The following is a 144179-nucleotide window of genomic DNA, read 5'->3' as shown; positions in this document are numbered from 1 at the left end:
ATGGGGAGGAGAATCAAAAGAATGTAACTCCCACAGGTTGGGATAAGAACAGTCCAGTAACTAAGGTGTAACACAAATCACTGCTGCTACCACCAATGATAATACTGATAAGGGAAATAACAAGGGAAGAGAATACAACCACTCACCACGCGCCAACCGATACCCAGCCTGACCGAGCAGTGATCTAGCCCTTCCAGGTAACAGCCCCCAGTTCTACATCCTGGGCGTGACGTGCCATGGTATGGAATACCCCTTTGGCTAGTTTGGGTCAGGTGTCCTGTCTCTACTTCCTCTCTGCTTCTCCTCCTCCCTGGCTGAGCATGAGACTCAGAAAGTCCTTGGTCAGGGTAAACATTACTGAGCAACAACTAAAAACACTGGTGTTATCAGCACTGTTCCCAGGCTGAAAGTCAAAACCACAGCACTGCACCAGCTACTAAGGAGAAAAATGACTCCTACTGCTGAACCCAGGACAATGGTAGAAAATAGAGGCTACATAGAGTAATGGGCAAAGACGGTTAATCACCTGGGAAAAAACTGGGTTGTTTCCCCCCCCTCCCCCCTCCTTTAATATGTACAGCTTCAGAGATCAAAAAGTGCTCCATATAAACAGAAGAGAAGCAATTACTATACTTGGTTCTGGTGCTGGTAATTCTCCAAAAAGCTGTAAAGACAGGCTTTCTTGCAGTGTTGGCATTTTTGAAGCTATTACCTTGTGAACTATCAATGGAGTTATGAGCAACAAAAAATCTGACATTCAGTTTTACCCATTGTATATGAAACAGAAAATTTTTCACTTCAGTTTACTTAAATAATAGGGATCTCCTACTGAAATAATCCAATAATCCGACAATGAGCTAACTGAAAAGTAAGTTTCATTCAACTCTCAGAATTTATGGCCTAGTCCAGAGCGTATCATGCAGTGGTTTGAGTGGTTTGGAAGAAACATGGTTGAACTATACATTACTAGTCAAACACAAAATGTCATCAAAAGCATCTACCCAATTATGTGTATTATGACAAGGTGCTTTGCAAGAATTTATGAACAATATGACTCATACTCCACAATCCGTATTCTAAAGTTGTCTACATCTGTACAAAAAGATTACAAAATGTACATGTAAGATCACTTTGCACTGATGCCAATAACTATGCAGAATGTAAAACAGCAAGAAAATCAAGCATTGTCCCCCAGTCACCCAGTGTAGATGACCAGTCGTGTTTACTCATAGGCTGCTCTCCCTAAAACTTTAATATATTTGTAAGAGAACTATATGAAAAACACATTCCCTTATGGCATTATACTTTAAAAGGCTCAAAAACAAATAAATTAATTTAGCATGTTATGAAAGAATTAAACAATACCAACATATTTTTACTGTTCCCATGAGGACTATTTGGCCTGCTCTTTGCCTCTTGCCAAAATTCAAGACAGCCCCAGAGACTGGAATGATAAACCTGCTAGTCATTTACGTTTATGACAATTGCCATTTCTGAGCTTACATCTGGTAGAGGCTACCTTCCTACAAAGGATAATACAGAGTTACATTTCTTCTGAAACCAAGCCCTCTGGGAGTTAACTACAAACACATTTCCACCTTGTTTTAATACCACTTTTACAACCAGAAGCAAAGCTTTAAACTTTTTAAAAATATGTTTCCTAAATAAAATTAAAATTATTCTGTGATTGCTCTGGCATTTCAAATAATACCAGTAACTAAAAAGTAGTATTTAGATCATCCTACAAGATTTTAAAGGGTTTTGTTGCACAGGATCATGCAAGATAATAAAATGTGACTATTACTTCTAAACCAATGTGGTGACATGTCAATTAAAAGAATTGGCATATTTAGGGATAAATTCTTAAATTCTTAATCAGAAATTATAAGATATACCAGATAACATGATGCATCTTCCTATTTGTATTCTCAGAAACGCCTTGCCTGTCCATTTATATGGTCCAGAAAGCTAATTTTTAATGAGCTGCTCTTGGCCCCTGTGTGGATCCTCGAAGACCATGGTGCTACCGGAGAAGAGACCCACATAATGCTCTCAGAAAGCTGATCTTAGGGCATATTGAAACCATTCTTGTAAATTCTTAAGCCATCTGAGTCAACAGAAAAAACACCTTTTACTTTAACAGAGCCAGGTTTTGTCACTTTAAGGTCTCTTCACCGTAGAGCAACTTTGCTAGCCCACCAGATGTGACCTCTGTGAGATGGCCAACACCACTGCTATTATCATAATGGCCAACACACTAGGCAGTTCCTTCACAGATAAGTGGAATTCTAACACTGTTAATTTTATGCACTATTTGAAATGGGTAATTAGACTTAAACCAGACAGAAATTACTTGGATAGAAGGCTCAGTAACATACGCTGAAGGATTCATGACTCAACAAGGGAAGTATGTTACAACATGATTTCCCCTCCCTTGTTTACTCAGCCTGTATATATCCACCAAGTGTCACAGTGGCATTCCATAAGTACATAGTAAAATGTGAACTATCTTATGGAAATGCTACTTGCAAACACATTTGTACTTTGTTCTGTAATTCTCTTAAGTTTGCTTGTTGTGTTATTGAGAAGATAGCCTTGACATGATAGTTAAACTTTTACTCAGTGTGATTCTGGTAAATAAGGGGCCTGATACAATTTTTTTTTTTTTAACTGGAGACAATGCCAGAGCTACATTTGTAATTTAATTTATTACAAACTAACCAGAGAACCACAGGAAATGTACTGTTTATTATTCATGGCATACTGAAACTATGAATACTACATTTTCTTACTTTGATTAGAGACAACAGTTGATATTGTAGCCAAATACAAATCACAACAGTAAGAGAGAGGTAGGAAAGGGCAGCATACTGTAAAAGTATAATAGTATGATTTGATACATGTGTCCTGTAGCTATTATGACCAGCACTGGTAACAAGTTTTAATGTAATTAATGTGTTTTTAAAGGGCTTTTGGCCTTCTTTTGCACTGAATGTACAATAATGATCAGAACTAAGTGCATGAAAGGAGGAATATCATCACACAAAGACCTGGAATTCTACAATTTCAATTTGAAATGTCACTACAAAATAATGTCAATAATAGCAGTGAGTTTCTTTCCTATGCCGTAAGAAGATGCATATGATGTGGTTAGAAACAAAATAAAAGCAAGTGTTTATATTTGTGACTATATAAAACACCAAAATAAGACTATTTACATTTAAAGCAAATATTAGATACTTTGAGCTACACAGTTACTGAAAGACTTCTGTTTGCAAAAGTTACTCCTACCCTTATTAAGAAGAAAAAAAAGAAAAAAAAAAGAAAAAATCCTAAAACCAGTTTATTTCTGCATATTGACAGCAGAGCTCACCTGAGATTTTAAATTTTACATTTTAGAGTTAGGCTTTTACATCAGATGGACACAGGGAAAGAAACTGGATGTATTAAATACATCTGAGCGCCAACCCCTCTCCCAAATAGATTTATAAGTCTTGCCCAGAGGAAAGAGTAATTATAATGAATGCAAATGTATGGTAATCCATAGGTGAGTAACATCTGAGCACAGACAACCTGATAAACACAGAACTAACATGTTTACAGAGCATTTGAAAAAACATTAAAGACATGGACACTGCCCTTTAAAAAAAAACTTGGAAAAGCTTTTTTTAACAGTGTGATACAGCAAAATCCAAGAATTTCGTAGAAACGAACCTTCTGAGCATTTTGTACTTGGAAACTCTAGCAGCTACACATATGGATAGATACCTACATGCCTTCCTAGATTCTGTATTGTTGCAAAAGATGGTGTAAAGCATAGCACAAATATCAGTGAAATAAGTTTTAATAAATTTTCAGAGTTAAGTGTTTATGTCTGGATAGCTTTAGCACTTCTGAACCATGAAATAAGTTACCATCAGAACATCTAATGGAATTCTACTGATTCATATCTTACTAGTTTTTTACAGGTTTTGAAATACTTTGTTAAAAAAAAATTGATCATTATATTAAACAGAAACACTATAAAGTCAATAAGTGAATACTAGTTGATACCGGCATTTATGTCACTTCTGACGAGCTTTGCAGCAGTCCAATCAGCCAGCCAGCCAAGTAGGTAAAATCTAAATAGATAAAACTATTGAAAAAAAAAAAAAAAGAGAGAGAGAGAGAAAGAGAAAGAAAATAGACAACACGGCATTGAATCTAGTGACCTGAGGTGAATCCTCATTAAGAGAAAGTTTGTCATCGCAAGATGGTAGTTACTAAGCTCAGAATCAAATGTTCAGGCATTCACTGGAAGACTGTTCTTTTCATCAGTGGCTACATATTTGTTAATTCAACGATCCAACCACAGAAAAAAAAAATAAACTTTTTAAAGTATTCTTTTGACAAAAGCCATCAGAGAAGAGAGATGTATTAAGTATTGCAGATTTCAGCCTCATCCATAGATGTGGCTGCATGATTGAATCCACCCAGCATAAGGAAAAATAAAGAGTGGAAGTGAAAGACACACAGGAGTGCTGGGCTTGGCTTCATGCCCCCCGTCATCACAGTCAAAATCCATTTCCAAGATCCATAAAAACACTTTCCTCTTAAGCTTCCTTTGGGTCACTATGACCTCTGTTAAATGCTACAACTGATAAAAACAAAGACTGGGAGTACATTTTTTTGCACAGTTTAAGTTGAAAGGAATGAGTGGATCTGAACCAGATTGCAGTAAAACCTAATATATTGCTCAGCTAGCTCATCTTTATTCCAGATGCATGATTTGTTACTAGTTATAAGAGAATGCAAGCTGTATTTTGTAGAGACTAAAATCAACACATTACAGATGCAGAAGCGCTATCAATTTTCTAAAAGGAAATTACACCTGCCTACAAACTTGTCCTTATTTGACTGAGCCCTCTGGGTAGCACAATGGTTTAACGCAACAGCCCTTCACATCCAAAGGATATAGTTCAGCTCTGGCTTCACAGAAATGAGTTTAACAGACTATATTTAGCAGGTAATGAGAGTATATCCATTAAAATTAAAATGTGTACATCAGTGTAATTCAGGCTGTGCTCTGTAACTTCCCAGAGGCTGAACTTCGTTGCTTTTGTTCTTTCACTCTTGCAGTTCTCTCAGGCAAAGTGGCCAGCATACCCATGGATTTGCACCAACACCATCAATTCCACCCTTTCAGAAATGTTGATCCCTAAATTGTTAAAAAGGAGCATGGGAGTTTAGCCATGTAGCTATGGCCCCAAGTACTGGCCCTGACCACTGCAAAAGTAAACAATCATTTAAAGATAGTCTGCTAAAATGTTCCAGTTTATCTTCAAGCAAAAATGTAAAGCAAATTTTATTTTCATTTGCTCTTTCCAAAAGACAAAGATAAAGGATGCAGTAAAAATGATGGGATTGCAAAAGGAAAAAGGGTCTGCCATTTACAATGTCACAATGTCAGGAAGACAGGTGACTTAGTTCAAAAGTGGTTTCAATTGTGATTATTGGAGACACTTTTCGTCCTTATCTGATCTCAGCTCCTGAAATTTTTTTTTTGATGATTTAACAGTCCTCACCCAAGCAAAACATCTGTGGGTTCAGTGACATTTTTGTAAGAGCAAAGTGAAACAAGGAATTATAACACAATGTATGTGCATGGGCAGATTACTATACTCTGAAATTGCAGCTGCGCTGGGCAGGGCACGTCTCTAGAATGAAGGATCACTGCCTCCCCAAGATAGTGTTTTATGGTGAACTTGCCACCGGTAGCCGCAAGAGAGGTGCCCCAAAGAAGAGATAAGGACTCCCTGAAACAATACCTTAGCCTTGGCCATATTGACTACCATCAGTGGTCCACCTTGGCCTCCAATCGGGAGACTTGGAGGCACACCATACATAATGCCGCTGACTCCTTTGAGTGCTCACGAAGAACTAGTCTCGAGGAGAAAAGACAACGCAGGAAGAATCGTGTCCCACCTGTTCCACCCAAGGAGACCTTCTGCTGTGCTTTTTGTAGCCAGATTTGCCTATCCCACATTGGCCTTCTTAGTCATCAGCGCGCTTGTAGTAAGCGTGGGTAAAAGCCCTTCCCAAATCTTCGTTCGCAAAGTCAATCCATGATGATACTCTGGCAGCTGTGTTACACTCAGAGCCATGTGCTGAAATGAATAGGGCTATTTATCCAGCGAGGATCTGTTCAGAAACCTGTGCTGTCATATTACGCTGCATCCCCAAGTAAACTTCAAACATACACACACTGTCTCCAAAACACAGCAGGAACTACCCACAACACCATCACAGATCAGTTCCTATCCGTCACAACTGCCCTCCCATTCTGCTCAGTGCTCACTCAGGACAGGACCTCCTATTTTGCATCCTAGCATGTTGCCACTTTGAGGGGAGAAGCACTGCATGCAAAAAACTCACAGGAACTCAGCAAGAGTCAAGAGACTCACTAACAGTAGGGCTTGCTGAGCACGGGCTTGCAGAGTGCTCTTGCAGCAGCCTACCTGTTCCTTTCCACAGATGTGGAGGAGCAGACTGGTTCATAAGAAAATCTGGAGCCAGATTTTGAATTTCCATTATTCTTTAGGCTGTGTCATTTTCCAAATGCTTTGCTGTGGAAAGAAACAAACAGCTGATCACATAATAGGTCAAGCACTGTGCAGGAAGACTGTTGCAAGGCTAGTTATTGGGCAGCCCTTTTGCCCACCTGCAGAGATGGCTGTGAGAGGAAACAACACGGAATTGCTTACATCCTAGATGGTGCAGACGTTTGAACAGGAACTAGAGAAAGAGTCAGCAGCTCTGAGAGAATGTGGAAGTCTGTCTTAACTACCAGAAATCAGCTGACTGGTGGCATCATATAATGGTGTGAGGCAAGGTCACACAACACTTATCAAACAAAAATCTCAGCAGGAACACACAGGCAGGAACCCCTACGTTGAAGAACAAGACACCATGTTCCATTAAGACCCCACAGGGGCTGAGGTTGCTGTATTATATAATGGTGAGTTTAGCTCCTACCTCTCTGCATGGTAGGGATTCTTAGCTCCAAGGAGTTCACAACTTGGAGGAGCTGTGAGATACTGCCTCTGGCCATGGGTGTGGCTTTAGTACTGCCATAATTTCCTGGCTCTTCAGTTCTGTTGTCCATGTCAAGCATTTTGAAGTGGCACTCTTGTTTCTAAGTGCAGTTGCCACTGATGCTGAACAGTGATCCATTGTTCCTATTGTTGCTTCCGCACTCAGTGGTTCATAAAAACAATGCCTAAGATGCAACTGCAGCACAGGGAGTCCCAAAACTGCTGACTGTCAGAAGCTGGGAAAGCATACAAGCAGGAATAATCACTCTGTACTTGCCCTGCTTATTACACTTCATAAGCATCTTCTGCTGGTTGCTATCAGGAACAAGGTGCTGGGGACTTTGGTTCAAGCGTGCATTGGTCCCTTATGCTTTTCCTCTGACATTTCTGTGATCAGCACTAACAGGAAAGGTTCAGTTATTTCAGCTGAAAATGCCAGTGTCCTTTCTGCTGTTGTTTAAAAACTACTCTCAAAGTGTAATACTTTGATTTTCCATGTCAATGTACTTTCCAAATTGTACTACACTGACTGAAGTAACCACACCATGGGAGTGAAGCAATCTTTGCATAACAAGAAGAACAGCCTGAAATAAATACTGGAACATATTGATATACACTGGTTTGGACATAACTACAAAAAAAAAAAAAAAAAACCACCAACATAAACCAAAAAAAGAAAGAGATAAAGAAAATCTGCAGTCTGTCACCTGATCCTTATGAGGATTCACAATCTCAACCATTACAGCAGGAATGTTTGAAGAAAGGAGAATTAAGTAAGATGAGGAAATTTAAATTTCTCCAGCATTTTCCAGCTTTTAATAAAATGTTAAACGGATGTTTATTTAAGCATTTTTTTTTCCATTTTGAAATCCTAATTTCACCAGCTGTTTTATCTTTCCCCAAAGGAAAATGAGATAAATATTTCAAAAACCATAAGAAAGCGGCATTGTTTTCTACCAACAGAATTCCCCATTTCATTAAGAAATGCTGAATCAAAATGATTGGGGTTTTTTTAAAGAAAAAAAAACAGAAATTGTATATTTAAGAAACAAGTAAACAAGAATTTTTTAAATACCCTTTACTCTAACAAAGAATATGATGCATTGTATGTGAAATAAAATAACTAATGCTCAGAATTGCACTGCAACTCTGAATTTTAAACATATGGTAGAAGAGTATGCAGATTCCAAAGTGAAATAACCTTAATAAAATGGTCTGTTAATTTTGAAGGGAGAGAAGATGAGAGAAATCAATGGCCACAGGATGCAAATGTGTACACCAGACAGTGTGAGGGCTACGAGAAAAAGCCTACATGGTTTCCAAAAGGAGCTGTTCTTTAAACTATTTCATAAAAAAAAAATGTTCAAAAGATGCTTGCTTCTCTCTTGAGTAAAGAGCTGCTCCCAAAGGAAACTAAGTTCAATAACATTCAAACTATTCATGGATTTGTTTTGGACATAGTTGTATGACTTTCCCAAAAACCAAGTAACTTATCTTTGGGAACAACACATGGAATCTGCTGTATCATGTTATCACAATAAATGATGATATTTGAATATACAATTGAATATATTCAAATGCTTTGTCACTGTAATTTCAATAATGTAACTGCAAACTGCAAATGTCATACCAAATTGAAAAAAAAAGCTAGCAATATTATTCATAAAATAGAAAAAAGTGTTCACTAAAAATGTTAAATTAATGACAAATTAAATCTTAAAACTTACATAAGGAATTCATAAATAGCCCACATCCATTTGATTATTTTTTTAACAAAATATTTCTAAAAAACATACTTGCAGATATTACATTCAAGATTATGTTACTGAAGTTGCCTCTACACCTTTAAACACATGGAGAGTTTTTTTTCTGGCCAACAACTCAAATCATATGTCACACCACAGTTCTGGATAAACAATGATCAAAACAGACTAGAAGAGCAATCACGAAAAAGCTAAACAACAGAGAGAAATAATAATGATGAAATGTTTATTTGCCCCTGTGTGGCAGATTAAGGAACCTGTACAGAGCAGATATCACATTTTTTTAGCAATGCATGTACCCAAATTTGCTTTTGGCAAACATTGCTTAACTGCTGCTGGTTTTCATGAAGTCAATGAAGACTGAGTTAGATAATGAGCTGGCATGCACTTTTGAAATGTTTACTGTGTTCCTTAAAGCAAGGGGAACATGCTGGTTCTTAAACTAATTTGGTTTCTGCTATTGGCTTCCCCCATCTCTTCCCTACTAGTCTCTTCTCCACATCTTTGGAATAAACAAAAAATGACTGAATCTTTTCATACTTTTTTTTTTCTTAAACAATTATACAACCGAAGAATCAGTAGTTTCCAAATGGCAAACAACTGAGCCATGTCAAGAGCCATGTTAACCTCATGCGTTCACTCCATTGTTAACAATGAAGGGGGTGGAGAGGACAAAATAAGATCTGTCTATTGTGACCTAAATGCAGGATGTGAACAAGGAGAGATTCTACAAAAAATGTAGTCTTTTTCTTCTGATGGGGGGAGGTGAAAGGGAAGATGACGGTAGCAGCACTTTTGTGGAAGGAGAAGCTGCACCCATCTTGCTAGTCAATACAGCATTCAGAAAGCTTACATGGTGGGAAGAATTTCCCACCCATTGTTAACTATGAACTTGATTTGAAAATGCAGTTTTTAATTAAAAATGGCATTTCCAAGCTTCATGCTGGCATCCACCATCTTGCTAAACACTGAGCTCATTTGTGGTTCCAGCAGTTTGCAAGCAGACTCTCAGAGGTGACAAACCATTACCCATCCTGCTGCCCTTACTCAGTCCTTAGTCCCCATCCTATGATAAGCAAATGGGAAATTTACTCCAGTAATACAAAGCAAGAACTGTAGGACATGGCCTCATTTGGCTAGAATCCAGAGAACCTAGTCTTTATTACTTTTAAGGCATTATTAACGGACCAGAATTCTTCAGAAATGTTCAGAGGAAAACAGGGTCAGTCATTTTAAAGGCTTCTACATGCTTCGCTTCACTCAGATATCCACAATCATCATTATGGCTTGAGATCCCACTGCTCAGCTTGAATTCCATTCTCTTCCAACCTATACTCCCAGGGAAAACTATTCAAAGATAGAAATTCTAAAATATTACAAATATCAACAAAAAATTCTGGATAGATAAGATGCAGAATTTGTGTGTTTCACATGAAAGGACAAAATGGCTGGTTTGTTTTGGTAATTTAATGAATACATAGTATTCATAGTATTCATTTGCAGTACAGTCTGACTTGAGGGATCTTAAATGAAAAGCCTAGTTGACAGCTCTGCTGAAGAAACCAGCAGAATATCTGCATCAAGTAAGAGATCGCATCTTATTATTTAGGACCTATTTCTAAATTGTTCTTTGGGAGGGGAAAAAAAAAGAAAAACGAAAAAAGAAAAAGAGAGGAAAAAAAAGAAAATTATCTATTTTTTCTAGCTTTGCATATTTTGAGATTTAAATTTTATTTGTATTGATGTCTTCACCATGTCTAACATTGTTAGGTTCACTACAAAGGATTTCTCTTCCTCTTAAAGTAGAAGCAAAATATTATGCAAATTGAATAAAGGACTTCACAAGACTATCCAGTTCATGTGAATATTAGCTAGTAAAGCAAGCTGCTGTTGGCTTTTGAAAAATCTGTCAACAATTAAGCTCATCAAAAGGAAATTTATAAGCTGATTTAGTAGAAATATCTCACAAAGCCTGAACACTGTAAGGTACGTTCATGTATTCAGCTGTTAAAGTTCTATTCATAAATTAATTACCAAAGATTCATATATTTGTTCTAAAAGCTTGCTGAATGTACAAATCCAAATATAGAAAGAACCTCAAGATTTCTAAATTACTGCAATTTGGAGTCATTTGCAGCATGATCTTCCAACAGGAATAAATCAGTGTTCCAAGCCTTCTCACATTATTCTGAGAAATATCATCTTTCAAAAACTAGTACCAAAAAAAAAATTAAAGACATCTAACACCTACGCTCAGTGTCCATTTACCAACTTACATCTTACGTACTTCTGAAAAAACACATCTTTGTAACTGCATTTAGAACATTCTATAGCCTTTATTTAAGCCAGAGGACAAGGTCTTAAAAGTGTTCTAAAGAGCATGAGAGTTCCTCAATCCTGACACCAAAGCAGACAAAGCCACAAAAGATCATACCTGTCCATCTCCCAAAATCCTGTTAGAGGGCACACAGAGCCCTGCAAAAAAAAAAAAAAAAAAAGTGATTCTTTTGTCTCATGATTTGTCCAAACCATGATTAGCAATCTATAGGAATCTCTCCAGGAAATTACAGGCTTCATTATAGAAATTCTCCCTTCACTGCCTGTTAATTTGATTAGCAAACTCCAGTTTATTCAAAGTTTTGCACATATACACCACTTGACCAGATCTGACTCATCACACAGGCCCCCTGTTAAAGACTTTATTCTGGCTTCTTCCAGTAATGAATTTGTGTTGATTCTGTAAAATCCTGTTCATGACCTTAAAGCTAGTTCATAGGGTCAGACCCCTCATTTTTCTTTGTTCAGCTATTACTTTCTCCCACTTCTCTTTCAGTATTCAGCCTCCAGTCTTACAGGAATAAGACTTGGCTCATACTTATTTGTGAAATTCTTTGCCTTCTGATCTCAGGAATTTTGAAACTCTGCTTCAGAGCATCTGATTAAATCTGGATTAGGATTCTGTTCTAATCTAGCATTCAGCAAATGTTTCAGCTTTGGTCTGAGACAATTTATGAGAAGAACACCAAATAGATTTACATGGTATTACAAGAAATCGATTGGGGAACAACTGCTACGCTCTTTTTTACACATTTCTAGATGACACTCAGCGGCTACAGTTTGGTTCCTTTTACATATGAGCGCAGTGTAGCTATTACCAGAAGAATTCAATGCTGAAATAAATGTAAGGTTGCGAGACTGTACTAGAAGTTTTAAAACACAGTAGTGATTGTACCATTGCTCCCCAAATAAACAGTCCTATACTTAATTCTAGAGCATTGTGGGCCAAGTTAGAAAGAAATCCAAATATTAAAAGTTGTGTAGGTGTGAGACAAACAATTTCCACTCCATCCTGTAGAGGTACCACACATTAGCTGTACAGCTATGATTAATCATAATACTGTTCATCGTTCCAAATCAGACTCAGTGATTTTTATAGACATCTGTTTTCTTTCACATTTACCACATACATAGACGTAGTGTCACTATTACAGAGATTTGACTCATCCAAAAACATCACAAGTAAACCACTAAATCAGTGAAGAATATGCAGCCCATTAGAAGCCATGGATAATATAAGATCCATATGGCCATGGGGAAAATTACTGAATTTGCCAGGCTATAAACCTCTTTGCATACTGCCTTGCAGGAGGTAAGGTGGTGTTTGGCAAGCAAGCCCTCTGATCAGCGGACAGCCACAAAGCCCGTGGAAGCTGGTGGACATAACTATCTTCTACTCGGCATAAGCAAGGGAGCAGGAAAATACTCCTTTTGTTTAGTAATAAATGTAACAATAGAAGCTCCAGGCTAAATCACGAATTGGCAAGACAAGGCTGGAGGAGGAGCTGGGCCATGCAGCCTTGAGGGATCTTCCCCAGAGTCAAATGCAGAGTGGGAGTTGGACTTTGCTTGTTATGACAACTATGTCTTGTCAGAAGCAAAAAACATGCAGGAGAACAAGAAGGCAGTCCAGAGATACGTCCACAGAGGCTAGTGAAGACAGCAGCATGGCCCTCAGAGAGGAGCAGAAAACATTTTGGGCAAAGTGCTGGCTGCTGGAGGACTTGGAATTGAATGAAGAAACACTTGAGTGTGTCCAGAGAAATCAAGACCAAAGGAATATTTTTTTAATGAAATAGGACTGTCTCAAAGACATATCTGACAGTTATTTCAATCTCCTCCCTGAAGCAGCAACCTATGAGGTGCGCGCACTTGGTAGCTACTAGAGCTAAAGGGTAATAACAAGAATGGTAAGACCCCAGAAGTTTTTCTTGCAAATTTGGTGGTGTCAGTGGGGCAGAGACACATCCCTGCCACACTAAGTGACTTTTAACGTGTTAGGTAAGGCAGTCTCCAAGTAGACTCATACAGCCATACCTGATACGGCTGAAAACACAGAATGGAGAGGATATTTTAAACCCATATAGGAGAGGGGAGAGCACACTCACTACCAGTGAGGCACTGAAAATGGCCTCAGCCTTTTAATGTTGAGTAAATGACACAGTTATACAAATGTCCAAAAAATGTGAGATTCAGACACCGACCAACTAGGATTTGCCTGAGAGAGGATAAACCCATGCCAAGGCTGAGTAAGTGGAGGTCACTCTGACAGCGAGACTACGCTGACCCCAGCTATGAACAGCTACACTACGGCTACCTTGCCAGCCATGGCAGTGCCATGTCATGTTAGAGCCAGGAGTATAGCCAGTGGAACCAATGTTCCAGCTTCCAAACTGCCAGTGGTTCTCTTCTGCCATGAGAGAGGGCCTGGGCTGCAAGAACAGGCCACTGAAGACACAGGGAATTGATAATGACTGCTCCTGTCACCCTCTTTCCATGATACCTCTCCGTACAATACTTCCTGACCCAAAAATGTTCTCACAGCCTGGAGGAAGACTCAGCACCAAGCATATGCTCTGATCAGGACTTCTCATCTGGGTCCAAACCTGAATTAGAAGAAGAAGTGGAAGACAGTATGGTTATTATTAGCTGTGAGACAACTTGCTGGCATGTGGCAACATGGGGTGCTTGTTCATATCCCACTTTGGAGCATCATATCCCCCATGTCTCTCCATGGGTCTAGCTGTCTTCTTGCAATTTATGGTTAATGCAATTGAAAGACTCTCACTGACATCACTAGGTTTAGATCAGATCTAATGGCAATTCATAATGGAGGATAATAGACTAAAGGCTGCCAGATTTATCAAGCAATTTTATGAGAGAATGCACAGGTGCTGCCTGCTGCATACCAAAATGCATGCCTAAGGTACTTAAAAGTAACAAACCAACTCCTGGCTCCAAACCACTATTTTATCTCTGAATTTAGGTATCTTAACCCAAGTGACAGAAAGCAAGCTTGAATTTCATTTTTTTTTTTCACTACTTTTCTCTGATCTTCTCTACTATGCATTCCATGTTACTGTATCTCTCTCTGCCCCCAGTCAGAGAGCTGGATACCTAATTTTAACTTGTTAACTTTGTGATGTTTTAGTACTATAATTATCTTTCCAAATGAGTTAGGTTAATGTACTTATACTAGTACAACAGTATTCAATTTTTACAAAACACCTATTTATTATTTAAGCTATATGCATTTGTTTGCAGCCTACTGAGATAGCAGAGAGACAAGATTTCCAGAAAACTGACTACTTCTGTGAATTTCTAAGAACTATCCCATATTGAGCATATTTTTCAAAAAGCTCTGAACATCTTCTAAAAGCTTAGCACTTATGAAGGAAAGACAAAACAGATTGGAGTAACTGAAAAACACAGAGAAGGCAAGTAATTTGTGCTAAGGCAGTCAAGAAATCACAAGCCTAGAAAGAGCATGAAGAATACTGGCTGTGCTCTGTCACTGCTACTGAACAATACCCCACTGCACAGCTTTTTAAATAGTCATTTTTAACATATAATTCTGCTGTGGATACTTTCTTCAGATCCAACTATAATTCTTCTAAATATTTGGTCCATCTCTATTGTAAGATCTTCTTAAGACAGCTACAAAATATTGTTAATATTTTTGAGTTAATAGTGTGTTTAGAAGGTCATGTCAGGTTATTGCTGGGAGGATTAAGAGATTTTCTTTCCTCCAGAGCCCTTTGTTATAAGAAACCAAGGAAATTTAAAACAGGATTTATTCCTTCAAACTGGGACAAACCAACAGAGTACCGTGGCAAGAGCATGAAGCAAGAGCACTCTAGGCCAGGAAATTTACAAAGAAAGCTTTCTTCAAATTCAAAAGTTAAGCTGAAGCATTAAAACTCTTAATGGTTCTACATTAAGGGCAGCAAAAGACAACTGGTTTTGCAGTCATTCACACTTAAAAGTCTTCTTTCAAAAGGTTGTGATATAATATCTGGTAAGCTTGTGGCTGTCCCTAACACGGGTAGACATTTCTGGCATATATGAGCTTCATTTGGTATTTGTCAAGCCAAATCCTGCTGCTCCAACTGTCACTGGCAGGAAGAAAGGATAGTGCTGAGCCTCAGCAATGACTGCAAGGTGGTTCAGTGAAGAAACAGGAAAGACAGGCAGGAAGGAAGAAGAGAAAAAAGAAAACCCAAGAAAGTTTGGTCTCAGATGTCAAAACAGATCTACTGCCAGACATAATGAATTTTCCCAACAGATGTTACTTAGAAACAAACAAGACTCTCAAGCCTTAGGATCATGCCCGTAGGAAGTTTTAAGTTCAGTCTGCATCTTTATATAAGTGCTGTCATTGTATTAGTCAACTGTTAATATAGAATAATGAATCAGGGTGAATGGTAGATTAATTAAGTAGATGTGCCCTCTGACTTAATCAGTTTAAAATTGAAATGCATCAGCCTTATGAAGTGATTGTGGATGTTCCAAAATTCATTGCTCAGAATGTAATTTAGTTGGAATACACCAAAACCCAGTAAAGCCTACCCCTACCAAGGCATTAGGTATTATGGCATTTCTGTCTTTAATCTTTCAGATTGGTAACTTAAATACACACAGCTTAGACCTTGCTTTCTACATGTACCTTATCCTGAAAATAAAAATAAAAAAAACCCTACTTAGATTTTTTTTTCTGCTATTAAAATGACCTTAGCATGGCATTCTCTTCTAAACACTGCATCAAACTGGCTTTTTGAGCAACTGAAAGGAAGAACATTGATCACATGCTCTTGTGCTGGAACCAGGCCTATAAATATTCTGGCCATTTCCAAATGAATGTGTCATGCTGTAATGGATATCCTGAAAAAGAACTGATGCAACAGCACCAACAGAAATATTTATATATATTTTTAAAAGATTTCATCAACAGGTGGCTTTCATCTACTACACAATATTGCTAGCTTAGCTACTGCAATATTGTGAACAGATGTTTTTAAGCATCATCAATAGGATTACTCTAGAATTTACTCATCATAAATCAGCATACTGCAATGTCCTTTCTGGTGGGCAGTTTATACATCCTGCTTCCATCAGTTCATCTATACAATAGTTCAAGTGAGGATGAATGAGCTCACTTCTATTTAAGATGACAGCTTGATGCAGCATTTCAAGGCTTAGCCTAACTTGCCCTTACCTGAGGTCAGACAGCAACCAGTCCCAGAAAACATGTTTGTTAGATGTGACTGAAAACAGTTTAGCACTTGTATTAAAGTCATAATTAAGCATGAACAGTGTGCCTTGATGTTGTGTAAATGAATTACACATTCCATGCCCAGAGGACTATTCAGCCTAGTTCTGTGACAGACAAAACATTATAATTGATCCAAGAAATTAATGAAAAGAGTACCAAGAGGTTAAGTAGGCTATCATTCTGACCGAACCATATTTTATGCTGTTTCTCATATAATATACCTCGACAAAGAAGGTGGAGCTCAGTTTAATCCAGCACGCCTTCACTAAAACAGCTGGCACAAAATATCAGATGGGCTTGTTAGCAGCTTCCTCTTGAGAGCTGTTACATAACCACGGGGACTGTAAACAAGAGAAAGAAATGGAAAATAACTAGACAAAAATTTCAAGGAAAAAAAGTTGTTTATATGCATCTACCTTTGTAATTCTAACATGGATAGAAAAATGAAACTTGAGTTTCTCCTCAGCTATGTAAACTCTAATTTAAATAGCTTTTCACAGCAGATTTTTTTTTTCACAGTTTATATCAGCTAGACGTTTCTCAGAAGCACAGAGCAATTGATATTGTTGACATCCTTACCCAGAAGTTTCTCTTCTCTCTCTAAATCATAACACTGATCTGAGAACCCTAAGCCAAATGACTAGATACATATCACAAAAAAAAAATTGGTGCTTAAGAGAAACTGCCCCTTTTTCTACATAAGCTGGAGGAAACTTCAAAGACGGGGCAGGAAAGAACAGGCTAAGATGCCCAATTAGGAGATCAGAGTGCGCTTCACATTGCAAGGTACTTAAAATGTGGAGGGGAAAGGAGGATCCTTGTTCAGTGGCAAAGCCTTAATGCCTCATTGTATGGATCCAAGCAAAGGGAGGCGGCAAATGCTCACCAGGCAGAAACATCCAGGACAGATCCTACCCTGCTCCTGCTGCAGAGCAGGGAGGCTGCCTTCCTTCACCTCTGCTGAGACACACTGGGAAAACTAACACATGTTGCCACAAGTAATCCCAGCATTCAGATATATTATGCCTTTCTCAAAGGTGCAAGCTTTGAAGGCCTGGGTACTCAAAGGAACTGTGCCTATATAGAAGGGCCTAAATCCAGATATTGACTCACTGAATCCCCAGATAAGCTTATGCCAAGATCAATCCCAATTCCTACAGGAGCTATTCATCTCATCGCACTTATGGGTTCTGCTATATAATGTCTGCAGCTGAGATAGTCCCCTTGCTCCTGACAGGCAATGGAGAGAAATGGGCTATTTCATGGCACACTTCATCTGGCCTGTTTGAAGGGCTAGATTCAGCACTATAAAATATAATTCTTGTGCATCTAAGCTAGATTCAAAAGGGCCCCTGGCCCTGTACCAGGTGCTTTGTTCTTGTACCTTGCCTCTCCCATGCAATTGGAATGGGCAAGAAGAGATGGCTCAGCCTCAGACAGCTGATGAGGTTACTGTGCCCCTGTCCCCCTCACCCTCCCTACACTCATATTTGAGCTGTTCATAAACCAGCTGCTGAACCACTGGAGTTATTTAGCACTTTAAGGGTGGGGTAAACAACTAGAGGTGATAACCACATTAGCTCTCTCAAGCTGGCAGCAATACATAAATTAATCAGAGGCCTCAGACACACTGAAAAGGGATACACAGCAGCAAACTAAGCAGGAAGCTACTTAAGCTAGCCAGTGGCAAACACAGACAAGTGCAGTGTAAGATCACAGACACACACGCAAACACACACATGTACAAGCTGGCTTGGAGACTGTACTATGTAATCCAAGTGTCAGGACATTCATTAGACTCAGCCTCTGTTTCCTGTTCCTCCGCTGAAAGATTTTAACTTATACCTTTCAACAAAACATCAACCACCAAGTTGCCACAGCCAGTTCCCACTGCCATGCCTGCCTCACCCCCTTCTACCCCCCTACTCCACCTCCCTTTTTATTTTCTTTCTTTTAAAAATACTATTAAATTTTCTGGATCCCTATCAATCCCAGTGGATAGAGACCTATTTCTCCTTCCTCCATAGTAAATGTGCTAAAACAGGTTTTCTATAAATCATTATTTTTCCTACCCTCTGAATACTGCATAGGGAAATACAGCAGGAACATCAGTAGGAGGGCAAAAAGTACAAAAAACCCAGCTCTGGCTAGTGTTACAGCATTCTCCTGGATAAAATATTTTTTTTTTTCATCCACTGAATCAAAATCTCCTGTCTGAAATCAAGTACCTTAATAAATGGTTGATTCAACACCACAAAACAGTCCTTTTTCTCATGAAATTGTACATATACTCCACACATACTTTTGCTGTAACCACAAGCAAGGCAGGATAAAAAGGGGATGAGAAAACCTTTCTCTCCATTTTAAGCTGTGGGCTACAGACCTAAGGATTGATGTGGTCAGGACTCAGGCAGGTAGCACAAACTCAGAAAGAGAAGGATGGGTCCTGTGGGAATTTCACTAGAAGAAACTAGCCTAGAAAGAACTGGTATGAGGGAGAGAAGGTACGTGGGAAGGTACAGGAATGCCAGTGACACCTAGAGACATCCTTAAGTGCTAAAGAAGCATTTAAACATAATTCCTCCCATTAATCTAACCCACCAGCTCAGGTGGTTCAATTGCCTGCACAAAGAATTGTGCTATGCTGCCAGAAAGCTGCATATCTATGAAAATAACTGGAGAATTTCAGCCATCACCTTCTATACACTAAGGACTTATTTTCTTGGGATGAAAGAAGCAGCTGCAGTGGGCAGGAAAGTAAAAATATCCTGCCTGTTCATACATTCTTTTCATATAGTTTGAAGAGCACTTCCCCTCTTCATTATGCTCAGCACTGGCAGATAATGCAACTTCCCTCTAGAACCACATGCACTATTTGTACATGTTGAGTCCAACATTAACCTACAGAGCCATTCTAAGTAAAAACACATTAAAGAGAAGTGTAGTTAAAAACAGAGTTGTGATCATGTACTGTACTCAGTGTGCTTAAATAGTGCACGTAATATAATTCATTGTAATAACCACTCACTACTCAGGTTTCTAACACAAAGGAAGATATAGAATAGAATTACATTTCAGACTGGAACTAATTCTGGAGTACAGCCAATCCCATGCAATCCATAAAAATTCCTGTGTCAAAATGATGTGTCCCGTTGTCTTGATGTCTTGACCAAGGTTTCTAAGTTTCTCATTTCTCTGACATCCTCCACATTGACAAAATTACACTGAATATACATTATTCTAAGTGCACCAGCACTGGAGTTCTGCTCAGGAATCTACTCCTTTGCAATTTTTTCATCAGCTTATGCAGTACTGAATGCTGTCATATAGCTAGCTCTCTTCTGTGCAAATTAAAGAGACTCTTGAAGTGGTAGTGAAAAACAAAACACCACTGCAAAGATTTCCCTTTCACCTGCAACTACCTTACCAAGTTACCTTCTTTACTTACAAGTCACTGATGAACTGAATACTATAAAGTAACAGTAATACTTAGCCCTCTTGTAAATAATTCTAAATTATGGACTTCTCAATAATCATATATGTCCTCATAAACTAAATTAGTATCCCTTTGTTATATATTTAACCCTGCAAGTTTTCATTCAGGTTTCCTATCTGAACTGAAATGAGATGATCAAATTTCTGTTGTTATTCAAGGATGTTTTTTATTATATATTTTTTTTTTCTATTTCTTTCACTTATTTGCATGGGAGAATCAGAATGACAGTATGCCAAAGCATATGGAACAATGGCAGGATGCACAAGTGTCCTGCATTTGCATAAAGTCTCTCCTAATCTGAAAAGCCACTGAAAGAATGAGAAAACTAATCCACATTATAACATAGTAAACCTTCTTAAGATTATTAAGTAACCTCTGCACTCCTGGCAGGATACAGGTTCCTCCTTCCTTCAGCTGTAAGCTCCGGCCAGCAGATGGTAGGTGCTCTCAATCAGAAAAGCAGCAAAGTGCACCTGACAAGAAAGGAGTCTTAGAGAGGATGTGTGCAAAGACCACTATTTCCCCTGGCTGGTACACCAGCCAGTGGGGGATTTCATCCAGCAAGATAGGAATGCATCGTTAGAGACCTCCAGTTGTTAGAGACTGAATACATATGAGGGCTAAGATTTTTGAAGCCAAATTCCTACTAAAAACAATAGAAATTTGGGTGTACAAATCCCTTAGTCTCTGTCCAGCCAAAGCAATTTCTCTCTCCCCAGCCTCTAGCTGCTACCCATTGCTTAGTACTGCTGGCACAATTTTTTAGACAGATTTGTTGCACAAAGAGAGACTTATTAAAAACAGAAAAGAATGTGTTGTTCCTCTCTAGCCAGAATCATAGTTTAAAAATCTGTGGGCCTGATTTTCCTGAATGCTCAAAAGACACAAAACAGTTATAAACCCATATGAACCACCTAAGCTCAAGTATACGGCTGTTTTTCATCTCCAGTGATTCAAAGGAGGTATGTTTACTACTGCCATTGGCACAGCATGCTTCCAGAAGAGACAAACAAAATCACTTTTTTTTTTTTTCTTTTTAAACACTTTGTTATTTATTGGTTCAGAGGCTAAGGATAACTTAATATAAAACCAAAATATTTTCATCTTATTTTACAATTATTCTCTTTAACTATTAATAGCCTATAAGGCCACACTGTTCAGATCCCTCTTCTGCCTTCCCATTTCACTCTATAGCTGAATTGACTAAAAGACATGAGGATAGTTACCTTTTTTTGAGCTAAAAAGTTGCAATTCTTGTCTCTGTCCGAGGTGAATATCACCCCAGGAAGACCAGCAGCTTAGTGCATTTTTGTGTCCAGATCCAGGGCTACTTGTACAACCACCTCTTCTATTAGTTTCTATTTAAGTAATGTGACTTCAGTTAGGTATTTGTGCTTTTGCCAGGAATAAAGAGGGGAAATAAAGCAGCCCTTCAAAAACTTTCTCAAAGCAATCAGAGGGCAAGTCAGCTGATGAGTATGTTTATTGCTCTTAAATAACTTGGGAGGCAAGGAGGGACCATTTCAGTGCTGGGAAACCTGTTACCAAACAGACCACACTCCAGGTAAAATGCTGTGGGGTTTGGTTTAGGGTTTGGATTTTTTTTTATTTTTTTTTTGTCTGCTTCATTGATGAGTATCACAGCAAGATTATTTTTTCCCTGTTACAATTCTGAGATGAACAGAGACATCAATTGTCAACCCAGTGTCCTAGGGTATTAGCTGCCTGCCAGAAGCCCAAATCCATGATATTACTGACACACTGCCAAGCTTCAGTTAGTGATCCAACCATTTCCCAATGCTGTTCATGAGCACTAATAAAACTGTCAGGTGTGATTCAGACCAGACCAACCAGAAGTGACTACTGGCTCTACGGAAGGGCTGGGGGAACCAGGGACACAGGTAGTATTCTGGCCAACCTTCCTAATGGAGGTGAAAAATAAATCATGTCAGACCATTCTATTGTTTCCGTGTTTATGGCTCACAGGCTAAGGGAGAAACAGAAGAGAGGATCTCAAGTTTAGTAAGATTGTGATACATGCTGCACAATGCGCCCTCAATGCTTTCAGCAGTCAACAAATGTGTTCTGCAAAACACATTACTATATGATTCTTGGATGAAAACTGTTTGTTATTCCTTTGTGAAAAGATTGCCTAAAGCCCAGTTAGAAGTAAGATGATGGAATATTAAGGTACACTTCAAATTTGCCGGGCATGCAGATGTGAAGAGTAGAAAAACCTTCACAAGACAGGTTCAGAGTTGTCAGTCATTCGCTGTGAAGTTGGTGGGGTGGAATAAAAAGACAAATTCTGCACCTCAGTAGGAAAATCAAATGTACAATTACAAAGCAGAGAAAAGCAAGTTAGCTACAGAATTGCAGGAAGATCTTAGATACAAACGTGCAAACTAAGTTAGCAGTATAATTCACAAATATGGCATTTTATGAGAGGCAATGAGTCCACACCTCTTGGCACTAGTGATGCCTCAGTTCTGAACAATATGTTTCAACATTTATGCAGACAATCTGAAGAGTCCAGAGAAGAGCAGAAAAAAAATACACCACTTTGGAATATACGATCTAGGACGAAAAGCTGAAAGACTTGGGTTTGTTTAGTCTAGAAAAGAGACTGAGGGAAGACATAAGTCTTCAAATATGCAAGATGCTGTTATAAATATGACAGTGATCAACTGTTCTTCATGTCCTGCTAGGTTAGAAGAATAGTTCCGCTTACCGTGTGGTAAAAGAAGATTTGTTAGCTATTAGGACAAAATAACTAACAAAAACAACCATGCACTGGAACAGCTCACTGAGGCTGGTCATGGAATCTTCATCACTGGAGTCCATTATGGAAAGGTTAGACAAATCCCTGTCAGAAATAGTCCTTGGCTAGGCCACAAAACAGAGACAGACTGGTTGCCTGAGCTCCCTCCCATTCCTGCACTTCTGATTTACTAGGGAATATGAAGTTTCTTGCACAAGCCACTTTTTACAGTTTAACAAGTCACACTGACTAATACATTGCATGCAAAAAATTCTATCCAGATGCCAAGTATTTAAAACTCTATTTAAAACTTTACCACTGTAAAAACTGTTATCTTCTAGCAAGAAAATTCAGGAAGTAGTACTCTGTGATATTACCAAACCAAAGGAGAACCCAAGTAATTTCGAAAGACCTTTCAAAATCTTGTGCGTGTCTTCAGGACAAGGTCAGAAAAGACCAACAACTTTTCTCTGTCAGAAGGTAAGAAAACCCCAACACAGCTGGGGTTGTCACAACCTGGCAAAAGCCAACACACAACAGTGGCTTAAGGCTATATGGAAATTTATTCAACACACTGTTATAGAAGGAATGCTCTTGTGTTCAGCAAATCTTGAGTATAAAAACTAGCATATAACAAGCTGATATGCTTCAGAAGCTTTCACACTGAAGCCACCTGGGGTGCTTATAACTGATGAACCTGCTGAATTTACTGAGCACATCAGTCAATAAGTAATGAATCCCTGAATACTTGGAGCATCACATTAGAATAGTGAATACTTATTGTCTGGATCAAACTATAATCAGTTCTTTCAATAAGGGCATAAAAAGCACCTGTGGCTTGTGAAGCCCACCAAGAGCCCATTACAGACCTATTGACAAAAGCATTGTTTCATACCGTGTGTGAAACTTCTACTACAAAGAACCCAATTCCTGTCTCAGACTTACATGCTGTTGAGCAAAATGAAGAAAAAAGACAGGAAGGCTACTCCAAAAGAATTGACAAGAATGAAAAGATATATTAAAAGCAGCCACACTACCGGTTATGGCAGGTAATACGCTTCTTTGTGGCAAGTCCACTCAACTGGTGAAAGCATCAAGCCTAGCAAAGGCCTGCATAGACACAAGGGCATACTGTTAAAGTCTAGAACAAAAATCATGTAAAGCTAAAATCTTTAACACCTTGAGAGACATTATCATCTTTACAAAAGACCCACTGGAACAGCTAAGATGATCTGACAAGGCATAATTCAGAAAAGTACCTCACCTCCTTGAAGTCTGGCAAACATCAATGGTATCCAGGCAATTGATGAATGCTGTCTTGGTCAGAAAGATTCTCCTGAGTTATTCCCCCTCAGAAGCATTTAACAAAAGCATCTGAAGACAGCCTGGAATAATGTATGCTACCTGCTAGGATAATTCATAAAAGCAATAGCCATGGGACTGGAAGAAGCTCAGTTTACTTGCTAAACTGTTTAATGCAAGTTACTGCAAAACATCTTTCTGTTTTATGACATTTCTACATACAGATCCGTTTTTCAGAGATCCCATTCCTGCATTCCTTGTAAACCCAAAACACCCACTGACATCATTAGGCAATGCATTGGCATCAGAAACACAGGATGAAGCCAATAGAGGTTGTGGGTAGCCAAAACTGTGCTGGAGACAGTTCGTCCCGGTTCGGTCAAACTAATTTTTGAAATCACAGCTGGTTCACAAGTTGTGAACGTCCTATGCTCCTAGCAGACCCCACTCCCCTTTACTGCTGGCAGCTCTTTGAGAAGCCGATCCACCCATGCACTGTGCAGATGGCTACACTTCTTCCCTCCTCAACCCTCACAAGCTAGGAACCAGAAACCCCTTCTCCTAGGCTTAGGGAAGTGGTTATTCCCACTTCCCAGCCCAGCCCCACTCCTATAATCCCTGGCCCCACTCCCAGAACCAGTTCATATGCAATGGGCTACACATCCTACTAGAGGAGAAGAGCTAGGAAGGACTGTTTTGAAAAAAATTAAAATCTTATTAATGAATACAATACGAACTTCAAAGTCCTACTGGGGAGCAGTATTTGTGTAACGGCAAAAAAAAAAAAAAAAAACACCACAAATGTATCTTGAATCCTGACACTACTAAAGGCAGCAGAGGGAAACACCCAGGGAGCCAGGATTTCAATCAACAATTTATTTGAGTACCCACTCTTGTAGTGGATGGAAGGAATCTGCTTGAGAGAAATGCAGGAAAGGAAACTACAGATGGAAGGAAAACAGAGATCACAATAGCAAAAAGCAAGGGTTGAAAAAAAAAGCCAGAGTGAATGATAATGAAAGCAGCTAAACAAACTTGAATCCATGTTAGTTAAAATGGGAAAAAAGCTCTGTTAGATTAGTTAAATAAGCCTCCTGTAAAGAGTCAGTGAGCCCTTAATTTTCTGTTATTCAAACTTTTCTTAGACAACATATCCTTTTTCAGCCCACACATATGACCACCATACCACCCAATGCATATTAAGTACAGCAGGGAAGCTGCAGATTCAGGACTAACTGCTCTCAATCTAACAAAATAATTTTGACCATTAGCTTGCAGGGGACAGAGCAAATTGAGCCCTTGAAGCAAAAGTCTTTTCTTCGCATAATTACGGTCACTTGCCCCCATGCAGCTGACAAAATCTTGGGAAGGTAGCCACCTCTCTGGTTCTGAACATGTTATCTTCTACATTTCTAGCAAACCCAGCTTCTTGGATTTAACAGGCTTCAGCTAGCCATTTACTGCTGAAGTTCATGGATGTATGACCTCTTGGATAAACCCTGAGGAAAAAGCAGAATCTCAAACACAAAACTCTTTTCAGAAAATCTCTCTCATATGGGGGTGCAGCGGAGCCACTGTAAAGCAAAAATCCTTTTTCTTTTCTATATTAGAGTTGATGGTTCAAGATTAGATTGTAGAATTGGTTTCTCTGAGCACAGTCTTTTGACTACAGCAGTACACTCCTGTCCATTGAAGCAGGCAGACAGAACCACAGTTGTTATTTTCTTTACTTTCTAGGGAATGATATTATACAGGAAGAAAAAACAAGGCCATAGAACAACACCAGTATGACTGATATCTTTAAATTAGACAGTTACAGGTCTGAGTTTTCTTTCTGCAAAACTGCCGCCAAAATCCAAGGACCAGATCTCATCAGACTTCCTGTCAGTCTCCTCAGATATTGGATGCTATTCACAGATTGAACCCTCTGGATTACAGACATCATCCACTGGGAGATACCTATTTTGTAGTTTTTCCTTCTATCTGACTGCTCTGCTATGCAGCATCTTCTGCTTCTCACTCTCTCCTCTATGTCCTTAACATTAGTTTTCCTGCTTTAGTGGAGCCAGTGTACAGATATTCCAAAGAAAGAAGCCAAAAATCTAAACACTCTCCAAATTTCTCTATTGTACTGTTTGGCACATACAGAAAACAACTTTTGACACTGTGTTTTTCATTATGATGAGAAGATCTGAAACTATGGCTCCCATCACACATCAGAACTTGATTTTGATAGTTCTGAAAACAGTATCATTACCTACCCACTACATTACTAACATCTCCAGAATCATTACTACAAGTTCATCAAAAATAATCACCTGAAAACTAACTAGACATAATATATCCACCAAAAAAAATCAGCAGTCTCATACTTCAGCAGCCTTGTTTTCTATGGATACATTTTATGTTTGATTTCCTATTTCCAGAATTATTTTTTTTTCCTTCATTGCTATATTCTCTTGCAACTAAGGAATGTGAAATAGTTCTTCAAGCCTCCTTGAAGTCTATAATTAATTTTACAGCCAGACCAGATTGTTTCAAGCTTAGCCTTTTAATTTTACATTTGGCTTTTGGGGAGAAAAAAAAAAAAAAAAGGAAAAAATAGAAAGAAAAAAAAACACAAATGTTTCCTTCAATCTTTTGATTAATTTCACAGAATTTCCAGGAACACATAAGCCACATATCAAAACTTTGCAATTTAAAGTCCCATTCTGGGATCTGGAAGAGCCTGCAGTTAACATTCATTTCAATTACAATACTCTATCACGCAGTGGAATCTGTGTTCAGTGGCATTGGAATGTGGATTTAGTTTAACAGTACTTTTACTTCGATTAAGGCAAAATGTTCACAAGGTATGTGACAGTCAGGGGGAAATATTTTTTGAATAAAGCAATAAAGACGAAATTTTATAACCTCCTTTGACAGCAGATTAAATTCACCTTTTGCATCCTTGACCAAAGCTGAAGCAATTCAATTGATGCCAAAGGAATGAAACTGCTGTAGAAACACTTGGGGCAGTCCTACTTTTTTTTAAATCAGTAGCAAACTCCCACTGACTTCAAATCCCATACATGTAGCTCACAGCCACAGCACTGCTCTTGGTTGGCCTACTAACCTTTGTGACTTAACACATGCTACACTTCCCGTTTGCAGCTTCTGAGGAAGCCCTCTGTGAAGGTTCCTGGCCTAAGGTATCATTTTCTTTGTTTACTGTCTGGCTGCATAGATGTCTGGCACAGATTTCAAAGTACAGTAGCTTGAAAATATGCTTGGTGCTTTTGTGTATAAACTGCAGTGGATTGCATCACACATCCTGCATTCGAAACTAAACTCACGTAACTAGTGCTCTCTGTATTATTTGTGGTTTGCATGAAGCAGGTAATAAAATGCAGCCGTATCAGTAGCACAGCTGAGTAGTTTAACATCATTGACTAAAGTGGATTTATTCCAGAGTGACATAAAGTAAATGAGTTCAGGATATTTTTCTTTATGTGCGTAAGAAAGATATATACACTATATTCTGAAAGATCAGCACAGTTCATCTAATCCACTGCCAACATTCACAACACATACAAGAAATTCTATATTGTACAGTTACTGAATTACATTTACTCCAGTTTTTCAGGGCTTGGCACTGCCAAATGCTCTAAACAAATTCAAAAGCACATAAAAAGTACCAACTTAGTCACAACAAAACAAGTGTCTCAGAGCAGTAAGAAAACTATTCTATAAGCTTCCAGGGAGGTTGTTTACAGTATTGGCTGGGCTGGATTGTACTGAACTTGCTGAAGTCAAGCATTTAAGCAATATTTAGTTTATTTAAGCCAGTGATACAGAATCACAGCTAAACAGCCCAAGAACACCAAGGCAGTGGTGGGAAAACACAGTAGGTTAGATTCCAGCCCACCTTGAATGTATCCTTCCCAGTCCAGCTTCAGTGGAATATTACAACTACTCCTACCACCACATACAGAGTTTGTCCCTTTTTCCGATTTTATTGCTGATTTTGTGCTCCAGACTACTATTACTTTATTACCAGCCCTTCTAAAAGGGCTGAAACAGCCATGGCAGCAGCAGTACTGGAGTCACAGTGAATCCCGAATCATGATAGACCCTTGGCACCAGTGTTCCTTCTCAGGCCTTGAATTTCTCACAGGTCATGGATGTTGGCAATTTAGACACAAGAGGCAAGCTCTGGCTTGTTTCTTCTATGCTAAATAGGACAAACAGAGAAACATCAAGGGTTTGGGAGGAATAAGCAATACCTCCTTTGATCTGGACAGGAGGTGCTGCTCCAACAGGAAAAAAATTGACCAACAAGGCTGAAATCTGGCTTTTACAGTATCACAGTATGTTAGAGATTGGAAGGGACCTCAAAAGATCATCTAGTCCAATCCCCCTGCCGGAGCAGGAACACCTAGATAAGGTTACACAGGAACGTGTCCAGGCGGGTTTTGAATGTCTCCAAAGAAGGAGATTCCACAACCCCCCTGGGCAGTCTGTTCCAGTGTTCCGTCACCCTCACTGAGAAAAAGTTTCTTCTCAGGTTTAAGTGGAACCTCTTGTGCTCCAATCTGTACCCATTACCCCTTGTCCTCTCATTGTTTGCCACTGAGAAGAGCCTGGCTCCATCCTCGTGACACTCCCCCTTTATATATTTATATACACTAACAAGGTCACCCCTCAATCTCCTCTTCTCCAAACTATAGAGACCCAGCTCCCTCAGTCTCTCCTCATAAGGGAGATGCTCCACTCCCTTAATCATCTTAGTTGCCCTGCGCTGGACTCTCTCCAGCAGGTCCCTGTCCTTCTTAAACTGAGGGGCCCAGAACTGGACACAATATTCCAGATGAGGTCTCACCAGGGCAGAGTAGAGGGGAAGGAGGACCTCTCTCGACCTACTAACCACCCCCCTTCTAATACAACCCAGGATGCCATTGGCCTTCTTGGCCACAAGGGCACAGTGTCGGCTCATGGTCACCCTGTCGTCCACCAGGACCCCCAGGTCCCTCTCCCCTACACTGCTCTCTAACAGGTCGTTCCCCAGCCTATACTGGAACCTGGGGTTGTTCCTGCCCAGATGCAGGACTCTACACTTTCCCTTGTTAAATTTCATCAAGTTATTCCCCGCCCAGCTCTCCAGCCTGTCCAGGTCCCTCTGGATGGCAGCACAGCCTTCTGGCGTGTCGGCCACCCCTCCCAGCTTAGTGTCATCAGCAAACTTGCTGATAGTACACTCAATTCCCTCATCTAAATCGTTGATGAATATATTAAATAATACTGGTCCCAGTACCGACCCTTGAGGCACTCCACTAGATACAGGCCTCCAACTAGACTCCGCCCCATAGACTACAACTCTCTGGCTTCTCTCCTTCAGCCAGTTCACAGTCCACCTCACTACCCGATCATCCAGACCACACTTCCTCAATTTAGCCGCAAGGATGCTGTGGGAGACCGTGTCAAACGCTTTGCTGAAGTCGAGGTAGACCACATCCACCGCTCTACCATCATCCATCCACCGTGTTATTTCCTCATAAAAGGCTACGAGATTGGTCAAGCACGACTTCCCCTTGGTGAAGCCATGTTGACTGCCCCTCATAACCCTCTTATCCTTGATATGCCTTAAGATGGCACCAAGGATAAGCTGTTCCATCACTTTCCCAGGAATGGAGGTGAGGCTAACCGGTCTATAGTTACCCGGGTCCTCCTTCTTGCCCTTTTTGAAGACAGGAGTGACATTTGCTTTCCTCCAGTCCTCAGGCACCTCTCCCGTTTCCCAAGACTTGGTAAAGATGATGGAGAGCGGTCTAGCAATGACCTCAGCCAGTTCCCTCAGCACCCGCGGGTGCATCCCATCTGGACCCATGGATTTATGGATATCCAGATTGCTCAACTGGTCTTTAACCCATTCCTCATCGACTAAGGCAGACCGCTCCGTTGACCTATCTTCATCCGGGGTCTCAGCGGTACAGGGCTCTTCAGGACTGCCTCCAGCAGAGTAGACAGAGACAAAGAAGTCATTCAGTAACTCTGCCATCTCTGTATCTTCTGTCACCAGGGCACCCGTCCCGTTCATCAGCGGGCCTACATTGCCTCTGGTGTTAGTTTTACCTGCCATGTATTTGAAAAAGCTCTTTCTGCTGTCCTTGACCCCTCTCGCCAGCTTTAATTCCAAGGAGGCCTTAGCCATCCTAGCAGCTTTCCTACATCCTCTAGCAGCAGCCTTATATTCTTCCCAAGTGGCCAGCCCTTCTTTCCATGACCTGTAAACTCTCCTCTTCCACTTGAGCATACCGAGCAATTCCCTATTTAGCCACGCAGGTCTCCTGACCCTCTTCCTCGACTTCCTACGTGTCGGGATGCTCCGATCTTGAGCTCGGAAAAAGCAGTCCTTGAACGTCAACCAACTATCTTGGGCCCCTTTCCCTTCAAGCAGCCTAGCCCACGGGATTTCCCCTAGCAATTGCTTGAAGAGGCCAAAGTTTGCCCTGCTAAAGTCCAGGGTTGCGATTCTACTTGCTATTCTACTGACCCTACCACACAAGATCCTGAATTCTACCATCTCGTGGTCGCTGCAACCAAGGCAGCCCTCAACTTTCACTCCTTCAACCAGACCCTCCTTGTTAGTGAGGATGAGATCCAGCAGCGCACCTCTCCTGGTTGGCTCATCCACCATTTGCATGAGGAAGTTATCATCCATACACTGGAGGAACCTCCTGGACCGCGGCTGGGTTGCCGAGTAGTCCTTCCAGCAAACATCAGGGAAGTTAAAATCCCCCACGACGACCACGGCCTGTGACTGTGAGGCCGCTGTCAGCTGCCTGTAGAAGGCCTCGTCAACTTCCTCACCCTGATCCGGTGGCCTGTAACAGACCCCCACAACAGTATCGCCCCTGCCAGCCTGCCCCTTAATTCTCACCCACAGACTCTCAACTCGCTCATCATCTGTCCCCGGACAGAACTCAACGCACTGTAGCTGCTCTCGCACATAAAGAGCAACCCCACCACCCCGCCTGGCTGGCCTGTCTTTCCTGAAAAGGACATAGCCCTCCATGACTATATTCCAGTCATGTGAGCTGTCCCACCACGTCTCTGTAATTGCCACCAGATCATAATCTCCCGACTTAACACAGGTTTCTAGCTCCTCCTGCTTATTTCCCATGCTGCGCGCATTGGCGTACAGACATTTCAGGGAGCGAGCCGAGCACACCGATTTCACCCTAGGATTACAGGAGGCCTCCCAGTCTTCATCAATTCCGGAGCGCTGTCCCACTGAGGCAAGCCGAGCTACAACCCCATCCCCCTTCAAATCCTTTTATCCTCTCCTAGTGGAATCAAAACCATTGTACAGTCTACATAGCTGAATAAATTTCTTCCAAGTCAATTAATATCAACATCTTTGATCTTAAAGTATTACATCATCATAGGTTACTATTATTGTTATTCAAGGGCAACAAAAATCTGGTGTAGCTTTCCATAACCTCTACTACACATCTGAAGCTTGACAGAAACATAGTATGTGTTTGTGAGTGGACCAGCATGGCCTTCTGCAGGCAGGATGGTTAATTGTGTTCAGTTTTCCATATTTTTTGATCAGCTGATCCTAGAAAGGATTTCTAAAGCTTGCAATTCAAACCTAGCTCCAAAACAGCCAGCCTGCCCTTGCTGTTTTGCAAGAAACAACAAAATTATGTTAACAGTTTATTTCAAGAATACATGTTAGTAACTGCCAAATAACAGCTGTAATGACCCTAATGCATTTCTCCCCTTAGAGCTTTTTTGTTTAGAAGCCAGATGCTGCCCAAAATAAAACAAACAAACAAAAAAATCATTCTTTACCATGAACTGTCCCATCATCCTGAATTCCCCGTCATTTCTCTGCTACCACCAGCACTATACCTTGCCAGAGTAAAGAAGCCACCTAAAAGATTTACTCCCACCTGGGATTACAGACACCTGAAAATGCATTAAGGGCTTGAAACAGAGCCTGTTGAAATCCAAGGAGTCTTTGGATTTTGACTTCAACACGCTTGTGATCAGGTCCTAAGAGTTTATTTTTATTATTCACTTATGTTTTCCCTTGTTTATGTAAAGAACCATTTCACTGAAATCCAAGCAGAAGGACTTGAATATTTTTGGTACTGTATCAGAGCAATAGTTTAATCATAAGTTAAATTAAGAAGTGCCACTATCTGCAGCCAAATGAAAGGCTAACTCTGATGTACCACCTGTGCACTGCTTCTCTGGCTCAGCATTGACCTTGGTTGACAGGAACATGTGCTTGGAAATTGTACCCAAGAGGAAACTCATCACAACATGAACAATCACAGTAGAATGATAAACACCCACACTGAACAAGAAAGCTGCCAAACCCTTAAAACAGCCACGACTCTGACTGCATCTGGAAGAAAATATGCATTTACCAAAAGAATGCAAGTATATATACATAAGTACGTCCATGTATTTACACAATCTCTTGCTCCACATTGTGCCTAGAGCATCACGATTCATTTTTTCATAAAGCACATGCATAAAAATATCCTTCTGCTCCCTTATGCCAGAGACAACTAAGATTATCAGGTTCAATACATGCAATCACAACAGAAGGTTGTGATGTTTTACGGTGACTTAATCCCATTGATCCATTCACATACTTTCCCCTTAAGAAGATAATTGATGTTTTTAGTTTTGAGTAGCTTGATTTCCTTTTAATAATTTATGATTGCATGCTCCACAAGATCATCAAAGCTGTGCGAAGGCCATAAAAATACATTCAGTGAGAAACTGGTCTAACTGTGTTTCCTCTTAACTAATGGAAGAAACAATGGGGTTTAAATGTTACATGGATGATTTTCCTTCCTGCACATGTGGTCTTACGCAAGATTCCTGCTGTGGAAGTCTAAGGTTGGCAGACATCTTCAAAGACAAGCTAAAGAAAGAAAACAATCTTTATAGGCTCAAATCTGTTCTCAAGCACAGGTACTTGCACATAGACAACACAATGCATTCACACAGAAATCACCTGGACCATGAAACATCAGATACATTCAGTGTTAACACTCCCAGAGTAAGCCTTTCTGTGCAAGTGTTGGAAATGAAGAAACAACCAGTTAAGACTGAAAACTTTCTTCTCTGATATTTCACCTAAAATATTTGCTATCTCCTGCCATCTGTAGACATTCATAGACTGTGAAGTGCAAGTCACCTGGGGGCAATAAAAGGAGTTGAAGATGTTCAGTTTCTCAGCATGAGAAGCATACTTGTAGCAACACTTGCAAGACTGCAAGAAACCAATTTTTAATGTGCCTGGATGTTAATCGAAGGAGATCTGTACCACTCATGTACGAAGAAGACAAGAAAAGGAGTTGCATTTCTTGTGAAACATATGGGTATTCAGGGATTAAGGATAGGTACACTTGCAGTCTGCCTCTAAAAATGTCTGACAAAATTCATTCAATTGTGAAGGTCAAATCTGACACCTCTTGGGTAGATTTCATGCTGCAAGCAGCAACTCTGCTTCAGATGTGTGAAACCCTTGGTGTGGCTAGAAAAAGCTGTGGATCAGATGAAGCAGCAGCTCCTGCAGGGTGCTGAGCCACTACAGTTCCTTTACGATCACTGGTGGGTTGCATTATTCCTGCTTTTACCACATGTGTACATTGCAGCATTTAGTCACATAAATAAGGGAAGGAACAGTGGTGAGGATGCATGGTTTTGTTTTTGTTTCAAAGGCTGGCTGTGCCTGTAGACTTGCCAAAGCCAGATGCTGTTAACTGTGAATAGCGTTACTCTGCAAGATGGGCCAGAATCTTCCAGACACTGGGTGTGGCGGGTGCGAGGCCGCTTCATTAGCTGTTTGAAGCTGTGCGGGTAGTTTCCATTGTGGTCTAGCAGCCATGCAGGACACACCCAAAGAAGCTGGATAAACTGCATACAGGAATTAACCCACACTAAATTCCAGGCCTCCACAGCTGGATTGCTAACCATACCCCATCAAGCCAGCTGAAAGCAAGGTAGGTACATCTCTGGCAAGAAGAAACAGATGAAATACTCAGACAGAAGGCCCTTTTTCTGGCATCAAAGAATGCCACCCTGCTGCTCGAAAACAAGGTTCTCTTGAAATAAAGGTGAGTTTAGTTGAGGAATCAGAGGCAGATCTGCTCAATGGGATGTCCCAACACAGTAAACACCAAGCTTCCATTTTTTTAACCAGTAAACTGGAAGTCCTGAAACCCTTACCTTAAAAGAAGTGACCTCCCACTTCCTGTGATTTCCAGTGTTTCCAGAATTCTTGATCACCTACCAGTAAATGCCAGCTGACAGCTTAGAAGACCAGCAATGGACTTCCAGGCAGCCCATCAAACAGGGCTGCCAAAGCTCCACTGAACCCCTGTAGTTCCACAGTTGCTCTGCAGAGCTGTCAGTCACCTGTCAAATGCTATTTTCACTGAGAATCTGCAGAAACCAAGGAGCATACTTATTTCAGAAATCAAATATTTGTTGTTTGCAGAATGAACTACCTCAAAATTTATGTTCGGCAGAAAGATTTCTGTGTATTTCCCAGATGGATTTGGACCAGCCCCCTCCCTCAAAAAATAAATAAAAAAATAAGAGAAAAGATTTCCCATGAATGATGAATTGTTCTTCAGCCAATGTAAACTGGTGAGAAGTGTAAAGAAAAAAAGCAGGAAGGAATACTGTTAACCAGGATAAATCTTGAGACCTTTATATCCCCAGACTTTTCATGTAACCAGAGATGTTGATTCCAGATGGAACAACCACCATTTCTTACCTAAATCTTTATATGAACTCAGATCAAATTACCAAGACTTAACAAGTTACAACATGTCATAGAATCATAGAATAGTTAGGGTTGGAAAGAACCTTAAGATCATCAAGTTCCAACCCCCCTTCCATGGGCAGGGACACCTCGCACTAAACCATATCACCCAAGGCTCTGTCCAACCTGGCCTTGAACACTGACAGGGATGGAGCATTCACAACCTCCCTGGGCAACCTATTCCAGTGCCTCACCACCCTAACAGGAAAGAGTTTCCTCCTTATATCCAATCTAAACTTCCCTTGTTTAAGTTTTAACCCATTACCCCTTGCCCTATCACTACAGTCCCTAAGGAAGAGTCCCTCTCCAGCACCCCTATAGGCCCCCTTCAGATACTGGAAGGCTGCTATGAGGTCTCCACTCAGCCTTCTCTTCTCCAGGCTGAGCAGCCCCAACTTTCTCAGCTGAACCAAGAAATCTTCTTACATCCTCAGCCCTCAACTAGTGCAAGACAATGTGGTTTAACATAATCATTTTTGTTACAGGCTAAACCAAGTTTCATTGCCTTAAATACACCACAGCCTTAATGGACGCTTACCACATTTCACCTATGGAATCTCAGAATATCTCAGAATATCAGTTGGAAGGGACTGACACATAGCACCTTATTAATCTGCAGTAATTTGAATATACATTTAAGGAAGAAGGCAATAATTGACTTGCAGCACCATTACTTTGCTGCTCTACTGCTGTGCCGTTAGGAACACCATATGAGACCAAGGGTCACAACTCTCTTACACAACAAGAAGGAAAAAGAGCTGTTACTCTACCAGTTACTAATTAACTGAACTAATTAACTAATAAGTAATTAACTACTAGTACTATTTACCCAGCTGTTTCAAAACTAGCTTATGCCTGGGTCTCATGAGAAATCTCTCCCAACCACTAAATGTGCCACAGATCATTATCTGAGCATATCACTCCTCTTAATATAAGGTTGTACTGCTATGTATGCCCAGTTTACAGAGTCAGAAGGGAGCCATATTAACTAATCTAAAAGTCATGCAGGAAATCTGAGGTGTAACAAAGTCTCAAATACAACAGAACACTACATCCCTTTTACACAACTGTACCTCCCCTCCTTTGAGGCTACAGTCTGGCTGTTTCCCAACTTAGTTGTCGAGTATTAGCTTATGATCATTGAGAACGAGATTGCTCCTATTACTATCAACTAGAGCTTTGCAATTAATTTTAACAGAACACGCTTATTAGCTTCAGAAATGTGAGTGATATGTACAATAAGTACATGTTTCAACACTGTCAATATATGAAAGTACTAGCTGACCATCCTACAGGACTGTCAAACTTAAAGATCAAATATCCCATGGTTTTCCATGTTTAAGGACATGCTTGCTTCTCAGCGTTTGCTGCAGTTCTGGCAAGTCGTGAGACAGCAAACTTTAAATGTGCAACATGACTGATAGAAGTGTTGTTCTTAAAGGTTGAAACTGTTTTAGAACTAAATATTAAGTCACTCAGAGATTGAAATATGTATGGAATCAATTTTTCACCACATTTCATCAGTCTTTTAGACTGTGAAAACCAGCAGGGTTATTCTGGCATAAAGTCAGTTCAATGGAATTGAGACTCATGCCTGTGGTCACTAGCATGACCTAGCTGTATATACAAAAGGATATGGGAAAAAATATTAAGAAAGGGTGTTACAGCACAAACATGTTCAAAAATTACTTTCCAGTGTGACAGCAAGTAAAATCAACACTGTTTATTGATAAACACTTTAGTAGCATTTGTTGGAGATGGTCTATGAGTTTCATTTTTCACTCATCACTGGGACTACATAATCTATGTCCAAATCAGTAACAGAAAGTTGCACCACCTTGTCACCAAACTGTGGCTGTGCCTGCAGTAGGCCAAACCGTTTGTGTGGCACAGAGGTCACATACCAGACAAAGTTACAGATGGAATCAGATTCCAGCAAAAAGTCCATCATTTTAGCTGTTTGGCTGCGCTGTCTCCATTTCAATTCTCAGCTTCTTACTGAATCCAAGACTATCATTTGAGTTTTGCCCTTGGTTTATGTTCTTATAACAATTACAAACAGTAAATGTCAGAGAAGATTCATGAAGGCCATGCAAAAATACGCCAAACAGTGCAGAAGAAATTTCTATGTTAAATAAAGGTATGAGACACAATTCCTGAATAACTGTAGTCTGGACAAAAATGGCAAGTAAAAATGAAGGCAATAAAGACACAGCCTTCAATGAGAAAATTCATATAAATCAACCAAACATGAGAAGGTCCATAATGCTGTTTGCTCCTTTGGGTTTGTTTTTCTCAGTTTAGAACCAGATATGCCTTTGAGCTCTTTCTGCCAAACTCTTGACAAGTTGCATTTTGAAAACTGACAACAACAAGGAAGCTTTTAACTTTTTTTATATTAATCTACTTCAAACTCATTTTTATCTAGCTAGAGGCTGGCTTTAATCAGTTACAGGTTCTTTCTCTATAGCAGGCCTCGGCTCAACTTAACCACAGTTTACACTGTGGCCTACATGACTAAATTCCAATGGCATTTAATTTTTCAAGGTCTTTCTTTAGAGTGGTAACACTGAGCTTTACATGATACACAGACAAGGGTTTAGGAGATGCCAGCTGGTTACTCCTGAAAGGATTCACTGATGGCCTCCACCACCACTAATGGAAAACCAAAGAATGCACTTAGCCAGAACGATGTCAGACATTAGGATTTCTCACAGCCCATCGCACACACACACAAGAAAAAAACCTTTCATGCTTACTGGGAAGCTCCTGGAAAAGCCCAATTTTGCATTCCCTATAAACCCCAAATTCCCTTGAATTTCACTGACAATTCTGAGTTGCACAAGCATAATTCCCTCTCCAACTAGTAACTACTGCCAGAGCCACAAAAGCCGTGACTCTCCTACAACTGTTAGCCAGAAGATTTAGCCTTTTGAGCTCAAATTGTCAAGCTATCCTCTAGCTTTGGAAGCCCAGGTTCAATTCCTGGTAACGATTAGGACAACAACAGTTACTTTGTGGAGAACACAGACTCCATCTCCAAGTACTTCAAAAATTCTTAATATAGAAGGACAACTATTCTATTTTAGTACGCATAAATAGTATACACTCATAATATCTCAAGATATGATTGGGGCAAAAAAGCATTGAAAACTGATTCGTAATAGGAGATGCAGATTAATAATAATCGGTTACATAACATAAAATGGCACATAATATTAGGAATCATTAACTGCAATAAAAAACAGATGTCACTGTGTCTATAACAACCCTGCAAAATTCTTCTTGCCTGTTACCTCTGGGATTTTTCTTTTACATATACATGTTAAAACTTGCCATTTCCATGGCAAAGACCAGTCAACGAGCTTTTATGTCTGAGCTTATGAGGTTTGATACTAATTTTCTAAATTTGCCTAGAATAGAACACATGAGAACTGCAAGCAGCTGACACAAAGAATCACATAATATTATCTGTGTATGCATTTACAGCTTGTGTTCAGGAAGAAAAACATGTTCAGTGAGAGAATGAAATCTTTTCAAGGATTTAAACAAAAACACAAAAAAACCAGAGCAGAATTAAGGCTTATAAGCAGGAAGATACATAACAATAATTGCACAACAACCTCCCTGCAAGGCTTTCACTCTGTCACACTTAAAAGGCATGCTGCAAAAATTACAACAGGTCGCTCCTAACCATAATTTGGCTAGAAGGAATCAAAGGCTGGTAAAAACAAAAATGCAGTAATTATTTTGCTGTACTGCATCAGGAATAATTATTAGCATTTCTCTAAATTTAGTTTTTCTTATTCTGATTACTACAAAAAATCTCAACTATATTTATGTTATAATATTAACCAACCATATCTGATTTTTTGCACTGACTTGAGGAAGTTTACTGTATGAGCACACAACATATTTCTGCACTCAGCCTACCGCAGAAACTGCTTAATATCCCAACTCTGACAAAACTTCTGAAAGAGCTTTATTTGAAATGCCCCTGCAGTTAGTGGACATGCTAATCCATACTTATATGTTTGGCGTTTCAGGTCCCAAAAGAGCTACAGGAGGTTCCTTTTCTCCATTGACATTAAGGTCTTTTTAAATCCCACCAACCATTTAGGGAACTCCAGCTCTCAGCTAAGTAAAACCCTTAATCTGAGGTGCACAGTCTAGACAACCCCCATCCTGTGAACATACTTGCTACTAAAGCGCACCAAAAGTCTTGAAACATTGCAAAGAAGAATTTCCTTCCCTTTGGGTACAAGGAAGGCCACTCCATGTGTTCACTTGGACTCACATTGTCACTCCTACCTCCACAAAAAGCATTCAAAATTTTAATTGTAATTAAGGGCCTGATATAATGTTCTAGGTCCATGCAAACCCCTCCATTCCTGTAGTGACCAACTTCAACAGACAGATAAATTAACAAATCTCAGCATGTAAACTGGTTACAGTCCTTGTTGTAGGGAGCAGCCAAAGTCTACATATTTACTTTTTAAATCAAGCTGAAAATTATAATCTAAAACAATAGTATGACTTGACTTCTGTCTGCATGAAGAAGAAAGTGCAAGCTGTTGCAGAAAAAATAACATTTACTGATGATATACAAATTTTAAGAGAGACAAGTGTGAACAAACAGAAGGTGTTTCATCAAATTCCCTAACAGAGATATGCAAAGGAAATGCCAACACACATTATATTAAGATGTGGTTAATGGCAGGTAGTTAACCTTTTAAAAATTAGTGATGCTGAGTATCATGAGACTGAGTATGAGACTGGATTTCCTCATTTCCCTGCACAGTACATTCTGTTTGCTCTATCACAGGAAAATACCCTTTGCTTTAGTCAACTTCAAAGTTTATTTTGGGGTAAAATTCTGTTCAGATACAACAGAGTGACCATCTGACCTAAGCCATAGTGTGGTAAGACACATGCATACTACTATTCCTCCTCCAGCATCTTTTGCAATATATGCTGTTCACATGCCAAAAGCTCTTTCACCAATAGACTGTTTATTGAGAAATGAGGTAAACTGGCCAACTATGTGTACCAGTTAAAGGTAAAACACTGATAAAAACCAGTGAGAACAGACAAGCAGGGTTTATAGTAAGAGAAAGCAAGCTTGATAGAGGGAAGAGCAGGAAAAAAGATACAAATGATCTCTGTAAATTAGATCAATTTGGTTTAACTAGCATATGTATACATCATGTATTTACATGTGCCATAATAATCATAAAGCCCATCCAGAAACAGTATCCCTGTATGAGCAGAGGCCCAAACAGTCCAACAGTTACATGCAGAGCTCTACTGAGAAGACCAGCCATAAAAGGTCTGACATGAGACCCCTACCAGAACCTGCATGCAGTTTGTAACACACTGCCTGGCAGAGCCAAACACCTTACAAAGTGAGATGACAGCTGGGCATGGTTTATATGGTTTTGTGGAGCCTAGCAAGGCCCACACAGGGCATATGTGTGCCTACGTCCCTTTGCAGACCTATCTGCAAGAATTTTACTCCAAGTTTACACAGACCATCTGTGTAACAGCCCAAGTGACAATGCTGGTGCACCACCACCCACTGCACCAGTGACTGAACACCACTGTCTCGCTCTTTGCGGCCACCTTCTGTCATAGCTCTCTCCACTATAAGCCACTGATTTGGAAACAAAAATCCATCCAGGGCAATTTCTCATGGAAAGCAGAATTAAACATCCTGGGCAACAAGCTGTAAGGGACTGGGGTCTAAAAGGCAGATGCCCTAGCAGGAAAAAAAATGGTTCTGGTTAGAGAGCCACTGCCTCAAGTACATTTTGAAAAGCTTACATATTGCACAGTTCCTTAGCTACCCCCCACTGTGCTTCTGTACACTGCACTATATAATCTCCCAGTGCAGTAGGTGGGCTGGCTATTTTTAAAGTGCTTTGGATGAGTTTAGGCTGATTATCATGCCTCTGATTTTCCTCATTTTTGCAAAAGAGACTGAGTTTTGACTCAGAAATAAATATGTCTGGCAAAAGAAAGTCAGTACAAAATTTACACTGAACATAAAATTAAGTCTAAGTACAAAACAAATCACTTTGATAAGTGGTTAATAAGTTAATAAAGATACTATTCATCAACTTCTGGAGTTGAATTTATAGTCATTTATAATCTGGAATGTTTTTTACTGGTGTATTTATAACTGCTTATACCACATGGTCCTCACATGGCTAACAAGCTCTGCAGGAACTGTTTTGTTATTTAGGAAAGGCATGCTAATGAAATCTTAACATAAAGTGAGTGACCAGGCAATATATTGTAAGATACTGTATTTTATAATCCATACATGAGGAAAGGATTTACTAGACCATTCTTTAAATAACTGTTAGCATATTAAACCAGCAGCAGTGACTCATACATATTAAGTAAACAAGAAAGTAAAAGCTTCCAGTTGAAAACTGGATGTCAAAAGTGGAACCTAGTGAGCTGCAAAGTACTCATAAATGCATACTAATAAATCCGTTCTCAGGTTAAAAGAACCTGAAGCTCTGCCTTAGAAAGTGTTTGAATAATAAAGTGTCTCATTAATTCTTCCTGGCAGGGGTAAGAGAAGGATGTTGTATGCACTATCTGTGTCCTTTATCATGTAGCTTGCAACAATGCTGCTTTCTCCTAGGGCTCAGCCCGAGCAGCTAAGGAAGACCTCACCACTCCTTGCCAGGGCAGGCACTCAGTATTCAGATGGCACTGACAGCTGCTGCAAGAGAAAGGTTATGAACTCCTGCGCTTCTACAACTCAATTTCCAACAGACTTTCAGTGCCAAGAGTCTTGCACAAAAGCTTGTTTACAGATTAGAAAAATGAATAGGAAAATAATGCAGTTGCTCCTGTGTCAAAATTCTGAACTCTGCATGTATCCCCAAGGTCCTACAATTCACATCCTAATACAGAGTTAGACACATAGGAATAAGGCAATTTTAACACAAAGATAATTTCTAGAAGAGCATTGTTCGAGCTTTATTGACTGGTTAGAAAGACAAACTAAATGGACAACTTATCCTGGAAAGCCTCAGACCACATGTCACAACTGACTGATCTGGTTAACAGGACATGAGACTGAACTCTGCACATCTGTACTGCATGTGCACTCTGGGTCTTACCTCAAGGCTTGACCCAACACACTCACCATTCCTGTGCACAGATTCAGATACTTACCTTCCTCCGTGTCCCTCCCTCTCTTCTTTTGAGACCAAACACTAGCCGCATTAATACTTTTCCCTAGTTTCAGCTAGATGGCTTGACTTTGAACTGGGACAGAGCAGAGAATACTTGTTAGCGCAGCAACCCCCAACCTTTACCCATTGGCTTTATGGCAACAATTTACAGCAACTTTTGTCACCACTTCTTTGCACTGAATAGAGATCCCTGGAAAAACACACACCTTTGTGCTCTTCCCCAGGCACCAGGAACCCTGGGAGGCTGCAGAATCATCAGTAAGAAAACCCACAGCCCAGAGTCTGACATGGACTGTGTGAACTGGCAGTAAGTTATGACATAGGCCCAACCTAAATTTGAACAAAATGAAGCTACAGACAACCCCTCCATTCTGTTTCCAGATCAGATAATTAGTTGTTTGTGATTTTGGACATTTTTGTTTGGTTGGTTTGCACCTCTTTCTGAGACCCTCTTTGACCTGCATGTACTCCCCAAAGTTATATCTGGACCAGGACTCTTTCTCACTGTGAGTGCTACATCAGCATTTTAATGCATTGGAGAGCTTCTTTTTAACTTCAAATTTGCCCTTGTACTTGGAGCCCTACAGCATGTACTTCAGAGCATCACTGGTATGTGGAAAGCATTTTTTCTCCTGGTGGACCCAAGGATGATGTTGCCATCTAAAGCGTTCCACTTGCAACGTGAATAGTCCAGCATTTCTTCTCCTCTACACACATAGTGCATCCATAAGACCTGCAGGTACTGTAAAACCTTGCTGCTGGTAAAGGTGCAATGCTGACACACAGTCCTAGAATCATTAGGGATCATGCCTAGTCAAATCCTGATCTTTCTCTCTTTGCATCACAAATAGGATTTATGTGTTTATACAGTGCTTGGAGCATTTTTATATAACTCTGTATCATTCTGCAAAGTTGTAAAATCCTCCAGGACCACAGGAAAATCTCTGGAGACAGAGAAGGAAAAAAAGAAAGAAAAGCAGGAATGGGAGGTAGGAAAATAGAAAACTTACTAATGGCAGTCTGTGAACTTTATGAACCTATTACAGAAACCCCAGATGAAAAATGCAATACAGAGCTAAATTCCAGTACCCATTACTCACTCTGCTTTTACACCATGAGTAAGCCATGCATGGAATAAGACACTATCCTGCATGAGACATCCAGTATAACTTGGACCACAATGCATGCAGGATTTTCTGTCCCAAAAGACAAGAAGAAAAAATGAGTGAAAAAGAAAGCAGAAAAAGATGACTGTGAAAATTCTACATCAACATACTATCAGGAAGACAAAGTATGAGTTGCAGTTACAGATATATATATGCATATATACCCTAAGCTCTGATTTCAGAGCAGATACACATTCCATGTTTTTGTCAGGCATTTGCCTAAGGGTAGGTGATTTTGCTGGATATTAAGTACCTTCTGGGGAGCAGGAGAGAGGTCAGATACTTTTTTTTTTTCTTTAAACTTATTGGAGTTTCTTTCCAACTTTGTTCCAGCTTAGTTTTGTCCAGGATTCTCTCTAAGCGCACCCTACCCAATGCGTGGGGTAGGCAGACTTCAGAAATAGAAAAAAAACAAATGTTGAAATTGCCTCTTGCTTTTTCATTATTTCCTTCCTTTTCCAATTTTTCATTGTTGCGTATAGATTGCAAGTTGCATTCCCGCTGAGAAATGAAGGGCATGTTAAGTAAGGAGTAATTCAATCAAACCACCATCTCTTAACACTGCTTTCTGCATAGTCAGTGGTCTGGTCTCTTCCTGTCCTATCCCATCATCTGTTACTCTTCTGCGAGCCTCGTATTTCCTATCTTCCTTCTCTGCTCTCCAAACACCCTCTCATTTCGCTTTTCCTCCTTTAACTTGTTTCTTTTGCCCCTATATACACAAGGACACACCACTGCACAATCATACTTGATCTCTCAGTAATAAAGCTGACATTAAAAAGTGAAACCACGATTAATGATAAAGGAGGTAGGACTTCAGGAACAGTGCACCAAGGAAGCAAAAATGTCTATACTGAGCTAATGTAATCTCTCTGTGGTGGCCAGAAGTGAACACTTATGAAAAAATACGTGAAAGCACATTGTTTGGAGCACTCCCTAACCTGAGAATGTTTTAAGATTTCCATCAATTAGTGGTCTGGGTATTTCCTGTGTGGCAGCCAACATTCAGACTACCATTCTCTGCATCCATACATTAACTTCCTCAGTTAATTTTTCAGTGCCCTGTCATTTTTGTATTTGTGAGAAACATTGATTAATTGTTGTTTGAATCTTTTTACAGAACCCATGTGGTGATTCAAGTAGCATCCTTTACAACTGCCGATGTGCTGCATTCAGTCCCTACAGCCAGAAAGTTTTGTTTCACATCCAGTCAGTAATCACAAGCTGGTATTATCTTCCACAATAAAAACAAAGCAACTATCATTATATCACACCTGGTTTTTAGCTTAAAGCAAGCGTTTAAGGGCAGCTCTGGAACCAGCCACATCTTCTCAAAATACCTTTTCCAGTTTGTGCCTCTGTAGTGCCAGCGGTCATACAGTGCAAATTAACTCATATGGTTTTGGATGTAAGCCTGATGGTGAATGCCAGCCCTTGATTTTCCACAATCCAGGGTACACACATTCACAAATGGATGTAATGCTTACAATAATGCTTTGTTAAGTGGCAAGTCTAAAACAAGGGTAATGTTGCCTTTTGAAGATCAGATGAACAAGGTAGGCAGTGTAGTAGTTTTAGCCTACTTTTCAAGTGATATGTTTACAAGCAGAACAGAGCTTGTATATAACTCAGGAAATGTGATTTTCAAGAAATTTCAACAAATTTGAATAAAAACCGTTAGGGTCCTTTCAGGTTTTGTTGACAATTTTTCAAGAATTTGTGTAGTTTCTGCAGCTGCATGTCTTGGGATTTCCAGAACGGGTTGACTCAGTCACACCCATGTATTCTTGTAGTGTTCTGTTATTTACAAGGCGCTCTGTTAAAATGGACAGTTATGATTTGGCAATAGACATAACCTCAATTGCCTCTACATACTTTCACATATCTTAACTTTCACATAACTTAAGACTTTATCCTTCAAAGAATTCACTACCCCAAACCAAAGAGTCCCACTGATCTCACTGTATTCTGGATCAGGTTAAACATACAGAACACCACCATGAGAAACAGCAAAATCTAAACCTGAACTAGAGGGATAATATGGTCTTGTAATTTTCTGTAACAGTACTACCTTCACAGCAGGTGAAATTCTGGCCTCACTAACATCGCTGACTAAATTTCTGTGGAAGATTTCACCAAAAAGGCTTCACTGATACATACACCTTACAAGTTAATCCACTTAAGCTGTTATTTCCAATTTGAGAGCGTGCTGCCTAGAAAATGGTCAGAATGTTTACTCCTTAAAAATAATTCTGAAAAGAAAGATTCAAGGACTGGAGAATACTGAATCCATAAACTCAAAACTCTAAGTGGTCAGTTCCAATTTTTGATATATCTGATGCAATTTTCGTAATTGTTGCAGCATAATTCTAAATTACTAACAGGGCATTTTTCTTTTTCATTTCTTTCCTTTCCTTCTGTTTTCTTTAGATTTGCAGCTGCAAATCAATGCAAACTCATTTAGCCATTACCCAGGAGAAAACTTCTATTTTGTAAAGTGAACACTGTGCTTTCAGGACCTCTCTGAAAACATTTAACAATGCTCCACCCTTGGGCCTTTCCATCCTCCAATCCCTAGCTTGAAAGCTTACATTCTCACTGGCCATCCTTTGAAATATGCTTTTGTAGAACTGCACTGAAGTGAAAAATGTTCACAAATAACTGTTTTATTATTTTAAGTAGAAAAGGTAGCTCTTCTGCCTTGATCCTGGCATCTTACGGGTTTGTTTTTTTTCTTAAAATTTTGGCCAAATATAGCAATTAAATAGACCAATTCCCAGTTTCCTATGTTACAGCCAACAAACTGATTGCATTATTACTGGATAACATCACCCTTTTGGAATTAAGCTGCTAGCTGAGGTCTTATAATAGTGAATTCACACTGCCACGGTTAGCAATGTCAGCATTTCTATTATAATAGTGTCTTCCTCCTCCTACTCTCTTTTCTCAAAGGACTGAAATTTGGACTTCAAAATTAACTTAAGATTGAAGCACTGACAACATAATCCCTGTCCATAAGTCCACATCTTACTTGAGCATATTTATGGCAAGTAGTTTTGAAGTATTTTTAAGTAGAGTCCCAGGCATGCCTTCTTCCTACTTCCAAAACTTGAGCATGTATCCAAAGAACATAGGACTCATTCCCAGTACCTTTGTGGCTTCAGTTTCTAAATAAATGAGCTTTTAATCATCTCTTAATTTTAATCAGACACTGCTTTAAAACTGTTCATCCAACCTATAGGGTGGACTGGAAGATGTATGTTTCTAGAGCTTCACTTCAAAAACCTGTTTCAGAACCACAATGTCATGCAAAAAGCATGTTTCTCAAAAGCACTGCTGGTGCTGAACTACACAGCATAAAGGATATGAAGAGGCTCCACCCGGGACCCGCAAGCATATGCAGGAGACCTGTTGCATGCTCACCATGAAGACAGCTGCAATACATTCTAGCTGGGACATGCCACCAGGACTCCGTCGGAACCACATGCAGCTAAAACCCTGCAGTTTGATTGCTAAACAGGGCGGACCGTCCATGCGCATTACATCAATGCTCCCTGCCACTTTGACTCCGGGTCCCTCTCCAGGTCTTAGCCTCCCCTTTCCCTCCCCACCCCTCCATCCAGCTCTCTGGGCTGTGTTTGCCGAGTGCAGGCGGCACTCCCTGATGCACACGGCCGGGGCGGGCGCCTGAGCCCCGCTGGGCCGAGCTCAGGACCCCGGCCAGAGATGAGCACAGGCCCCGGCCCTAGGCCGCTTGCCTAGAGCAGCCTTAGGTTTTCGCCCTTGGCGCCCGGGCGCAGCCCCTCCGGCAGCATGCTGAGGCCGAGAATACGAGGGACAGCCACCCCCTCCCCGGCCCGACGGTCACTTACGTTGGGGGCGGGTGCCGCCGGGAGCGCTGCCGGCCGCAGGGCCGCACCCCGGCCCTGCCTCCGACGGGGGTGCCGGGCCGACAAGGAGGGAGGGGGAGAGGGTCGGGCTCCCTTTCGGTGTCGGAAGGGTGAATATGTGCCGGAAAACCGGGCGTTTATTCCAAGCTGCAGAAGCAGAGGGGTAGCAAGGAGGGGGTTGTGTGGGGGGGGGGCGGCGGTGCCCAGGGAAGGGGCCGAGGACGGCCGCAGTGTGACCGCTCCCCGCTTAGCTGGTGGATCCGCTAACCGGCGGCTGCTGCGGCCCTTCGTGAGTCACCCCCGGCCGCGGCAGCGTCAGCCTCGCCGCGGCGTTGGCAGCTAGACGAGCCGCGGCGCAGAGCCGCCGCTGTCCTCGGATGAACCCGTGGGGCTGCCAGCGCCAGCCGAGTGCGCGCAAGGCGAGAGCCGGGGCTCTGCCGGCGCGGCGGCGTGCGACACCCCTTCGGCGGGGATGGCGGAGACGGGGCGGGGGGCGGGAGCGGGGGGGGCCGAGCCCCTCGGCGGCCGGGCCGGAAAGGTAAGCGTGGGACAGGGAAGGTGCGGCGGGGGCACGGTCACTAGAAGGGCACGGGGCGGGGGAAGAGGAGCTGCCCTCTCCGGGCCGCTGGTCCCTGAGGCGGAGGCTGCGGCGGCTTGCGGGGGGTCGGCGCGGCCGGGCCCACCGACACGGGGAGAGGGAGAGGGGGAGCGTGGAGAGCCCCTCCGAGCCGGGCGGAGGTGGGGATCGCCCCCGACTGCGGGGATGCTCATCGGTGCAAAAGGCAAACGCCTTTGGCCCTGTCCTGTTAAAACAATAAAACAACAGCATCCCCTGCCCCGCGGTGCAGAGATCCGGCTCCTTTTGGGTGAAAGGTGCATGGTTGCCCAACATCCTTATCTCCCTGCTCCCGGCCGCGGGCAACGGCAGGAAACCGGGGCAGCTGCTGGCAGCTGCCAACGATGTCTCGAAAGCCGCAGGCAGGGTCACGGCAGCTCCGCTCCCCGCGGCGTGTCCCCGAGGTGGCGTAACCCGGTGGGGGCTCGTAGCCAGAGCTTTCTTTTGCTCCCACCTGTCATCTCTAGTTATTCTTTGCAGTCTGCCCCCCCCCCCCCCCCCCCCCTTCCTCGACAGCTGGAGCCGGCGAGTCTCTAAGGACGAGAAAGGTTGCCCACGCGAAAGCGTGTAAAGTTGGAACCCCGGCAAGACACTTTCACCCCTCTAGCCGTGTCCCGGGCGGCCCCGGCGCCGAGCTTTTCCCGGGGCTTTCAGCGAGCGTTGGCTACCGGGCTGGCGCTTGCCGGGGTCTGCGGTGCACCGGCGCCCCGCACCTCCTCCCCTCGAGGAGCCGCTCTAGGAGGCGGACTGCCGCCGGGGAAGCGCTCCGCATGAGAGAGAGGCGACCTGGGAAAGGGCTTTTAAGGAAATTCTCCGAGGGAGGGGGAGGTCCTCTTTGTCCCCGCCAAGAGAGCCCGATCAGCACACGCAGATGTGTCGTCGCGATGCAGCAGGTCCCTGAGAACAGCGCCCGAGATCTCCCAGAGACAGCACCTTAATAGCCGTAATAATTAAAAACAACAACAACAAAAACCCCCTTCTGCCTGGCCTTAATGATCCTTTACACACATTCCCCGCCCGCTCCCTCCCCCGTCCCCCCAGTGAAGGGTACTGATTATTCTCACTCCTCTGCTTGCCGGGAGCGCAGCCTGATGAAAGGACTTTATCCTCGAGTGACTCCATCGCTTGCTCCTCCCCCTTCTCTCCCCAACCCGCCGACCGCCTCGCTTCTCTCTCAGCCCTAACTGGGCTCTTGCTAATGTGATTAAAGCCCAGTTAAATGTTTCTTGATAAATCTTGTCAAGAGAGTATCCCCCCTCCCCCTCCCCTCTGTTGGTTGTCAGAAGCCTGGTTTACAGACAGGACATGCCTGGCTCCTGCTGTTCATACTCTTGTGGGAAGTTGGCATTTCACAATTGTTCCTTTAACAGGGTTGTTTTGGAGCCGCTCCTGGGGATTGTTCGTCTTCAGGCCGGGCTTGCTGATAAGAACCGCCCGTGGCTTTTATGTAACACGTTAGGATTTGATCCTGGTCCCAAAATCGCACTGTTGCTTCAGCCTTTCACTTCACTCTTCCGGGCCCCTCGCTCCCACTGCTGAGCTCTTAGAACCTTCTTCCCGGAAAGGCTCTTGCTCGATACGAGCTGTCGAGGGGCGACCGCCCGTGTCAAAGCCGCGCAGGTCTCGGTGGGGCTGCGCGCGGACTCAAGGTGCGCGCAGAGGCGGCTGCCGCCCACAGCCGCCGGCGGGCAGCGCTGCGAGCCGTGTCAGACCCCTGCCACCCCAGTCCCTGGCACTAGCCCGTTTCTTCCTCTCCTATCTCCGCGCCGGGAGCCCTCGGGAGATTCTCTCCCGTTGCTGTCCGCACGTTTTGCGGCAGCCTTCGTGGGAGCAAGGGAGTTCTCTCCCCTTCACCTGCATCTGTTTTCTTGTGGTTTCCCTGTAATTGGGCTAGGGTTAAACCCCATCTCGCCCCCACTGTCACTTGAGCAATTTGGTTGAATTCGTAGGAATTAGGAACCACGTGGAGGGCGAGAGTGGTCTCCAGGAACCGGGGCCCTAGGGTTGGTCGCGGGCTGGCAGCGCTGCTCCCGGGGGGGGCAGTGCAGTGCAGCGCAGTATGGCGCAGCTTGCCCCGCCGGTTCGGGGATGCTCGTTGGTGGTGCTGTGGCTAGCTCGCTTTTCGATTTTCAGTTTTCTTTGGCGGTGCCGAGCTTCTGTCGGGGCTTTTCGAGGGCGTTTGGTGCTTGTTGCTTCATTCTGACTGGGCTTGAGGGTTGGGGGGGGAAGAGGGGGGAGAGCTCTTTGGGAGGTTGGGTGTGGGAGGGCTGTTTGCTCCCCCGTCAAGCCGAGTGTACCCACCGACTGGAAGCTCTTCTGTCCAAGGCTGGAGGTGGCATTTCCCGGTGGCCCACGGGCTCCAACCCGCGCCCCTCCGCTGCAGCCCGTGCCCCGCGGGGAGGCAGAGAGCTGCTGCCGCGCCGCGTTTGCGCGGGGGACACGCACCGCCCTCACCCGTGGGAAAGGTGGGGGCACAGGCCACCGAGGGACACAGACCGACTGCCTCTGAACTGCAGCCCGGAGAGGGCGAAGTGCCCCAGAATCTCTCCCGCTCGCCACTATTTCAACCCCGCAGGGTGCGGGGCCTCTTCGTGCCCTGGGCTTGGCCGGGGACAGGCGGCAGCCCGCTGCTGCCCGCCCTCGGGGCCGCCGGTGCGGGAACAGGAAGGCCCGCGGGAGACAGCGGAGAACAAGGTCAAAACCAAACAAACGAAAAATGACCCCCAGCCCTGTGGAGCGCAGCTGCAGCAAAGGCGCCTGTTCCATGGACAGGGGGAAACCCAAGCCAAGGGACAAAACGGAGATCTGCCCTCCCGCCGAGCCCTGCTGCAGCCTAGCAGCGGAAGCCAAGGGCAGGGGGCTGAGCCCCCCCGGGGAGGGCAGGGAATGGGCAGAGACCCCCAAGAGGGGGCAGGGAGGGGGCAGAGTCCCCTCGAGGGGGCCGGGAGCGCGGGACACAGCCCAGCCAGCCGAGCAGCGACCGGCGTCCTGAAAGGTGGTGTCTCCTGGCTGGTTCGCCCCCAGCTGAGCGTCGGACCCCTCGGGCGAGGTCTCAGTCGAGGTTTGAGGATGGTTCCCTCTTCCACCTCCTTTCCTCACCGCCCCCTCCACCCATGTCTATCCCTCTCCCCCCGCGGGGGTCTGGGTTTGTATGAGACCATGAAATGTACGGCCCCTTCACCTGGGGTTGTTGATTTACCAGAGGAGAGTCCCAAATAAGCAGCTGTTTGTGCTCTAGCTGGAACGCTGGAGGCTTTCTAAGAATGGCGCTTTTCTTTCTCTTTTTTTTTTTTTTTTTCAAATTTAATTTTATTTTTATTGGTACATCGAACCAGCCTACAGCATTGCTGGCGTCCTTCCACCAGGTGTCTGGGGCTCAGAGGAAAGCTCAGATTAATCTTAAAATTATGAGACAGCTTCCCTCCCCTCCTCCCAAATAAAATAATTATTACAGAAAGAATTGGTACAAACTGTCCAGGAGGGGATTCAAGCTGGAAACAGAAAAGCACCTTCATCCCGCCAGAGTGGTGAGGACACAGAAAGGCCTTCTGCAGGCAGAAAGGAATCAAAGCAGCTGGAAGATGGAATTTGACTGGTTTGTGAACCAGCTTCTGAGATGTGGTTACCACCCACAGCAAGGGACTTGACCCCATGATCCAAAACATCCTTTCCAATCCTCTTCCTATAAAATAATAATTTGCCTTTCTATACACCAAAAGAATCTCCAAGTACATTGCACACATTAAAAACTTTTCTGATTCACAGCAGTCTTGTAGGTACAAGTCCATGTTGCCACTCTACAGCAGAGTTAACTAGTTTGCTCCCGGAGTCACACTTGGAGCTGGAGGCACTCTCTCAGCAATGACATCCGGAGCTCACATCACCTTCCAGCACTGCTCTGCTCACTGAGGTCCCAAATGAGATCGATGCTGTTAGAAACTGTGAGAAGGCTACCTACAAATACAAGAGGCTGCTTTGCAAGGTCCAGGAAATACCAGTTCTGGATGTTGTTTTAAAGCTAAGTACATAGTATGAGGAAACAAACCTGGAACTGGAGGTTTTGAGTTTTAGACACTCAGTGTTTGACTATTATAATGATTTAACTAAGCCCCAGTTAGTTTTGATAATTAGTCCCTTTTACTTTTACATGAAGCTTGCTGAACTTACTGAAAGATTTCTTGCTCACCTGATTTAAAAAGGCAATTATTTTCTTTCTGAATAGATGGATGAGGACTGGCTTATCCTCACGCTTTCGATGTAAAGTGACAAACCTAGACTCAAATCTATTTTATTTTCTTATGCAAATCTTCTCACAGGATTAGAAGGGAAGGTAAACAGCAGTCCAGCCTCAAGATCTTTTTCTTTTCAGAGACAGACTGTTGTATAAATCTGAAACAGAAACTGTTTTCATTTGAAGATCAAATAGAAGTTATCTAGTGAAGCTGACAAACAGGGGCAGAATAATCTGTTTGCATTTTGGGGAAATGGATAGTTCTGGTTTTGTTTCAAGGCAAGTAACTTTTAAATAATATTTAACGAAATAATTGACCTTGATGTTTAAACTACAACTTCCTTCACGTCATTAAGCTCACTGTTTTTTTAAAAAAAAGTTTAGTATCTGAACTCTGGCATTCATTCTACTAATCTCATAATAACATTTGTTTCTGTTGGAATTTTGTTTGGTGAACTCATTGGGGAAAGAGGAGAGAAGGGGTTCAGAACAACATGAGCTTTACAGCTCTTTTTGCTTTTTTCTTCTCCCTGAAAAATAGCAAAAAAAAAAAAAATATAAGCAGAATGACTTTTCAGGAATAATTTTTCAGATGGAAGAAAAAGGAAGAAGTTTTGAACAGCTGAACCATAAGCCTTGGGACAAACTGTTTTCTTTTAACATATATTCTTTTAAAACACACTGCAATCCTTGACTACAAAAAATGATTTTGTGAAGTCTGTCCTCATGATAATTAGAGGCTGAGTCTGCTTTTGAAATGTGAGAGAAATGGAACTAACTCCATAAAGTGTGTCTATCACATAAAGCTTTTAGGACAGCTTGATTCACACTCTATCCTGCTCTTTGTTCAGCTGACAGATTTCCAAGTGCAGAAAGAGGCACATAGCTGGGGGCTGCTATTATCTAAGCTAAATATGTACATTTTGGATCAGTTCTATTTTATATGAATACTCACAACTTCTGCTTGGGGATCTTAAGCGTGAAAGGATTGCAGAGCTATGCATTTTATTAGCTATCCATCAATCTTTGTACATGGACAAAGGTGCATAAATATACACATTTACTAGTTCCTCCGCTCTGTAAGAGTTCAGAAAATTACATGCAAAATTATTTCAGATAAAACCAACCAAGCAAGCAAACAACATACGCATTGCCAGACAAGAAAGCAGGCAAACAAACAAGGTGGGGGAGAATAAAAGTAATAAAGGGACATGGAGGGGTTAGCTTAATTTTTATTTGTCTGTAAATGAAAAATAGCATGGAAGCAGTGGATTTTTTGTTGTTGTTTGTTTAAAGTTATGTGATCCTTGAATTACAGAACACTGGTACCTACCTAAACACTGTTATGTACCCTGCACATCATGTACTCATACACAGATGAAAGCACTTCCTTTATCCCTGCTGACACATATTTTTTTCTCTCCAATTTTTTTCTATTTTCAATATGTGGATGTAGGAGGAATCAGGTTGCTTTACTCCCAACAAAGGACACATAGCTAACATTTCCACTGATCAACAATATTTGAATTCCCTCTCCAGTGCACGAACAGTCAACTCAATAATGATTGCAAGCAAGTGATCTAGAGAGCATCTTGGTGTTATGCAACTGGAGATGTGACATTATCTGGCTATCTGAGCAGGGTCATGGTGATCATGGGACAAGTTCTATGTCAGGCGTCATGTTGATGCAGGTTGTCTCAACTTCACATAAATGTTAAGGACAAATTAAGTGCCAGAGTCATCTCCCATCTCAGCTTTATCCTTTGCCTCTTCCTCCTTCGTGGCAGAATTGGCATTTCAGAGCATCCCAGTGCAGTCCCTCAAGCTCCCGTCCTGCTTCTCAGCCCCATATACACGACACCAGCTGACTAGCTAACCAGCTATGTATGACACAAGGGCAGCACCCACATCAGGAGAGATGATATGTATTTCTAGGAGGTATAGCTACTGGCCAGTTTATGTTATCCTTACTACAATCCCATGCTCTGGATCAAAACCAGCGAGTGAAGGGAGGAGGCATCCCCTCCCATAAGGCTACTGTGCAGTTCCCTTGTCAACAAAGGCTGCTTTCATGCCCAGCAAGCTGTATTTTTACCACTTAGTATATGTACTTATGCAACTACTGCTGTTCAGTTTCATGCAGAATCAGAACATGGCACCTGGGGATGGAAGTTCTTGACCTGAGGTGCTACAGATGCTACATCAAGGTAGCAGTTGTCATTCACCTCTAGGTCCTTGCAGAAGCTGCTGGTTCTGTTTTTTTTATTTTTTTTATTTTTTTTTTTTTTTTAGTAGTAGTAGTATTATAAGCTACAAGGAAAACAGTACAGTAACTCTTGCTGGTGAATTTAGTGCTGTCTCTGCTATGTCACATCAGACCTATGACCTGTCTGTTTTGTGGTATGCAGCTGACTCCCAGCCAATAGGTCTTTTCCCGACAACCAAATACAGCCTGCAACATACTGGCAGTGACAGGAGATGGCATTCCAGTCATACTGGGCAGACATGCTTGTACCATCTTCTGTTACTCTGGTGGCGATTTGTGATGAACTCACCTGGCATATTGTCTCAGCCCAGGGTTTACAGTGCATCTCCTCAGTGCAGAATTTAAACAGGGAGCTGTGCAAAACCAGGCTTTGCTGTGAGACTGAATACACTGCTCTTCCCTGTTCCCAAGGGTGATTTACCTTGAGATTGTGCTGGACCTTGGGAAATTCTCTAACCCTGATACTAATATCAACTCCCCTCACACCAGTTTAAGGAGTGAGTGACAGTGACTATGCCCTATATTTCATCAGTCTCCAGTTGTCTTGCTTTAAAATCTTATGTTTCTTCTTATCAGGTATGGGTATTCTTTGTAACCTCTGCTGAACTGCTATGGAACATTTCTGCACACTGCAAAACAGCCACTGAATATTTCCCCCTGGACATCTGTGCCAAATTCAGTGACTGTTAGGGGGATCATGCCACTGAACTTGTAAAGCTTTCTGGAGACTGTAGATGACATGTTATGTAAACATCTCTGTCTACCCTTGCTTTCCTATCTGTCTGGATACATTTCCTTACCCTTTCCTCAAAATATACCTCTAGCTCTGTCAGAGAGCCCCGGGGAAGCAGAAAAAGTGATGAAGGCACTAGCAGTGTGAATACATATAGAATTAAGACTTCTAGCTGCTACAGCATGTCACTTCTGCCTGCAACTTACTAAAGCAGAAAAGTCTTGTGGCTCTACTTCACTGGGTTACATGACACATGCTAGAAAGTGTGCCACATGCCACTCGCCATCTCCTCGGAATTATTAGGCCAGGGTAGGAAGCACAACCAAAGAACATGCACACAGCTTTGACAGGTTCTGTCTAATCCACCCACATGATGACATTTCTTAAGCTAACTACAAGAGTGGTGTAGGGAAACTACTGCCTTACCAGCTGCTGGCAAGTTGGAGTTAGTTTCATGGTTATGCTTAAGAGATAGCCTGACATTACATTAAGAAGTCTTTGTCTCCTTTGGTGCAGCACTTAGGGAATGACATCAAAAGCCTTCCTAATTCACCCCTAGGTCATGGCACAGAGCTGTCCTACTCCAGGAGACCATGAGTCACAGTAGCATCCATGACTAGCCTCATTCCACGGAAGGAAGTAATGTTCTTTGAGCATAAAACAACCAGGAGTAGATTACATCCCTTCTCATGCCAGCTTAGTCCTGCTGGCTGTTGGGACAGGCACTGGAGAGGCAGGAGCAGCCTCTAATTTCCCAGCCTTGCTCCTCCCCACCCCTACCTCAGGGAAGCTGTTCCTCTCCATGCTGGGACATGCAATGTGGGCAAACCACACAAGAAGGATTTGCTCAACCAGGCAAGGAAGAGGATGTTCTGGCTCTCCTCTCTGATGTGGTACAGAATTATGACACATAGTGAGACATCCATCTCTCCTTCAACAGGCTAGGCGTATCTGATCATGAGGATGCTGTGTGTTCTCCATCCCTTGGCATTTGTCCTTGTAATTAGTCTATCTGTTTCTGATTTATTTATTTTCAGGCAGTCTTCTGCACCCTTGCTCCCTCACTTGGGCACATGGGGCAAACCACAGACTTACCCTTAAACTACACAGAGAAATAAAATCAGAAACAGACAAACCACAAGAATCAATAGCAAGAAGCAGAAAGCACATGATTGGATGATGCAGTTCCCTTTGGAGATCCATCTGCCTAGAAATGTGATGTAACTAGGCTCATATACCGTGTCTGTGAAGGGGGTAACAGATCCCTTTTCATAACCTGACTCACAGGGTAAAACTATGCTAGCTCAGAGAAGCCAAGGCATGTTTAAAAAAAACATTTCTAAAGAAGAAAAGGAAGTATGGTTTGTGTTCACAGAGCTAAAGTGATTGCTTTCAAGTCTGACATGACTCCTGTTGCTGTTATTGTTGCTTCCTAGAATTTAGGCTTGAATTTCACAGAAGTTGAGAAGCAAGGGCATACATAGAATCACTTGTGAGAATCAGTGTGTCTGTGTGCAAGGGCCAATTCTCTCTGGAATAAACACCGGTCTCTAGACTGCTGGTTAAAGTGGCAATATAAGATGGCAGTCAGACACATGTAGGCAAGACAATTTACCTTTTTCCTGCAAATGAACACAACCAGGTAATAAACAACACCTCCCAGTGCCATTAAAATTAATTCCATAACTGTTTCTCTTTTGTCTCCAAAAAGTAACATTGTTGCCTGAGAGGGATTATCAAGACATTAATCAAAAATAGAAGATCAGTACAAGAAATGAAGGCTAAGGAGATGAGTGTAAATATCTTCTTGCATATCCAGAATACAGGAGCTGTCTGAAAACATTGTAATTGGAGCTGATACACTCTATAAAGCCATACAGATAGTACTCACAACTGTCATACCTATACTGAACCTGTGATTTTGATACCCTGTGATTCTGTAGCCCTTCATCTGGTGAACTGTGTGAAGCTGTTGCTCATACGATAGATCAGGCAATGGAGAAACTCTCCAGACAGAAACATCTATTTGTTCCTGGCTAGGAAGAATAAACCTTTCTTTTTTTTTTTTTTTAATCCAGAGAAATACAGATGCAAAAGCAGGACATGGATAAATGAGAGAAGATAGTATTGCTCCTACAAGCAGAACATCCTGTCTTCGAGATAGGTGAGTACTTCCAAACTTTCCAAATGTTTCATTGCCCTCCAGATAGAGAATAGATCTGCACACCTCTCCTTCCCGGATATTCCAGCATTTTAAGCCATAATAGAACCAAGCAGAAAGCAGAAGTTAGTCTCGAAAAAAAAAGACATGAGACAAATAAAATAAAAATTAAAAAAAAAAAAAGGCAAAAAGGTCTGAGGACCCTAAATTCCATAGTCAACCTCCTGGACATGGCCACAGAATTTTGCACATCTCCACAAGGACATGGCTGATTCTCATTTCCCATTAGCAGAACTTGGTGCAGCTGTGCAAACAGCGTATTTCTACACCTACTGGCACTCATTCATTTCCTCCAGTGAGGTTTTTAATTTGACTGGCAGGTAGCCTATCTGGACTGCTGATAAGAAAAAATCACCCTCCATTCTTTACATCTCCACTGCCTTTCCTCTGATTCTCACCACAGAAGCGTACAAAGAATTAAAGAGCTCTCCAAAGGTTTGTAACCAAACATTTACCCTAAGTGAGGCAGATTATATTTGCTTACTGTATCCATTGCCATGCTGGCATGTGTACAAGACTAACTCCTTGGGGTAATATTGAATACTTTGAGGAAACTTTTGTTTATAATTAATTGTTTGCCAGCGGGTGCACATTTGGTGTTGTCCAGGGTATACTAGTGCTTGAGCTCACACGGCTTATGGGACAGCGCCTCGTCTAGCTTCACAAACACAGCTTCAGGGACAGTCCTGGAGTGTGATCAATTTACCTTAGTCTTTTGCAGGATGATTAAGAGTATTTTGAAATTCTCTCATGCATTTCACCAAGATAAAATGTAACTAAACAATGTACAGAGGAAACATATTCTTTCAGGAAATACAACCTGGTCTTAATCAGCTTGCTTTTTTGAGAATATACGTATCTTGACAACATTTTAAGTGGAGACAAATTAAAACAATATTTACATTCTGGAGACAAATTAAAACAATGTTTACATTCAATAATATTTAAAGTATTGTTTTCCATAAAGTGAAAACATTGAAGTTGCTCATTGTTTCATTTAATTTTGTTTTGAACTTTATAACATTCATGTATTTAATATTTTGCCTACTAAATTAAATATCTTATTGTCACTATAACTTTTGGCTTTCTGCTGTGAGAATGATTTGACACTTATGGAACACTTCCATGATGTCAAATATATTTTTTTCTGAATTTTTAATCCATGAAAACTTCAGCACCTTCACTTTTTCCCAAATATTGATGTTTCCCATAGAATGGAGATTCTGTTTCCTGACCAGCTCTGCTAACATTTCTTATTCTATCAAAAAGAAAGAGGGAGGGTGTCACAAATGCACAACTGTAAACTTGTCAGGATACATTTCTTATTGTTGGCTCATATGTTGCCCTCTTTTGGTAGCTTTTGTACTGTACTGCACATAAAAATTTTAACAAGTGCTGTCGCTACTCAGCATCCTAAGGGCAGTAAGTGCTAAATGTTAAAACTAAGTAACTGTATGAGGAGAGCAATGGGTTGCAATCCTGAACTAGTTTATAGATACATCTTATCAGGAAAGGAAAAGCACTAGGGGGTGAATGAAACAGTGCAGTATAAAACTGGACTATAAAGGTCAATGAGAAAGAAGAAAAAGGAGAAGGATGTGTATGTATTAACTTATGTCAGTAATTTAACTCCATATCTTGGCTTCCACCCTGTGGGGACAAACATAGCTTTCAAGTATTTGTTCAATCAAGATTTCTAAAGGGAATCTCTATCCTAATCATCATCCCCTGGTCCTTGTTTTTTTTTTATAATCTATGCAGAGGCTTTATTAAATTCTTATGAGTATTGACCAGTCAAGACCGGACGAGTGCCTGCTAACTTCCAAGACTAAATCCCTGACAAAGTCAACACTTCCATTTTCACTATTAAAAAATATAAAATTAAATAATACATGTTCTTTTTACACACTAATTTACTAATTATAAAATCATGTGATACTTACTGCATTATAAGTTTAGAATCATTAAGTGAAACACTGAAGTGTTGATTTTTTCCAGAGAGAGTTTTCTACTATTCCTGAGCAAAATAAAAGATAAAAAATTTTAAAAAAAAAGAACAACAATCTCTGTCTGTGGCAATGATTAAAACAGTCTAAGGAGCTGGGTATTCACCTTCTCTTGACTTTCAAAAAGAACCAAGTACTAACTCGCCCAAAAATGCCATTCTTAGAGAATGAACTCCTCTCTACTTCAGGTAATTCTCAGTTATAAGCACAATAAATGGTTACGCAGAAGAGATATTCCCACCGCATCTGTGATCCCAGTTCAGCATTTCACAGCCCTATTCTTTACAGATTAATTTTTCTTGGTTTGAAAATCAGCATCAGGAATTCAGGCTCACAGGAACTCTTTTACGAACAGTCACAGAGATGGTTTCAGAGCTCAGAAAGGAGCTATGCCTCCCACCTTGAATTGTGGAGTTTTTGTGGCAACAGGAGTACTTGGAATAGGGAAGGACTCCCAGCCTTCCAATGTAAAGACATAAAGCTGTGCTTTATAGGCATTCTCCAGTGTTTTATTCAAACCTATCTATCCCAAAGCCCCAGCAATATGAACTCCCCTTAAAAGACCATCTGACTGTCTTCCAATTTTCACCTTGAAAAAAATACACCCAAAAGGCTTAATTCCACTGCCTTCCTCCCTTTTAGTTATATGATGCTGCCTAGTTTAAGCCTTTGCAGACCTCTGTTCTGCGCAAAGGAATGCAGCAGTCAAGCCTTATGGAAATATGACTGCCTGCTGATTTTGATGCAGCTAATATCAACCTTTCAGTGGCCAAGGGCTCAAAGACTTTTGTTGCATTTCCTCAGAGGTCTAACCAAGCCCCTTCTGCTCCACTCTAACAAAGTGCTTAAACATGTGCGCCCTTTAAGCTGATATGTAGTTCCTTTGTTAAAGCCACCTAGCAGGGCTGTAAAGGGAGTTGTAAATCAGCAGCACAGCTCATGCACTTTAAGTTTATGCTTAATGAGATGCTAGGTTTGAGCCTCAGTCTTTCCCCCAAAGTGATTTTTCCAGCCTTTGAATCTTTGTGGGATTTTTTCCAACTCCTTCCAGTCAGTCAGTGGCTGGCAATATTCAACACAGATTTGAATGTAATGGCACAGAGCTTTACACACGAACTATAACGTCCCTGCTTTGTAACAGACGTCAGTGTGTGTATAGCCTTTATCACTACACAAAATCATACCTCACTCCCATCTTTCTGTTGTACACTATACCTTGAAGGTCTATCAGCACTACTGGTGGCCAGGGCATACACATTCCAATATATTTCTGTGTCTGTGTGTGTGAGTTGTTTGGGGGAATTTGTACACAGCTTTCTAGTATCTGCCTGTCCTTTGATATTATTTTTCTGCTGTCTCCTGTTTGCATTCCTTCCTGGTTTAGTATCATCAGCACATTTCACTATGTTGTTTAGCTCTACTTTGAGATGAGCGTAGAGATATTAAGTAGAATGATGTCTGTCAAAATTCCCTGCCGTGACCCACAGGACATTCCTATAAGCTGCGAGAACACTGCAATTGATCATTGCCCTTTGCATTCTTTCTCCCATCTCAGTCTACACAACAGTTTTCCCTGCCAAAAGAAGTTCTTTCTCTCAGCATGAATACCTGAAACAGTAGCAAATTACATATACAGTCCTCCCTATATCCACTCTCCTGCATTCCCACCCAGTCTGTTTATATCTTCACTCACTTGCTGTTTATGTTACCTTGCTTGGAACATGCTGACCATAGCCTTGGTCCCCAAATCTATAATATACAGAATGTATAACGTTCATATTAACATGAAGGAAATGTTTAACATGCTTTATTGTACCTGTTGTGGTTTAAGCCCAGCCAGTAACTCAGAACCACACAGACACTCTCTCACTCCCTTCTTCCCCCCCAGCTCCCAGAGGGATGGGGAGAAGAATCAAAAGAATGTAACTCCCACAGGTTGGGATAAGAACAGTCCAGTAACTAAGGTATAACACAAACCACTGCTGCTACCACCAATAATAATAATGATAAGGGAAATAACAAGGGAAGAAAATACAACCGCTCACCACCCACCGACTAATACCCAGCCTGACCGAGCAGTGATCTAGCCCTTCCGTGTAACTGCCCCCAGTTTACATCCTGGGCATGACATGCTGTGGTATGGAATACCCCTTTGGTCAGTTTGGGTCAGGTGTCCTGTCTCTGCTTCCTCCCGGATTCTCCTCCTCCTTGGCAGAGCATGAGACTCAGAAAGTCTTTGGTCAGAGTAAACATTACTGAGCAACAACTAAAAACATCGGTGTTATCAGCGCTGTTCCCAGGCTGAAAGTCAAAAACACAGCACTGCACCAGCTACTAAGAAAGAGAAAAATGACTGCTACTGCTGAACCCAGGACACTATCCACCCCTTATTCCATACAATACATGTCATTCTCAGATCCCACATTTTTCAATATACCATCACTCTTGTCTCATATATATACACATATATATACATACACACACACACACACACACACAAAGAGAGAGATTATTCCTTAGCGCATGGACCAATCCCTGTAAAGCCTCTGAGTTCATCTGGTCCATGATGTCAGGCTCCATCTCTTGTAACAGTCTTTCAGAGCAGGAGAGGGAGTGTGATATAGTCAATCTTCCAGGCCTCCCCATATTTGTATTTCAACCATCATCCTCCATACCGAAGAGGCTTTAACCACTTAGGTTGCTTAATTGCAGCATGTTTCACACTAGTGAATAACCTGGGCAATAGTGTCCATTGCTAAGTCCACCCCTCGATCATGAGTCCTATATGTTGCATCTCTGCCCTGACAATCTGAAGTGTCATGGGCCCACCAGGCTCAAAATAATTCACCATCCCCCTCAGCAGTTTCTGCAACTTGTCACTGGGGACTCCATACAGATGCCTTCATCTCCAATGCTTCCAAAGCACTGGAGGGGCCCAGTGGACCAGATACTTGCCCATACTGTCCCACGCACCCTGCCACTCATGACTGTCCAGCCTCGGGGAAAATCTCTTGGTCCTTCTATATCATCATCTAACCATAGATAAGACCCAAACCTGACTCTGCTTAACTTTTGAGATCAGAAAAAAATGGTCGTGGATAAAGCACACTCTGAATGCATGCCAGCATGGTGATCTCCATCACAATCAGCAGGCAGGTCTCAAAACACAGAGCTGCACCAGCTAAGAAAGAGAAAAATGACTGCTACTGCTGAGCCCAGGACAGTATTCAAGACTACACCACTTGCTCCTCCTGGTAATATTTGCCCCTGTGTTTCCTCAGGATTAGTGGATGAAGAAGAGTTTGGCCTAAAATGTTTAAGAAATTTTCCTTGATCTATGACTTTTGAGGCCAGAAAGGACCATTAACACACCCTGTCTTATCTCTTCTGTGTCGCAGACTATAGCATTGCCCTATTGCCCATATACTAACCCTGATGATTTCTGTTTGGCTGACACATATTTTCCAGAAAGGGATACAGTTTTGATATGTACACTATCACTTTCTTGGGCAGTTTGTTTCAGTTATTGCTACAAATCCAAGTCTCATTGCTTGCTTAATTTGCTTGTCTTATACCTCCACCCACTGATTCTTGTAATATGTTCATCTGATGCAACACACTTTTTTCTTCTTGTGAAGGTAACTATACACTGTAATCCAGTCATTTTGATAAAGGGAACAAAGCATATTTTCCAATCTGCAAGTGGTTCTTTTGCCTTTTATCTCACCCTTTTTAAGATTTCTAGCACTCAAAACACAGTAACACACCACTGCCATATAGGCACCATCAGACTCAACTCCTATGTCCCTGCTAATTCATTCAAAGACCACATTAATACTCTTTCACACCATCAGACCAAGCCCTGTGTCCAGTTGCTTCCCCACAATGATACCAAAGCCTTTTCAAGCACCACCCTTGGGATACAATTTCTAGTGCATCAGTAGAGCCACTGTTACTGCACAACTTAAAATTCATCTTGTCTGCAGAGGTCTTGCTCACCAAATTTGGGCTGCTCCATCTTCATAATTTATTTATCATTCCACCAATTTCAATTTCTTCCTTAATTTACTAAGCATTGTTTTACTAGGGATGTACTTGTCTCTCAACCATTAAGGACAATTCTGCAGCCTGCCAGGCGTAACACCCATTTCTGTAAACTGACTCCAGAGCTTTCATTCAGAGCTGACAGATACTTTTTAACATCTATCAGTTAGTCAGTTCTTAATCCACTCAGCAGTCACTCAATATCTATTGTACAGCACTCATTTTTTCTAAGTGCCTAAACAGAGAAGGCAAACAAGTGTATTTGAATGCTGAAAAAATAGACTTAGAACCTAAATCCTGGAAAGTGTTAAAGACCCTAATCCCCACTGGTGCCTAAACACTTATTAGCATGCAGATTTATGAGACTAGTTTTAGGTCTGCAGTTATGAAACCTCATTTTGTGTATTTTTCTGTTGATATTAGATTCTCTTATCCGTGAAAGGCAAAGCTTAGGCATCACAGCTGTCAGATGGACCACACATTTTATTTTCTATTTACACACACAGAGCTTTCCTTTTGTTTCTCTGCATCTCCACAGGTAACTGTTATTTTTCAAAAATAGTTGTAATGTCAGGGTAAATCTGTTAGATAATACTTGTAATAATGTTGGGTGTGTATTGTACTGCTATAGTGATTTCATCCATATATTCAAAGATCCTAACTATTCCCTCATCTGTTTCTATCAATAGGATTTATTTATTTATGTCATAGTGTTTCTTTCTTGTTAATTGCTTCAAGTTATTTTATGTAATTAAAGACAGATGGTAAAGCAAAGTTCAGTATCTCATCCATTTGTTAATCAGTGGCTTATGCAGCTCTATAAATGTAGCAGGGATGTTATGATTTTGGGGTTTTGTGTGCTGTGCTTTAAATTAAGTACTGGGACCAATTCCTAGTTATGCTGAAGCCAATGACAAAAACTGCCATTGACCAGGATCTCGCAGTGGGAGACTGTGGATGAGGAAAACTGCAGCCAGCTCAGTGTGGTGTTTATCCTTTACAGAGGCACATTGCTCACCCGCTCTTAGACCCAGGTTTTTCTGTGGACCTTTGCATCAACAGCATCCATACCATGTTGGTGGGAAACGAGGAGCCAGGTCAGAGTGTCAGTGTTTGTTCTCCTGACTTTGTGGAAACCCATCCTTGGTCTCAGCATTCTTTGGATTTATTCTATTTTGGAGGATTTTTATTTTTTTTTCCCATATGCAAGGGAGCAAAACATCTGTTTTCGTTAAGGACATCTTGTTCTTCAGATTAGAGAGAATCACCAAGAAAGGGAGAACAAATAAAAGTCTCCAGAGGAAAAAGAGGCCCACCATGTACTCCCCCTGGGTAGCCATCTTGAACTGATTCAGAGTGTTGTCCACAGCCGGCAGCCTGTGAGCAGGCTCTCTCCCTCTCACACAGGCCTGCTGTATTTGATGCCTTCATCTTTCTTCTTTCATAAAGATTAGTCATGTTTTTGCTGGTGTGCCTGCCTGTTCCCTTTGCTCACAGACTGAGCGTACTGTTCACACAGCCACACAGCCATCAGTGGTAGCATTGGGTTTCTGACCAATTTGATTCTCATCTGCTTTTGCCTATCTTTCAGTCCAACGAGCAATTTGGCTTTATCTGTTTTGATTCAGTACTAGCCTACTCCTATTGTTTCTCACATTCTTGCGTTTCCACCAGAGTATGTGACTGACAGAAATGCAATTCCCCAATTAAATTACAAGGGGTGTGCTGGGAATCACAAGTCAGCCTAAGGATTTATGTGCTACACCAAATTATCGTAACTGACACAATACTTCCAGCAAGCAAGTTTGGAAATATCAGAATCTCCCCTCTCCCCTCTCCCCTCTCCACTCCCCTTCCTTGGGAAGGCCACATTAGAGAGAACAAAGATTTCTCATCGCTACTGTGAGTCATGCTCACACTGAGCACATGGTTGGTGAGGTCAGTGACAAGGGTTACTGGGCTTGGACTATAGAAAAAATGGATTCTGCTAAGTGACAGCACAGTCAGAGCAACATAAAAGAAGAAGAGGAATGCAGAAGCCACCAAGGCCCCTAAACCACAGGCAGAACGGAGGCGGAGACGGACTCATGCTTCTTGGAAGAATGAGCAGACAGGTGGCATGAGACACTTTCCTCTTTTATTCACCTAACCTTTTGGCCTTTAATATAAGCTTTTATTTTTCCCCCGTGAATGTCCACAAATGGGGGAAATGCACCTATTTTACTCAGCCTAGGATGAGAATTTTAAAATCACAAACACACTTCTTGTTCTCAGGAACATGCAGTGAGGCATATTTGAAAACAAATGGGTAACTTCTGCCAAGTAGGTGTCATGTATAATCCCTATTTAAAATGCAGATATTCAACTTTAAGCACATGCTTAAGTCTTGATAAAGACAATGTAATTTAAGCAAAGTGTAATACAACGTGTGCTTGGTTGAGTACTCGAATCAGATCACAAACAATGAAGGATTACCCAGCAGTCCAGCAGTGGATTGTAGGATAGTACTTAGACTGTGTGTGTGTGTTCCTGTGAAACAAGTTTCATCCTTCAGGAAACCAGCTGTATTTGCAACCTATTGTAAAAAATGGCAGTTGAAAATTCCGAACTGCTTTAACCACAGAGAAAAAAAAATCTCTAATGTTGCTGTTGAAATACAGTTTTCAGTTTTAAAGGTTGATAGTTTTTTGTTAGTTAGTTAGTTAGTTAGATAGTTTGTTTGTTTTAATTCTTAAATGCTAGAGCAGCAAGCGGACACACTTTACAATCTATTGCATCAAGCTCTTTTTCGGTAGTTTGGCTCCTGCCAACAGCAGGTTCAGAACTGCCAGTTCTAATAAAGAACTTTATTTTAAAGATATATTTCACAGTTTATTCATGGCACTCTGAGAAATTTAAATTGCTGGATGGAGTAAATGGATACAGTTTCTTTTCTATTGATTCCCAAGTAATGGATTTAATTAATCGTTTCAGCAATTCCTGATTGATCTACTATAGCTGTTGAAATAAATTTCTTCTTTTAGGCAGGTCACCTAGAGTGGACTCCCTGAGTTGCGCCTATTTTTTTGATCAGGATTTAACTGAATTTTAATTTCCTTTGTAATTTTGCATTGCACCAGTCTAAATACGGCCAAAGATTATTCTCACCTCAAGAATTCCAGTGACAAATTCTTTTACTAGTTCCAGTTGTAATGGACAGACAATTGCCATCATAAACTCTGTAGAAGTAGCATTATGAAATCTGTGATTTATAAGCATATTCCATAGCATTCCATTCCATTCCATTGATAACCCATGCTTCTCCCTGCTGTGGCCAGCAAGAAAATGAGAGTGAAACAGTTTTGTGCCTTCTAAATTGAGTGGGAAAATAGTGCCTTCAACAGTAGTCTTTTCTGAATACCAACTCTAGAAATATCACACATATGGGTGGCTAAACTTTAATTTGAGTTATTTCTCTGCCATCTAAGGCACACACTGAATGGAGTTTCAAAGGACCAAAATGTAGCTTTTTAAACTCCTCCTGTGTTTACAATTATTAATTAAAGAGTATGTATTATATTACTATAACTAGCACTTGTTATCTTGTATACTTTATAAGCTTTTCAGGTGAAAAATAGAATGGGCATTCTATTAAGTGGTGAAATAATAGATCATGTCTTGATTTTATTACTTGGCTATTCAAGGTTAGAGAAACAGATATTTTACTTGTCCTCTTCAGTATGTTGACCATTAGCTATTTTAGGGCATGTTGCCAGCAGCAAGTCTTCTGAATAACTTGTATAGTGACAGTAGCACATCAGAAAAAGCCCTTACAATTCATTAGAGCCCTGTCTGCATTCTCACAATATTACTGAGTGACTTCACTAAGTGTCTGAGGTATATCTTCACTAAGTGACTGAGATACACCTCAGTCATTTAGTGAAGTCAGGTGTTTGCATTTACAAACAAGTTTTAAAGCATGACATAGGGTACAGATTCCTGAAAAGTTTCCAAATACAGACAGCATCTTCATAAATTTTGTCATTGAGACTCACCCCTGCCTCCTGGTTTTGGTGGCTGAATAACAGCCCTGAGGCAACTACAACTGTTAACATTTAAAAGTGCTAGCTGAGAAACATTTAATGCATTTTTAGCTACTTGTAACACCATTAAATTGTAGCAGGAAAAAAAAAAACAAAAACCAAACAACAAAGTCAATCCTCTCTGACCAGCCAGCTCCTCTACAGACCTCCAGCAGACACTCCTCAAGTCTTTGGTGGTCTGCAAACCTCAGTTTGAAATCCACTGCACTATAGAAATGACCTCACAGTTAGAGCAGATGAGAGTTCTTCGCACCTGTATTTTATTTTCTTTTACAGTAAGAGATGGATCTGGCTTCAATCGCATGATAAAGACAGACATATAATTTTGACTAAGAGACATGTAACTAAACCACCAATATATTCTCTTAATTCAAAGCAGGAATAAGGGGAACATTTCCAAATCCAAAGAATGTATTATATCATCAGCTCCTTGGTTTTAAGTGGTTCCAAATCATCACAAAGATTGTGTAAGAGCAGCTGATTCCCAATATAGATTTCCTTTTCTTGGGCAGTAAGTCATGCCAAGACCCTGGATGAAGTTTTACAAGGAGCGTCTCAGATTGTACTTTAAATAATAGTTATTAGTAGTAAGGATTGGCTACCTTTCTTTTCTTTGAATTGAAGATATAAATGTACCATCATTTATTCATTTCTGAAATCATCGCATTGTCCTCCCAGTGTTGGGTTAAATTTATTAAGTTTAAGATCATATGTTGTGGGGTATATGTTTTGGATGCCCCTACTCCTTGAACTCAAGTTTAAGAGCTTGCATCCCATCAGCTGTAAATTCTACCAAAAGTGTGTTCAGCTAGCTGTAAGCACTTGAGTCTTCTCTGCAAATTTCTAAAGGTGGGATTTACTCCTCATTTATTTAAAACAATTTCTATATTGAATAAAAATAATATGATAATTACTTTTAGTCTTACACTGGTGTACCAGTTTCAAGGTCCAGTCATTAATTAGGACTCCAAGTTAATAAGTGGTGTATAGACATAGAGGAAGAAAAATTTCCCTACCCCAAAGGGTTTGTAATGTAAACTCCTAATTTAAAATTCATTATTTTTACACATCACCTTACATAATAATCACAGAGCCATAAAAGACTGAACACATGCTTGTAATTAAAGTGATGGCAGTCTCACCCCATTGTATGAAAAATAGCTCTATCATAATGGTCCTGACTTCATGCCAGAATAGCAGCTAATCATGGGAGAAAGATGATCTAACGCTTACAGAACACGAAAATAGAATGAAACGTTGTGGTTCCAGCCTATTTTCTCTAGACTTGCTGGGTGATCTTGTGCGTGCTACTTAAGCTTTCAGTCCTTCAATTTACCCATCTGTACAACAGCAGTAACTGTATTTATCTGACTCAGAAAAGTTTTTGTAAGGATAAATCCATAAATCAAGTCTCTTACATGCTCTCAACAAACCTTCAATGCAGCACCCATCATAGATACTCTCAAGAACCACACATGGGCTACTGATTTTAGCCACATAATATGTCTAAAAAGTAGAGTTCAGAAAATACATGGCAGGAGCAAAAAGATCTATTATAGTCAAATAATTTCTATTCCTGTGCTATTTGTATGTCATCTCTAATATGCAATAAGGCTAAATTCTTTGTAAATGAACAGGGTCACAATAATATCTTACAGGGAGAGAAATTCTGGTAAATGCTACTGTGGATAACTTTTCATCCGAAAAGAATGCAGGAATAATGCTCAGTAGTCACAGCATCACTGTGTGCTTGTACCTAGCAGGAAATACTGATACCAGATCATCAAGGTCAGTAGTCCCATTCATTGACAAAACCATTCATGATATGAGAATGAATGAAGTGTCTTGAAAGTTAGCAGTCTCTGATTCTCTGAACAAGTTTCACAGTTCAGGACAGAACCAGTCTATCGGTGGCATACTTTCAGCATGTAATCATCTGTAAAGTAACGTCCCAACAGAGATAATGAGGTCCCATTCATTATTTGCCAAAGAAGTGCAGCAGGCTTAGACTGCTGCACTTCTGCTGGAAAATTAGGTGTTTGAAATTTGGACCTGATTCTACCTTCACTGAAGTCAATGATAAGACACCACCTGATTTCAAGGGATCAGCAGCAGACTTTTTGTAATGCAGAGGTGGCTTTAAATTCACTTATGCCTCTCTCACAGAGTGGAAAGCAGGTCATGGGTCTGATGTTTGCAGCAATAATGAGGAGGCTTTAGAAACTAAATGGGATGTAGCTGATTATTTTAGCACAAACTGAACTGTAAGTACTAATGACTTACCAAGCATTATTCTTATCTGTTGCACAACCAGCACATGATGATGTCCAGAAATAGTGTAACATCAGACACTGGTAAAAGGCTCAAGGTCTGGTACTCTGTTCACTCACATCAACATGAATCAGGAGGCAACTTCACTGGAGTAATTCAATTATGTAAGACAAAAATTAACAAGAGGAGAGTTAGGCTTAAAAAAGACCTTTACAAGCAGTGAAAGGGAAGAAGGTGTCACTGGCCCTCCATCCTGTCCATCTGAGGTAAGGGTAGCTCAGATCAGCGGTGCTTGTAGGGAGCCCAGCACCAGCAGTGTCCCCAGCAGCCCTCCTGTCACATAACCTGTGGCAGCTTTGCTTAGGGTGAAAAAATCTGGGAGGGTTGGGATGAGAGACAATTCAAGCAGATGGAGCCACCCCGAAGAAACCCACAGGGAAGATCAGGCCCTCGAATTCTACAGTGACACCAACTCACCTTGGACAGTCCCAGGCTAAGGTACAGGGTTGCTCTGAGCCAGTTTGCCTGGCCAGGGAGCTGGTGCATGGGTTGTAGTGAATATCCTGGAGATACAGTCTGGTTTTGACACTTGTTCTATCTCCCTAACAAACACAGCTGCCCTCAGCAAAGGGGCATTATTAGCTGCTTCTGGCATCAGGTCCAAATTCCCTTTATTCAGTGCAGGGCATTCAGACAAGCTTATCTTCAGTGTGTTACCACAGGTTACTCACATACAGTAACCTTTGGTGAAAATGCAAATTTTTTGGTCCATTATCAACTCCACTCCTGTTTATGCATGTCACATTCCCCACTACATGATTAAATGATAAGCATGTGCACTGCCTTGCCCTAATTCCTTATTGCCCACCAGCTCCTGCCCTCAGTTGCAGGGCAGGACAGGGCACTGCCACAAGTCACCAGCTGTTAGCACAGGATTGCACAGCTGCTCATAACAGCATCCTGTTGCGAGCAGCCGCACAACACCAGGCAAGGCTACAGGTGAGCACACAAGGTCCCTGCCAGGACATCATCTGAGAGTTAGTCAGAGAGGATTGGTCTAGCACCAGGAACTGAAAACTGAATGCCAACTGAGCTATGTCCTACCCAATGCGCGCTTCTACTTTCTGAGCTTAGAGAAACTAAAAATATCATTATACAGCCCTTTTATATATTTTTTCATAGACCCAGTATATCGTTCTGTTAAGACAGCCACAGTATTTCAAAACCAGAAGCAGAAGACCCTTAACTCGTACTTTCCCTTATACATAGCAAACACTGGAACTTTAACAGCTGTGGGCATCCTCTATTACGTCCAAAAAGCTAAAATTAAGATGAACAGTTCCTGTGGAAAAATTTACTGTTCATTATAATAAACAGCTCTAGCTGTTAAGGGGTCTTTTACATCATTACACTCTTCACCAATACTATATTTTAAGCAGTATTTTAACTATTTCATAACTATCTATGAATCAACATCTTCCATGGCTCAGAACAATTAACTAAATCAAAGATTTAAACTAAATCAATGCTCAACACAACTGCAGCCTTACTTTTGAATGCTGAACTGAATTACAGAAAGCTCTGTTAGAAAGCAAACTAATGCCATTTCTTCAGCTAGAACATGTGCATACATATAAAGGCAAAACATTATTCAAAGCTAAAGTTGCAGATGAAATACAAGATTATGAATACTGAAAATGTCATATGATACTTAGATTAGGAACAACCTTTGTACTTTTCTATAGTACCTTACACCTGAGAAGTTTTAAATACAATAATTAAGTCTGAAACATCACTGTGATATATGTCTCCATTTACAGATGAGTAAGTTGAGACTGTTAGTGGTTCTTTGTGCCAATTTGTGCCTTACCCAATCAATCAAAGAACAAAACAGCACAGAACTTATGATGTCCTGGCTTCCACTTCACCGGTCAAACTTTCACCAGATCATGTCTCATGCCAAGAGGACCTCATGCTAACAACCTCATTGTACTTGAGAGAGGGACCCAGAACTTTCAACTCCATTATTGCAGTAACACTTCATCACTTGTATTCCTGCCTATTAGTTTAGCATATACAATTATTTTTACAGCCAAATAAAATAAGTTCAGGAATTCACATATTTCTATTTTAATTATGAATCGTATTATTTTCCAAGCAGCTCCATTAAAATATCATTGAAAGTCTTTCGTTTGTCAAAAGTCCCAGTAAATTTATTCTCCTTTTATGTGGTACTGGATTATTTAATCTTCATTTTCTACATAGAACAAGCCCTGACTAGTAACTACATGGCAGACATGACATGTCCAAATCCCTGAAACCTGGGCTTGTCTGACTTCATTGGTCTGTTGAGGGTTTGGCTTTTTTCCTGATCTTGCACATGTTAGCTCCATCTTTCTGCAAATGCATCAGCCAGCCTGCCTGAGCTAGTCACAGGCAGATTAGTAAAATTAGACATCTGCAGATGTTAGGCTACCAAAAATGAATGCCAATGCTGTGAAAAATATTTCAGGGGATTTCATTCTGTGAGGGACTATGGGATTTGTCAAGGTGGAAGGCCTTCTGCCCCCACTCCAGTGCAGACGCTGCCTTTTAAGACCCTTCTGTTTTTTCTCAGAGCTGCTGGGGCAATTTCTGAGCCAGAACTGAGGCTGAAGCTCAGATGTGAGGTGCCAAGGTATCAGCAAAACCTAGGTATCGGGATACTCCTGCATGATAATATATCTGCATGAAAAGGAATTGCATGGCTTGTAAGAGTTAGCAGGCAGCATGGCTAACAAGGACAGAGCAGCATGATCCATGGAAGTGTTGAGCAACCACAGCTTTTGCAGATCAGACCCTCAGGATTATTTGCTTTTTTAAATAAGCCAGTTGTGGTCTACATCAGTCTGTTCTCTTGGCAGTAATGGCCCAAGCCATTTCTTGCTGGCTTTGACCAGCCATGATCAGCATGGATTTTGATCATAGACCATGTCACACGGCTATTTTTAGCATATCAAATACACTGAGAGATGAAGGGCCCATTTTTTGCGAAGTGATTGAAATGCCTCTTTCCTCTCACTGAAAGCATTTCTCTCTCCAGGCTCAGCAGATTGTTGTTTTTTGACAAACTATGAGTCCCCATCTTGCCACTGGGCAGACTGCTTGGGAGAAAAGAATCAGTTAGTTAGATTATAAAAGCTTTAGATGATTTATTATATCACTTCATCTATCTTGTCATTGTTCTGTCAAGTATTCGAGATGAATAAGGGCTACATCATAGAATCATAGAATAGTTAGGGTTGGAAAGGACCTTAAGATCACCAAGTTTCAACCCCCCTGCCATGGGCAGGGACACCTCTCTCTAAATCATATCACCCAAGGCCTCGTCCAACCTGGCCTTGAACACTGCCAGGGATGGAGAATTCACAACCTCCCTGGGCAACCTATTCCAGTGCCTCACCACCCTAACAGGAAAGAATTTCCTCCTTATATCCAATCTAAACTTCCCCTGTTTAAGTTTGAACCCACAATTACACTTTGCTTTGACTCACACAAACCAAGAAAGACAGATCAATGGTGGCTGTCATGCACTGCATCCACTCCCTCTGCTGTCCCTTGGAAGGAGTGTTTGTTTATTTTTCCTCATTTCTGGCTTCTCACTAGGAAGAGTCAATGGAGTGGGAATTTTCTTCGAGGTGATCTGCATTATTTACTCTTTTGCATCAGTAGGAAAGAAAAGTAACTAAGCAACACAATACAGGTTTTTTGGACTGACTTACAAAATTCTAAGGTTTTTTTCCCACAGTCTTTCCTACTGCCCTACATCACTGCCATTGATTTATCTGTTCCACTGTGAAAAGCTTATCCTCTGCTAGCCTGATTCACTGAGATATCATGTAGGCACCATTCATACACTCTCCCAAAAATTTACTTGCAGGGTTTCATATGATGAGAAAATAACCTGGTTAAGACAGCTGTAATTGGATATTTTTTTTTTTAAGTTTTTTTTAAATGTTTTCCTGAGACTCATTGTGATGAGTTTAAATTTTTCTACAAATACAGGAACACAGAGGGACCTACCCAACCAAATCCAACTGCATTGCAACTTGGCTACCCACCTGGGTACAAATCCCTTCTCTGTCTGATTTAGAATATAGATGTAGGCATGGGGCTGCCACATGACTCCTTTAGTTGCTGGTTGCTTTGCAGAATTTCTCCGCCTCTCTCTAGCCCTCTTTCCCCATTTTCTGCCAATCTGTACTCTCCCTGCTGTCATCTCCTCCCCTGGTCTACCTCTAAAAATGTAGCTCTTAAAATATCCTGACCAGCTCTGTGGACCTGAGCAGCAACAAGGAAGACCTGGCTGTCAAACAACTATTTGTCACACGCATTGAGACTCATTAGGTCTTCATATACCCTTCAAGAGTATTTGTTTGGGATGGGCTGTGAACCTATCTCAATCAGGAGCATCTCCCATTCTCTGAGAGATGCAGGAGGTTCTGCCAGTAAAATTACTGGGTTCAGAAACACAACATAGCTTGTCATAACAAGTTGCTCTGGCAACATCTGTTAACAGCCCACAGAACTATGTAGCACTTAAGCCAGATATAGCCATAATGTAGTTTTCTGTGCTGAGCTGTAGTTATTTGTACCTTTCCCAGACAGCAATATATGTTTTTTGCTCCTGGCCTCAGAAAACCCCACCGTTTTTTTCAGGAATCATTTGCAATTCTCTGGCATTAGGCTACAATGCCCTGCCAGGTGCATCTCAGGAGCAGCCTTTTTTTGAGACATCAAGCTCAGAATTACATCAAATTCCTTCAGATGCTCCTGTCAACACTCAGCCAGCAGCACAGTCTGGTCCAGACATCGTTGCTTCTCATTTCAGTGTTGCTCCCAGATTCACCATCACTCCAAATCCTTAACAACATAGCATCCACTTTCATATACTCTGTCCAGCATTGGGGAAGCTGGCCTGGCACTTCCAGAAAAGACTGTAGAAAAGCAGTTTCATCTTTTTTGCTCATCAGTATGACCATTCTGGTGTCTTACAGTCCCTCATGGATTTGCACAGATCAATTCAGTATCCTACAAGTAGTGAGGTCATATCAACACGGCTAGTCTACCACAGAAGTTGTCTGTAAAGAGGGGTAGGTGATTGATAGGCAACAAGACAATTTCTCCTGTTTTTTATGCACATCCTGTTGTGCATCAGCATTCTGTTGCAAGTCACAATTCTTCTATGCTTTTGTCATTTTGCATGAGCAATGCATGAAGGAGGTGAATGCAAAGACAAATTTCAGAGTTAAAATTACTTTCTTTTGGGCTAAGGGAGTCTTTCTGAGTGACTATAGAGAAAAAAGTCAAAAGAGGTTAATGCATGCCACAGCTATGCCATGCCCTTCCTCTGGCTCTAGTAAGCCTGGTGGGTTTTTCCACTTAAACAGCAAGGGATTTTCCTATCAGAAGGCATTTGGTATCAGCAGATATTCCAGCTTATCTAGATGTCACATCTCTTCCAATTTAAATGCTACATCAGTGGTTATTAAGACTGTATTGCAAAGAAATAAGAGGAAAACTTATTATTTTTCCACTTAAACCTGAGAAGAAACTTCTTCTCAGTGAGGGTGACGGAACACTGGAACAGGCTGCCCAGGGAGGTTGTGGAATCTCCTTCTTTGGAGACATTCAAAACCCGCCTGGACACGTTCCTGTGTAACCTTATCTAGGTATTCCTGCTCCAGCGGGGGGATTGGACTAGATGATCTTTTGAGGTCCCTTCCAATCTCTAACATACTGTGATACTGTGAAAACATTCTGGAGGTGCTCTGGATTCTATTAAAGGATTGAATTTCTCACTATACTACACTTTTTCCATATGACTGAAACCTGGAGCTGCATAATACTATGAATATGTTTGTATACTGCTAATGGTATAATCCCAGACAGTGACAAATGACCTCATTCCAACAGCAGTGTATACATCTTTATGACACCAACGCTCAGCCGTGCTCTTGGGATGTTCCCTCCAAACAACTAATGACTGGCAGATAACATAAGGTTCTGCCTTTGCTTTTGTACTTGCTTTATGTCTAGCACTGCAGAGCTACTCGTTTGTTAAGTACTCAGCCTTGTAACAGTATAGAGATGACATGAGATATTCCCTTAGCCACCACCGAAGGATCTCCTTTGGTCTGTGAAGGTCATCTGCGGTGCACAGTGTGTCACTATTCGTGTGTGAAGATATGCTCTGGCATGCTAGAAGTGAGTTGATAACGTCTTACCCCTGCTTGGGCCCTTCAGCTGCCTCTTGGGGAACCGTGAAAGGCTGCCAAGCTCAAGATGTGCTGCATCCTGCAGTTTGGCTTTCCCGAGAAGAACAACCCCTCCCCCCAAACTCACCCACGCAGTTCTTTACCCCAAGAAGAGGTCATCACACAAAAAGTAGATAGGAGGAAAAGAGACTGCTCACTTGACTATAACTGCAAAAGAAGGAGTCCGGAGTCCTCTTGAGATGTTGTGTAAAGAGAAAGCAATCTGGGCTGTCTCCATTTTCACAGAAAGACCTCTGTGCTTTTGCGGACTTCATGGCCTGCCAGATGGAGACAGCTCCAAGTAACACTGCCGCAGAAAACCAGGGAGAACTATAGCCCTAAGTACTGCAGGTGTAGGAGGGAATACTTGATCAGATGATGATTCATGTCAGCATCTGAATAAATAAGGTCAGACAGCCAGAGATTATTCCAGTGAAGGGGAGTTGATCTGTTTAGGGGACAGAAAGGAGGGGCTGTTTGTTTGTTTCGTATCATTATACTGAAACCTGGTCCTGTTCTGAGTTTTTTTCCCAAGAATTTTTTTTTTTATTTTAATTAAGACCTCTATTCAGTAAAACATATAACTGGGTGTAGCCTACCTGAACTGGAATAGCTGTATCAAAGGCAGAAAACCTAAGGTTGACATACACTGTACAGTCAGTATTATGTAGCCTTCATAAACACATCTCAACACTTTTAAGGAGACCAACTCAGCTACAGATCATTAAAAATAAAAGAATACTTGCCTCAAAGGGGTGAGAAAGGATTAATTAGTTAGTACTGGTGCAGGATTGTGTAGATACAAATTGTCAGACTATGTTATTAGTAAGCAGAAGATGCCAACAGGAAGAAGCGTTGTTAAAGGCATGAGGGCTAACAATGATTTTGTTCTCACATTTCTAAATGATTCTTCTGCTATTGAAAGGTGTTGGCCTTTCAGCCTAGGAGACTGAAATCCTTTTTCTTCACCCAAAAGAGACTTCCAGGGCTGCGCGTACTTTCTCATACTCCCTCACCAATGTTCCTCACTATTAGTTTATAGATGCTAAACAGTAGTCCATACTCCATAGCCCTTTTATTTCTTGGACTCTGATTCAGCTGCCAAAAAAGGTGCCATTTAGACTCCACTGTTAAGGTAACTTTTATGATCTAGACATGGTGTCTAAGATCTAAGACTTCCTAGCAATTTCACATATGCTGCTGTGCTGCCATCAGAAGAGAAGAGCTCCCAGTTGCCAAAAATGTGTGCAGAATTCAAAGCAGTGACCTACAGATGAAAGGCACCCCATCCCAAAATAGGCCAGCTAAGCTATCCAGTCCCCAAAAGTCAGCTCTTCACTGAATGAAACTGTATTGTCATGTGGTGCTCAGAAGGAAAAAAAATAAAAATAAAAAAAATTTTAAAAGGCAGTTTTAAAATATCTGTGGACAATGGCTGTCTAGAGCTGCAGCTACCGGCATTCAGACCTTGCTTACATAATATTTCTATCATTCACCATCCTCCCATCCAACTCCTCAATGCATGCCAAGGTGCTGGAGGGAGGTCTTGTTCTTATTTATGCAGCATGAATACAAAATCAGAGAGGGTGGCAGAAACTTCCCGCAGAAAGGTATGGTGCCTTTGGCATGCTGGGGAAAATAGGAGAGCAAGAACAACTTGTAAGTTAGGGGGAAGAGAAGAATTAAATAAATTGGAATAATCATATCCAAGCATTTTCTCAAGACACAGGATGACTGCAGCCCTTTAAACCCAAGACTCACACAGCAAAATACACCATAGCAGAGCAAAGCATTTCTTCTCCCTATGTTTAATATATTGCTCACTTTGACAAGCAAAATCAATTTTTCCCCCATTGTCCTGCCACATATACGGCCCCTGCCCTCCCTCCTCACCAAATGAAGACCAGTCAAGGAAGGTGATTTTGTCACCTGGAGTTCATTTATGCTGGCCTCCGTTGTGTGGTACAGTTGTGGTGGGGTGGGACCTTTTAAGATGTTGGGATGATAGGAGAAAGAACAATGAAGCAGCAGAGTATGTGGCGGGTGGCCGAGTCATCCTATCACCATGTATTTGTGTAGTTTCTTTTAGTGCCATCCAATCTTTCCTTCTGTCCCTAAATGGCCTGTGTTGAAAATGTCCCTGCTTACAGTTGCTCAACTGGAATGAGGACAAACTGTTTGCAGTGGCCCACTTCCAAATGCTTGTGCTGTAACTTTTGTCTTGACTAGTCTCTGGAGATATCTCTAAAGTGAGTTTCCTATGACTCGTTTGCACTACCCCAAAGTCATGCTGGATTTTCTTCCTCTACTCTTTCACCTTTGTAGCAGGGATCTTGTTTAAAACAGCCCCATCACAGAAAAAGCCAGAGGAGGCAGAGCCTTTATGCTGTTATGTCACCAGTTCCCCAGTGAATTAAAAGTGAGGGGGGTGGGTCTCAAGGGTGCCTGAGGTTAAAAAGTGGTTCTAGGAGGAGAGGAGATCCACAAGAAGAAAAGGTATGGCCACACCAAGCAGTGTGGTTATTAAGTATCAGTGTTGTTACCAATGCATTGCCCTCTACCCTCATACATCAGCCACTTCTGTAGGTAGAAATGCTTAGTGTCTTGGCCCTGCTTCAGCCTTGGACTGCTTCAGTACAGCACTGAAGGGGTGGTGAAGGTACTCTTCCCCCTCACATTCACATGTGAATCAGTCCAGGATGAGACAGCAGCTAAAAAAAAAAAAAAAAAAAAAAAAAACCAAACAAAAATCCCCAGACAAAACAAAAAAACACAAAACAAAAAAAAAAAAAGAAAGAAAAAAAAAAGAGCAGAACCTAAAGAACTAAGCCAAGAAAGGAAAGGTTTATAGTTCCAAAAACCATTGGATGAAGTTCTGCACGTAGACTCATTAATAGACATTACAGAAGAAAAAGTTCACTCCCCCCCCCTTAGATGCATGACCTATTAGACATATAAGTATCAATAATACTTGCCAAGGATAACTAAATTTGAAGACGGTTGTCTGCTTATTTTAAATGGATGTTAATTATTAGTTGTTCATCAAAACTGAAATCTGCTTTTAGAAAAGAAATACAGAGTTAATGCTATAAAATGTCGTCTTTCAACTCCTGAAGAGCAGAAAAACAGGCCTGTGTAAAACATCCCCCCATCCTCTTTCAACACTTTGCTGAAGATGATCTGAGGAGCCTCAGAATGAAGGAGTGAAGTGTGGAAATGAGACACACATGGCTTTTCCTGGAGTCCCTGGACATACAAGGGCCATCTTCCTGCTATATGGCTGGAAGTAACCCTCCGGCACACACCCACGGCAACTCCCACAGAGGGGACTTTTCCCAGCTCAGCCTTTCCAGGGCTCCCAAGTCACAGGGGATCCCTCCTATGCAGCTCCCCTCAAAGCATACTAGCATCTTTTGCCTTACATCAAGAGAAACAGGAGTGGGAGAAAAAAAGAGCAATGATTCTTAGTGAAGTCATCTCATGGTTATTATGGTCATGGGGTTGTTTAGTTTGTGCACCACTTTAGGTCGTGCATCACTTTGCAATGGCACCTCCTACCCTGTGACTGTTTTCTAGTCTCTTGATTTGTCAAAGAGAATTCATCTTTAACACATATCCTTGTGGTTTTGAGATGATGTTACTGACTAGAAGTGGACATATCACAGCTGGACAGGGCATTCCAGACACTTTGGGGTTGTTCAGTGTTTTCAGGCTTAGCAAATGTAAGGATTTTGTATGACTTTGCCATTATTCTGGGGATTTAAAATCATTGCCTCTAGTGCTCTTTTTCTTTTTTTTTTTTTTTTAACCCAAGCAGTGTCATATGATTCTATGATTCTACGATACTGTGCCTCTGCCTTTCAGTTAGTCAGCCAAATGATCACTTGCATTGCATTCAGGATCTCGCAAAACACCAAGACTACTTTGTTTTTCATTAGCACCAGAGGGGAAAATAAACAGGCTGGGCTCATGGTTTATAATTACATATGTAATTACCACTTTAAGACCACTGTTAGCAATACAAATTAGCTCACTGCCCTTTATATCGTCTCTGCAGTGCTTCTCAAAGTGCACGTAAGCCATCTCATTTTTGTCCATCAGGCAGCCAGATTCTAATCTCAAGTGTGGCGAAAACTGTGATGTACCACTAAAACTGATCTGCTCAGCTTGCAAGCACAGCAACCAATATTTGGAGCCATCCCTTGACATTCACCATGCAGTTGGAAACAGAACATGTCCAGACCAGTCTTTGGGCCAAATCCAGCTGACAACCATTGTGTACCAGAGCATCTTTTTGTAGAGTTACCTCTGATTTTCTTTGTTCTCAGCATCTTGAAGAATCTATGGGAAGAGGTCTGCTGACATAGGAAAGGCAGAGTTTGAACTTGACATGATCAGTTTCTTCCATGTAAATAGTGGGGAAGATGAGGAGCATGTTGTCAATAAAACACAGAGGTTATTTACAATTCAACTTCTAAGAGCTTCTATAAAATAATGAATACCAATGAACAAGTCCAAAACCATTCTGTTCTGGTTTGGCTACTATTTTATTCTCCCAGAGCTCATATTTTAAAAGTGACAAAGCAGAGACACCCAGAGGAGGGGAAGTTTGATTCTAAGAAGCTGTAAAAAAGAAATGCATAGCCACAGATCAAGGGATAATTTTATGTCTCACATGTTTTCTGACCCTGAAGAGCAGCTTTAAACTGCTGCTCTCCTACTTGATTTTAGCAGAGGCTGAAGCAGACTCCACAGTTTACAAAATAAGGGGTGAGTGTGAAACCTGAAAAAGTAGATCCATAACAATATCTTGGTCACTGAGGCCAGAAGGACCCCTGTGGCAGGATTGATCTAATTATTCTATAACTATTCCTGTAGATGGGTGTCTGGCTTTGAATAACTCCAACAATGGTGATTGTCCAATGGCTCTTGGCAGCTTGTCCAACTTCCAAACAATTCTTCCACAGTTTTGCCTAATATTTAACCTAAAACTTCCTTTCTGCTTCAGCCAATTATTATTTGTCTCATCCTTGTTGACTAATGAGAATAATTGATCCTTGTCCTCTTTAAAACATTCCTTCGTGTCTCCCGTTATTATGTTCCCCACACTTTTCTTTTGCCTTTAGGCTACAGGTGCCAAGTTATCTTAACCTTTCCTCTTAGATCTGAATGCCAAACTTCTTACCATCTTTCTTCCACTCCTCTAAATTCTTCAATTTGTACATGCTTTTTTCATACAGAATTGAATGCAGTTACTCCATTATGCTTTAACCAGTGCCAAGCAGAGCGCAATAATTACTTCAGTAACCTTACTGACCCCATCTAATAACAAAGGCAAACTGCAGCATGTAATTAAAATCTAAAAAAATAACTATTTTTAAAAGCTAATTGCCTTAACAATCAGAACATTCTACAGCTCAGAACACACACACTAAAGAATTTAAAGGTTATTGTTAATTCAAAACATCTTTTTCAATTATATTCTGTATATTGTATTCTGGGCTATATGCAGTTTTACTCCTATTAGAAATGGTCTGTACTACATCTCTCACACTCCCTCCCCCTCTTCTTACTTCCTGCAGATTTAACTCCTAAAGGCTTCTTGGGGCCCTGTCTACACTACGGATATTTGCTAAGTATTTCTTACTGTTGTGAGCACTTCTCCAGTTCCACCAGTATGGTACAGCAGAGAACTCCTACTCATGCTTTTCATCCTTTAGGCTATTACTACATCTTCCAGCCTCACTAATGTCAGTGGAGCAGAGCCAACAGTGAGGCATTTTTAGAAAGTTCCCTTTACAGGGACAAAGTTTTCATCTCCTTTGCCAAGTCCATGGTGCCCTACCTCAAATCCCCTTCTCTCTGTCAGCTGGCTGATCTCTTAAGAGCTCCTCTATCCCCTTCACATCCAGCAACACCGAACATGCCCACCATGCACATACTCATCTTTCAATTGCACTGTCTTCAGGAATGGAAATCCTTGTCACAACCCAGCACAAATTATTCAACATTACTATCAGTTTCCTGACAACAGCCATTACTAGAAAATGAATTTCTGGGATCCACCCCCAAAAAAAAAGATTTGGCTCCATTAATATGAATGGCAAACTCAGACTGCAAACCCCATTTGACTAAGCAGACACATTTAATTGAATTGTTTTCCTATTATGCTGATAATCAGAGATATGTCTGTTGTTAGTAGATGTAATAGTTTCTGTTCTTGTTGCCCCATAGCACCTTCATTAAATTACAATTGTTCTGTTGGAAAACATGTCTGTGAACATCTCCAGATAGAAAACACAGGAAAATATTCCCAGCAATATAGAAATCAGGAGTGCAATGTTGTATGGTAGGTAGGACAAAAAAAGAACAATTAAGATTGCAATAGGGAAGATTCAGGTTTGATATAAGGAAAACCAACAGTAATTCATTGGAATACATCATGTGGGGAAGGAGTGGATTTTCCCATACTGGATTATCTTGTAGTGCAATTTAAATGATCAGCTGACAGGAATGATACAGACATAATTGTCCTACCTTGATCTTCACAGATGATTTAGGATCTGTTCAGGACTCTTTTACCTCTGTTTTCTATCATTGTACTTTGTTGTAAATGTTTAAAGAATGAAATAAACTCCTGATCTCATTTAAATGCATATGAGCCCCTTATGTTCTATAAAGGGTGCATATTTACCAGAATTTGGCTTCCTATAATAACACATTGTAGCATGCCAGCAATCACTCTATAACAATGAAAGAGGAAAGTACCTTTCTGTATAGGTCTTGTCCCTTAACCAATACATACATACAAGGCAAAAAAGTTACTGCTTTTTATAGCAAGACCTCATCCAAGTGTGTGTGTAAGACTTTCTCATATCGCTAAGGAAAGTAACACCTCCTCACACCATGCATCTAGAGAAGAGGTAGCTCTAGAAGCTTGAATGAAGTCAAACTGAAATACCAGCTGTAAATTTATAGCGTGCAACCAGGCATTGGTTGGAGTCCAGGGAAACACCAACTTAGAAGACCTAGTATGTTTGTATGGTTCTTTGGTAGTTAGATATCTTTTTCATTCTTTGTTACAATGTGCTGGGTAGAGATTATATTTAATAGCTCAGTATTGTCTTTTTTTTTTTTCCCACTTACCTTGAAATAGGATTTGCACGCATTTTTTGTAGCTAAATTTGAAATCTGCCAAGTGGCTTTTTAACCGGTTCTTAATGCTTGCAGAAGAGCTGTTCATGGCCTCTTACATACAAGTATTTCTCTGGACCCACATCAGGAACCAATCCCCTGTCGCTAACAAACACCCTCTTTGTCCAGAAGCAGAAAGGCACTTCTGCTTAAAACATGCCAGGACATAAAATCCCCGTTGCATTCCCCTAGCAAATTCCATAATAACACTCAAATTAAAGACTATTTAGATTAGTTAAAGGATTGCCATCAACTCAGTGAGTTCTGGGACAGGCCCTTAAAATATGGGTCTTAAGGGCAGGAAACCCTCCATATACATGATAGTTCTTAGGGAAATCACAGAGGTCAGCAGAGGCCAGTTGACTTCAGCAGATCACTGAGGTCAGCAGATGCTCAGTGGGACAAGAATTTTGTGGTGATCCAAAGCTATCTGAGAAATAAGTAAGAAGGTGGGAAGACAGAAGACAGTGAGTCCTCCCCACATGTCATTCACCTTCAGGCTGTCAACACTGCAGCGACTGGAAAAGCCAACCAGACATCTCTACTCATCCCTACTCAATGTGTTTTGTAAGTGACTAAAGAGGTCAGCACTCCCACATCATGTAGAAATGGTTGTATGATGTGGTTTCTATTCTTAAATTAAATTTAAGATTCTGCCCCCTAATTCACACAAAAGCTAACAAAATATGATGGTTTTTTAATGACGTACAGATCAATATTACACACACAAAAAAAAGTAAATATTTCCTTTGGCAAGAAAATATAAAATATCTCATTCTCGTAACATGCAAACTCTATTTTTACACAGAGTAAAGTGTCCTACATTAGCATAATGAACTGTTAGCAGCATGAAACATTTTTAGCTGTGATGTCTTAAACAAAGCTTGAGTTACTGTCTGCAGTGCCTTTAAGCTATATGTCATAGTCTTCACAAGACTGAAACAAAACACAGCAGAGAGGTTTAATGCTTACATTAATGCTTGTAAACACAGAAGGTTTAACACTTAGCCAGCCAAAAATTCCCCTATGACCTGAAGGCATGCAGATCATGACCCGAGAATTAAGGGCTGTGCTAAGCAGTCAAGCTGTCTCCCTAAAGAAAAGACAAAAATAGCAAAAGACTAGCTGAGCCATTGTGTCAGCATATGTCAGGTGCATCCAGGCCCAATTCAGAGCTAATCTATAGCCATGTGGGATCAAGCCCAACCTAGCCCAGCCTCCCCAGGCAGGACTTCCTGAGAAGAATTTTCAGAGGCAGTCCACACTGGCTACCTGCACTGACCCCCAGGGAACAGGAATATATAAGCTATCATGAAACCAGAAACTCCACAAGAGAAAAATTCCTTTTGTCTCCATCTGTAAACGGAAAGCTCCTGGTATTATGTGGACAGAAAGAGACGAAGTTAAATTACTTTACCCTCTGTATTCCTATCCATGAAGATTCCCTCTTGCCCTTCCTATCTCCCTCCAAGGTCTCCTCCCAAAAGCAGGTGCCAGAGTCCTGAAAAGCCTAGTGATAGAGGGGAGAGGGAAGAGAGGAGATTAAAATGTGAAACAAAGGCTTTGAACTAAATATTTGAAGATAGGTAGGTAGGTCTTTGTTTAAAGAAATGTCTGCAAGATAGAGAAGTTGGTTTGGGAAAGACAAAGGTTAGCAGAGCAATAGCTCCAAACAACATAGATGAAGAGGAGGCATGGAGGGAAAAGAAGGGAGTGTTAAAACAGCTGCCTGGGGGATCTTAACAGGGATGCTCAGCGTGCTCAAAACACTCTGATTTTGCCATAGCACATCTGCTTGTGCCAAATTCTCATACAGAAAAATCTCAAGGACACGAGGCTGGCCTCATCATGGGTTTACTTCTCTTGCTTTGTTCACTGCAAGCTGTGATAAAATACACAAGTTTTCTATTCTCAAGTATTTATTGTATTCCTTACAAGATATTTTTAAAAGTTGATCAATATGAAGCTTATAATGAGCTTACTATAAAATTCCTGCTGGATTAAAATTGGACATGTCTTCATTTATTGGTAAATTGCCAAATGCTATTACAAGGAACACTCAACTGTAATGAACTTTTATTCAGGGTCCCAATGTGCTTATTAGAGAGATGTGTGTGTATATATATATGTATATATGTTAAATTAGGCAATAAAAAAATCCCGCTGCATAAGATCTGCTCAAATAGCAAAATTTCCAATCCGAAGGGAATCCTGTTATTTCAACTTTCATTTCCTTCCTAAAACAGGCCAAGAAATCAAAATATCAAATAAATTGGTGGAACTCAAAGATCAGAATAATTGAGGTTTGAAAATATCTATAGAAAAAATGCTGATGCTTCCAACTGAAAATATAATGGTCCCAGACTGAAAAGTCCTGGAATATAATCCTCTTCTCATATGGGTAGAAATCAAGAATAATTCTGCTGGAAATCCATGAAGTTACACTGGTGGAAGCCTTCACATAGGCAATAAAAATGCCCAGAATTACAAGCATTTTATAAAGCCAAGTGCTCTGGACAGCTTTATGCTTTCAAGCTTCAGGGCACAAAGCAACCTAGGAGTTAAGAGGAAAACCTCATGGCTCACCCCCACTGCTGCAATAGTGGAGGCCAGGTGATCACACAGCCGTATCAGGGCCATGGGAATCACGGCTGACCACTGCTCAGGCTAAATGCAGGCACATCTACATTCTCTTTTGTTTAGCAAAAGCTGGGATTAAGGCCCACATTTCACACAGGCTAGTGCATACAGCTTGGGAATGCCAGGGTTCAAGTTGCCTGCTAGGCTTTCCAGGTGGCTTGATAGACCCAGAGAGGCAGCAGCCTGCTCTGCAGTGAGAAATACTGGCTGTTTAAAGCAGCCAGGCAAGCTCTGGCAACACACTCACATGGAAAGTGGAGACAAACTGTCTGCCCAGCATGCTGAATGCAGAAGTCCTGGACCTATGAGCAAAGAAACTTTCTTTGGACACTTGACTCCTCTCCAGGGTTCAGGAAACAATTTAGATATATTCTTTGCAAGGGACACAAGGTCTCACTGAAGAAACAAACCATTCTGCTGTCAACTGTTCCTTTTGCTGAAGACAAAACAACTCCTCCTGTTTGTTTTTAGGTTTTTTTCTTTCCTATTTGTTTTGGGGGTTTTGTTTTTGTTTTTGAACAAGATTTTAAAAGGCTATAGCCTTCAGGCCACAAGCTAATCATTAACCATCCACTTAACTTTTCTGAACAAGCTGACATCCACCCTTGTTGGAAGTGGTCCCTTTGTGGAAAAAAAACTCATGGGCATTACCCTGTGAAGTTGGTTCTGCAGGGGACCTGGGGATGACACAAGATCTGGACAAGGCAGATAGCTCTCTGCATCAGCAGAGAGCCAACACCAGCAAAATTGCCCCCTGACTTCTGATGAAAAAGCAGAAATCAAGGCTGAGTGCTACTGCCATCTCTTCTAAGGGTGAGGGCAGGTGTGGTAGGACATTTCTGCCTGGTTTCCACCATCTGCTCTGAAGATGGTCGCCATGTCTGCAGCAGCAGAATTACAGTGATGCAAAGCTGTGGTCTGGTCACCACTGGGCTTCAAATCTAGCACGTAATAAACACTTTGAACTCTATAAAGTTCAGAGACGGGCATCCAAATTCAGTATGTTCATTTGTCCCAAATCTAGTCACTTTAACCTCTGAACATTACTATAACTGGTGTTTGCAGAAGATTAGAGAGAGAGAGAAGAGCCTTCAGAATGCCTCATCTATTGCCACTTATTTAGGGTCCAGCACTGGGACTAACACATCTTATTTTTAAAAAAACTGAGGTCACCAGGAGATCATGTGTAATATGATAATGCTCGAAGGATTAGACAACAAAGTAAACAAAAAGTCTTAAGGAAATTAATGCCCCAAATTTAAATTAGAGATTTTTTTTAGAGAGATATACAAAATAGCAAAAGAACAGAAACTGGTTTTTTTTTTCAGAGAAACTAAGATCCTAATCCAAGAAAGAATGAAGAATACACTGAACCAAGAGTATTCTAGATAACTTCAGAACCAAGCTGAAGAAAGCGGGTTGATTGCCCCCAGTTATTTATGCTTAGTTGGAGGCAAATCACTTCAAAGCCATATTTGGTCACCACCTGAGAATGCAAAGTGTCATTCATAAAGCTTTTCATAGAGTGACCTGCATTGCTCATTTCTGACTCATTCCCAGCCACTACCCCATCAGTCAACCTCTTGAACTACCTCCATCCTACAGTATTCTCTAGCCTCCACAGTGATTTCTGTAAAGTCAAACACAATGGAACTGCAACAAAACCAAACTTCAAGTCATTGAACTCTCCTACGAAAGATGGCCAGTTTTTCTATGCAATTCTGCCAAAACTTTCCAAGTTTCAGGCTACGGCCTCGGCCATCAGATAATTTTGCCGGCCCTGAGTAGGAATAGCATAATTTCAAGAATTATTGAGAAAGCTGGAAAATCTAGAATGAATGAAACATTATCAGGACAGAAAGAAAATTAAAAAAAAAAAAGAGCCAAACTTCAGGAATTAGTTGGATGGAGCAAAAATTCAAGACAACCATATTTACTGGAAGAAAAAAAAGAAAAAGCAAAGCATGGTCTTAGTCTCTCACCCAAAACCCAACCACAGTGTCTGGACTCAACAGGGTTAGGTTGTTTCCACATAATATCAACACCATAACTAGAAATATCATAACTGTCTAAATAAGCCACAAATTTTCATTACATTTCCAATACAGCTTTCTGATCAAAGTGACAGTTACACTTCAGTAAAGTCTTTTGATCTTTTTGATGCTCAGCTGAATGGAATCATCACATCTTCAGAGCCATGCACACTGAGAATATAAACTCTGACTGCTCGTTGCTTGGAGAGATTGCTTGCTATTTTTATTCTTGTTTTCTGCTTTAAGAACAAAACTGAATCCTCTCTGTTAAAACCAACAGAATACATACAGTAATTTTTACAATAACTTGGTGAGTTCCAGAAGTGTACTCGATACTATACAACAAAGTCAATCATGCTGGTAGGTAATTTATGCCAAAAGGGTAGAACTGTTTCAGAGGTAGATTTCCAGAAATAAAAACATCCGGCTAAAAATTTAAGGGGTGGGAAAATATGACATGTGTGTGAAGCAAAGGGAGATAGCATTAGAGAATGAATGCAACACAAATGAGCTAACGGTTCAGTAAAAAACACAATTAGTCTTGCAGGTTTGCATGCTGAAGTCTCTAAGCCAGGAGTTCCTGAGCTGTGATGTACAAACCATCACTGGGTAACAGATCTTTGGTGCTGCCCGCTGTCAGCTGGCTGAGCATTCTCTTTCTTGACCTAGATGTTATATCATACTGAAAATGTAGTTAATGGATGTCAGACTAAACCAGCCACTGCTATCATTGCCATGGAGGCATTTACAGAAGTACACACGGGAAATGAATAGGATCAAAGGGCTGAGTGTAAATATTTATTTCACCCTCGCACTGTATGGAGACACAGAGTAGTTGATGTTAAAAAAAGGAAAGTTTCTTTTGTCTGTTCAAACCTTTGCACCAGCAGACTTGAGCGGTCAACTGTAGACCAAACATCTGATACACCACTCCCCACAGTGTTTTAAAGAGAGTTCACAAAGGGAAAAAGTAATTTTGACTCCTGGCTTAGAGAAATTCTTGGCAAAGAAAGAAACTACACTTGACCCCCAAATAACCAAACACTCATCCACTGCATATGGAAATTATTCTGCCACCATTTTACTGCTCCAGCAGAGGTGGTGTACAGCCATTTTGGAGGTTATTATTTTAAATATTTTAGTAGTGGGAACTGCATGGATCTGGCAATTACAGAATTAGAGTGCAGTGTGGAGAATGTCACTTTGAAATCATTTAGCTCAGCTAATTTCCTTTTCAAGCGCAATAGAAAGCAGATGGAGCAGGGAGGGCCAACATGCCACAGAACTCCCCAGGCCTTGGCCAGCACTCTCCTCACCAGGACTTATGGAAGGGTCAACCAAATCCCCGTAGAGTTATTATCTTTCAGGAGAACCACATGCTAAAATTCAGCCAGGGTCCTGGTCTTTGGATCGGGTCACCTCACTCCTAGGTTTGTGTTACACACTGAATGTTAGACTGAAACTGCCAACAAGGTCAACAGGGAGACAAAGCTCACACCAGAGAGCAGAGCAGGGAAGCCAGAGAGAGGGGCCAGCAGAGCACAGCAGGAACGATTAAGTGCTTTGAGAAAAGGAAGCCTTGATAAAGAGAAACTGGCCTCCAAAGTGTTGTCCAATATGAAGGAAAGGCTGTTACCAAAAGAAAGCATTGCCATATACAGCAAGAGTTGGACAAAAATTATAAACTTGACTTGCAGCAAAAATACATTATGGTCAGGAGGAAAAAAATTAACTAGGTGCAAGGGGACTGAAACATTGCAGCCGCTGTAATTGGTGCTGCAACACTGGAGGTGTCAAGGAAGAATTACAGGAATTTCTCCCAGGGACCATCTAGCTAAGTGTGATCTTGCCTCAGAGCAAGGGGATGACTTCCAAGGATGGTCTCCACCACAACTTTTGGATAATCTAATAGAGCCTGTTACAGTCTGTGCTTTGTGTTTCTTATACTGAGAAAGAGGGATTCCCCAGAGGAAAGAACTGTGTAATAAGAGAATCAGATCCAAGTCCTGGAGTTGCAGCAGGGTCTAACAGAGACACTGGGACTGAGGAAGTCCAAATCCATTCCCTGTTAACAAGAAACTTATTCTCTCAGTGTCTCCCTCTGCATTGTCACAAACATCTGGGTGTCTCACTGGCCAGGGTTACTTCCACCAAAAAGCAACTGGAGTGAGCCCAACAACATACCTAGCTACAGGCCTCTGAACCTACCCAGGCACAGCTTCAATTTGACTTACACGTCACGCTCAAACCTTTTTTGTTCCAACACACTAGCAAGCACATAGAAAGCAGGCCATGCTTTAATGTTTCTGACCACCACTGCTCCCACTTGCTTCACTGCCTACTAAACAAGTTCCTTGTGCTCATCCCTACAGTCCTTACTGCTATTTTACACCTATCACCCAAGCGCAGAACCCAGCACTTAGCAGATACAAATACAGTATTTGGCATACAAAAGCGTAAGCAGTAGTAAACATGACAAAAGTCAGTGAAAACTTGCTCCCCAGCTCCTTCACAGCTGTGTCCTGATGAGGTCTGGACGGTCAGCCTTCATCTTCCCTCTTTCCAAGCTGAGGCAGGACCTGGGGAAGGGCCTCACTGCCTGGAGCCCTGGGGACACTGGTAACATCATGAACAGAAGGTCTCACCATGCTGTCAATGAGGAACGTCAGTCCTTCTCATGGGAACTTGCTTTCAGCTTTCAGTGCAGCATTTTCTTTTACTCCCAGGAGAAAAATGTCCAGTTATCTCCTGGTGTCAGTCCAGCATTTCCCTGGCCTCAGGTGTCTTTCCTACACAAGGCAAACACCCTGGTGAGAAGGCTCCTTTGAGGCACACACCTCTGCATGCCAGGCCTACAGTGAGGGTGGCCAGGGCAGAAACCCTCCCTCAGAGGGAGGGTGCAGCCTCATTGCCCTGGAATACAGCAGTGCTGCCTGCAGTCCTGACATCATAGAGCTACCTCATGCAATGCCAGAGCACATGGCTCTGCAGAAAACCTGGCCATGGAGTAAAGAGCCTGACAGGATGGCCTGGATAAGGATGTCTCCAGGAAGAGAGAGGGGAAGGTGAGCTGTGGCTGTGAGGGTGTGAGCTGAGAGGCCAGACTGCTGGACAGAGAGAGGGCATGGGTGTAGATGCATTGGAATAACACCATCAGAGAAAAATAAACTCCATCTCTGCCTGTCATGCTAGCTGGTTCCCACCTCTCCTGCCACTTCAAGGGGTGGAGCTCAGGGGAGGGCATGTACATCACTTTGAGCAGCCACTGGGGATAGTTTATGTGAGGTGTGAGGAGTCAGACATGGTATTTCTTTCCTCATTCTGCTTCTGGCGAGGTACCAGGAGACAAGCCTCCTCTTGGATTCTGTTTTTAAGGGAATCTATTGATTCAAAATCAATCTAAAAGCAATGTGGTAAAAGGAAGTAGGGCATAAGCAGTCAGTGTAGATTCTCCCTCTCTCCACTGCCTTATCTACAAAATTAAGTTAACATGATCTTCTTGAAGCAAAGGAGTCATTGAGAGGGTTAAAAATAGTCAGGAAGGTGAACTCTAAGAGAAATATTAAAAATCTTTTTTCATACATATGAATATGTATTAAGAGGCATAGACAATAATTACATGGTTATTACACTGAGTTATTTAAACATGAATAGTGTGTTTGGCAAATTAACATATAGAACAATACAGCTCAAATGATAATAGGACCTAATAGGATTTCCCTATCCCTAATTCTGCTGAATCAAAGAAAGGCTGATTCAAAAGTTGTAAATGTGCAGGAGGTGGCTTCCAAGATAATAAAACCATTTCTGTGTTCTGAAAAACAAGCCTTGAGGATGTGGCAACACATGAAAAATTCCTTTAGTTGTGCATCTCAGCACTGTTTGGATGAGCTGAGGCTGCCCCAGCGGCAGCTGTTTCTTGTGCACCCACCTAAACCAGGAATATATATTTGTCATATCTTGCTTCATTTCCATATGTATTCTGCTTCTGTGGCTTTCTTGGCAGCTTTCTCTCATCTGGTCCTGCACTCCACTGCATCCATGCACACAGGGAGAGTTCCCAGACTGATGAATTTGCAGAGAACGGGCAATGCTGTCAGGATGCATGAGGACAAGCGCCCCAGCCCAGGGCGGCTCAGGGGTTTGATCTCAGCAGGTTGCAAAAGTGTTGGAGGCAGGCATGCAGGGAGGACAGAGAGATAATTGGCAAGTGAAATGTAAATAAGAAGTAGGTGAAAAGGCTTAGCCAGCAGAGACACAGCTGAGCTGAGCTGTGTCTCCTGAAAATTCCTCAGAAAATTAGAAAAAATCAAGATTCACGACACCAAAGGAGCACACAATACATGCAGGGACATGCATGTGTATGTGAAGGGCATACATATGCATGCGCACCTGTTGAGAGGGCTTGGACACATGACTACACTTGTGTGAATAGCAAAAACCTCCCCGCTCCATTTTAATGTCATATCTAAAGTAAAGCAGGTGATGAAATATATGGGTCTGTGTGTGAGAACTGGCATAACAGGATGAACCTGAACAGGCTTGGTGCAACTCTTCATATTTGAAGGTATTAGATTAGATATAGATGCATGTTTATAAATATGACAGACAGAAGCACTAAACAGTTTTCAGTGAAATCCACACCAGTAAAGTGTCAACATCCTGGACTAAACATCTGGTTAGGGGTGATTGAATCCCTAATAGCTGTGGCAAAATGCCTTCACTTGCAAATGTTACTGGTGGGTAAGAAAAATTACCTTGCTATTGTTCCTATTTATGGCAGCACCCATTATATATTAGTTGCTTTCCAAACTTTTCTCCAAACAGCCTGCTACAACTGTTACGTGCATGTGGATGTAAATTCATTTTCTTCTACAGTACAAGATACTCACTGTAGGCTTCAAAGTTCAAAAAAACACCATGGTGGGTGAAACTGCTTAAACCACCCAAGGACTATAACTGCACAGGGATGTGAGAGCAAACTCCTTACTGTGAGCACTATTTATCCTCTAGACAAAAGGATTCTTAATGTTGAAAAACATGTTTGACTTTAAATTCATACTTGAATTCATAAAAAAGCACTGAGGTACTCTATGTTTTCACTAATGTTTTTATTTTCTTTTATTACTGTTCCAGTTTCTGTGGACAATAAAACCATCAAGTACTTTTGGGAATAAAAAGTAATAAGTGAAAGCTTAGAGATTTAAAGAATAATATTTCAGGAATTTTGCCTCAAATAGCCAGGTCTTTTGTTTTTGTTGGTGCACCTAGATTATGCACAAGGAAAAACAGTGGTGTTTCTGTCAAATAAAAAGAAACATCTTTCTCATTAGGACCCGTTTATCACACTTTCAAACATTCTACAAATCAATGCCCCTATTTGTCATTGTAATTCAATATAATAAAAGCTGTCAAAACTGCTCACTTTGCTTGCTAGAGACAAATTTGCTGAAGTTTTGCAGCATGAGCCAAATAACACAGTACCAGATCCTCCAGCTTTTATTTCACTTTGCTCTAGGCAGTATTCCTACTGGTTTCTGTGTAATTTTTTGCCTGAGTAAGGGCTGAAAGTTTCCGTTTTGAACATGAGACTTTTTTAGAAATAAACAGTCACAGAAACCCCATCTACAAAGCACATTGGGTGACTGGAATGGTACTGCTCTCAAATTTTATCTCTGAAATGCCAGGCTTATTTCCTACAGATTATTGCAAAATACAGACTAGCTACATCCTTGATGAAATTCCCTCGAGGACCATGAGGTCACCCCCAGGATTAAACACTGCCTGATCTTTTGCATACAGAGCTCAGAAGCACTATATTTTGACGCCTACTATGCCTTCGGAGATGTTAGTCTGTTCCACTAAAAACAAAGATTATAGATCTCGTCTCTCATGGGAAGAGCATTGATGAAGCAACTTTCTGTTAATACCTTGTCCAGAGACTCTCCAGGACCACACTGTGTCCCTCTGGCAATAGACAAAATAGATAAAGCTATCTCTCAAGGGCAGCCTTGAGTAATGGCTACATTTTCCATTATTTAAAAAAGATGTTTTATTGCATTAAATAGAAAAAAAAAACTATGATGGGAGCTTTGTGCTGGGAATAGGTAGAGTGCCAGGTCATGTGAAAGGCAGCTGGGACAGTGGTTAGGGCAAAGGATTAGAGTTAGCTGCTCTTTTTAGTCTTCTCCACACTACTAACTTGTTCTGAGATTTAAAGGAGTCTTTTATGGCAAAGTCTGTAAACCAGAGTCCCTCATCTAACTCTTCTGCAACTGCCTTTCCACATCTGTGAAGACTGTAGCAGTTTATCATGTCAAAACACTTTTCCAGGCTCAGATCAAGCTGATAAGCATTAACAGTTCTAGTGGCCAGTCAGTGCATTTTTACCGGTTTTGGAACATGTGCCCAGAGCTTGTTTGATGACAATATACTCTACATTTGTAAACAAACACATGGCTGTGAAGACACTGGGACCTGGTAAGACCAGGCAATATGAAAAACAAGATGAAATCTACTGACGACTGTAGCTCCTCTGACTCGAGCCTTTATGGCAGCTGCATGGACAGACTCCTCCCTGAATTTTTACTCCAGCAATTATGCCTAACTTGGCAACCAGAAGTCAGCCCTAGCTTTCAACCTGGGAAAAAAAAAAAAAAAAAGCAAACACACACTAGCCTCCATCAAGCATTCAGAGTATTATGTGTGTGATAAAGGGCTGGATAAAACAGTGGCAAAAGTCTGCTATCTTCCAAGGCTCAGGAAAATAAACCACAAAGGCAATTCAACAAAGTCCTCTTTGTTCCTGAATAGAACCAACAAAATGAAAGGAATCTGGTGGAACAGAGAAGGCAAGAAAAAGGGCTGCTGCAGGGAGCAAGTACAGACAGAATTGCTCTTTGCTGGCTCCTCTGACAGAGCAAGTGCATGATTATCACATGAGCCTCACAAAGACTGGAATTAAAGGGGCTGACTCGGCTGTCACATCGCTTAATCTGCACTGGGGTCAATCGAGTTCGGACTAACCGAGGTCAGCCACACATGGCCCAGGAAGTAGGGGGTCTCTTTGTCTAAGCAACAATTGCTCAGGTTGATAAAAATAGATACCTGGAGCCTGTGATGTCTTATAAACCTGTCCTTTTATGCCAGATTCCCACGAAGTGTAGTGTATAATCAATAGTGCTCTGAAAAGAACAGAAGCACAATGAAGGCAGTCAGATGGTCACTCAAAACAAGTGTAAAGGGCAAAAGACACAAGAGAAGTCGCATTCTGTGCTACCCCCTGAAGGACCCAAAGGAAAATGTAGAAAGTCTGAAATATTGGTACACAAGTACGATAAAATCCAAATGCAAACAGATGTCAGTGTCATGACATGACTGTAAGGGAGGCTGCTATTTGCAAGTCTCCATATCTCCTCTGCATATTATTTCATAAATCCTGTCACTAACAGAGACTTCTCCTTGCAGATATCCAGCGATGCCAGGGCTACTGAAGAATGTGCTAAAAATAGTACCTATTCTCTCCCATGCCCTCTGTCCCCTTTCAGCTTCCACTTCACATGATTCCGCTCCAAGAGAGGGGCACTGACCTCGTCTCACCAGGAATATCAAACATCTCCACTGCTTTGATGAACTTTTTGGTGAGAGTGGAAAAAGGAGAAATGTACACATCAAACGTGTAGTCATGTGCTGGATATGTCTGGGTTCATCCCGATACTTGTGTCTGAAAGCAAAACTGATATTCATCTCCTTCAGTATGCAAGCACAGAAAAGCACCTTTTGTTGTTTGGTTTTGGTTGGGATTTGTTGGGAGGTTTTTTGTGGGGTTTTGTGGAGGCTTGGTTTCAGGGTTTTTTTCGTTTAGCTGTTTGTGGGCCTTTTTTTATGTTTGGTTGGGTTTTTTTGTTGTTGGGGTATTTTTTGGGAAGGTATGGCTTTTTCCTGGGGTTTCCAATTGCTTTTGGACCAGGCCCATGGAAAAATCTATTAATTTTGTCACAGCAGAGGACTATATCATGTTTATCATCATTATCACTGCTGCATATAACCAGATCAGGATGCATGTGAGCTTGTTCCGCAGCACAGAACAAGTCACTGTCTCTGCCCAACAAACTCATACTCACCTTTGTTTCCTGATATACGAATCACGATTTTCCATCTTGATGTTATTTGTGGCAACAACGCCAATATTTCAAAATACCTTCTACAAATAAAGTCTCTGTCCCCTTCATTCCTCAGGTCATAACACTGAGGCTTCCTGGTAAACAAACCAGATCTACTGTGCCACAGAGTGAACTGAACCAGGTTTTCAAGCAACACTGTGGACAGGGAACTCACTAAAACAAACCCTGAGAGCAAGCCAAAGAAGGAAAACTGCAGGACCTCCAGGGGATCTTCAGTGATGTGTTCAAGCTGATAGGGTAGGATTAATCTGAGAAAACAAGTCCTTGGGTAAGCTCAGTTCTCTTACAACCTGCTAATGACTATGTGTTTACCTGTCCTTGAGGAAAGAGTCCCTGCTGTGGCTTATCAAACCCAGAGGGATTCCCAGTGTCCTCAGGGAGGTCTGGGTCAGAAGTCACACTGAAAACTCTAAATGTACTATCTGTGCTTCATCATTTGACAAACTTTAGACTGGAATTGATGTTCAGTATCCCGTGCTCTAATAGCAGAGAACAGGTTTTTTTAATTCACCACTGTTGTTTTAAAACAATCCTACTGCATTTTTTTCTGCTCTGTTGCAAAGTTTGAAGTGCTGGTGCTACATGCCTTAAGTCAGAATCACCTTACAGAAGGACATGTCAATGGCTGTTGTTAGCTTGTGTGTGCATGTGTTTAGGCCAGGTTAAGGACAACTGTCTCCATTGATAATGCTGTCTGAAAAGCACATTTGTGCCCAGCATGCAGTAAGTCGATCCCACATGCTCAGGAGAGATGTTGTGTTTTCCCAGGCTGAGGTGCTTGATGGACTTTTCCACAAAGCAAGCACACCAACAGCAAGTTTCAATGCTCTTTTATATGCAAACATAATGGATTACTACACATCCCACTACATACTGATTGGTTATTAATTAACATACAGTTACATATTCATTCATATAGCTATGCATGCTCAGAGGATGGGTCTTCACCTGTGTAAGGGTCTTTTTGACCTATGGGTGTGATTTTTAATATTATAATGAAGGCAGTTCACTTCAGTGTACCTTAAAAATTACTTTCAGTGCAAAGCTGGTTAATCGAATAGACAACTTTGCCAAGCTGTCAAATAACTTATCCTTGACACAATCAGTCCTGGATGTTCTCCTTTGATCTTTTAAATAGAACCAGGTCCTGGTTTTACTCATTAATTCCTCATTGTTAACGAAGGTCACCTTGACCCAGCTTCAAGATCCTAATACATACAGTAACTATGACTACCAACGGCAGATATAAAATACATAAATTCCCACCTTTGTGTCTTCTTGACACCTTCCACATCATAAGTCTAGTACCGCTCCTTTATAGGTATTTAGTCTACAAAGAGGCAGGCACTGTAGTATGTAGCAGGTTATAATGATTAGGACTGTAATGAACAATGCAAACAGAAAAAGCCGCTTTAGCCAGTTAAGATTCGAAAGCCACAAGAGTAACCAAGAAACGTCTAGTCCTTCTTGTTCTTTAATTTCAGATGCTAGATCCTTCAATTGTTGTATTTGTCCCTCTATCAGTTGTGAATTGTTAGATTGAAGCAACACATCCTTTTAAATTCTTCACAGCCATGAGTATCTTGAAGGAGTAAGTGATTAATTGCAGCTCTGTTTTCAAGAGCAGCTTCTCTTATCTGCATTATTTTGGTTCCAATAGCTGTAAGTGACTGCGAAGTATAATTTATATCTTTCACTAGGGCATAAGTAATTCTTCTTATCATATGATAATTTGTAGCCACTCCAACTCCAGGATCTAATATAGCTGTGTCTGACATTTCACTTGAAGAATAGGACTATTACATTCAGATTGACATTCTTTCAAAAGTCTGTATTGAAGGAAATGATTCACTATTGGCTCTAAACCTTTTCTGGCTCCCCTCCTGCCTGTCATTGAGATCCAGTTCCCATCATAAGTAAATCAGCTTCAGGAGGTATTTCCTGAGGCTGGCTGATCCTTTCATTTTTTGGACATCCATTTTTCCAGTGTCCTTGCTTTTTGCAAAAGGCACATTGATTGATCCCTAGGGGTCTTATCATATTTCCACATCCTATTCTCCTGCCTCTTCTTCCGCACTCCCTAGGAAATCCCCTACCTCAAGCTGACACGTGGGATTGGGCAAATGCAGCTGCTAATATTGCAGCTTTTTTGTTTTTTGTCTGTTGATCTGTCTTTCTCTATTGCCTTTTTCCCTTCTCGTTTGTTATAAACTTTATATGCAATCTCAATTAACTATGATATGGTCATCCCCATGACCCCACCTACTTTCTGTAACTTTCACCTGATATAAGGGGTTGAATGTCCAACAAACAAGGTGGTAAATACTGATTTATGTCCCTCATTGCCTGGGTCCAGATCAGTGCATTCTCTAGCTGCCTCGCATAACCCTTCATAGAAGGCGTAGGGGTTTTTTGGTTGTCCCTGAATTATTTGAGTTAGTTTAGCAAGATTCTTTGGCCAAGTTATTCCGGTTTTTTTATTTCATATAATGTCAGTTGTTAATACTGCTTTGTCATTAACATTCTCCCAGTTGTGTTCCTGAGTTGGCATAAAATTATCTGTATCTCTTACATTTAACCTTTTATTCTCCATTTTAGCTTTTTCCATTACCATTTTATTTCCTTTGCTTCCTCTCATCAACAACAAATTATTTAATAAAATCTGTATGTCCTGGCAATTGGGGTTATAATTTTCAATTATCATCTTAAAAGAGTGGCACATTTTCTCTATATGATCCATCTGACTCTTTCCAATTCATTAAGTCAGAATTAGTAAAGGGCAGTTAAACAAATACAGGCTTTCCTCCTGGGCCTACAGCCTGACGAAGAGGAGCCAGTACTACAGGATTTTGTTGTGCTTGGTTTTACCCCTGTTATGAGACTAAAATTATCACTATCTCTGTCATTATTTCTATGACTATTTCCACTGTCTGGAGCTACCAACATTCCAATGCTATATGCTGGACAACAACATGAATCTGTATCCCTATCGTCCATCATTGTTACATTTGAATCAGAATCTAAAGGTTTACATTTTACTTGAGTTTCATAATCATTTCTTAAAGCAAAGAATAAATAAACATAAGGTACTTCATCCCATTTGTCTTGTCCTTGATGAAACATTAGTTTTAAAATAGTATTATATTTTAACAACCTTTTCTCAGGCCATTTTCACCCATCTTCCAACTTACATAGTGGTCACCATTTACTACAATATTCAATTAGCCATTCCTTTGTTAATGAATCTTCTCCGTATTTTCCATAATGTTTCACAATATACCCAAAAGAACAAGGATTCATTTTATATGGCTGAATTTTCACATTTTTACCCAAAAAAGACCATTCTGATCCACAATTTCAAATACTCCAATTATCACTGTCAAGCATATGTAAATTTTATCTATTTTATCAACAATCCTTCTTAAGTGCATGCACAACCTTATTCAAAACAGTGTCTCTTAAGCATTGCACCATTGTGTCACTTGCCCACTCTGGCTGGAAATCACAGAGTCTCCCGTCAAGAGGTCAATGCACACTGGAGTCCAAAGAGCAGTGTCTCCCTGCCAAGAGCTGGCAAGTGGATATGGGCAAAGTGTTATAGCTGTCCTATCTGGGTCACAAAAAACTGTTATCCAAAAAGCAGATTTATGTCCAGCATGCAATAAGTCAGTTCCACACACTCAGGAGAAATATTGTGTTTATTCAGGCTGAGGTGCTTGTTGGACTTTTCCACAAATGAAGCACAAGAACAGAAAGTTTCAGTGCTCTTTTATACACAACAATAATAGATTGGTACATGTCCCACTACATATTGATGGGTTATTAATAAACATGATTAGATGTTCATTCATATAGATACACATGCTCAGAGAAGAGGTCTTCACCTGCATAAGGGTCTTTTTGACCTGTGGGTATGATTTTTAATATTGTCATAGAATAATCTTTAGACCGTTAGGTCTTTTTAGATCTTTAAGGTCCCTTCCTACCTAAACCATTCTGTGATTCTATGACAATATTATCATAGAATCATAGAATGGTTGTGTTGGAAAGGACCTTAAGATCATCTAGTTCCAACCCCCCTGCCATGGGCAGGGACACCTTCCACTAGACAGGTTGCTCAAAGCCCCATCCAGCCTGGGCTTGTACACTTCCAAGGACAGGGCATTCACAGCTCTGGCAACCTCTTCCAGTGTCTCACCACCCTCATAGTAAAAAATTTTTTCACAGTATCTTACCTAAAGCTCCCTTCTGTCATCTTAAAGCCATTCCCCTTTGTCCTGTCACTACATGCCCTTGTAAAAAGTCCCTCCCTAGCTTTCTTGTAGGCCCCCTTTGTAGGTACTGGAAGGCTGCTGGAACGTCTCCCTGAAGCCTTCTCCAAGCTCAACAAGCCAAAATTTGACAGCCTATCTTTATAGGAGAGGTGGTCCAGCCTTCTGATCGTTTCTGTGGCCTCCTCTGGACTCTCTCAAGCAGGTTCATGTCCCTCTTGTGTTTGGGGCCTCAGACCTGAATGCAGTACTTCAGATGAGAACTCATGAGAGAGAGCAGAGGGGGAGAATCACATTCCTTGACCTGCTGGTCATGTTACTTTTGATGCAGCCCAGGACACAGTTGGCTTTCTGGGCTGTGAGTGCACACTGCCGGGTCATGTTGAGCTTTTCTTCAACCAAGACCCTCAAGCCCTTGTCCTCAGGGCTGCTCTCAGTCCATTCACCGCCAAGCCTGTATGTGTGCTCAGGATTGCACTGATCCAGGTGCAGGACTGTGCACTTGGCCTTGTTGAACCTTATGAGGTTCACACATGTCCACCTCTCCAGGCTGTCAAGGTCCCTCTGGAGGGCATCCCTTCCTTACATCATGTTTACCCCTCCATGTAGCAAACTTGCTGACAATTCACTCAACCTTACTGCCCATGTCACTGACAAAGATGCTAAACAGTGCTAGTCCCAATACCAAACCCTGAGAAATACCACCCATTATAATGAAGGCAGTTCACTTCAGTACACGCTAAAAATTACTTTCAGTGCCAAGCTGGTTAATCAAATAGTCACTTTGCCAAGCTGCCGAATACCTTATCCTTGACACAATCAGTCCCAGATGTTCTCCTTTGATCTTTTAAAGAGAACCAGGTCCTGGTTTTACTCATTAAATACTTATTGTTGATGAAGGTCACCTTGACTCAGCTTCAAGATCCTAATACATGCAGTAACTATGACTACCAATGGCAGATGTAAAACATATCAATGCTAACTTGCAGAATTTAGAGGAAGCAACATGGAGTGAACCACGAAAGCCAGCAATGCTACTGAAGGGTATGAGTAAGTCCTCAGACCATGGCATTTGGACTTTCTGACACAGCTGGCCTCCTGGTAGAGAGGAAAATGACAAGCAGGCACTCCAGCCATGTACAGACTGAGCAAGGTGAGGAGCTCATGCATAGGGACCTAGAATTGCTCATGTCTCACCTCCTGCTTACTGAGAAGGCTACAATCCATCAAACAGTTAGGACTCTCTCTTTACCATTCTCTACAGAAAATGTTCTAGTTTTCTTTATAAGGAAGTTTATTCTTGTATCTCCAAAGTGATGGGGTGTAATGTGCATTTCTCTTTCTGTATGTTGCCACCAGTTCCTCATCTCAGCATGTCTTGATGGTAACTTACCTACCCAATGCAATAAAGCGGCCTTGGTCTTTCAAACCATGTTAAAGAAAATAATCAACAGAGTACTTAAACCAGGTTTGACTTGACTTCAGATTTCAATTGAGTTCAGTAGTAAAACACTAGTAGATCTACTTCCCCACAGCTAGCCTTGCTTAATGCCTAGTGTTAAATTATGATCTTCAGCGTGTAGGATGAAATAAGAGTTGCTATCATGGCAGGATCAGTTTGTCAAACGCTAGTTACATTAGTCAGCAAAGTTTTCTTCCCATAGAAGGAAGGATTTTGAAAGTAGATGATCAAGTGGATCTTGTAGATGTATCACTTGGAGTCATGATTCATGACCTATGTAGCCTCACTTCATATAAAGAATATCACTTTCTCTAACCCTCTTTAATAGGGACTTTGACAGAAATGTTTTTTAATTCTGAAAGATATATAATCAAATTCAGCTCTTCAACTTCACTTTCAGTAGCCTCTAATCATTGTTCTTTTATTCCAAGTATTCCTTGGCATGGTTTAAGAACTACTGAACTATTTAATAGCTGTTTAAAAGTAAAAGCTATAACTACTTAGACTATACATAAACAGAAGACTAAACGATCATTACCTTTACAAGAAAAGTGTTTATGGAGAAAGATTTAAGAGAACAGTATTATAGATCCAATTGCTCCATTACTCTCTGTATTTTAAAGCAGAAAGCAGAGTGGAATTTGCACAGTTAGGTAAAGGATAAGAGTATTCTGAGTCTAATGAAAAGATGAAGGTACTATTAGGATTTTCAGGTTGTTCAACCCTTGGAAATGTCAAGCCACTTCTGGGGCTGCTTAGGTAAGGATTCTTTGCTCCAGCATCCCAAGTGTGATCAATATTTTTATTGTGATGCTTGGACACTAAATTATGCTAGTTATGAACAAGAAAGAATGTATTTTCCATTCATACAGGAGGGTGAAAGGTATAAGAAGTGTTTGAGATCTATCCAAGAACTTAAAAAATCAATGGAAATATTTCCATTGAGTTCACTGTGCTCTGCACACATCCTTTACAGAGCTCACTTTGCTGTCAAGTCCATTCCTTCTTCCCCCTTCTGTTGCTCAACTTACTTTCTCCTGTTAAGATCTTTTTTCCCAAATATTAGTAAATCTGTATAATCTTTGTCCTCTAGCTGAGTCTTTCTTGTATGGCACACTGCTTCACTGTATGCGTGACTGCATGGCTGAGGATTGCTCCTGAAATTACTCATAAAAATGAATTGTCTGATAATACCACAACTGTCAATATGTGTAGGTTGCAGCATCCCTGGTGGGCCATTGTAGCAGATCATAAAACCTAATTTCCAGGAAAGTTTCAAAACTTTTATTTTCTAAGGAACATTAATTATCAGAGTTCAGATGACCTGTCCCTTTTCTCCATCCACTTCCTCTCTTTTTTTCCTCATCAGACATGGTAGTTTGAAGGCAACTGGCAACAGATCACATGTCAGGGTCCTGGTTTTATGCCCTGTGTTCATTATCAGTGTCGGCTGAAGTGTTTAAAACCAGCAAGACTCATAAGCCTAATGCCCAAACCAATGTTTGTATGTGACCATTAACCCATCGTTAAACTTTTGTAACAACAGCCGATTTAAAAGTCTGACACTTACGCACACATGTGCTTTGGTATTCTACAGAATTCTGGAAATTCATGCCCTTCAGCGCTGCCTGTTGACCTCTCCTTCAAACACAGGACTTTGAGACATCTTCACAATGGCCAAGCCACTCTGGACCTACATGGCCATGAAAACTAGTCATGCCCCCATCAGAATTTACAGTGATGCATTTTTTCACTGATGAATTATACTCTCTTAAGACCAGAACTTTTTTAAGGTACTTACCAGTTCTCATGAAGCTCTTACCTGAGAAAGATTCTCATGCCTAGGATGAGACTTGGAGTACATGAAAGAGCAAGAAAACTGTCACCCCTCTCAGATAATCATCCTACGATCAAGACACTGCTTGGTGCCAGAGGAGTCCACATTTCAAGTTTGTGTTCTGCAAGATGTCTGAATGTCAGAATCCTGCATCCCAGGCAAGCTTTCTGGCCACCAAACTCTCAGTTATTCTGATGAACAGCTTCCTCTGTCTCTCTGTTGGACCTGTTTCACTTTCTATAAAAAATTAAACATTAATTGGAACAAGGGCTTGAACTTAGACTGCTCATTGGACTATTGCATTGATGTTTTTCCAGGCCAGTGAACAGGCAACAATTTGCAAACACTTGGTAAGTTGCAGAGCAACAAAAGGTAGCTGAGGGGGTCCCAAAAATTCAAGAGAAAAAAAAAAACAACAAAGACTTCTGGTAAAGTCATTTAGCAGACTATGAAGCACCTGGTTTTCAGCCCTTGACCTGAATAAGACAGAACAAGGATGATTCTAAGGACTACTAGCTGTTCTAGGGGCAGCTTTGTCAAATAATCTCCAAAGGTCATGGTTCATTCAAATTTTCAAAAGAGGTAGTATTTAAAAGTCATACCTTTTTGTCTGAAGTGAAAAAAAACCCTGACCCTGTATGATCCTCTAACAAATCTTTTACATTAGGATGAAGGTGTTAAGCATCTTTAGTATCATGACAGTTTGATTCTTAAAGTTTCTGAAACCTCTGGCCCAGACATGAAGAAGAACCTCAGTGTTCCAGTTCTCAGGGGAGTGATTTGTTCCTCTGACACTCTTTCCAGCTCTGCTGGAATTTTTCAAATGAAGGCTTAAGTCTATTACTTACATGGTATTTTCATATGACAAATATGACATTTATTCACATTTAGCCATACAGAAAGATAAATGAAGGCAATCAAATATTCAGTGATTACTGTAAGATTACCATAAAAGACCATATAAAAGGTAAGACAAGAACTGTGCAGGTTGAATCCGAATCCTTTTACCTATCCACTAGATAATGTTCCATAATAACTTTAATATTTATGGTTGGTGGTCAAAATATTTTATTTTCAAGCAACATTTTGATACGGAACTTTGATTAAGCTCTTTGTTTAGAAACTAAAATACGTATTTCAGACAGATTCACCTCTCTATAAAAGTTTGATATCAACAAGTTGGTATTCCTGTAGACCATGCAAGGTTCTGCTTTTTTTTTTAAATGTCATATAATATTTCATTTTCATAAGCACTTGCATAAATTCAGTTAAGAGTTAACCAACAAAAATATACAAATATGAGGGAGGTTTTATGAAGAACTACAACTTCAAAAGGAATTGGTTTAGGAGTCATGACCTTATTTTTTGCAATAACTTATGCATCATGAACTTACGTAATTGGCAGCAGATAACATATCACACTCTCAGTTTTATGTCCTTGGTTTGACAACAGTGTCAGTTGAAGTATTTGCTAACTGCAGAACTAATGAAGCCTCATAGCTGAAAATGTTTTCATTCCAAAACTAGTGTTTGTACCAAAACACTTCCCCTTTATTGTTCTTTTTCAACAGTACTAAATTCAGTATCAGATATGCATAGTGGTATACAACTAATTTTGGACATAAAAAAAAATATCTTTCTGAATACTATTTATACTAGCAAAATAGAATTATCTCAGAAATAAAAACATATATTTTTCTAATTAAATGTTATCAGAAAGCACAAAACCACACACATGTAATGACCTTGGAGCTCTCAATCTTTGTTATCTTCTCAGCAGGAGTCAACGTCGAAATAAAATATTGGGAAACAAGTGACTTGGATTTTAAAACACTGTTGTAGAGTAGGTTTCAATCTACTTCTTCCTTTTCCGAGAGACTGCATTAAGCAGCAGCCAAGAGGCAAGGCTACACTGGTCCTCTGTGTTGAAACCGGACACCTGTACTATACACTGGAAAGGTTAGTCCTCTTGGGACACCGGGTGCCTCATAAGCTACAGAAGAAAATACATAAAGTAACAATTATAGAACAGGGAGGGGTTTAAAAGGAATGTTAGTGACTTAAGATCTTAACAGCCATTTAAATTAAATGGCAAATAAGTCCAAATTTATTGAGTAACCTGACAATTAGAAGTGGGACTTATTTGGGTTTTGGCTCTGAAGTGTGTATTTTGTGGGGAACGATTCTGTTTCAAGACACTTAAAAATTCACAGTATAGATAACATAGAGTAGGCAAATGGCTGAAATTTTTTGTTCTGCTTGACTAAATTACAAATGAGAGGCAGGAAGCAATCATATGCCATCAGTTTAGTAGACTATTTGTTATTATGTCTGATGTGAACCTGAATTTAAACAGGCCTGAAAAGAACCACTTGCATGTTTTGAAATCTGGCTAATAGTGGATTATCACCAGCAATGTAGATTACTTAGTAGACACCATTTTTGTTTCAACTTTATTGAAAACTTTCAGTATCTGGGAGAGTAAATTGCCATGAATGAATGCACCTTCAGGTTCCTTAGATGGTCTCAAACCTGATCTTCTACAGCAGGAGGTTCTTCATTCTCCCAGTCCCTGCCTTTGCCTTCTGTGTCTTGGTGAGTGTGGCTGGAGCTCTTGCTGGGGAACACCAAGGTAAAAATGCCATTGAGTACCTCAGCTTTCTCCATGTCCCAGGTAACCAGGTCTCCTATTTCCTTCCAGAGAGGTTCCACATTGTCCCTAGTCTTCCTTTTATCAATAACATACATATAGAAGCTTTTCTTGTTGCCCTTGATGTTCCTGGACAAATTTAATTCTGTCAGGGCTTTAACTTTCCTAACCCAATTCCTGACAGCTCGAACAATTTCTGTGTCCTTCCCAGGCTACCCATCATTGCTGGCACCCTCTGTAGGCTTCCTTTTTGTGATGGAGTTTGTCCAGGAGCTCCTCATTCATTCATGCAGGCCTCCTTGTTGTTTTGCCTGGCTTCCTCTTTCTCAAGTTGCATCACTCCTGAGCTTAAAGGAGGTGATCCTTAAATGCTCACCAGCTTTGTTGGGCTCCTCTTCCCTCCAGTCATAAATTGATCAAATCCATTCCTGTTTCTCTATGCAAGAACACCTGTGTCTATCTATCATATTCCCAAATTCTGTTTTGTTTAGCCTTTTCCTAAAAATGTCTCATCATGGAATTTATTCAGCTTCCATACTGCTTCACTGTCATTACTATTACAAACATTTTCCTGAGATCTGACTCAAATCTCTCTTGCTGCTATTTAACATTGCGTTCAGCTCTGGACAATACATTCCCAGAAGGATCTGGGTTGTAACTACATTAGCATTTTAGTTCATCCCTGCTTTGGTTTATACAAGTGTCAGACACACAGATTTTCAGGAAAAAAAAAGAAAAGAAAAGAAAAAAAAAATCAGAAAATGCAGTGCAGGAGTGCATCTAATGATCTCTAGCCAGTACATAGATCCATTCTGAGGGATCAGCCCAGAACTACTCCAGCACCTTAAAGCGTGCATGAGTGTGGATGTTAAGCCCTCATCATCAACTATCTTACTTTACAGGTCCTGTTTTGCATCCACCCCACACTCTTACCAGGTTACACAACTTGCTAAAGTAGAGACATCTGCAGGCCAACATCCATTGGAGAAAAGTAAAGGATGGGATGGAACTGATTTATTAGGCAAGAGCAGGCCAGATGCACAAAGAAGGTAAAAGGAGTTTTGTAGCCATCATTTGCCCTGGTCCCTGTGACATAGAGAAATTATGTTCACACAACTGAGCAGCCCCTTCCCTCATTGTGATCAACACACCAGGCTGGTCAGCTAGATGACACAAAGGTGAATTGTAATAGCCAACACTATATTATAGCCTTTAAGAATGACAGATTTTAATTTGGTATCTCAGAACATAACCAAGGATAAGATGTAATTAAGATAAGAAAAAAACAAATACTTAATTTTGGAAGACAATGTACTGGCATGACGTCTTTAAAAAAAACAATGGAACAGTCTCCCAGACTCTTCCCAGTAATGGATCCTATTTGGTGCTTTTATAGCCAGACCAGCAAATGCTAGAAAACAGCCTGCAGGATACAGTCTTGTTTTGGCAAGTGATGGAGCTGGATGATCATTTTCATCTAAGCTTCCTTTCAATTCACGATGAAGTTTTGGAAGCAGGTTCTCTTTCTTAGTTTGTATTTGCCATTTGGAATCATGTATCAGCTGGAGCTCCTAGGTATAACACTTAGTCGCAACAAACACCAGTTGAGCTCTTAGGCATGAGCACAAACATTGTGCAACAAGGTTAGCAGGTTACTTTGCCTGCTATTACCTGAGTTAATATTTCCTGTTACACTGTGGTGTGCTGACATAGCAGTAGAGTTTCTGAATTAAAGCTGGCTTGTACCTTGTCAGTCTGCTGTGTGCTAAGAAGGTTTCACTTGCTCTCGTAGAAATATCTTTATTTAATCTCTATGTTTATAAGCTAAATAAATAAATACCAGAAGAACTTCTCCCTTTTGACTTATTCCATGTGCTTCTTCAATGCCTGTTATCATCAGACTCTCAGTACACTGAGACATGAATCATCTTTATTTAAAGTCTAATACAGAATCAAGCACCTTGACCCAACACATGCAGCAGAGACCAGGAGAACTGCACTGCACTCGCAGTCAGCAGCAGTTGAAAGTTTTGCTAGTTCTTTGGGGCAGCTTGTCCTGTTAAAAATGCCTGTAATGCTGAACCTTCTCTGCTTAAGACTTGTTTCTGAAAAATGTGCCAGTGTAGTCACCCATAAATGGAGTCATCTAAGCTTTACAAGTCATTTTGGAAAATCACAGCCACATTCTTGAATGGAGAGGACGCATTTTTATTTCAGCCATATGAATGTAAACTAAAATCTCTCCATCTCCTTTTCTCAAAATCAAAGAACAACACTCTTTACAGAGCTACAAACTGTTCCCCTTCAACACAGATACACACACACTAAGACGAAGACCACCAACACCAAATGCAGAATTATCTATTGCCATGTAAAAGACAAGTATACACAAAAGAGGAAATAAGGGAAAAAAACACTTTTAAAAGTAAGATTACAGAGACGAAATAACAAGAGAAACATTTAAGCATATTGCTGCCCCAAGCGGCTGTGAATTTCAATGGAAAATAACTACCAAATGTTTCCAAAGCCAACCACAGAAATCAAATAAGATTCAACTTAAATTCAATTTATTCTGAAGATTTGGTTATTATAGAGGCACACATGCATGTAGCATTCACGGTTATTTCTCAAAAATTAAACTCTTCTGGATTCAAATTTGTGTAACACCAAAAAAAGGGTTTAAAAGGAGAAATCCCTCTATTCTGTGAAACTGCTTCTGGGAACTTTCCTGGAAATCCCAGCAAGACAAGCCAAAGAAAATTATCTCTGGGGAATTGTGATTGTTGCAGCAAATGTGTGCTTATACTCTGATTCATTTAATTAAGCCCTTCGAGTGAATAACAGGATACAAAAACAAGGGATATACTGAAAAAGAGTAATCAACCTATAACAAGATCTCTCAAGTTATTGACTGTATATTATACAAATGTAAATCCAGATCAGCAAAAAAAGCCCTTCTGCCTTTATATATTATGATATTTCAATAGAAGTTTGAAAGCAGCATTTGCCAATGGTGTTAATTTTAAATTATATGACTAATGACAACATTGTATACCACCCAAGATTTTAGCATGCTGAGAAAATCTCATTTCTCTTTTGAAGTTATAGTTTAAAAAAAAAAACATAAACCAGTCATTCCTAAAGGATATTAATGGAGACAGAGAGAAGAAACACACACAGTGAAGTTAAAATAAATTACTATATGTACAACAGACATAGTAAAATATCCAGATTACAAACCCTGAGTCTCTATTCATTTCTCTTTCACTTTAAATGAATAGCAATATGTGAAAATTGTGCAAGGAAAATAGAAGCTGTTCTCTCATAAGCAATAGTGCTGTTTTCAAACAACAATTGCACTGTTAATACATTCACTTGTACTGTATTAGTAATAGTCAAAATTTGTTATGAACTTGTTGAGTGAATTTCATTGATAGCCGCAGTGAATTCCTTTCGGACAAGCACATCATGCTTTTGGACAAGCTGAGTTGCACTGAGCAACTACGGCTCTGTAGCGATTAATGGAATTGTCTTCAAGTAGATCTACAGTTACATCTAGGTGAAGACTGGTCTCCAGTGGTCCACAAGTAGATGTACATTTACCCATGCTTATTAGTTTGGAAGAATGCCACTTTGGGGAAATATATTAGGAAGAAGTAAAGGACCGAAAGGTGGAGACTGAGGTGCTGCTGAAGTTACAGATGATGTTGATAACTTTTTAATGAAATGCAGCAACACAGACAAAAAGAGAAGCTTTACATTAGTTTCTGAAGTTTCTGATTGCACCACTCACAACACCACCACAACTGAGGCATGCCAGCTTGGACCAGGACTTCCAACGGTCTTTTAAAAATATTTTATCTCTCAGTACGGCCTTGAACAGTTGCCTTAGTCAGACCTTGAGTGCCTCAGATTACTCACAGTTTCCCATGACATTTTGATATTTAAGTCACATATGATACGCGGTTGGATGAGATTAAATAGGCCAGATGAACAAATGTAATGTACTTCATTTTTCCATTAAAAAGAAAAAATAAATAAGATAAAATAAACTGACAAGTTATTTTAAGAAGAAGGGTTGCATTTTGGGCACCTGGACACACATTTATAGCACTATCCAGTTACAAATACGGCAAATTTTAGGGCAGTCTTATACAACTCAATTAGAGCACAAAAGGAAGTAAAAATTTGCACTCCATGCTTCAAATACACACACAGGGAAAGAAATGCTGCATTCTAACTTCTCTGTCTTATATACAAGGGAGTAACTTCACCCTCATCACACTACATACCTGAACTGGCAGAAAGCTGCTAGTAACCTCTTTAGTAACTGTCATTCTCATGTACTCCAGGACACAAATGCCCAGACTGAACTCCACCATTACATTGTTCAGCCCTCAAATAGCAAAAATCCACCTAGAATTAAAAAAAAAAACTACATTAAAATAACATACAGTAAGTAATGAATTTCGCAGTCCCTACTTAGCAAAACAATTTCCTCACATCACCTTTATCAGAAAGTGAAAGCTGCAATACAATATATGGTGCTAAATTAAACCTTGCGCAAACATTACTAACAAGTACAGATGTACACTACTTCAAGTGCTTACCGTCTGCAGTTCAAGCAAATAGCAAGCTATTGGAGGCCAAGGGCAAGCATTACAAGAGCTGTGAATGAAAAGTGATGTATTGTTAAATTGAATGTCTGTACAAGAGGGTTGTGGTTATGGAATTTGATAGCAATGAGAACTGCACTGAATATAAATGTCACCTTATTTATGATCCCTTATTATTTTTAGATTTTTCATTGCAAGGAAATACACTTAAGCAACTTTAATTCTCTACTAGAAAGTTCTCTATAAGAGAAAAAGTTGATTCAAGAACTTTTCAGAAATATTTTACTTTCTTCAGTTCCCACAGCTGGGAGAAGAAGCACCCATTCAACTGAAGTCTGTAACAGTATTAATCATATCAGGTCATTTTGGGGTACTCCTACACAGGTTATGGCTTGCTTTCCTAATAGAAAAAAAACATAATTAATCAAAGACCAAATAAAGCAGAAATTTTTACACACAGAATGGAGGATAAATACTTTTATAAAGTCCTTCTCTGACAGATTATAGCTTAGAAATGGGAAAAAGTTCCAAACACTTTCAAAAGTGATTCATTAAATGCCAGTGGCCTCACCACTGCCTTTTATTGCCACATGGTCAAATTTTATTATCTCCTATCAAAGACCTAATGTCCAAAGTGATGTCAGCACCCACTAGTTAAGCGACATCTGTCCCAGTTCTCCAGATGAAATACTGCTCACCAAAACCAGGGCTGCTCAGTATGCACTTCTAGCTTGGCTCCCCTCTAAAAGGGGGTCATACCATGGGCACTGCTAGGCCTAAGTTTGAGTGGTTCTTGATGAGAGCTGATTATCAGCACCAAAATATTTCCATTAAACCACACAGATATAGGATCCTCCCCTTCTTGCTTCTTAATTGTCACCATGACAATGTCAACACTTAAATCACCAGTGCTGAACATATGCAAGATGTGGCCCAGTTTGTATCTTTTGGAGTTGTTACCTAGACTGTTTTCAGACACACATTTGGTTTATATTTCTTCGGTATTCTTCACAGCAATAAAACTGGAGAGAGGGGATGGGAATAAGACAGCCCCTGTGGCATAGAGAAGATGATAGCAACAAAACGCCCAATTCTTTGGGTATCAGAACAAAACTGCTTTAAACGCCAGCTCCAAGGCCACTGTTGAAATGGACTGATGTCATGCTAAGAAGCAAGAGCTTGTTGCAATACCTCTCTGGCATCTCACTTGAGAAAGATCAGCATGCTTTATCGCAATAGCTAGGGGTCATCTGTATGTAGGAAACACAGTGACAGCAGGGTTAAACAAGGGAGAATATTCCTAATAATAGAAATCTAAACCTTTAATATTGTAACATCTTTAATATTATGATACACTCTTAGTGTTAATTTGGTCTAGGTATAGCTATTTCATAAGCACAGTCATATTTTTAAGCAAAGCATTTGAATTCTTTTAAAAGATGTTTACAGTAGTCAAAGAAGTATCACATTTTAAAGGTACATTTCTAATTACATTCTGGCAGAACCTTAGCTGGAAACACTACCAGTACTATTTTGATAGCAAAAGCTGTGACAGCATACATCAGCTAAGGTTATCTGCCGTCTGCTGATTATCACGATCAAACATCATTACAGGAATATTGTCAGCAGAGATGACAGAAAACTGGGGTGCAAAAAACTGGGAATGAGCTTATGAAATCTGTGAGCATTCAGAACAGAACTGGGCTGTTTCCCTAGAACTGCATGACTCCAAGGACTGAAGCAGTACAACCAGGATGGAATCCAGAATTTCCTAGCTCAGTTTCATAAAGCTGGCAGTGAAAAAATATCACTATAGACTGGACAGTTGCCAGCTGCACATGGAGGAGAAAATTCTAGCTGGTTCAGTCAAATTCAGGGTTAGCATAAGGCCCTAAAGAGAGGCAGGCATGGTGAAGTACAATTCAAAACCACACAGGTATTTCCAGCAGCAATGGATGTGCTGGTCATATGTCACTGGAATACTGTGCAAAATTTAGGTCACCCCTTTCAAGGACAGACACAGCTGTGCTCCATATGGGGGACAGCCACAGCAACAGCCCTGCCACACGGCCCCTGAGCATGTGCCTGGGCTCCCATGTTTGTGTCTGGGAAATCCCATGCCATGCACTGCATGAGCAGGAAATCCAGCCTGTGGGAAAAATGAGTGGCACAGATGGCCAGTGAGTGAACAATCCGCCCAATGCTCTCTGGATGCACTAGCCCCACCAAGGTGGGTTGACTATGCAGTGCATTGGCTGATACAACAGGGAGGCTCCAGAACTACTATATATAAACTTCTAATTTGTCCTTTGGGTTTCAGGTAGGTTCAAGCTGTATTGCACAGCATCAATCAAATAACATAGCACACATAGGGTACACCCAGCATGTCCCTAATGTGCCATACTCATTGCCCAGGTGTTCAGCTGTCAAGCTGCATTTTGTTTGTTTAGGACTTCCAGACATCAACCAGACTGATGAGAATGATTGTACTGAAGCAGTGACCATATGCTGCGTCAAGCAGTGCTAATGCAAGGAAAAGGACGAGAGGGTACAGCCATCTCTTGTTCTCCAATTAATCTCTTCCTATACAGTGCAGGAAAACAGACTTGACATGAAACAGGTGCAGAAGATGACTTGTAGGAGGATCAGAGAAATGGAAAATCCATCTCATGAGAAGTGACTGTGAGCACATCTGAATAAACAGGTGCAGACCAATATGAGCCTCAGATGGCCTCGTACTGGCCCAGAATCCGTATAGACTGAATTAGCACAGTGCTAATGAAATCTCCCACAGAACTCACCAGCTCAGGCTTAGCATCACACTGCCATAGCCCTACAGGCATGAGGAGAGGGCCAGTTTAGACCCCAGCTCACTCAGTTCATTAGCAGAGAGAATCTGAATCTGCCTGTCCCCATCAGTGTCGATATACCCCATTAGAGTTTGGCTTATCAGCCACAGTGGAGCAGTGCCCAAGGGGATATAGGACTGCCCTTGATGATCTTAAAGGTCTTTTCCTTTAAGCTATTCTATGATTCTTCAACACACAGAGAAAGGGGAGGCAGGAAAACTGCTTCAGCAAAGAGACAATGTTGGCACATGAACAAACGGTGTAAATCCACCATAGATACACTTAAGCTGGAAATATGAATAATTCTAGCCATTACAGCAGTGAGATCCTCAAAGAGCTCTCACAAGTAATGAGGACAAAAATATAACTAATTTTAAGGTGATGTTTGATGTTTCAGAATAGATCTCTCTAACACAAAGGTGCTTGAAATACCCCTAATGCCCTATAAGACCCCACCCTGAAAATCTCTGTTAGCTGTGAGCTGCAAACCAAAATTCAACTGAAATCAGAAATTTAATTAAAAGCAGCACTTCTGAGCTGGCTGCTGGCAGGCATTACACTGGTAAAAAGTGACAGCTGCTTCATTGGCAGTGCGATGTCAACATCTGTAAAAGAGGCCAAGGAACAGGCACAGGCCACAGCTGCCTGAGGACCACACCGCTTTGAAGAAGGTATTTGTAAAAAAGGCTTCAGTCTTCCGTCTATGCTTTCATCAGCTGAGATACTTTACTCCTACTTTAATTTATATTTTGCTGCTGTATTCCTTTTTTTTGGCTCAGTGGGAGCATAATGCCAATTAAAATTAGTTAAGAGAGAAAATGTCAGTTTGTCCAAATGCAACATAATTGTTCTTAAAAAAAAACATTCTCGCAGTACCTAGTAAATCCAGGGTTCGTTGGCAATGAATATGCATTTCAGAACTCTCTCCTCTTTGTACTAGTGTGCTTACATCACTTTGATCCATTTTATTCGCATATATATTCCCCACTTTGTATATGATTTCTGTTTCTGAAAAGGGGTTATTAATACCTTTTTTAAGAAAACACCATTTTCTTGTTTTACAAAATTCAAATGTGGTTCCAGGTGAGAACCAGCACCAAGGGATTAATACTCTTACAAAATCAATTTTAATAAAATGTCAGAAATAAAAGTACGGCTGGATTCCGGGAAGCAGGTTTGCACATATGTTAATGTTCAGAGGTAATTTTTGGCCCTTAAATTAAGTTTCACAGAGGATAGTGGACTGCTCCTGGTAGCCACAATAATTCACACACTGCAAATAGTGAACCGGAACTCAAAATTTAATATCAAAGCTTAATGCAACCATTTAATCTTTGGTTGTTTTTCTTTTTTTCCTGACAGAGCTTCAGGTGGAAATGACGGGCCCTATGAAATGATGAGCTGCATTACATAGCTCTATGCTTGTCACAGTTTTTTTCCCTGTGAAGAGACTGTATTGCTTAGTCTAAGAATAACTTTAAAATTCACAGAAAGTAAGAACTGTTGAGCAGCTAAAAATAAAAAGTCATAGGAGGACGCGCTGTTAGGCATAAACATTGAGACCCTTCAAATCATCTTGAGCTGTTGAGCTAACCTAAACATTTTGGGTCAGATCCTGATCCCAGTGAATTAAAATGATTTGTGGTGAGAAATAATGTTTCTCCTTTTATTTCTGTTTTCCTGCTAATTAGTATCAGATATAACATCGCAAGACTATTCTGTAAACAAAGTGCAAAATTAATCATTTTCAGAGGAACATTTTATTCACAGTAGACTGTGTAGGAAAGGAATTAAGCCTAAGTAAACAAACAATGAAGGTGAACAAGAATACACAGAGAAAGTGAAAAGATGTAGAAAAGATGGCAGATGTAGTTAAAATTACTGGATATATGATGAAAGCAAAATATACTGCTTATGAGGAAAATTCAAATATTGAGTAAAATGCTGAGTAATTTCATGTGAGCATTAAATTATTTGCAGTTTCCTGCATAAAAGGAAAAATATCACAGAAATTCAGGCCCCTGTTATGCCAAAGCTCTTTTGTTCATACAAGAGCAGAGAAGCTAGCAGGTTTACACAATTTTATGACAATTAAAATATTCCATATAAACAATGCATAGTTGTCCAAACTAACTGACTTCCACTTCCAATTCTTTCTGGGCAAAGTCTGAGAAAGAAATACCGTGCTGCAATATAAAATAAGCAAATTGCATCTATTTTGGAACAAATGAAGAATTACATGCAGCTCAAAATCTTTCTATCTGGCTGCAGAGCCCTATGATGTGTCAAACTGTCCAGAAGCTTCTTTCTATTATTGATAAACAAGCCATGTATTAAATTAGGAGATTAAGATGTGTATTCCTTTCAGTTCTCATGTATGTTTGTCATTAATCTAAAATAACACTGCCAAAACCCAACCACAGAAATAGTAAAAATAAATACCACAGGTCTGGGAATAGAAATCCTGAGGTCACAAAGAGAAGGTAACTTCAAGGGAGTATCCTGGAAATCAAGACTTATAAATCATCATGGGCTGAAAGAAACAAAATTCAGCAATAGCATAATGCCATTTTACGTGGCTAAAAATACTGAATAGTGGGGCAAATGCCAGGAAAAAAAAATGACTGGAAAACTTCATAAACATTTATGTTCAAAGAAAAGGCTTTAAGCGAGTTATTTGATAGAGACTAAGTGCACAGCAATGGTGCCTTCTAGCCTCCTGATTGGTATGCTGCTTGCTTCAAACGGGTCTGTCATGCTTAAAGCGATCATTTACACAAAACCAGTCCACATTATGTATGTAATACACATTTTAGTGATGTTGGGGATAAAAGGTCAGTGGATGAATCATCCCCACTCTGTATTCAAAAGTGGGCTGATACTCCTGCCTTTCTCGGTAAAACTCCTCCATTCTTGCTAAAGTATTTGTTTCTTTACTCTACAGCTTATTCCAAACCGTTAAACCACTGCTGGGTAAAACCATTATATTGTAGAAAATGAGGGTCACCCTGAAAAAGATTATCCTAGGCATGATCCCCAAAGATTTTTCTTGAATAAATGTTTTCTAAATGCCTTTTTTTCATGCCTTCCCCTCTGAGTCTGTTACAGACTGAAAATTCAAATGTGTATACTGGTTCAGGCAGGGCACGTGCAATTACCGGAAAACCTGAGAATTATTAGATTATATTATTTTTTAAACCTTCATATTTTACTGCACTTCTAAGGAAAGTGAGATGATGGAAATCACACCCTGAGCCTTCAGCCTTCATTTTGTCTGTTATCATGTTTCAGCCAATCCTGATCACAAGGAAGGCATCAGGAGTTTTGCCACTGATCGCTCATGACTTTCACCACAGAAACCTTGGGGCTCTGAGCATCAGCCTGAGACAAAGACTGCCAGGCAGCAGTGAGATTTCCCCATGGCAAGGAAGCTCAAAGGACTAGTTTCACTTACCTCCACAAAGCCTGGACCCAGTCTGTCAACTCAAAAGCGTACCTTTAACATTCTGAGAAAATAAACCTTGTCCTGTTGCCATTTAAAAGATTAAAATCTATACTTAGTTATCAGGCTCTTGTCATCTTTCTGAACAGTGTTAATGTATTGAAATTTGATGTCATATGTTGAAATATACTGTTATAAAAAAAAAAAACAACACTGCATGTGATGAATTCTGTTACAATCTTCTTAGAGAAGATTTAGTTTCAAGCAAATTGCATCTCCTCATCCTCCTTTGTATCACACCTGAAACTGGTATGACCAAAGACAATGGAAGAAGTATTTTCTCTTTCTGCCAAGGACTTCATCTGTATTCAATGTGTATAAAGTTGCCGACTAAGTATAACTCTATGGGGTTCCACTTCTGGATGAGACTGCTGTCTTTGCTGCAGAGCAAACCATTCAGTTGACTATAATTATACTGTACTACCAGGGGGTCCAGCCTGAGCTCTTGAGCCGTAGCAGCTTTTGAGCAGTTTGCTTGGTGCGTAGCAAAGATGTGCTTGGCATGGGGGGTTCTGGATAATCTCATTTCCTACTGCTGGAGGAAGTGTGTTAGCAGATGCTGCTGAAGTTGACATTGCTGGCTTACCCCAGAAGCTGGCTGTGCACCCCTTTCGGCGACATTGCCCAGCAGGACCTTGTGACAGCCACTGTCATCTCCTGTATATCTCCTGTACTCTTCTACTACTCAAAAGGGTAAGACTACCTACATTTTCCATGCAGTGAAGCTTATTCAGAAAATTTCTGCTCTTAATATATTCTCAATTGCAGTTCCACCCTGGGGCAGTTTGATAGTATTGCTAGGGCAGTCTGATGGAGCAGTTCTGTTAACCCTGCTTTGGCCACACGCTGTGGCCATTTCCCTTGTGCCTTCTCTGCAACAAACATGATCATTCCCTTTGTCATGATCCAGTTTAGGGAACAAACCTGTCAGGAAAAAAATAACTGATTTTTCTAAAGCAAAGTTTTTCTGCCCCCTTAGTCCCTGAATCAGGTCACTGCAGGTCAATGGAAGATCACACATGACACAGTGCAAGCAGAAGTAAGGAAGAAGGGTGGAAGAAGGGTGGAAAGAATGTGCCTTTTGGCATTCATCAAGTTACACTTTAAGTTGTGCTGTTATACACTATTTTAGGGGTCCTAAAGTAAACCCAGTCACCTAAATCACCTGGGTTTAAAACCAGAATTCTTTAACCTGAAGCCTGTTGGTTATCTCATTTCTACCACAGCTAGCTAGCACAAAAGGGGTATCAGCAAGCAGCAGTGCAGAGGCAGATGCAGAAGCCCATTAACATATCCGGAGAACAGTACGTTTGTTCATGCTGCAAAGCTTTGGTGGGTGGCTCACAGACTCAAGAAAATGTTGGTTGCCACATTTCCACGCTCAGGGAAAGACCTGAATGTAGCACTAACAGAGATGTAGCTGTGGAATCAGCCTTTACTCCAAACTAAATGATTCCTTCCGAATTCATCACAGAGTCAGCAAGAAGTGTGAGGAGAGGGGAAATGCAAGGAACCTCTTCATCATACATGACATACTTGTCACATATTCAAGGATGAGAATGCCAGGCTAGGGTGGGAGAGTCAAATTCCATGGCTCTGTCTATAATTTTATAGACCAGTCTGTGGCATGGCAGTTTTTTCCTTTCAGTTCTCAAAGCTACTCAAATCATTGGCTGAGTGCTTCTTCTCATGTTTTTTTTCTGAGTCACATATATTGATTTTTTAAAGACAAATAAAGAAAAGAAAGAAAAACAAACACAAGGTAGGAAAAGAAAAACATGATGAAAGATTAAGAGGGATGTAGGTCCAGAGACAGCCAGAGCCATGCTCAGACTCCAGTTTATGGCAATTTTTTTCCGGAGGTGTCACTAAGAGCAAACAAATGCAGATGGAGTTTATCCACCTCCAATTTCAGCAATACAGCATTTACCTACTTCTTACGGATACCAGACAGGTGAGTTATTCACCACTACACTACTGGAGCTCTCTGCAGCCACTGGGGAGCCACTTACATGGAAAGAAATCATCCAGCTCTTATTCCAGGGATGGATCCAAACGTCAGCAAAAGTCTTTTTCATTTCCTTTACTGTTCTAACAAACATATTAACGACATGTAGCTTAGATGACATGAGAGGTGGAACTCTTCCAAAATACATTTAGTTTCCTCTCAGAAAGTATTGCGTGCCTTTGCACAGGAAATTATAAAATAGAAAATAAACATGTAAATATACCATTTCAACACATCCTCTACAACAAAGCAGACCTGATGGTTTTAATTTCAGCTTTTTGAGGTTTTATTTTTATAAGTCACTTGAATTTATTTTGTAGCTCCTGTTTTTGAAAAGAACTTAAAAGAGCTATGAATTCCATTTATCAAATGGGGAAAAACTACAACTATAAAATTCTCAAAAGAAGAAAATAATGTGAGCCTTGTATGTGCACTTGTGCAGACACACACATACAAACTTACATATATTTAAGTTAGTGACTGCTGAAACACAGACCACATACAGAAGAGTAAAAAACACCCATAACCAGATGTGTCACTGTTAATCCCATGTTTTAGGGTATATTCTATGAAATCCTCAGAGTGCAGGAAGACATAAGTTCCCACACTATTAGCAGCAGCGATATGGATTCCTAGAAAGACTGACTACCTTCACATACCTAAAAATAATCCAAGATCCAGCTGGCTGGTACAGCCCTTGTGACGTAGATAGAGGGGTTACTGGCGTGAAAACACAGGATTTTGAAAAAGGTCCAGCAGAACACAGAAGTAAGGACAGCAGCAACACATCACTTCAAACTTCCCGAGAACCAAGGAGCTGCAGAAGGAATTCCACACTTTCCCACGGAGTTTTGTCTAAATACGCAAGCGCTGTACTTCAACTGACGCATCAGTGCATGGCTTGTAGAGCCACGCAGAGCCACTGTTTCACTAAGAAACAGCATCCTCAGGTTATACTTGAATTTTGCTATGGCAGGAAAGTATAGCAGGGTGCAACTGCAGCAAAATGCTTCATTCTCTGCTCTATCCACAGCTGAATAGGAAACCCCAATTCAAAAGTCTCCTTCAAGCTATAAAGCAAAGTTGTTTCCAGGGAATGGAGAAAAAGTCATTTCTGAAGTCCCTTCCAGCTACAAATAAGCTATACAAGACCAAAGACTTTTTTTTTTCCTTGGAATATCTCTCACTGATCTAGTAGAGCAAAGTTTGTTGATATTCAAGGTTGCAAACCCATCTGTTTACTCAGGCTTTTGTCTGTCAGCATAGTTTGCAGAGGTCGCTTTGAGAGATCAATTTTTTTCCTGGGGGTTTCTTCACAGTTACCACAATTTATTGCATCTGTTTAGAGGCTTTAATTTGTGGTTTTTAAGATTGCATAACTGCACAGAGAGGTGGTGAGAGGCCCACATGAAGAGTTCAAAATAAGTTTGACAATATAGTAAATATCTACTCAGTAATTTTCCCTGGACTGAGTACCACAGAATGCCAGAAAAGGTTATTAATCAGGCTAGTGTAGGAATGTGGCATTATGAGGACGGGAGCATACATTTCCATTCAGATGCTAAAACGCTGAGTTCCGTTCATGTGCTGTTGACACCAGCTGAAGACACACACCGGGGTGCTGCAAACCAGGCGCCTGATTAGATTGCTCTCCAACAGCCTATTAGGAACCCGATAAAGAAAAAATAAAATGAGATTTTAATTTTGCCTTTTATTCAGAGTTCTCGTAATAAGTTACATAAAAATGAAGTAAGCTGCCTGGACTCCCACGAGGAGGCTCAGCATTGATTTTTCCATGTTGCAGATGTTAGACAGGAGGCACGGAGACACGCACAGTCTCATTTGGAGAAGCACAGGCTGCACCCAGGAGGAGCTGCAGGTCCTCAGGCACTCTGGGACTCTGCAGCTAGAGACCTGATGTTGGCCACAGGCAGAAATGGGGTGTCCAGGACCCACATGCACATTGAATGCTTGGATCCTGTGTCCCCAGGTCAGCATGGCAGGCACCTGGGTGAGTGGTAGCTGCAGCAGCAGCTCGGGCGTACGTGAGTCAGATTTGCATAGCAGAGGGCAGTGTTCAGCATTTTGGACACCAGCTAGCTAGCCTTTGCTGGAGAAAATGATGAGAAATTATGGGGAGGGTGCGAGCTTGGAACCCTGCATCAGTGGGGGGGCAAAGCTGCAAGCAGAGCTAGCGTATTTTGTCTAGGGTTGTGTGTATACACCAAAGTAGGTTTAAGCTCCATACCACTGGGACAGGTCTCCATATAGTTCAGCAAGAAAGAACTTACAGATAAATTCCTCCTGACTGGGTGAAGACTGAAGGCAGACGGTCTGTGTTCAGTACTGAGTACTGGAAGCACTTTGCTACCAAAACACCCACCCACCCAACTTAACACAAGCCCTGTTGTGAGGATGGTTACAGATGCCTACCTGGCCATACCCACAGGGTGACACTTCAGCCATCTGTCCAAGGACCTTGTTAGATCTACTCATACGAGAACCTTGTGTTTATGCTTCACATGACAACAGGAAAAAACACATTGCTGCTTCCTCCTGGCTCACCGTAAAGGAGCGTCTGCCCTGACTTACAGCTCACCTGGATGCAGCAGGCCCCCCGTGAAGAGGGGACATGGTAGAACAGCACTCACCTGTCGCCTTCACCATGTATCCATCCCCTGCTCCCGGAAACACCGAGAGGGCCCAAGCTCCGCATTTACGGTGGAGCTCCCAGGAGAAGCCCCGGGCCGGGCGAGGCACACCCCGCAACCGGGAGCATAATCCTCCCCGGGGAAGCAGGGACTGTCCTGACCAGGCCGGCCTCGACCGCGCTCGGAAGCGCAGCTGCAGCGCGACTGAGCCCCGCCTTCACACCCCGGCGCACCCCCCACAGCTTCCTCTGGCCCCGCGGCTCCCTGCCGCGATCCTCATTCCCTAGGGCCCGAGGGGGAGGACGATGACCCCCACCCCAACAGGAAACCCGCCGCCGGAGGACGGCTGCAAGCACCCTCCTGCTGGGGGCCGGGCGAGCCGGCGCGGCCCCGCACACCTCCCGACCTGGCGGCGACAGAGGCCCACGGCTGCCCAGCGCCGCGGCCGCTGCTTCTCGGGCAACAGCTACCCCTAGCGGCCGGAGCGCGCTCCGCGCCCCGCCTCCGCCTCGTGGCAGCGCCCGCCGGCCCGCGCCCACCTGACACCCCCCAGCTCGGGACAGGGCCGCGCGCCGCGAAGCGACGGCATGGCTAGGCGCAGGGGCAGCGGCCGCCGCCCTTGCCGCCGCCGCGGGGGGAGGATGCGAGCGCACCGTGTCCGCGGGTTCGAGCCCGGGTACCCCCGCGGCGACGGCGGGGCGTGTGGCGGGGCGGAGGCCGTGCCTAGGGGCCACTGGGTTGGCGGGGTGGGGAGGGAAACACTGTGAGGGATGCGGCGCGGACGGCCAGTCCCTGTCACCTGCAGGTTGCTGCCGGGACGGCCTGGGGACCCGGCTGCCGCTCCGGCGCGGCACCAGCCCCGCGCTCGCACACCCAGTGCGGAGAGAGACAGGGGCGCGGGCTGCTCCTGTTGCACTGCCCTTGGCGGGGCTGTTTGCAAGAGCTTGCCGCTATCTGCGACCGGGAACCCCGGCGGTGCCCTATCTCGGAGTCTGTGCCTGTGCCCGATAGCGGCTGCTCCCTGCTTTGTTGCACGTCCCTCGCAGCTCCCGCCGGGGCTCTCTCCCCTTTTGTCTGTGTATTTTTAGGTCATTAGAGTGGAGGGGTAGGTAATCCCCAGGCTCAAGTTCCAGAGGGGCGGGTTCTGGCCGGAGGTGGAGTCACTTTTCATTTAAATCCCTGACTATAAAATGGGCTTAAAGAGAAGCGGGATCTCAGCTGTGCTGCACAGACCCCAGCAAGCAGGGTGTGTGGAGACCCCCCAGCAGCCAGCGCCCTGCAGCATAAGCCGCTGCGATGCTCCACTCCCTTGGCGTTCACACCTTGCAGCTGCTCACCCAGGCGGCCGCCTGCATCCTTCTCTTCCCCCGCTTCCTGCTCACCGCCGTGATGCTCTGGCTCCTGGATTTTCTGTGCATTAGGAAGAAGATGCTGACGATGCCCACGGCGGAGGAGGTGGCCGGTGCCAGCGAGGGGCCGCCCCCTGACGACCCCCCGGTCTGCGTGTCCGACTCCAACCGCATGTTCACGCTGGAGTCGCTGAAAGCCGTGTGGCACGGGCAGAAACTGGACTTCTTCAAGTCGGCGCACGTGGGCTCCTTGGCCCCCAACCCCGAGGTGATCCAGCTGGACGGGCAGAAGAGAATCCGCATCCTGGACTTCGCCCGCGGCAAGAGACCCCTCATCCTCAACTTCGGCAGCTGCACCTGACCCCCATTCATGGCCCGCCTGAGGTCCTTCCAGCGCCTGGCCTCGCACTTCGTGGACATTGCTGACTTCCTGCTGGTGTACATCGAAGAAGCACACCCGTCCGACGGCTGGGTCAGCTCGGACGCAGCCTACAACATCCCCAAGCACCAGTGCCTCCAGGACCGGCTGCGGGCAGCTCAGCTGATGCGAGAAGGGGCACCCGATTGCCCGCTGGCCGTAGACACTATGGACAATGCTTCCAGCGCCGCCTACGGTGCCTACTTCGAGAGGCTCTACATCATCCAGGAGGAGAAGGTGATGTACCAGGGAGGCAGAGGACCAGAGGGCTACAAGATCTCGGAGCTGAGAAGCTGGTTAGACCAGTACAAAACCCGCCTCCAGAGCCCCAGCACGGTGGTCATCCAAGTGTAAAAAAGACCTGGGGAGAAGTGCAGAGGTGGAAAGGTGTGAGGGGGGGGGGTGAGGGGGGGAGGGAGAGGTGGGGAGAGAGAAAGCGCTGCGGCGCGGTGGCAGGAGCTGTCTTCCCCGGGGACACTCGAAGGAGGCTGCTGTGCGAGCTTTCGAGCAAGATGTGCCATAGCCTTTCTCTATTCAAATCACGTTGATTTGCCAGCCACGCTCTGTCAATACTGTATGTCCATGTGCGTTTTGTAAATAACTCTTTCTTTTTCCTTTCTTTTTTTTTTTTTTTTTTAAGAAGCGTTTACTATTTCTTAAGGAGGCTCTCTTCCTACGGGATCTGCTCCCAGCTGCGTGTGTGCGCGGGTGTGTGTCTGAAAGTTGTGTACAAGTGCTCCGTGCTGCCTAGCAAGTGCTAACTGGGATTTCTAGTATTTCTTTGTGATGACCGATTTTGAAATGGGTCCCTCTAATGCCAAGAAATCGCGTCTGATGTTGTCAAGTACTAGAACTGCCAATAGCCAGAGCTGAACGGAATGTCCTATTTATGTGGGGGGGGTTTTGTAAGACGTTCGTTCACCTTTTTTTTTATGAATTTTTTTAAATAATAAAGGTTCAGTAAATACACGTTTAACCTTGACTGCCTCTATTTCCAGACCGCTATGTTCACTTTCCCTTTTGCCTGCCTCACAGCACCCTCCCACAGCCGGAGGGTGGAAAACGAACCGGCCGGCGGGAGAGGATGCGCTGCTGGGGGCTAGGGCGACAAACGAGGAGAACGGGGTGTATCAGGCGTCCCCAGGGGGGAAATTCAAACCCCGGGACCCCCAGGGGAGGGAGCATCTCTGTGCTCCTAGACACCGGCCCGCAGGACCGCGCGCTCCTGTTCTGGCCCCTCTGAGCCGCCCCTGGGGCTGAGCCCTGGGAGAGCAAAGGTGCAGGGCTGGTCGGTGCCGTGCAGGCAAGGGAATCCGGGCCAAAATAACAGGCGAGGGGAAGCCGTTCCGCCTGGGAGAGCCGCTCCGTCGCGGATGGACAGCCTGAGCCAGAGCCCAGCCGGGGGCAGCGCGACCAGCACCTGCGGCAAGGCGGGGCGGCCCCGGCAAGCGGCGGCGGCGGCTGCGCGGCTCGGGCAGGAGGGCAGCGCCCAGCCCAACTGTGCGGGGCTCAGCCCCGGCAGCCGCTTTTCAGAGAGTGCGGGGTGCCGGAGCCCTCTCCCCCGGAGCCCGGCAGGTGAAGCAGATCGCGGGGAGCATCCGCAGAGCCTGCGCAAAGCAGCCCAGAAACAGCGGGTCTTTAAGCACCTCTCGTTGTGCCTCCGAGCGCCTCCTTGTCCTTGGCAGCAGCGGGACGAGGCGCCAAGGCTGTTCAGCTGCCGAGTAAGTTTTGGAGAAGGGGGCAGGTGGGGGCCAAGCTGAGTGCACAAGACTAAGGTAAACCCGCGGAAAGCTGTTTGTGATGGCGTTACAGCGCCTGTCTTGCCCATAACAATGGTCCTCTGTCCCTCAATATTCACGGTTTAAATCAGCCTGTGTGACCGCTCCCGCCTCTACTCCGCAAGACAAGCAGCACCGGGTGGCCTCCCCCAGCTGAACTAGCCGCCCTGTCCCCGCTCCGAGGTTCTCTTCACCCCGCAGTCCCTGCTCTGGGAGCGGCGGGAGGACGGGAGCGCAGCGCCCCTGGAAATCAGACCACTTTGGCTGAAGTGTCAGCAGACCCGGCTCAGGTGCTCGCTCCAGTACCGCCTAGCCGTGCAGCCCGCCCTGCCGGCCCCAAACCCTGCAGCTCTTCACCTTTGCACTGCCCCCTCGAGCTGACGCCTGGACACCTCCCGCGGCACCAGGCTTGGGACTGCACCGGCTCCGCCTGCCTCGGGAACCTCCGGTGCTGGCGGGGGGAGAGCCCGCGGTGGGCTTACTTCTCCCGACTGGGAGCTGAGCGCTGATCACGGAGCCATTGACGAAGCCTTGAAGAGGGCAGACCCCCGCTGCCACCCCGCAGAGCAGGCGGCCGTAGGGCATCTCCTGCTCCTCTCTGCGCGGCGAAGGTGTCAATCCCTGAGCCGCTTTCAAGTGCCCTCCTTTTGTCTCTCCTGCTGCATGGGAGCATCAGCTCCGGGCCCCTCCCCGAGGCCCCATTAGAGACAACATGCTCTTTTTCCTTTTATTCTTTCCCCACTTGTCCTCACTTTACAATAAAACCCTTCTTTGCTTTCCCACTTGGTTATCTCCTTTTCCTAACTCTCTTTTGGCATGCTCTACTTGTAATCCGAAGTAGCTACGGGCAAACCCCGGGCATGTCTCCACCCGGCCCGGCCCCCAGGACATTTTCCGGTCATACGGACAGAAATGATCACTGCCCTTAATCGGGGTCTGACAGTTACAGAAACAGCCTCGTCTTTACTTTCTACTACTAGCAGATTTTGGTCAAAGGCTATCTGAGGTCAGGATTTTTATTTTTTTTTCCTAAATAATTCAGCTCTCTAAAGCTACATTCCTCTTAAAAGAGGGCAGAGCACAGAGCTCTTATTTATCACTTTCTCTTTAATCAGCAGCGGGGGGGGGGGGGGCCCCCAATTGCTGTGAATGCCCGGAATCCCTGAAAGAGATCACACTTTTCCTTTGCACAAATCAAAGTTATCTGCTCCTATTATATCTGCCACCTAAAATGAATCATAAGCCTCAATCCCACTGAGCTTTCTCGTGGCCGCTTGTTTAGCACAGAGAACAATATGCTTTTACATCTAAAGAGCCCAGGGCTCTCCGGCTGATAGGGAGTATTGAGAAACGTCCTATCTTTAAAAAGCATTTTTGCTGCCTTTCCACCTCCCTGGTGCCTGACAAACAGAAGTCAGAGACCAGCGAAGAGATTTATCAAAGAGAGATTTGAGTGGTGATTACGTGTTCTGTCAATAATTAATTGAATTATGTCCTCAGCATAATTACATACAGTCCTCTAGCCAGGACGCAAAAAGAAAGGAGGAAGTTGTGGTGTGGTCAGAGGGGGATCTCAGGACATGGTTCCAGGCATTAGAAATGTGATGTAACATTGCAATCTGATGTGTTCTGAGGCACAAATGGGGAAATACAGACAAAATCAACTACTAAAATATGATTTGCTTTACAGCAGGGAGAAAGCAAAAGCATCTTCTCTCCTTAGTTGTTTTCATTACTACTTTCTGCTATGGATTTAAAGGTGGTGTACAACGAGCAGACTAAAGGTCTTACTCATTTGATCTGTAAGCTCGATGTTGTAGATTTTGTATCATTCAACAGATACTGACTAAATTTGATGTTTCTCCTGTTTGAAATAAAAATTAAAATCAGTCCAGTAAAACACTGTATATCCAATATAAATCCAGAAATGACACATCCAAAGAATCTTGCAAGCAAATTCTTACTCTGGCACTAATTTTTCTGTATTTCTTCCAGTCATGAGGGAGATCATCATATCATTATTAATTTATTATTTACTAAGAGCTGTTAGAGTGCTCTTTTGGTATACAAATGCAAGAAAACAAAGGGCTTGATTCAGTTCTCACACAGGTTTTGCACTGGTGTAACTTCAATGACACGGGTGTAGTCACTTCAGAACCACCTGGGTGTAATTATGATAAAAATCTGGGCTATTGCACTTCCTTTGCTTTTCTAAGGGTTCAAAACCTCTATTTTTCTACAGCATGCTGCGGAAGACAGACAGCTGTTTGAATACAGAGCTCAAAATTATTCTCAAGTTCCTCCTCACTGACAGTGCCAGTGGCCTAAATCCTGCCAGAACTTGGTCAGCACATTTTCTCACAATTCTGCACTCTTCCTACAGCGTGAGAGTTGTAAACCCCATCGATAAGTGTTCCCTTCCATGTGTTAAGGCACATCCGCTTGGTGTCTTGAGCTTCAGATCAGGTAGCTTTTAATTTTAAATGCTTTTAAGCATCCAGCTGTCAAAAGGATTTTGACACCTGCTTCCTTCTTTGCAAATTTCTCCTTTCAGGCAAATTCGTGATGATGCCTCTTGAAAAGGGGTTCATTTATGACCTCCGCTTAATTGACTACTCCATTTATTTCTCCTCTTCTTGGCCTTCCACCTGCTTCTTCAGAGATTCTGGAAGTGGTTTACAGTGGTAAACGCACTAGCAAACAACAGCCAAAACCATCTTAACTTGAACAGTAAGCAGTATTTAATACTTCCTGTGTGAAAATACATTGCAGGACAAGGTTAAAATTCTTCAGCTGTTTTGTGTAAGAGTTCTTCTCAGGGTATAACACTTATGCTCACAAAGGTAAGGATCCCTCAGTATGGTCCATGGAATTCCTGGGCCCATCATACTTAGAAGATCAGGCCTATCTGATGTTTCCTCTCTTTTTTCCAAGTTAATAGCTCCTTCCTGACTTCAGTCATGGAAGCATTTGCTTCCATTTCCTTTCAAGTAACAAATATCCTCCCTCTTGGGGGAGATGGGGTAAGGTAGTTCAGCTTGCTACACATCACCAGTGCCCAGAATTACCCTGACACACAGGCAATCCTTGAATGTCTGATAAAGACAACATCTAGGAGCTGCAATTATTTCTGGAGACACTCAAGGATGAATTGGCATATGGCTCCTGGCAGAAGGGGTTCCCATTATCCAATATAGAGTAATGGGCACTATAAAAAATTATAAACAGTTTAAATTTTACTGAAACCCGTAGCAATGAGGGTAAGGACCATGGCAAAGCTTTCTCTCTTCTGTCCATCTTCTCCCTCCCTAACCTTTTTAACTTATAAACTAACTAGTGATTGAGCAGTCTGTGTTTAACTGAACTTCCATATCCATTTCAAGGCACCCTGGGTGGGATTTTTAGGGTCACATTTCTATTTCCTTGGTGGGTCTTGCTTCTCTTGCCTGAAAAGTCAGTCCTTGCAGTAGCCCAAACTCAGCATAATTATTTAGACACTCCAGATTATCAGGCACAATTCCCCAGATTTTGTGCCACAGTGTAGAACTTAAATGAGGAATTTAAATTTTTAATGAGGATTTACAGCACAGAATCTCACTTCAGGTATCATAAACTTGAAAAATGTTGTGCTGAAACATCTTTCAGAGCTTTCACAGAGCTCACATAACTTCATAAGCATGCCCAGTATATACTTAGTACCAAAGACCTGATAATGGAAACACTTTCCAAGAATAAAAGTCATTACATAATCTAGGGATAAATTTTAAACCATACGTTTATGAAAAATTATATTTTACGAAGTTGTAAATAAAATGTAAAAGTACTTGTTAAGCCTTTAAAAAATTATCATAAGGGAATTGACCCTTATGAAAACCGGGGCTCTGGACTAAAGAAATTCTGAAAGTCGCACAATTCAAAGCAAGGGGGGAAAAATAGTTATTTGATCACTTACCATTTGTGATGAGGGACAATCAGGAAAGAAAAGGGTGCAAGGCTGCTGTCAACCAGATTTGCAGCACAGGGACATAGAGAACATACTGTGCTACTAACTCACAGACACATGCATACAATTGCAGACAGAGATCAAAATTAGTCCAGAGTGGTTTTGGAACATCGGAAATGGATGGAGCTGTGCATTTTATAGAATGAAATGTTTATTTCATAAAGTGATAATTATACAAAAATCTAAGCAAATTACCAAGTTCATTTCTATTTCTTTTCACTCTTAAGTGGAACACATCCATTGCACGTATGTCAGCAAATAATGAACATTTCTGGGGAAATGAAAGATGCTAGATGGAACTCAGTGTCTTGTTTCCTCTATTTCATTTTCTCTTTTTTTTTTCCTCCTTTTAACTGTATATTGCTTTCTCTAGAATGCATACCGATGGAATGATTGTGCTGAGCTCTAGTTTTTTATATTCATGCAGATTGATAGTTATTGTAGTTAGTGTTTAGTTGACTGTTGTATCTATTAGGAGGAACAGAATGGAAGAAAAAAAGAGCGGATCAAGGAAGAAATGTCATTGATTTTGCTTTTCTTTTTTTTCTTTTTTTACTGATTGAACTTTAAAGTCTTCAGCCACACTCTCATGAACAGAAAAAAAGAAGTTCGAGAAACTCAGTATTTACCAGTAGAACTGAAACATATTGGTATTATCATAGAAATACACCTGTACTTTCTAAAGTTGGATAGGAAGCTATCCAGGGAGATGTGTATTAGCACTTCCTGCAGACACTGCTGGAAGCTGGAAAGATCTCATTTCTGTGTTGCTATGAACCTGCTTTGGAATCTTTTGTTAATAAATCTAATCCTTCGAAAAAGGACTTGACAAAAAAGAAAATCCAACTTTATTTTTCTTTCTAGTTATTGAATATGCCCACTAACTTAAAATTAATTTCCAGATCTGTCAAACTTCTCTTGCTCAATGCAGTAAGGCCCATGGTTCATGGACCTTAGGGTTCATGGTTCATAGGGAAGAAGCCATGGAGTGTCTCTGAGAGAGACTTCAGCAGTGCATTACAAATGCATGAGATAAAGTCCAAATTGTGGGATGATGAAAAAAGGGATCCAGCTGTCTATTTCCCATGCACAGCACGGACAGTTGACAGATATGCCAGCTAAACATTGCCTGTGAAACCTGATACTATTTTTAATGCTAGGTGAGCAATCAGGGCATTCATTGTAATTCTCATGCCGTTCGTTTTCAGATGATGGATGTGTCATCATTGTAAAATGGAATTTGGTATTTTTTGGAAAAGAAATCAACACTTAAGCCATACTTTTGAACAAGTCAGAAGACACCCAAGGGTATGATTGGCTTGTATGCTGCTCTTTCTGATAAGGCCAAGGAAAAGCATCACTGGGTGGAATGATAATCATCTGCTGCTTTAATGCAGACAATCGAAGAAGGCTCCTGAGTGATGGTTGTAAATTCATCATTAAGGATACCACTCAGAGTCATTTGGCATGACATTTTTTATGCACAGAACAGAAAAGTGCAGTATTAGCTCTGGAGTGATTGGATGTACATCCATTAATGGCATATCAGAAATTGTTTCCCAGCTTTGACTTATCTCCTACACAAACTGAGAAGACACAGATTGTCTTGCTTTGTTGTTTTTGTCTTTGATTTGTCTGGTCACAGATTGTCTTAGAGTTGTTTACTCAAAGTTTCGGTGTGTTTTTCACTCTGTCCAAGATCCTGTTTATTTGAGAACCTACTATTCTCATGCATTGTAGATTTTACTGTTGACTCTAAGGTCATAACAGTATTATGAAATCTAGAGGATGACAGGTAATATGAGAGCAAATTAGTTGCATTAATCCTATAATGGATAAACATTTCTCAGTTCGCTTCTTGGGAAATGAGGGAATTGGTAGACCATAAACCCAGGAAAGCTGGACAAATTTTTGATCGAATGTTTTATCCACCCAACTTGCCTGTTCAACCTGGCTAAAATCCACGAGTCAGCCACTTGCAAATTGCATGATTATTCCCACAATAATTCATTAAAACATAAAAACATTGAAGGTAAAAACTCAAAAACTCTATACTCGTATTTTCATAATAGACCATTTTTTCATGTAAGAAGTTTAATTTCTAAACATAACTAGGGTTAATTTCTTAAATAAAAAAAAAAAAGAAAATAAAGAACCTAAAACAAAGAATGAAAAGTTTCTTTTTTTATTTTGGCCAACTCAAAAACCCTACATTTTCCTGTTACACAAGTGAAATAAAATATACATTATTCAAATTCCCTGCTCTGCAGCCTTTCTTCCTGTTCATGAATTGTTCATGAACTGGTTATGATCTGCTAATCTATTCTTTATCCACACGCTTCATCGATCAAATTAGATGAACAAATTTCAGCCAAGAACATATCAACTAGTTGTTCACTTCTGGTATTTATTTAACTGTGATATATGACTATCGCTTATACAAATGGTGTCATATTTTCTCTCCTGATGGATAGATGATTTTTCTTTTTTCTTCAGAGAGGAAGTACCAAGTATCAAGTCATGGCATTTCTCAGACGTGAATTTTCAGATGAATAATTGTTGAACGTTTAAAAGCTATATAAGAATTCTACCCAGACAGCAGCATTATCCACCTTCAAGCAATCAACGCATTTTCAGCATTCTGAATGCATATTTAGCCGTATGCGCAAACTAAATATATGGCTTATAAGAGATACTAGATAATAAAAATGCTCTTAAACAAAGAAACAAAACACACAAACAAAAAGCCTCAATTTCAGTACTTAGGCTTCCAGTATAAACAATATTTTTTCCCGAATATTATCATACCTCCACTGCCAGACAGTTAGAACACTCACTTAAAGGAGGAGGCTCTGGTACAAGCCCTACCCATGCTCATGGATCTGAACCTGGAATTTCCATGTCTCTGCTGATGTGATAGCCTGTGAAATACATAAACCATTTCCTTGGAACTTTGCAGGAATAGGTACTGATCAGCACTTGTGGGGGATGGTGGGAGAAAGACTCGTCACTTTCTTAGAAAAAGTACTACTTCAGATATAAAACAGGTATGTTACAGTATCAAGCAAAATATCAGGTGCATGCCATAACTGTGAGGCTACTATTTAGTTCCAGATAATTGTCATTCTTCTTTATTTTATTTTGACCAGAAAGTCTATTCTGCCTCAAGAAACCTTCCCAATGAAAATCTGCTTTTAGCCAGTACATTCCCTCATAAAATAGCTGAATTTACCAGAAATTTAATCCTCCTGCCCCCTCCAAAAAATAAAGAGTTTCATTCAAAAGTTTCAGGCCAGCTCTAGGATGAACTTTTGGAGTTGCATGTAAGTTCTTTCACTGTCTGATAGGTTAACATGTTTACATATCTTCCCCTGCTGTGCATATGACCAAGCAATTTGTAGGCAGGCATGCTGGCCAATAAAGTCTCAAAAGGCAATGAAATATTCCCATCAGTGCAAGCAACCGTTCTCAGTAAAAATAATTGTCTTGTCATCTCTCTTTGCATTCTTTCTCTTCTTTCTCTCTTGCCTGCATTTCCTCTGAGATGTTCTTTCTCCGTCAACGTAGCCTCATGTTACTTCTCTGCAGCTTTGCTGCCCTCCATTCTAAAATCTGGCATTACAGCGAAACTTCCAAGAATTCCATTCTCTGAAGCATTATGAGTCACACTGTAGTCTTCAGCAATATTTTTGAAACACCAATGTTTTTTTAATCACTCTTGAGACCCACAGAAGAAAGTAAGGATATTATCTTGCTAACTTACAGTCGTGGTTGTTTTTTCTATTGCCACCCACACTCTCTCATCTTTCTCCAGATACTCTGCTCCAGCCTCTCAATAGTGCAGGCATATGGTATTCAAGCATGCCAGAGTCTGACTTCAAGTTTTAGTCATTTTTCTTCCTGTAAAAAGGATGGAGGGACATTAAGTCTATGACCATTTGAGAGCTTTCTTTATGTAAAAGTTTTATTAGGTTTTATACTTTAATAAGTAAAGTATATGCTATACCATAAAACTAACGGAGAAACAGCCAAAATTTATCATATCTTAATACCAGCAATGCCTTGTGTCTTTTATGTCAGAGGCAGTACAGAATTCACTGGTGCAACAGTGAACATACGAAGGGGAGAATTCCTGTCTGCTCCTGGCAGTGATTTCCAAAAAAAGCCTTTAGGAGTTAAGATCTTTAGGAGTTGTCATTCTAAATTCTGTCCCTGGTAATAAAAATATAAATTTTATTCTACTATTTGAAGAGCTTTTCATTTTAAAAATAAAAAATAAAAAAAAAAAAGAAACATTGCTAAGTTATGGTAAAGTTATCAGTTCATTTCATTCTATGTTTCAATGCTTTCCCCTTGTGCATAAGGGATGAGGCAGCTTGCGTTACAAAAGTTATTTGCAGCTTAGGACAGAAGTTCCACAAATTGTTGTTATCTGCCCTGCAGATACTCATGTGACACACTGAATAAATATACCCCAAGGTAAGCACATAACACTGGACAATGGGCATGCAATAAAGAACATCCCTAAAGACAACAGTTATCTGAGATTCTGTAGAGATCAGTTTCTTGCATGAAGCATTTGAGAATGACTGGCCGCCCCACAATCTTTAGGAAGAGTTGCCAGGAAATAAGAGCATGAAGAGACCTAGATTTCAAATTACCAGCTGATCATATGAAGGAAGTACATTCTTAGGTCTTGAAAGTTACTGAAAAATGGTCAGTGAGCTTTCCTGTGCAAAAGATGGTTGAGAGAACTGTGAAAATAAAGACATCATTGAGAAATGGAGGTAGGATGAGTGAGATTTGCTTAAGAAAAGGCGAGAACAGTATAAGTGAAATAGAGAAGAATCCATATTAAATAGTAGCATTAATGCAGTAAGCCAGGAAGCTACAAGAGATCAAGTCTCCTCAAGAATCAAAGTTAGGTGAGAGATGTTATACACACACATGCATATATTTATTTGTCTACATAAAATAAAGCACAGTCATACTGAAACTGCTCATTTTATATCTAGCTCATATAAAGCTTTTCTGTTTCACTGCCTCATAGCCAGAAATTTGGAAAAGGAATAAACTTGTCTTTCATTTTAGTAGGATTTTGCTCCAACTCTATGTATCTTTAAGAAATCTTGGCCGATTTTTTTACTTGATTGTACCAATCCTAAGCTTTTGAAGGATGCTGTAACTACCAGGCCCAGAGGTTTCAAAATTTCATTACTTACTGTGTGAGGAGGTTAACATTGAAAAGAAAAAAAATATATTCTAGAAAACAGGGCCAAAATATTAGTGCAGTTGCCTAATGTTAAGTTTTTGAATCCATATTTCTTCTCCCTAGTGTCAGTAAAGTTGTTATACCTCAGTGACATATACCCACAAACCTCAGTGAATGTCTGCAAAATACAACCCGGCTAAACATCAAACTATTTATAAACTCATATTCATTATAGATTCAGAAGCCTATTTAAATACAGATATCCAGTTTTGAACATATGTCATAAAATTGTATCAGTAATGGGCTAAGATCTTTGGTAATTGCTGATGCCATTGATCAGATGTAGAGGTTTCAATTTTTCACCAATGCTATTGTTACCAAACAAAAAAAAAAGCACCTCTTTAAGCTTCTTCTGTTTCATTGTTTTGTCCTACTTTTAAGAATACTGCTATCTTCTCTGAACCCCCATCACTGTGCTTTTGTGCCTTGGACAGAACAGGATGCAACAGACACTACAAACAACCTCTGGTCTGGGCAGTATACGTCAGGCTTAGCAAAGAGAACGTCATCAGTCAAAGTTCAATGGCTAAAATTCCCAGGTTACTCTGAATCATTCTGAGTGGCCTTTGTACTACCTCTCACTGGCTTTTCAGGAATAATTAGAAACAGGCAGCAGTTGCACCATTTCTGTAACTTTAGATCAAGCTAAAAATCAGAATCAAGTTGCTACATTTCCAACAGCAGAAAATGTCAACAGCATAGACAATTTTCATCTGAATTTACACACACTTTTTTCAGTGCTTCACAGAAAGAAAAGCCGATGGACACAATAGGGAAATCTAGCATATACAAAGTATGAAGCTCTGAAAATTAAGACTCTTGCAAAATTTAGAAACTTGATACTGATGTGAATGTGCATGTTTCTAAAACAGACTCTTCTATTACAGATCTCAGATTTGTATATGCCAGACATAGCTGAATGAGAGCCAAAGCCTAGATTAATCCACTTTCAATAAAAGTTGCCTACATATGTATCTGAAAATCAAAGCACAGAAAACAATATCAGAAAGCTCATAAAGAAAATAGTATTTAATTAGTTACAGGATAGTAACTAATTAGTACAGGTTCAGAAATTGACTCACCTTGAAGGATTTTTTGTTTTGTTTTTTTCTTGCACAAACTATACTTCCAGAATTCAGCTTTCTTTATAAGTATTCTTTAATGAACTCCCCAATGCTAATGATTTAGTTTCAAAAATGTGTTATTTTGTTCACTCTTATCTTCTTTCTCTATAAAATATTCCTTCAATACCATTGAATTAAAAAAAAGCAAAATAATATTTCAGGTAATAAAAGGGTAAGTATCCAAATAATTTAGAAGACAGAGACTGCATATTTTAACAACCTCATCCTGGCACAGCACTATGATGGAAACTAGAGACAAAGATTTTAACTGGGGATGCAGATGGAAGTCATATCTCAAAAATGTATTATGTTTGTCTTAATGAACAGGTGGATAAGATGACCTGGTAACCATCATGTTGCAATTCCACACTTCCTTATTTGGGTGCATATGACTTGGATTTCCATAAAGTTTTGGGAAAATCCCTAGGCCTTTGAAAGAGTGAAGCTACCATGGCACAAGAGGTGTTGTCCTGTTGTGCATTATTAGCTTTTTTCCAAGTTAGGAAAGAAATAAGGAGCTGTCAGTTGTCAGAAGGGAGGAAGGTTACTCAGAAGGAGTTACAAGGTCTTTGCTGGAATCTCTGCTCTTCGGCATACTCATGGGTAATCTCAAATACAGAGTAGATAGAAACTTTATACATTCTGGTGGTGATATGAAATTACTCAGGATGGTCACAACTAAAGCTGTTTGACGTAAAGTATAAAAGCTTCTCACAGTACCAAATGACTTGCTGGTAAAGTGACAGATGAAATAAAATGCCATTTGTAAGTTGGGAAAAAAGGTGTGTACACAGTTTTGGATGTAATGGCTGCCAGATGTATCTCTGGGTGACAAAGTCAACAAAGATTTCAATGATTTAATGGAACCATGTCTTTTAATTAATTCCTGTCAGTGATTCACAGTATTACTGACAGTGCCTTTTAATTTCATTGAAAATTGGTAGCATTTAGATGACCACAGTATTTTTTTATATTGCCATTTGGGGATTGAGCTTTTGTGTCTTTACAATGTTTAATAAATATGAATTACTTGTCCTAACACTCTATGAGGTCAAGAAACTATACAAATCTCCTCTCACATGGGAAGAAAACTGAGGTGTTTCAGTTAAATGACTTGCACAAAATACTAAAAATATTTTGAACAACTCTCCACTAGAAAACTGTAATTTCCATTGAACCACTTCTTAAAAGAAATTAATTTAAGCTTGCCTTGATAAAGTGGAAGGCACTTCTAAAATGTAGATATATTTTGGTCAGACATTTCTGGAAAAGAAAAGTTCAAATTTTCTTATTACAATATTTTAAACATTCCAAAAGTTTAAACTGAATATCTTTATTTTAGCAAACAATACAATTCAAATGACTCGAAGTTGTATTAATTTGAATCTCTTTTTCTTAAAGGAGTTCAAGAATTTGTCTTTTTTTTTCCTTACTTGGGATGATTTTCTTTTTCTTTTTTTTTTTGACCTAGAGAAATAAAAAAGTTCATTCCCTGAACAGATCCTCTTGTCCATTACATGCCATGAGTTGACACCACTGCAAGAACTACCTCTGAGGAATTCTTAACATCTTCTGTGTAGAAATAACATCTATCTAGTAGTCTCTCTTAATAGACTAAATTTTCTATGTACAGAGTATGTCACTGTTGATTAACACTCCCTGAAGCATCCTACAAGAGGTCTGTATGTGTGTAGGAGATAACAATGCAAAATTGAAGTGTCCTGCCCCAGAGGTACCTAGACTGAATCTAAAGGCTATATTGGAAGATGAGGAAAAATACTGCAAAAATACTTAACTGTAATACAGGAACTGCTATCAATTGTAAAGTTTGTGGTAGTAACATCACCAAGTGTGCAGTTTTGGGCACCTCAATAGAAGGACATTAGGAATGTTGTGAGCAGGTCAAGGTATGTGATCCTTCCCATCTGCTCAACACTGGTAAGGACACACCTAGAGCATTGTGTCCAGTTCTGGGCTCCCCAGTACAAAAAATATATAGAGGTACTGGTGAGAGTCTTGCAAAGGGTCACTAAAATGTCTATAGGACTAGAGCACCTCACATGAGGAAGGCCTGAGAGAGAGCTGGGACTGTATAGCCTGGAGAAGAGAAGGTTCAGGGGATCTCCTCAGCTGATATAAACTGAAAGGAGGGTGTACAGAAGATAGCTGGGCTCTTTTCAATGGTGCCCCATGACAGAGAAGAGACAATGAACACAAACTGAAACACAGGAGTTTCCATCGGAACATCAGGAAATACTTTTCTTTATGAAGGTGACTGAGCACTGGCGCAGGTTACCAAGGGAAGCTGTGGAGCCTCCACCCGTGGAGATATTCCAAAGCCCTCTGACATGGTCCTGGGCAATTGGCTCAGTCGTATCAGCAGGGAGGTTAGACCAGATAACCTCCAGAGTTCCCTTCCAACCCCAACCATCCTGTGATCTGTGATTCTGATATTACTCAAATTGATAAAAGAATAAAGAAGGGAAATGAAAGAATAGAGGAATAATTAAGAAAAAAAAATCAGTCTTTAAAAAAAAAAAGTAAGGAAAAGATGCCTGAGCAACTAGAGCAGCAGGATCTTTCTGGTACATTTATTTATAACAAGTACTTAATAAAACAGCTAGAAAAAAATAAACCAGAAGGAGGACATATGCATTCCCAGATCATAAAGGAATTAGCTATTAAATTTATGAACCACTGACAATTAAATTGGTATGTGAAGAGGAGCAGGTACTGAGAAACAGAAAAATTCAAAATGGAGAAACATGGATTAACACTTTTCCTATGGAAGTCCAAGGAATTCTAGCACTTACTTTCCAGTATATATATCTTCTCCTTCCAGGAGACTAATGGAATATATGCTATTTGGAAAAAAAAATAAAATTAAAATGTATGAACCCAGAGAGACACCAAGAACAATAACCAATAACAAATATGAATAAAACCTAAAGATCAGAGGATAGTTCAGGTTGGAAGCTATCTTTGGAGTTCATTTAGTCCAGCCTCTGGCTCAAAGCAGGGTCAGCTATGAGATCTGACCAGCCTACTCTTACACCATCTGGTCTTGAAAACCTTCAAGGACTGCATAACTCTGAGCACACTGTAAAACGACTTTTCCCTGCATCCAGTCAGAACTTGTCTTGTTTCAATTTCTGTTCATTATCTCTTGTCCTCACCATCTCACAGCACTGTGAATAGCCTGGTTCCATCCTCTTGGTGTCTTTTTACTGTAAGGTCCCCCCAAAACCTATCATCTTCTCCTGGTTGAACAAGCCTCAGCTTCTCCTCCTAAGACAAATCCTTCAAACACCTGACCGTCTTGGTGGCCATCCACTCAATTCACTCCAATTTTAAATTTAAATGATAATACCTGGATAAGATAGATAGCACACTCACTTCAGAGGTAACCACACTATAGTAGTCAATAGTCTTTAAAGTATTGACTTTGTAGAATAGCTTGGAATCCTTCATCTTAGAGAACAGATATATAAAAGACACAATTTGAAAAGAACTCCTTATTCAGGAATAAAGTTTTGCTTAACTTTTATTGAAACTAAAGTCCCACTTAGACAATTACATTTAAAAACCTACTTACATTTCTTAACAGGGATAAACTCAAGCACATGTTAGAGCACTTTCCTGAATATGAATAAAAGTTATATGTAGAATACCTGTAACTGCTGGTTCATATCTGGTTACAGTGCCTTTCAAAACTTTACCCACAAATGATTCACATTTTCCCAAACACTGACAAAACCCTATGAACTGAAAAGTAATTAAAAGACTGAAACAAAAGATTTCAGAACATATCAAGTCTGGAAAGAGGTGGTATTGGGCACAACAGAGCTCAGTCAGTATTACTTAAGATTTCCATTAGCTATCCATGGTGACAGATAAACACCGCTTACATTTGTAAATCACATCGTACCATTATGAATGCTAGTGAAAAGTGTGAAATACAGTGCAAAGGATTCTGAAAATATCAGACTATGGAAGCCAATCCTGCTTGCCTTGATTATTAAAATCCTCGTTAAAACAATGAGGTGTCCAGAATTTGGCTCCTGGATATAGGAAATAAGGGAACAAATCCAAAGTCCACTAAGTCAATAGAAGACATTCTTCTGACCTCAATGGGCTTTGGATATCACCCAAAATAAGTTTCATTCTGGAAAAATGCAAACTGAAGGAAATAATCATTCAAGAAGTATCTGGGAGAGAAATGTTTGGGAAACCTGGAAATCAAAGAATACCTAGGAGACTTTGTGCAGTATATGATACGTGACAAAAGCTTATGAGTACTGTTAAAATATTATTAGTCTAGAAATGAAGACAGAATATGAGAGAAGAAAGCAACCCATTTCATCCAGTTAGGGAGAAGAAATCACAGGGTTATCACATCACCATGCAGACAGGTTGTCTTATATGGAATTTACAGTGTGCCAAGCATCAAATAAAAACAGGGTGTGAAAGGTTATTGTCCCATTTGAGAAACCACCAATCTCTTAGCTCTTCTCCCAGATACAAATCTGCCAGTATCTATGAACATGAAATACAGAAATAGTTTGCATAGAGGAACCAATGGTCAGACTTCAGTGTGAGATAAGTGCCACATTTGTGATTTGGTCTCCTTTTCATTTTAGGGATGAAGGTCAACAGAGCCTTTGAAATTCCATCTTTCCCACTATACACAAGTACCTTGTGCTAAACCAAGGATATCCTTCTTCCTCTTTGATGGAAGGACACTTGCTTTCATTCTCTTATATAACTTGCTGATGCCAGATGGAGACAATTTCTTAGAGTATACACCTCAGTAAAATTAAGGTCTGATCTTATTCTCGAGATCAAATGGACTCAGCATATATGCTACAAATGCTCAAGCTACCTATACTCAGCAATTATTTTCCTACAATATCATTGCAGAGAACTGGGTAAGGACATCCGTAAGCACATGCTATATAGCAGAAAAATAATCTAAAACAATGATAAAGGTAGTTTCCACCCATCTTTTTTTCTGCTCACAGGAGCACCTATCCTGCTTCCATGCATTCAGTGAAAGAAGCTAAGAATGCTTTGCATAAAGAATAAACTAATTGCATTGAAAAGCTATAGCAGCCTGACCAACCCATGTACTGTGGTTTGAAATGGCTTGGTCCTTCTCTGCTGTCATTAAAACACCCTCTATCCCAAACCCCCAAAACACACAGATTCATCAGGTTTTGCAATTTGCTTCACTGGTGCTAACCATCTCTATGTATTTTTTGCTTGTAAGACATAGGTAAGAAAAAGGTGAAGACAACCAGACATCCCTGAATAAATGTATTGGAATAAATAATTATAAAATTATTATGATAATGATGATGAAGCTCCAGTTCATTCTCAAGTGACTTTAGGTTCATACGTTGTAGATCATGTGCAATTTAGTACCATCATTTCTGGTTTTAAATCTTCCTATTCTTAGATTTTAAAACAAGAATAATTAATTTTTTTGGAATAGTATAGCTGACCCTTCACAGAAAATGTTGGAAAATATTTTATTTTGAAACACTCATGCTTCATATATTTTTTGGACCACTTCACATTTAAAGCTTGTTGGCTTCTACTAGAAAATCATGCTTCAAAATGACTGTAATTCTTCCAGTGGACTCAATCCTGTGAAATCCTGAGCACTAACTTCTACTGATCAATTCTTAGTTTTTCTCTGGATCTGATCTTTTGTGACATCATAAAAATTTCAATGGAGTAAAGTCATAAATAACGGATTAATTCACATGGATAGGAAAGAAAAGGAGCACAATGATTTTAAAATACAAAGCTTGTAAAGAAAGTTCCTCAACAATACAAATAGGAAAAGAGAAACTGTGGATAACATGATCCACTAGAGAACGTTTCTGAGTAGACTGGTTTGCAAAATCTTTTATAAAGCTTCAGCAGGTTTTTTTAGAAAGTAGACCCCTATGCTCTTACTCTAAATCCTTCTTGATTTTATAACAGTGAGAATCAAAAAATCAAATCTCTTGTCTGAAAGGTCTAGTTTCAATTAACAAGGATGTTAAGCAATTTTTTTTTCTGATACATGGAACGAGTGACAGGATTATAGACCACCAAATTGTTGGTATTTTAAGAATCTGACAGGCTCAGCACCATGTGCCATTCTAGCCTCTCTGTGTATCCTTTGTGGTTAAAACTCTTAAGCACTTTAAATTCTTTTGGTCAGTGTTTTTTTCCTTTTAGGGCAGACAACTAGAAGCACATTCCAAGTAACCATTTATGGTGTACAGAAAATTACAAGGTACAAAAATCACCTCTTTGAAGGTGTTTCCAGGCTTTGGATAGTAAAACAAATATTTTATTTATAAAAAAACAAAGTTGTTGTTTTAAATCTAGAATATAATTATCTATGTTCCAATTCAAATGAAAGACAATAACAGCGCAGAGATACAGCAAAACAAGGCATGTCAAATCCTAGAGCCTTTACTTGGACAAACCTCCCATCAAGCTTTGGTGGTAGATTTGCCTGATGAAACAGGGCTGAGCTAGATCTGAAATAAGCAAAAATTTAACAAGCTGTAGTGGTGGAATCAGGGATGAAACAAAAAATGGAATATCTCTTTTGGGGTCTGAAAAATAATGAAAATTCTGTGAATTATCAGTACAACAGTAGAAGTCCAATAAAACCGGGGTCATCAGGATCATTCATCTAGATACAACAGAGGCCCAAAAAGATGTTTGAAGAAGCATATGACCTTCCAGAATATTTGATACAGGCTGGAAGAAATATCCAAACAACTTTTTCAAATCATCAAACTTTGGCAAACAAAACTGACAAGGGCAACAAAGCTAGTGAAGGGTCTGAAGAATAAGTTTTATGACAAACAGCTGAGGGAACTGGGGTTGTTCAGTCTGGAGAAGAGAACACTGAAGGGGACCTTATGGCTCTCTACAACTGCCTGAAAGGAGGTTGTAATGAGGTGGGGATTGATCTCTTTTCCCAACTAACAAGAGATAGGACAAGAGGTAACAGCCTCAAGCTGAGCCAGGGGAGGTTTAGACTGGATATTAGGAAAGCTTTCTTCACAGAGCTGGTGATCAGGCATTGGAACAGGCTGCCCAGGGAAGTGTTGGAATCACCATTCTTGGAAATGTTCAAAAAACCGTGTAGATGAGACCCTCAGTGACATGGTTTAGTGTGGTCTTGGCAGTCCTGCAGTAATGGTTGGACTTCGTGATCTTAAAGGCCTTTTCCAAGATACTTGACTCTATGACTGTAGCTTTGCATAACTACATTTACAAATGGCTTAGTCTTCTTATGTTTCTTCTTTCTCAATGAATAAGACAAAACTGTGGACCAGTCCTGTGCAGGAGACATATTTAGGTAGTGAGTCCTATGGTGGCGATAAGGCCAGCATTTCTGTGCTGCAGCCAGGAAACATGCCAGCAAGCAGGTTCCTTGGAGCCCAGTATCTTGTGAAGAACTGATGGACATGGAGCCCAGCAGACTGTCCCAGTCAACAGACCAATGCATAGGGAGCTGCCAACCACTTGCAGCTGGTGTGTCAGATCAGGTCATGGAGTAGGAGAAAGATTCTGGCACTGTTCTAGGAAAGTATGTAAAACATACCCCTATCTGTGGGGGTGCATTGATGCAGGAGCCAAATCTATGAGTCTCACACTCAGTGCACAAAAACATAACAGCTCAGATGGATGGGTAAAATCTGTATCAGTGCAGAAACTGTATTGGATGTAAGCTCTGCAGTTCTGCAGAGGAATCTGGTTCTGCTCTGTACCATCTGTGCACCAATTGTGTGGATTGTTGAGCTTTGTTTGTTTTTTTTCTTTTGGGAATGATACAAAGCCAGTAAAAAGAATGCACTTCAGCTCAGCTTAACTCTTGAGCTATTCTTTGCCCTTGCCACTGTTGATTATAGGTTCAAATTTCTTACAAGAGTTAAAAAGAAGATTCTTACCCAATTAAGATTTTCTGTAATTTATTTAACTTCAAAGATGACAATTTACTTTAAAATTTGTTCAGATTACTGACAAAGGGGGAGAAAGCCTGGAAATACAAGAAATGTAAAATTCAAGGTCTGATTTTCAATGTTAGATCCTTGCAGCTGACAGTGTATTTGCATGTACATGAGACTGCGTGAAAATGTGCGATAGTAAATACCTGGCCGATCCAGACCTTGAAGTGGATGTTCCCATTAGGTTTGTGCTAGTACCACTAATACTGTGAGTTTATTTGCATGTATTCCTACAATATACATAATTAGACTGAACAGTTCTTAGCAACAACAAAATGCAACAAGGAAAAATATGTTTATACATACATTAAACATTTATATAAATATGCACAATCTGTGTGCATCTAATAAATGCATTTTAATCTATGCACATCTAATAGATGCATTTCAGATGAAGATTTAAAATCTTGATGTCCATAGGCCCTCCAAACATGCTGT

General features: G+C 41.2%; 1 protein-coding gene and 2 long non-coding RNA genes across 6 annotated transcripts; 2 read left to right on the top strand and 1 right to left on the bottom strand.

Annotated features, from left to right (window-relative positions):
* Positions 1–20267: 20267 nt before the first annotated feature.
* Positions 20268–25505, bottom strand: LOC133224710 (uncharacterized). The gene is made up of 3 exons (XR_009728938.1): positions 25383–25505; positions 23967–24106; positions 20268–20414 (listed from the first exon to the last, which is right to left on the bottom strand). It is a non-coding gene; the product is annotated as an uncharacterized LOC133224710 (long non-coding RNA).
* Positions 25506–57031: 31526 nt separating this feature from the next.
* LOC133224626 (uncharacterized) lies at positions 57032–107157 on the top strand. Of its 4 annotated transcripts, XR_009728908.1 has the most exons (4): positions 57032–57124; positions 95215–95387; positions 95986–96198; positions 107053–107157. It is a non-coding gene; the product is annotated as an uncharacterized LOC133224626 (long non-coding RNA). The 4 variants fall into 4 exon arrangements; XR_009728910.1 differs by lacking the exon at positions 95986–96198; XR_009728909.1 differs by lacking the exons at positions 95215–95387; positions 95986–96198 and adding an exon at positions 97415–97521 and having other exon boundaries at positions 107053–107155.
* A 15469-nt stretch (positions 107158–122626) lies between these two features.
* DIO3 (iodothyronine deiodinase 3) lies at positions 122627–124512 on the top strand. Its single transcript, XM_061376486.1, has one exon. It carries the CDS (start codon positions 123073–123075, stop codon positions 123895–123897), a length of 825 nt encoding a protein of 274 aa, XP_061232470.1. The 5' UTR covers positions 122627–123072; the 3' UTR covers positions 123898–124512.
* Positions 124513–144179: the final 19667 nt, after the last annotated feature.

Source organism: Neopsephotus bourkii, unplaced genomic scaffold (assembly GCF_033783945.1).
Source record: "Neopsephotus bourkii isolate Nb327-2 ecotype Australia unplaced genomic scaffold, CSIRO-AGI_Nbou_v1 NB_1707, whole genome shotgun sequence".
In the NCBI taxonomy this organism is placed as follows: Eukaryota; Metazoa; Chordata; class Aves; order Psittaciformes; family Psittacidae; genus Neopsephotus; species Neopsephotus bourkii.
This window is presented reverse-complemented; position numbering and strand designations above follow the sequence as displayed.